This window comes from Phocoena phocoena, chromosome 16 (genome assembly GCF_963924675.1).
Source record: "Phocoena phocoena chromosome 16, mPhoPho1.1, whole genome shotgun sequence".
Taxonomy (NCBI): domain Eukaryota; kingdom Metazoa; phylum Chordata; class Mammalia; order Artiodactyla; family Phocoenidae; genus Phocoena; species Phocoena phocoena.
The window spans coordinates 44,010,497-44,146,538 of record NC_089234.1 but is presented as its reverse complement, the minus strand read 5'-3'; the positions used below and the strand labels follow the sequence as shown (position 1 = coordinate 44,146,538).

Here is a 136,042-nt window from a genome sequence, read left to right as displayed (position 1 = left end):
GATGAAAAGATTCAGGCATTCCTGGTGAGTGTGGCATGATGGAGCAGGGCATGTGTCAGGACTCCGGAGTCTGTAGTCGTTGAACTTGGCCCTGGCTGAGTGAGGTGAGCAGAGAGGCCACCCTGCTAGGAATACCACCACCAGCTCTGCTCTCTCTGGAACAGAAGTTACCTGTTTCTCAGGTACTGCTGGGAACAGTCACTGATAGCCAGTTTTGCTTCTCTTCCACCTGTTCTCTATATAAACGTGTTTGTCTTTGCAACTATAAGAGCTCCTTTTGGTTTTCTCTTTGTGCCTCTTTGTGGCTGTGCTGTCAAAAGCCTTCGTAGAGGGCCTCCCCACTCAAATGCTCCCAGTTCTTTTGAGCTGTGGGTGCTTTTTGGGGCTGATGAGAGCTCTCATTTGTCCTGGGACAGTTCTGGGCATATAGGCCACCACGGTCTTCAGATACAGGAGGGCCTTTTCCCCTTTGATTCTACTGTCCCATAACTGTAAAACCAGAATCACCAGGAGTCAAAACCCAGTCAGGAGAGTTGGGACGGCTCAGAACAGGTGTTTGGCACACATGTAGTTCAAGCATTCTTCCCTTTAAAGTATTTCCAGAATAGCCGTCTGGCTTGTTGGCTCACAGATTCTAACCTTACCCCCTCCCCCACTAACTCTGTTCAGCTACCCGCCAGAAGATTCAAGGGGACCATTCCCAGGCTGGGGCCTGTGTGTGAAGCATGAATTTCCTTGTCCCCAAGTAAATCTCCATAGGGTTAGAACCCAGTGTTGAGGTAGCTTCTGCTTGAAACTAGGCCAGAACCATGGTTTAAGAAGGGCACAGAGCAGACAGCCTCAAAGGTTGTGCAACCAACCATAAACTTTTCAGGAGGTACTTCTTTTAAGGGCGTTTTCTGTTATGTGTATCCTTCTAGGACCTACATTTCCTTCAAAAGTGTTTCTATTTTGTAGCCTATTTTTTAAACGGTTAATTAAAACCAATTTCGAGGGCTTCTCTGGTGGCGCAGTGGTTGAGAGTCCGTCTGCCGATGCAGCGGATACGGGTTCGTGCCCCGGTCTGGGAAGATCCCACGTGCTGCGGAGCGGCTAGACACGTGAGCCATGGCCGCTGAGCCTGCGCGTCCGGAGCCTGTGCTCCGCGACGGTAGAGGCCACAACAGTGAGAGGCCCACGTACCGAAAAAAAAAAAAAAAAAAAAAAAACCCAATTTCGAGCACTGAACAGCAAGCAGAATGTTTGAACATACTTTGGTTTCTGTTTGTCTGATGAGGTATGAGAAGGAAACGCCTTCTGTGGTTCCAGTCATAATCTATTTTAATAAAGTTTTGAGCAGCCCTGGTGTATTAGGTAGGACTCTCCAGAGAAACAGAACCAATAGGGTATACAGTACATAGATATGTAGGAGGAGATTATTATGAGGATTGGCTTACATGGTTACGGAGGCTGAAATATGCCATGATATGGCGCCTGCAAGCTGGAGAACCAGAAAAGCCAGTGGTGACATTCAGTCCAAGTCCGAAGGTCTGAAAACTAGGGAAGCCTATGATGTAACTTCCAGTCTGAGGCCAAAGGCCTGAAAAAGAGGAGGGAAAGAGGGGGATGCTGGTGTAAGTCCTGGAGTCTCAAGGCCCACAAACCCGGGGCTCCTGTGTCCTCCTATGTGCAAGGGCAGGAGAAAATGGATATCCAAGCTCAAGAAGAGAGGGAGAGAATTTACCCTTCCCCAGCCTTTTCACTCTATTTGGGCCCTCAACGGATTGGATGACACCCACCACATTGGGGAGGGTGGATCTTCTTTACTCAGTCTAGTGGTCACTGCCACACACACACCCAGCTATCTGGGCCTCCCTTAGCCCAGTCAAGTGGACACCTAAAATTAACCACATCTGGGTAGCTAGAACTCTTCTTAAACAGAGCAACTGAGTCATCTCATTCTTTAGCACAGTGCCCAGCAGACGTCCAGTCTGAGGCAGAGTGGTGTTTCACTGAAGTCCAGGAAGTTTGGACTGGGATTGTGGAAGGTAGGACAAGAAGGGGGTGAGGGCAGATGAGTGGTTGAGGCTCTAGGCCTGGCGCCTCTCACCCCCAAAAGTAATTGGAGCAGTTCAGTATGTATCTGTTTTTCTAAACTGTCTTGAGTGGACTTGGGTAAGTTTCCTCACATAAAAGTTGGTTTAATAACACCTTATATAATGAAATGAGGTAATGCACGTGATGCGCTTAGCACAGTGAGGGGATCATGGTGCTTTTCAGAAAAATGTTATCTGCTATTGTTTGGATTCTACTTTAGAGTTTGTTAGAAGAATGGTTTCTAGTACTTGAAAATCACTCACTTGGCCCTCATTTAGAAAATGTTTTGATAAGTTATATAAATATACATGAATTCGTTTGTATAAATTTTTTAAAAAGAAGTAACAATGACAATACAGCAGTCTGCCCTCATGTTTTCTTCTCTAAAATGAAAAAAAAAATCTCTGTAAGAAAATGTCACTAATCAACTCGGTTCAAACTTTTTTTTTTTTTATAAATTTATTTATTATTTATTTTTGGCTGTGTTGGGTCTTTGTTTCTGCACACAGGCCCCTCCCTAGTTCCGGCGAGCGGGGGCCACTCTTTGTTGCGCTGTGCAGACTCCTCATTGCTGTGGCTTCTCTTGTTGCGGAGCATGGGCTCCAGGCACTGGGGCCTCAGCAGTTGTGGCACGTGGGCTTCAGCAGCCGTGGCTCATGGGCCCTAGAGCACAGGCTCAGCAGCCGTGGTGCACGAGCTTAGTTGCTCCGCGGCGTGTGGGATCCCCCTGGACCAGGGCTCGAACCCATGTCCCCTGCACTGGCAGGCGGACTCCCAACCACTGTGCCATCAGGGAAGTCCCCACGGTTCAAACTTTTAATGTAAAAAAGATTACATCAGGGACTTCCCTGGTGGTCCAGCGGCTAACTCCCAATGCAGGGGGCCCCGGTTCGATCCCTGGTCAGGGAACTAGATCCCACATGCTGCAACTAAAAAGATCCCGGGTGCCGCAACTAAGAGCTGGTGCAGCCAAGTAAGTAAGTAAATAAATAAATATTAAAAAAAAAAAGATTAAGGCAGTGATAGTCCTAGAGCAGAAAGCTATATGTAGAGAGAATTTTATTCCCTGATTAGATGTGTTCTATTCTTTTGCAGAGTTCTTCCTTCTCAGATCTCTCTTTTTTTTTCTTTTTTCTCAATTCCATTTAACAGTTTTCTCCTATGCCAGGAAATCTCTTGCTTCTCCACAAGTATGTTCAGAAACTTAGTTCCTTCATTCTTTGATATGACTTGTCATATTAGGCTATGATATAAATATTCTGGATGGAGCCTTTCAACTCCACCCCCATGCTTCATTGCTCTGAGAATTTTTGCTCTATTTTACAACAGTTGCACATTTTCCATTTGATATTACCATATAATAGTAAAGAGTATTCTTTAGAGGCAATAAATGACTACCCAGCTCTGTAAATTCTCTAAGTAATCCAGGACAGTATATGACAATTTACTGAGAAAGAGGGATGTTAGTAATTTTGCTCCCCAGTTTTTTTTTTTTTTTTTTTTTTTGCTCCCCAGTTTAAACAATATTAAGCATGTTAATGCTTTAAAAGTTGTTGAACAAGTCTACATGATACAGCCTTTCAACAAACAAACTCATTCCCAAGTGCCATGAATCATGGCTGGATGTGCTTTTCTGCAAAGCCTGGCAGGATCTAATTATGGGCAGTAAATGCAGAGCCGACTGCATAATCAATTTAAAGCCGCAAGGACTCCAAAAATCAATCTGTCCAAGAAGACCATATATATACATATATATATGTATATATATATATGTGTATGTATATATATGTATATATAAATATATACTTCTGCCCTGTGAAAGGCAGGAAGGAGATTGCTTCTGACTGCCAAGGGGAGTTTGGTGGTTGGGCTCACCCTGGGCAAAACGGGATAAAGTGTGTGTTCCTAATTCCTTTCTGTACTTCTTTCTCCTTTTCAGAAACTTTCCTCCACAATATACTTCTCCTATCTTCCTTCCTCTTTCCTTCTCTTTTTCCTTCCCTCCCCTGCACCTAGGACTGCAAGAGAGACTTTGCTTAACCCTAAGGTTGATAAATGTAGCACTCCTTAGCCTTTAAAAATCCATGCCTTCTGGACATATACAGACTGCCAAATGTAAAATAGATAGCTAGTGGGAAGCAGCCACATAGCACAGGGAGATCAGCTCGGTGCTTTGTGACCACCTAGAGGGGTGGGATAGGGAAGGTGGGAGGGAGACGCAAGAGGGAGGAGATATGGGGATATATGTATATGTATAGCTGATTCACTTTGTTATACAGCAGAAACTAACACACCATTGTAAAGGAATTATACTCCAATAAAGGTGTTAAAAAAAAATCCATGCCTTCAACCTTAAAAAAGAAGGAAATCCTGACACATGGAAGAATCTTGAGGACATTATGCTAAGTGAAATAAGCCAGTCACAAAAAGAGAAATACTACGTGATTCCACTTATATGATGTATCAATTTCATAGAAACAGAAAGTAGAATAGTGGTTTCCAGGCGATAGGGAGCCTAAGCAGGGGGAATGGGGAGTTGTTGTTTAATGTAGCGGTCCCCAAACTTTTTGGCACCAGGGACTGGTTTTGTGGAAGACAAGTTTTCCACAGACGGTGGGAGGGGACGGGGGATGGTTCAGGCTGTAATGCGAGCGATGGGGAGCGATGGGGAGCGGCAGATGAAGCTTTGCTCCCTTGCCTGCCGCTCACCTCCTGCTGTTCGCCCAGTTCCTAACAGGCCGAGGACCAGGTTGGGGACACCTGGTTTAATGAGTATAGAGCACAGTGATGTGAATATACTTAACACTACTGAACTGTACTCTTAGAAATAGTTAAGATGGTAAGTTTTATGTGTTTTTTTAACCACAATTTTTTAAAAAGTCTTATTAAAAAGACAGATGTTGGAGATGGTGGGGACAAACTGGAACTCTTATACAGTGCTGGTGGGAACGTAAAATGGTACAGCCACTTTGGAAAAGTATATTGGCAGTTTCTTAACAAAGGCATAAACTTTACCATATGACCCAGCAATTTCATACTTAAGAATCTACCCAGGAGAAATAAAACATATGTCCAAAAAGGTGTGTACATAAAAGCATTATTCATAATGGCCAAAAAAATGGACACAGTTCAAATGTCTATCAACTAGTGAATAGATAAACTAAGTGTGGTAGATTCATACAATGGAATATTATTAGGCAATAAAAAGGAACAAACTACTGACACATGCTACAAAATGGCTAAACGTCAGAAACATTATGTGAAGTGAAAAAAGCCATATGCAAAAGATCTACATATTGCATGATTCCATTCATATGAAATTTCCAACAAAGGTACATTTATAAAGACCAAATAAAGCAGATCAGTGGTTGCCTAGGCTGTGGAGTGCAAGTGGAGATGAACTGTCAATAAGCACAAAGGAACTTTTGGGGGTGAAAGTAATGTTCTAAAACTGGGTGGCGGTGATGGTTGTACTCAGTAAATTCACTAAAAATCACTGAGATGTACATTTTATTTTATTTTTTAATATTTAAAAGTATTTATTTATTTATTTGGCTGCACCGGGCCTTAGTTGTGGCAGGCAGGCTCCTTAGTTGCAGCTCGAGGGCTCCTTGGTTGTGGCATGTGAACTCTTAGTTGCGGCACGCGTGTGGGAACTAGTTCCCTGACCAGGGATTGAACCAGGCCCCCTGCATTGGGAGCAAGGAGTCTTATCCACTGCGCCACCAGGGAAGTCCCTGAAATGTACATTTTAAATTGGTGAATTATATAGTATATAAAGTATACCTCAATAAGATAAATATTAAAGATAAAAATTATAAACAAGAGCATGCCCTGCATCTGGGGAGCCATCTTGGATGTAGATCCTGCAGCCCCATTCAAGCTGCAGGGCAAGTGTTTCCTGGAGCAGAGATGACCTGTCATAGTGAGCTCTGCCCAACATGAAGGTCTGTGAGCAAGATAAAGCCCCACACATACACAAACCCATGTCCCAACAATAAAAATAATATTTCATCTTCCCACAGATTCTAACCTGCCTACTTTCTTGAAGGAAAGAAGTCTATCATGGGGACTTCCCTGGTGGTCCAGTGGCTAAGACTCTGCGCTCCCAATGCAGGGGATCTGGGTTCGATCCCTGGTCAGGGAAATGGATCCCACGTGCCACAACTAAGACCCGGCACAGGCAAATAAATAATAAAAAATAAAAAGTCTGTCATGGAAGAATTCCCACCAGTGAACTGCATTTTACACACAATCACCTTTCATCCTCCTAACAACCCTAGGAGATAGACTAGTATACACAGAATATAAAACAGCACCGATTGTCAGATATCCCAATCATAAACATTAAAATACAAAAAAGTCTGCCTCTCAGTTAAGGAAATACTTATTAGCCCCATTTTACATATATAGAAACTGAGATTTAAAGAGAAAAAATTATTTCATGAGGTCGCATAACCTGTAAGTAACAGAGCAAATAGCCATGCTGTTAGCCGTGGCACTTCACTGCCTTCCACTGCCCTATAATATGCTTTTTCTAAATGTATATGTTCCCCCAACAAATAACCACCCTGTCTTGAGAACAGTTGATCTCTCAGAGGATGGGATTTGGCATTCACTCTGCCAACCCTTCTATTACAGACAGAGCAGGTGTGTGACTCACCTCTGGGAGCCAGTCCCTTTTGCACACTTTTCTCTCTGGCTTTTACGTGTGAGAGAACTCCATCCACTGTTGTCCTGAAGAAAAGGGACACACTCTATCATTAGATGATCAGGAAATGGAAGAAATGAGGAGAGATTGAAAATGAGGGAGCAATCCACCTTGTAAGACTTAAAAGTAAAAGGAGTTCAGCTGCCTGGGAAATAGTGAAGACAAAACACATTTGACCAGGAGAAAAAGTGTGAGACTTTGGGCAGAGGCCCTTTGTTTGCTAGGAGATAACTGTGCTGTTTTGATGCTTGCCTGTTGGGAAATGGGAGAGGGCTATTGTGTAGAAATGGGAAAGAGAGCCACAGTGTCTGGGTTTTGACAAAAACATCCCATAAAGGTGCACTTACTTAAGTGTCTGCTATTTGGTTAATTTCTTAAGTCTCCCCAGCCCACCACTCTAGTGGGGGATAGGAAAAAACTGAGTCACATCTTAACATTAACATCCCACCCACCTCAAAACAAAACAAACGTTTGGTGTCTGGATTGAAGTTTCTTTTGCCTTTGCAAGAAAAGGAGGTGGAATTAGTGTGAATGTAGGTGTTGTAGCTACACAGATGCTGCAGCCTTCATACCTTAAAAAAGAAAATCACCTTATTCTGCTGGTGTTAAAAAGTCTCAGAAAACTGACAGGTTTAAGAACATTAAGCCTCTTGGAATAATTTTCAGATATTTCTTAACACGGAATGCTGGGGAGGGGGAAAAGGAGGGAGAGAGAGTGTGTGGGAGAGAGAGACAGAGGAACTACATGACAGAAAATTCATTATCAGAGGCAGAGAAACTGCAAAGTCATCCCTGAATGTCATTTAATGCTAGATTCCACAATCCCCTGGATTACTGTGTGGTTTAGCATTTGGGCAGCCATAGTACAGCTGCCCCGTGTTTAGAGCCTAAAGGAGTAAAATTTAATGACAATTACATTACATAGAATTATAAACACATAAATTAATTGATCCAGTGGCATGCCAAGGGAGCTGTTCACCCTGGGCACAGACTATATGGGGCTCATTGTAGAGAATTTAAGAATAATACAAAACTGCCAGCAATTCTAAACAATGTCATTGATAAAATTCTCCTACCCTCAAAAATCATTCATTGATGTAAGTTCTAAACTATCGCTGCAGTTCCTCTTGAGTTTTTAAAAACATCTTTATGGTGATATAATCCACCTACCATAAAATTCACCTATTTATATAATTCAATAATTTTTAGTATATTCACAGAATTGTGCAGCCATCACCACAATCTGAGTTTAGAACATTTTCATCACTTGTTGGGTTTTAGTAATGCATATGTAAGATTCTGATTAGCACATTTTTATTACTAATTCTTTAATAGCTTTGCATACTACATGGAAGTTAATTTGGAGAATTTCCAATTATACTGTTGGCTTCTGACCCAGTGGAATTTAGCTACATGGATTCATTTTGAAAATAAGTTCATAATGATCAAGAATTGTTTTAGGTCATTGGGCAGTTTTTGCTTCCAACGCTTGTAACTTACATATTCTTACATTTAAACTGTAGGTTCAAAATGAACAATGATGGATGTAAGTATGTTTCTTGTTATCTTTTTTCTGGTATGAAATTCTTAGATGAAGTTAATCAGATATGAAAATATTTGTAAACAGCAAGAATCAGACTTGAATATCTGATGAAAAAACACTAAGCTTTGAAATTGCTCCCTGAAGATCTGTGGATAGAAATTGAGAAGGCTATACAACAACAAAATGTAAAGATATGGGACATTTACATTAAAAAAAGAATAAAAGTTCAAAGAATGCCAAGAGAAACAATGAAAGATTCTGTTCTTACGTTGCTAGAAAAAAATCAAAAGTCAATGTTTCAATGACAAGCACTGGACACCCATTTTAAAGTAATGGATCAAAAAAATGCCAATATTTACTATTATTCTGTCATTTCCTCAGATTTTTTTTTTATAAGATGCAAAACTTTGGAAGTTTTTACTAAAATACAGAAAAAGTAATCTCTGGTAAAGGTAACATTTTAATAGAAAATTTTTGATTGTGGAGACATTTGAAAGCCTCTAGAATCATTCCTGAAGACAAGGACTTGAAGCATATTGCAATTTCTGGAATTTCTTGTTAAATCTGATTTTTATGACTCTTCCAAATTTATCCTCATGTTTAAGACTTTCCCTAACTCTTTGTGTGTCTGTTTCTTTGTGTGAAAGAAACTTTTCCAAGTTAAAATTATTAAAACATGTTGTTTGCTCTGAAGATAGATCCACAAATCTATTGAATGTGAAGATACGAAGGAGGTCCAATTTGATGAAGTCATTGACAAATTTTTCTAAGCCAGCGCCCCAAAACAGAAGATGTAATGTTATTCATTTCTGTCACAGACAAATATGTAGGTATGTTTCCTTTCTTTCAAGAAATACATTAAAGTAATTGAAAAGCTAGATGCTTTTTTCTTTATTTTATTGAAATATTTAAATTTTAATTTTTACCAGCATGCTTATACATATGAAGTTAAATAAACGAAAATTTTCTCCCCTCTGCATTCTTTTCTGGCCATTATTATTATTTATTCCCTTTTATAATATTACTGAAGCTAATTTTGTCATGTAACATAGAAGGTGTTTAAAAGCAACAATAATAAAATGATTTGCTCTGGATGTCAGATAAGCAACATATTTGATCACTACATTGATCATCTTTGAAAATTACTTTTTAAAAAAATATTTATTTATTTATTTTTGGGTGCATTGGGTCTTCGTTGCTGCGCACAGGCTTTCTCTAGTTGCGGTGAGCGGGGTCTACTCTTTGTTGCGGTGCGCAGGCCTCTTATTGCAGTAGCTTCTCTTGTTGAGGAGCACGGGCTCTACGTGCATGGGCTTCAGTAGTTGCAGCATGCAGGCTCAGTAGTTGTGGCACACAGGTTTAGTTGCTCCACCGCATGTGGGATCTACCCGGACCAGAGCTCGAACCTGTGTCCCCTGCATTGGCAGGCGGATTCTTTTTTTTTTTTTTACGGTACGCGGGCCTCTCACTGTTGTGGCTTCTCCTGTTGCAGAGCACAGGCTCCGGACGCGCAGGCTCAGCGGCCATGGCTCACGGGCCCAGCTGCTCCGCGGCATGTGGTATCTTCCCGGACCGGGGCACGAACCCGTGTCCCCTGCATCGGTAGGTGGACTCTCAACCACTGCGCCACCAGGGAAGGCCCTGGTTTCTTTTTTTTTTAAGCCTATGCTATCATAAATAAAGATATACTAATGACTTCCTGCAAACTACTCGGTTAGAACCTGGCGGGGCATGACTCACATCTGGTACTCAGATGTGTCAGATGCTAGGACAGGCAGTTTTGCATGTGTTGCTTGAATCAATCAGCCCAACTCCCTGTGGTAGGTTTTATTATTTTCATTTTACAGGTGAGGTTTAGAGAGGTTTAGCAAAGTAAACAAAGTTACATAGTAACATGTGGTTTCTAACTAGTGGATTTGAATCCAGGTCTACCTCAAGTGAGAGGCATTGTGCTGCAGATGTTTACAGCCTAACTGGGAATTCAGAACCCATAAATGAAGATAAAAAGATAAAATAATATAAATAATCTATGCCAAGTGCCCATAAAGACCTGACCAAGACCTTTATTGGGTCAAAAAATGGAGCCATCATTAGGGGGTCTCGCAGTTGAGAAGGCTTTATGGTGAAAAGATTGAGCAGGGCCGGGAAGGGAGTATTTATATACAGAACTATAAAAGAAAGAGGAATCTGCATGAGGAAATGTGAAAAGCTGAAAAGCTGGGTCTCTTCCTTGCCTGTCAGGATCCTAAGTGACGACTTTAATTGATTTAGAGGGACCTGCTTACAGAAGAAAGTTCACATCCTTTTAGTTTACCTGTATAACTGAGGCAAAATCCTACCAACCATTTCCAGTCATCTTCAAGTTTGGGCTTGGATTTCAGAAGCTCATGCCACTATATTCAATGTAACAAATATTTCAAGCATAGTAGCCATGGATAAAGCTTTGCACTGATTTTTCTTGTAACTTTATGATTTTTAGTTATATGTATATGCATATCCACACAGATATACAACCACACAAATATACATTTTCACACAAAAGATAGTTATGGATAAAGCATATACATACTCTTCTGCACTCTTTTTTTTTTTAACTTAACATATATTGTAGAGTTTCATATCAGTACATAAAGATCTGCCTTATTTCTTTTTTTTTTTTTTTTTTTGCGGTACGCGGGCCTCTCACTGTTGTGGCCTCTGCCGTTGCGGAGCAACAGGCTCCGGACGCGCAGGCTCAGCGGCCATGGCTCACGGGCACAGCCGCTCCGCGGCATGTGGGATCTTCCCGGACCGGGGCACGAACCCTTGTCCCCTGCATTGGCAGGCGGACTCTCAACCACTGCGCCACCAGGGAAGCCCTGCCTTATTTCTTTTAATGGCAGCACTTTCTTTCATTGTCTGAATCCTATCGTCTTTAACCCTTAGGTTGTTTCTTTTGGTTTGCCATTACAAGCAGTGCATCATATAACAACTTTAAAACTATATCCTTTGCTTAAGTGTAAGTAAATCTAGGATAAATTCCTAGAAGTAGAGTTTCTGGATCAAATTGTATATGAATTTTTTTTTTTTTTTTTTTGCGTTACGCGGGCCTCTCACTGTTGTGGCCTCTCCCGTTGCGGAGCACAGGCTCCGGACGCGCAGGCTCAGCGGCCACGGCTCACGGGCGCAGCCGCTCCGCGATATGTGGGATCTTCCCGGACCGGGGCACGAACCCGTGTCCCCTGCATCGGCAGGCGGACTCTCAACCACTGCGCCACCAGGGAAGCCCCTGTATATGAATTTTTAAAAATAGTGACAAAGTCTCCTTCATAGAGGTTGGCATTAATAGTTTTTAACTTATCTGCAACCAAATTATTTTCTTGTAGAAACAAAAGATTGATCCATTAATGCTTTGTGCTGTCTGCTGGGTCCACCAAAGCAGCCTATCATGAAAGTGCATTCAATTCATTTCAGCCCATATTTCTGGAGCCTGTGCTGTGTGCAATGCATAACTTAAAACAATGAGCAAGAGAAAGGACTAAGGGGGAGAAATGGGGACATATTGCAAATACTAGAGAAGAAAAACAATGCTCCTGCACCAAAACACCCACTTTCACACGGTGGAAAGTACAGAGAAATCTTGAAAGAAGAGGCCTTTTGTGTTTTGTCCAAGGCCCCTCTCAAAGCCGTGAGAAATCTGGGACAGGCAAGGTTGCGGTCTTGGCTGTCCCAGTCTTCAGACAGGCAGGTGACTCCAGCAACAGAGGTCAAGCTTGGGTAAGTACACTGAGAAAATGAACACAATCAAGGTGATCAGCTAAGAAAAAGTTTGGTGGCTGGCAATAGAGAGGAGAGGCTTTTGGAGGAGAACCAGTGAGGAAGAAGGGCTTCTTGGGGGGCAGAGAGGAAAGCTCGTGGGGAGAAGGGCAGTTTAGGGGCCAGGAAAAGGGAAGCAGGTTATACAGGAAAACCTAGGGGGACAGGGTTTGTTGAAAAAGGTTCATTATAATCTCTTTCCCGTCATTATCTCTCAAGTTTTGTCTGTTGAAAACCACTTCAGTGGGTCCCTCCCAACCTAGACTCAAGACCTCTCTGTCTTGAGAGCATCTGGTGTCTTGGCTTCCTCTTCTTGCCTCTTTCCTTCTCTGCACCAAATGGTTAGTGCAAACCTAGCCAGATAGTTACCTCATTTGTAAATGGGAATTCTTATTCCTGAACCCATGACCCTCCCCAACAGACAGGATACACAATGTAGTGGGAATCGATCATTTTTTAAAAAACTTTTTGTTGGAGTATAGTTTATTTATGAATCTATCATCTGAATGCAGGCTAGAGTTTGCTTTGCTGATAAAACTCTGAGCTCTTTCTACTTCCAGCTCCTTCATCATGTCCTCCAAAAAAAGATCGCTTTATATATCAAACCCAAGAAGAAAATACAGATGACATGCTAGTTGGAAGCAAAAGCCCAGTAACTTTATAAAGTTATGGACTGGAAGTTTGAAAAAGATGTTAAAGGGTCACTTGGTCCCATACTTCAACAACTACAGGAATTCCCAGACCAATGATCTGTAATGACATGAAACTCTAGTAAGTTTGGAAAAAGATCAGCTCCTGGTGTCGTTTTATCAGTAACACTTCTCCCTTTTTTTTTTTAAAACTATGTGATGTCTTTTTTTTTTTAAATATAAATTTATTTTTTGCTGTGTTGGGTCTTTGTTGCTGCATGTCAGCTTCCTCTAGTTGCCGTGAGCGGGGGCCACTCTTCGTTGTGGTGCACGGGCTTCTCATTGCGGTGGCTTCTCTTGTTGCGGAGCACAGGTTCTAGGGGCGCGGGCTTCAGGAGTTGTGGCTCATGGGCTACAGAGCACAGGCTCAGTAGTTGTAGCGCATGGGCTTAGTTGTTCCGCGGCATATGGGATCTTCCCGGAGCAGGGGTTGAACCCGTGTCTCCTGCATTGGCAGGCAAATCCTTAACCACGACGCCACCAGGGAAGTCCAACACTTCTTTTTATAGTGAGCTTAAACTTGTTTTCCTTGTACTATTCACCCACTGATCCAACTGTAACATCCATAGTTATACGAAATAAATTTAACTTCTCACTCCTCTGAATGTTTATGGTACTTATTGTCGATGTTGTTTCTCTAGGACTTATTATAATTTAAGATATTTAATATAGTAATTAATCAGTGAACACCAACTGCTGCTCTACAATGTAACAGGCACTTGCCTACATTCTGGTATTATTTCAATGAATAGGACGAATCTGGAAGAGACATATATAAGAGACATATAAACAGATAATAATAAATAATTGTTAAGTGCTATCTCTATTAAAGGTTTGAACAAAACACTATGGAACCACAAAGGAGGGAATAATAGAACATATGGATGGGGTACCATGAAAAAACAACCAAGTTCATCATTAAATAAATATTTGATCTAGGTTTTGAAGGCTGGTTATGCATTTGGCAGGTGAAGAAATGGGGAAATAATTTTAGGAGGTGTTGGTTTCAGGGATTTCTTTTGGGCATTTTTTTTTTTTTTTTGGCTGTACCGCCTGGCTTGCAAGCTCTTAGTTCCCCGACCAGGAATTGCATGCCCTCGGAAGTGAAAGCGCAAAGTCCTAACCACTGGACCTCCAGGGAATTCCCTCTTTTGGGCTTATAGAGAGCAAATTAGAGTCTGGAGACCGAAAATTCCTTTCTCCCTGCGGTGCACAGACCTTAAGATGGTCTGCAATGATCCCTAACTCCTGGTATTGATGCATTTGTGTAATCCCTTCCCCTTTATTGCGGGTGGGGCCTGTGACTTGCTTCTAACCAATAGAACACTGCAAAGATGACAGCATGTCACTTCTGCAGTTATATGAGGTATAATGCCCATCTCGATAGCATGATGAAGCAAAGGCCGTGCTGGGGAGGCCTACGTAGCAAGGAACTGAGAGTGGCCTTTGGCCAGCAACCAGCCAGGAACTGAAGACAGCAACTGCGACAGCAAGAAACTGAAGATCTCGGTCCAATAGGCCACGAGGAACTGATTTCTGCTAACGACCATCTGCGTTTGAAGCAGATCCTTGCCCAGTCAAACCTTGAGATGAGACCAAAGCCAGGCCAATACCTTGATTTCAGCCTCATGGGACCCTGAAATAAAGAGTCCTGACCCACAGAAGCTGTGCGATAATAAATGTGTGTTGTTTTAAGCTGCTAAATTTCTGATAATACTGTTATGCAGCTATAGATAAGAGATAACTTTATGCATTTTCTGTTGCTGTTCCTTTTTTTCCTCTTCATTATCTTCTTTGTTTTAAAATACCTCCTCTTGGGCTTCCCTGGTGGCGCAGTGGCTGGGAGTCCGCCTGCTGAGGCGGGGGACGTGGGTTCGTGCCCCGGTCTGGGAGGATCCCACATGCCGCTGGGCGGCTGGGCCCGTGAGCCATGGCCGCTGGGCCTGCGCGTCTGGAGTCTGTGCTCCACAGTGGAAGAGGCCACAACTGTGAGAGGCCCGCGTACCGCAAAATAAAATAAAATAAAAAGTACCTCCTTTCTTCACTCTCTTCTCTCTGTTTTAGAGAACTAAGCTGACTTTTCTGCCAGTCTTAGTCCAGAATGCTCTCTCTCTTCTTTAAATACAGCAAGTAATAACTTTAGCATGCATATTTGTCTAGGATTGAGTGAAAAATGGAATTGTGTGGGAACACTTGGATTTGTGGAGTCAGAGAGACTTGGGTTTGAATCCTGACCTCTCTACTTAACAGCTACGTGAATTGAGGCATATTATTTAACCTCTCTGAGCTTCACTTACAGTAAAATGGGTATAAAAATAATGAACCAGGGTGGAAGATTTTAATTTTAGGAATTTCCTTGTAGCCAAGCTGCTTCTTCTAAGGGCACCTCTAAATACTGTGTACTCAGCTCAGCAGTGGCAGCATCAGTAGCTAATGGTTCTCTCTAGCAATGCCAGCTAGCGTTAACTAGCGTCAAATATGAAAGGAGTCCTGAATGTAAAGGAGTCCTTCACTCTCATATCATCTGGGAAAAATACCATTAGATATTAAATTTAAAGTCCTGGTTAGGTCTTATAAGAAAATCTACTTATTTATCTGGGGATGGGGAAGACTTTACATATTTCATTTAATCTATTAAAATAAAGGGAGATTTCAATTTTGCTTTTATTTCACTTTTATAATTCTTTAAATAGAGACTTGACCCCATTTTAAGCAGGCTCTGATAGAACACACACCATTCATTTAAAGAGAATTCCTAGTGTCTATTTTGGGCAAAATGCATTTTATAAAATTCCCCTGTCCTAGAAATAGAAATTATTTTATAGAGGAAAGTAGCTAAATAAATTAGGGAAAAAGAAACCATTCCTTATATTATTTAAAAAGAGAAGAGAAAACAGAAGTAGGCTACTCCCAACAGATACAGGAGATGTAAGGACACTTTATTTTTTTGAATTTTTGAATTTTATTTTATTTTTTATACAGCTGGCTCTTATTAGTTATCCATTTTATACATATTAGTGTATATATGTCAATCCCAATCTCCCAATTCATCATACCCCCCCCCACCACTTTCCCCCCTTGGTGTCCATACATTTTCTCTCTACATCTGTGTCTCTATTTCTGCCCTGCAAACCAGTTCATCTGTACCATTTTTCTAGGTTCCACATATATGCGTTAATATACGATATTTGTTTTTCTCTTTCTGACTTACTTCACTCTGTATGACAGTCTCTAGATCTAATGGAATATTACTCAGCCGTAAAAAAGGAATGAAATTGGGTCATTTGAAAGGACACTTTATAGGCCAGGTGTCCAGCATGTTCAAGTCTTTACCTCAGGGCTTGGCAGTCCTGCCTAGTTGAGAGAACTTCTGCCTAGTTGAGAGAAACTGAAGAATAAAAGGCCTCATGAAGAGAATAAGGCAGAAATGAGAGGACAGGAAGGAAAGGGACTGGGAGGAACAACTTTTTCGAGAAACTTCACCCTCCTTTTTTTATTCAACTCTTCTCAAGAGCTGCACAAGCTGATCCAAGGCCTCTAAGAAACAGGATGAAGCCTACATGCTGAGCATTTCTCAAATAAAAGATCCCAGGGTGGGGGCTTCCCTGGTGGTGCAGTGGTTGAGAATCTGCCTGCTAATGCAGGGGACACGGGTTTGAGCCCTGGTCTGGGAGGATCCCACATGCCACGGAGCAACTAGGCCCGTGAGCCATAAGTACGGAGCCTGAGCATCTGGAGCCTGTGCTCCGCAACAAGAGAGGCCGCGATAGTGAGAGGCCCGCGCACCGCGATGAAGAGTGGCCCCCGCTCGCCGCAACTAGAGAAAGCCCTCGCACAGAAACGAAGACCCAACACAGCAAAAATAAAAAATAAATAAATGAGGCAGAAGGAAATAACTGCCCTTTAAAACAGATTTTGAAAGGATTCTTCTACTTATAAAAAAAAAAAAAAAAAGATCCCAGGGCTGGTGTCAACAGTTCCTAGGGTGTTTGTTAGTCTAATGAAGTTTATCTTGAGAAGACAGGCTCGGTGGAGGTAAGTGTAGGGAAAAAGTAAGTAATAGCTACTTCTACATAGTAAGTACAAAAGGGAGGGGAAAAAAGAAGTTTATCCAATAGGAGAGGGTGTAACAAAGTTTAGGAAAGGATGCAAATGCGAAAGTAGAAATAGTAGAGACTTTTTTCTGGTCATTAATTCCTTTGGACTGTAATGTTGGAACAGGATTGTGGAGGCCATTTCATTGCTGGGTCTTAGGGAACTGGGTGGAAGAGGAGTTTGGGAGAACATATAGGAAAGCTGGGGCAGCACTTGGGGGTCTCCTCTGGGCACTGGCCATTTGCCAACTGGTTCAGAGGAATTTCAATATTTTAACATCTGGAATGCCCATCCTGTTGCTTCCTGGCCTGAACATCAGCCCTGCCAGTGTCCCCGCCCAGGAGCCCCCTCAGGTTCTTACTATAGTTTCCTGGGATCAGTGGGGCCAGTAGCTCAGCCATTGGGCCAAATGCCCCTCTTCAGTTTTCTTCTCTTGTTTTGAGCTGCCTGAAAAGAAGTACTGAAATGCTGTATTACTTTTCCTTCCAAAGAACAACAACAACAACACACACAGGTTTTAAAGGAAATCCACTGTATGATAAATCCTGATCCACAGTTTCACAGTTTGCTCATCCCATAAAAAAGTTTCACAAGGAAAAAATAAAACATAAAGTGATGGAAAAAATAAAACATAAAGTGGTAAAAAAAAAATTTCACAAGGACCATCCCAAAGTTAGAAACTCCAGAAGCAAAGACATACCATGCATAAGAGAGGAAAACAACCAGTGCTCCTTTAGGAGCACAGACTCAACATAGACAAGAGCATGGACGTCACCCAACTCCATGGAATAGAATCCCTCCACCACCTCCCAAAGTATCCTCCACAGTCCTCCATTTGAAACCCTCTATCACTATGTATAATTTGTGTATCCCTGACTCCAGTATTGTCACTGGGCTTGGTGCCATCCTGCTGTTACCTTCAGTGCCCGCAGGAGAGTTGCTCCCACTGGGTACTTGTCATATGCAGTGAGCCCTGCTACTTCTGCTTTCCACTAGACCTCCCAAAAGGAACCACCGATATCTTGGATCCCTACAGCACTTAAGTGGCACTGTGTTCTCTGCAGCCCTCAGTGTCCTAATGCTGCACTGTGTGTTGTGCAAGAGAGTATGAAATATCCCTATCTGTCTTGTCCAAAGTGATCAGACATGGTCTCAGTTCCCAGCTCTAGGAACATTCTGCATGACCAATCTCTCCATATTGTCCAAAAACCACTCTCCCTTGGCTGACTCTGGGCTCTGGAAGACGGTTGGAGTACCTAAAAGAAGGCTAGCCTTGGGAAGTTCCTGGCTGTCCAGTGGTTAGGACTCACTGCCAGGGCCCAGGGTTCAATCCCTGGTGGGGAACCAAGATCCTGCAAGCCAAATAAAAAAAAAGCTAGCCTTTTGCGTGGTTAAAACTAGCCTCCTGCCAACATAGCTCCAATGTGCTGAAAGGATGTCTGTCTCCTTCTTGGCCTTGAGTTGCATTACCAAGGCTCCTGTCTGTTTTCACGACCTTAGTACATACCAGGAGTCATAAAAGAAATATGAGAAAAAAATTTGCCCATCCATGGGAATTCCCTGGTGGCACAGTGGTTAAGAATCTGCCTGCCAATGCAGGGGACACAGTTTGATCCCTGGTCTGGGAAGATCCCACATGCCGCGGAGCAACTAAGCCCGTATGCCACAACTACTGAGCCCTCCATGCCACAACTACTGAAGCCCATGCACTGCAACTACTGAAGCCTGCACGCCTAGAGCCCGTGCTCCACAACAAAAAGAAGCCACTGCAATGAGAAGCCCATGCACCGCCACGAAGAGTAGCTCTTGCTCACCACAGTTAGAGAAAGCCTGCTTGCAGCAATGAAGACCCAGTGCAGCCAAAATTAAAATTAAAATTAAAATTAAAAAATTAAAAATAAAGTATTTAAAAGAAAGAGTATATTAAAAAAAAAATTAGCCCACCCATGCCCTGCACCACTATGTCTCCTAGAATTTTAAAGAAACTGTACTTTCTGTTTATATTTACAGAATTTCACTCCTTCTCTTTCCCTCTCTTCACCACCAGTTTTCCCCAGCAACCCTTGGTCATGAGCCCATGCGGAGAGTGGAGACTTGGCTCAATGAAGAATGTGAGTAGAAGCATCATGTGTTACTTAAAATCTTTCCTTCCTAGTGATGACTAAGGCTTTAGTTAAGCTTGTCTGCTTCTCTCTTTAAATTATGACTTTTTTTTCTTTTTGGCTGCACCACATGGCGTGTGGGGTCTTAGTTCCCCGACTAGGGATCGAACCCACTCCCCCTGCATTGGAAATGCGAATTCTTAACCACTGGACCACCAGGGAAGTCCCAAATTATGACATATTTTAAGCATACAGAAAATACCAAAATTATATAAAAGATCCACAGTCCTATTCCCACCACCCAGATATAATGAATGTTTATATTTTGTGGCGTTTAAATTACAGGTAAAGTTAAAGACATTTCATTCCCCTACTTCTTTCTGAAGAGGTAGCTCCTCTGCTGAAGTTTTGTGTGACCCCAGTGCATGCGTTTATAACTTTATTAGACATTTATGAACACATAGCTATGTATAATATTTGTTATATAATATTAGGTATACAATTCATGTGTCTATAGATATTAAAATATTAGCTATATTGGTTTGGGTCTTCAAGTTGTACATTAATGGTATAACACTATGTTACTTCTTTTCTTTGCTCAACAAAGATATTTTTAAGTTTTATTCATTTTCTTACATATAGAGCTTAAGTAATTTTAATTGCTGTATTTTAGAAATAAATATATCACAATTTATCCATTAGTTCATGTCAGTGGACATTTAGATTGTTTCAATTTTTTACTATTACTAATCATGTGTCACTAAGAGTTTTTGCTCTATGGATCTTACAACTGAGTAAAAGTTTTCCTGGGTTAAATTCCAAAAGTGAAATTGCTGGATAATGGTATATGCATCTTCAACTTGACTCAATATTTCCAAATTGACTGATTTCCAAGCTGGTGGTGCCAACATACACTCCCTCATTCTCTCCTAACATTTAGTATTATCAGTCTTTTCTGATAATCTGATAAATGTCAACTTATTTTAAAATCTGCACTACCCTAATTACTCAAGAGATTGAACTTCTTTTACCTAATAATTGATCATATGGGTGTCCTTGTCTGTGAATTGGCTTTTCACATCTTTTGCCAATTTTTCAATCTTTTCTTTCTTTATGAATTTGTAGAAATTCTTTATATATTCTGGATACTACATGGGTTGTCTTTTGTGAAACAGAAATTTTAAAGTATCTGTGTAATCAAATATCTGTGTGATCTATGTAATCAGATCTTCCCCTCCAGAGTTTGTGCTCTTGGGGTCTTGTTTCAGAAATCTCTATCTCAACATCACTAAAATAGGCTGCTGTATTTTTTTCTAAACAATTTAAAGTTTGCATTTTATATTTGGTTTTTAATTTACCTGGACTTTTTGTACAGAATGATACTGAAATCCAGTCTTATCTTTCTCCATGTGGTTAGGCAACTTCTGTCACCTGCCCATCTATACGTGTGGGCTATCTATTCTTTTTCTGGTATTCTTGTCTCACACTAAACCATGCTGTTTTGATTACTCTAGCTTCATGAGTTTTGCTTTCCTGCCCCTTTCTTATTTGCCTTGAAAACTATGTTGCCTATTCTTTACTTTTTCATATGAATTTTTGGATCAGCCTATCAAAGTCCATGAAAAACCCCGTAGGGATTTCAACTGTAATTGCATTAAATGTAAAGATTAGTTTGAGGGAGAAATTGATATTGTTGAGATGGCAATTCTTACCATTCTTGATCAAGCTGTAGTCCCAGTTTACTTAGGTCTTATGTGTTCTTCACTGAAATTGGTTTACTTTTTTCCCATAAAGATCTTTGCATCTTTCGTGAAATTTATTTCTTGGCATTTTTGTAATTATTTGTTGCTAGTTTATAAGAATATAATCGGTTTTGGTATCCAGATTTTGTATTTAGCAACATTACACGATCTTAAATGTGCTAACTGTAACAAGATTTTCATGTCCACAATGTTTAGGGCACCATGAGTACCCCAAAGTCAAGACTAATTATAAAGTCACAGTTGAGACTGAAAGTTACAAAGTGACATCTAGAATTGTGTTTGTCCTTTTCAGTCCTTTTGTCTCTTTTTAAAGTACCTTAGTCTCTTCCCTCTCTCCCCTCCTCTCCTCTCACACTGACTTGGACTTCCAGTGACTTGTCTGAATGTAGTTTTAAGTCTAGTTCAGACTCAGTCAAGTCGTACAACAAGGTTGTACGACTTGACTGAGTCTGAACTAGACTTAAACAAGGTTCAGAAGAGAAAACGGTTGTCCTTTCCCACCAGTTTTGGTAAAATCAAAATTAATGGTTTAATCATTATAACCAGATAAATATTATTCACAGCAGAGCCACACATAACTTTTTCTCTTCTTGTATCACATGTACTTGTCTTAGAGTTTATAATGCATCTGTTAAGTCCCAAATGATTTCTCTGTTGTTGGTTTGGCCTTGTGATCATTGGCTATCGGTTCATATTTAAGAGGCGGTACTGAAAGGCTGGCTTCAGCCTCTGAGTGTATAAGCAGGGTTTGTTGACCCATGGGTATTACTTTAAGATTATTTATTTAGTTACAATTGTCAGTATTTTCTCTCAATTATTCTACTGAGCTGGGGTGGTGCTATGAAACAGATGTTTGTGTCCACCCCTACCCCCAATTCACATGCTGGAGCCCTAAAGTGATGGCATTTGGAGATGGGGCCTTTGGGAGGTAATTCATTCATGAGGATGGAGACATAACGGGATGAGTGTCCTTATAAGAAGAGGAAGAGAGTCCTGTCTTTTGGCTCTCTACCATATGTAGATACAACAAGATGTTTATCTGTAAACCAGGAAATGGGTTCTCACCAGATCTGCCGAGCACCTTGATCTTGATCTTAGCCTCCAGTACTGTGGAAAATAAATGATTGTTATTTAAGCCACCCAGTCTATGGTTATTCTTGTTATAGCACCCCAAGCTGAATAATGTGGGGAGGGGATATGTAAAGGAGTTATAAACAACGCATCAGGAAAAGGGGTTGCAGGTCTCCCCATTAATATACAGATTTCAACTTAACTCTTCTGTTTTTAACCCAGCCCCTTGCCAAGTCTAGGATCCTGGAGTCCAGTGCCACTCATGACAACCTCTCAGAGTAAATCTCAAGTCATCTTTCAGAGAGTTGGGGGAGGAGAAAAGGAACAGTCACCTGCCCATAAGAGCCTTGCAGGGAATTTGGTGAGGGGTGTCTATAGCTTCCTAGTCAGATGTTTAATATACCCTCTTGTTTTTAGTGTCATACCCCTTCCCCCTGTTCACAGTCACCCCAATTCCTGAATCTCTGTAGAATTCTATTTTCTTCTCAATATTTTTACTGTGAGATTAAAAAGCATTTTTTTTTGTTAATACAAAATGTTGACAAATAACATCATACACGTCTGTTCAAACATTACCCCTACCCCCAGTTTCTTCTTTGTCTTTTGATCTTATTTATTGGGTGTTTGTCATGCAAAGTTTTTTTGTTTTTTAAAATGAAGTAAAAAATGATGGCTCTGTGTTTTGTGTTACAAAAGTCTTTCCCACTTCATGAATGAAAAAAATATTGTCCTGTCTTTTATTCCAGAACTTTGTAGTCTCTCACCATCTTTACATTTTGGAGGAGGATTAGCCATTAATGTAAGATTTCAGATAGTGGCAAGTATCCAAAATGATTCTTTCTTCCCAGCTGGCTATTTAGTTGTTTCAGCGTAATCCTTTGAATTACTTATCCTGTTGATGACGATTAGAAATAGAACTTTTACTTTAAATTCTTATTTGACTTAATGTCATTTCTAAGCTTCTGTTCTTTTCATAGATTTTGTGTGTGTGTGTGTGTGTGTGTGTGTGTGTGTGTAAATGCATGCTCCATTATCACACCATTTCAGTTATTACTGTAGTTTAATAATAGGTTTAACTATCTGAGGTTGCTAATTTGGGGTTTAATAATAGGTTTTGCAATCCTCCTACAGCAATCTTGAGAATGTCTCAGTAAATGCTCAGGTCAAAAGCCCTGCAGTAATCCTTTCTCTTTTTCTTCCACGCTATATTCAGTCCATCAGCAAATCTGATTTATTCTACCTTCAAAATATATCCTGAATCTGACCAATTCACTACCATTCTGTCCTACATGAAGCCGCCATCATTTCTCTCATCTGGGTTCTTGCAGTAGCCTCCCAAATGGTTTCCATGTTTCTGTGCTTGGTGTCCCTGCAGTTAGTCTCCATACAGAAGTCTGTGTTATATGTAAATCAGATGTCAGCCTCCTGCTCAAAAACCTGCCGTACCATCTGATCTTACTCAGAGTAAAGACAAATACTCACAAAGCTCTGACCTCATCACCTCCCACTCCCTCTCAGCTCCAGTCCCAGGGGCCTCCTTGGTATTCTCCAAACACATAAACAAAAAACACTTAGCATAATTTACTCCAGGTCTTTACAATTGCTGTTCCACCACCCATAACTTACTTCCCTCAGATGTCCATTTATGTTGGCAGCAGAGAGGGAAGAAAGGGAGAAAGAAGTGCAAATATGCTCGTGTCATAATTCTTGAATAGGTAGTAGTTAGACACTATCTAAAGAAATAGAGGAGAAAGTCTATTTCATAATAAATGTAACAACTAAAATAAAAATATGAACTTCCCCAAATTGTCAGATGAAAAACACATACCAACACAAAACAAGCGTAGAGCATGTAGTGACGATTTATTTTTTTTAAAAAAACTAAAAATAAGAAAGAAATCATTTAAAAATGATAGAACTAAGACTCATCTAACTATTCTATCCATAGATGGAAATATGTTAAGACCTATCGATTATCTATTATTGACATGTATACACTGATGTGTATAAAACTGATGACTAATAAGAACCTGCAGTATAAAAACAAACAAACAAACAAACAAAAAAAAACCCAACTAATACCAAACTTTCTTTGGGTTATTTGTATGGAAATATGTTAATATAAATGTTTCAGACATTACGTGAAATTTCTAAAAATCTTATATGTTCTGGTATAATGTTATAAGTCACAATTCTAGTTATTACTTTAAAATGTATATCTCAGAAATAACAAAATTTCCTTGTCAATTGCATTATTATGAACTTTCATCAAATCTTTAATAACCATGGTTATTTTTAAGTCTTTTGTCATTTACAGACAGTTCTGGGTGTACTCTGATGCTTTCGCAAAAATGTTCCTATAAAAGGGTTTCACCTTCAAGGAATTCATGGAAAAGACTCTGACAAGTACAGGTTTCTGGTAACTGACTATACTGCTGAACTGAATGAATAAGCATTTTCAGAACTCTAATGGAAAACTGATGAATTCATAAAAGTGCTAACAAAAGATCAAGATGAAAAAAAGAATTAATTACATGGGACTGAGTAAACTGATGAGGATGATTATAATTTTTGTGACTTTCTGTTTGAATAAAAGAAAAAATCACACAAGGACTCGGAGACAAAAAATATACAAACCAATATTCACTGCAAAGTAAAGGAGGTGTTACAGTAGAGGCTTACTGGACTGAATGTCAATATTATGACATAGTGTGAGGGTGTTTCATGTTTGGTAATTGCAGTCACTGTTGCTTTTGTTGTGGTCATCCATTTACAATGTTTGGTGTCAGTTTATTTATCTCTTGTAAAAATAAAATACAGAAAAAAAAAGATTCCGGTTGAATTATAAAAGAAAGAACATTCTGTACTTCTCTGTGTATATTCTGCACATAGAGAAAGTACTAAATTAAAATTACTCAGAAACTTTGTAAAGAAAATGATGAACAGAGATATTCTAGGAAAATACAAATAAAAGAAAGTAGGGGTTCTCATATTAATATCAGATGAGATTAAATTCTAGAAAACAATTACAAAGATGACACTTTATAGGGTGTGCAATATACAATTACGTTCTTACAGATAGTTATGCCCAACTTATATGTACAATTTGACCAAAATTGTTGGAAATTGCAGGTGAGGGTGGGGGGCGGTACCAGTGGCAGAGAATCCAGAGGCCCCTGTATTGCTCTCTATGGCCTTGAATCATCGTTTAAGTACCACCTTCACTTTTTAGGACATATCCAAATACTGCCTGTAGTTATTTACCTTATGTTTTTCTTTAAAGTGACACATTCCTTAACTGAAATAAGATTATAATGGTAAACTTTTTTTATATTTTAAAAACATTTTTACAATATAAAAAATGGTAAATGTGAATGTCTTATAGAACAGGAAGCTATTCCTCAGCTCTGAGAATGTATTTCTATTTTACCAAATTATTTAAATGAAGCCAAAAAATCTACCTTATTATATAAAATCGGATTTTTCAATGTTAGCTTAAAGGGACAAACGAAACATGCCTGTGACTCTTTTGGCTGTGGGTCTACCAGTTCTTTGTGTTAATAGGTGCTGGGGACACACAAAAGGAATCCTCCTCCCGGACTCCTCCCTCCAATATCAGCCAATGGCTCCTACAACTCAGTGCCCTCTCCCTCTTCTCCCTTTATCCTCAGCCACTGATAACACCACTTATGACTTATCTGGACTGTAAACTCCTTAAGAGCAAAGATTATGTCCTAGCATCCCTCGCTCCTTCCCCTCACCTACCAGTTTCTGGTACTTACCAGGGGTCCATGCATTTATTTGTTTGTTCACTCATTCAACAAATGTTAGGTAGCAGGGAAACAGAAAAGACTTCATAGCATAAGTGAAAAGGCTTATAATAAGTGTAGTAAGGACTCGGACAGAAAATATGCAGAGTTCTGTGGGCTGCAAAGAAGGGGCAACTAATCCTAACTGAGGGAGTAGGGACGGCTCCCAGAGGATGCAATATCTGTCTGAATTGATTCTTTGATTCTTGGAGAAGTTGTATTTATTTAAAAAAAAAAAAAAGTGTGGGGAGGCATTCCAAGAAGAGAAACCAGCTTGGTATGGGATCTAAGTTAGATTGGAATAGCTGATTTCTAGAGCATGAGTTGGGAATGTTGAATGATGGTGCCGGAGGGAGGTCAGGCTTGGTCACGAAGAACTACATTGAATCCTTAACTTCCTACACTGGCACACTACACACCCTAACACCTCTTCACTTTTTTTTCAGTGGGTTTCCCCCAACGGCAGTCTATAATTTTTCTTACTTCTTCTTCTTCCCTTTTCTTTTTTAAAAACAAACTCTTAAGCATTTTAGTATGACTCAGTTTATCTTTTTTTAAAAAAAATTTTATTGAAGTATAGTTGATTTACAATGTTGTGTTTAATTTCTTACTTCTTATTTCCTGACTGGCAACATCTCATTTATCCTTCATGTACCAGTTCAAATGCCAGTTTTTCTGGAAAGATGATCTCAACCTCTCTGTAACCCTTAAGAATGGAATTTGAATTGACTGAACTACTGTAATCTGCATATACTTTTATTTTAGTTGTAATTATTTTGTTTTATAGGTATTGTTATTAGTTTTCCAACTAGGCTGGAATCGTTTTAACGTCAAGGGCCATTTTTAAGTACATGTTTGTATTCAAAGCATCTGTTAAGATATTTCATATTTGTTCCCTGAATGACTAAATATCTGCATATTAGTGTTTTGGGAGTGCAAAAGGAAAAGGAGGTTGTCCTTGACTTCTCAGAGGAAATAGTATTTGTTGGACGTTGAGTATAAGTAATGTTATACACAAAAAAGAGTGAGGGAGGGCATATCATGCAAGTGGAATAGCAGTAGCGAAGATGTGGTTTCTTATTAAATCATTTGGGTTAAAATGATTGCCCAAGTGATTAGTGGGGATAAAGAAAATTTGATGGCATTTGCATAGGAGGAAGGTTGTAATAAAATTCCATTTCACACTGAACTTTTCTTCTATTGCTTTACCTGAGTCCAGACATTTTTGAGGTGGCGAGGCTATTTGTTTATTTGTGCTAGTGCTGTTGAACAGATGACTATGACAGGTCTTTTATCCCTTAGTGTATTTTTTTTTTTTTTTCGGTACATGGGCCTCTCACTGCTGTGGCCTCTCCTGTTGCGGGGCACAGGCTCCGGACACGCAGGCTCAGCGCCCATGGCTCACGGGCCCAGCCGCTCTGCTGCATGTGGGATTTTCCCGGACCGGGGCATGAACCCGTGTCCCCTGCATCGGCAGGCGGACGCTCAACAACTGCGCCACCAGGGAAGCCCTTGGTGTGTGTATTTTAAGACTCAGTTCACGTTTGGCTTTCTCACACAGTCTTTTCCAACTACTGATAACCCAAAGGGTTCCTTCATCCTTTCTGAATTCCTCTGGACTTTTTGCCGGTACATCTTCCACAAAGGCATGATTATTTCTTTTGCAATTGCACACCTTATATTTTGATTTTTATCTGTAAAGTGACTTTTTGATTTGCACCTGATACATATAAAACATAAAATATTTACCACATATAGAAATACAGACAGAGAGAGCTGACTCTTCATTTTACCCTCCCAGAGAATGATGAGTATATTGAATCCTTCCTACCAAGAAGGAAAAAAAATCTCATTACTCTTTGGAGCATTAGAAGATTAAGGCTAGAGAAATGTGCTTCACTTGAGAATTGTATTATTTTAAATGTTTCCTATCATTTGAGATGTGTTTGAAGGCAATAGATTAGAAAATTTTTTTGATATTACACATGGACTTTCATGAAGCCCTTCCTCTGCAAGTGTGCATTTTTCTGTGCCTACTGATAAAGAACAGTCTCAGATCCACTTGCTTTGATCTGCTTATTATTTGGAGTTTGATTCTGCCCTTAGGGTTTACATTCTCCTCTTTTTTTCTTAGGACACTAATAAGAACTTAGCTGGATGAAACGGCTTCTTTGATATCCAGTGGTACACTCCCATTAGTCAACCGTACTGCAGTTTTTCTAATCTTGATTAAATGTTAATGAGAAACTTTTGCAAAAGAGACTTTGCTCCACTATACCTAGTACCTTGCCATAGAAATGTGTGGCCAGGACGCCCCCAGGTGGTCATAGTAACAAGTACATGGGAATCTTCAGAACTTTGCATTTCTCCCTAGGCTTTTTCATCCTTTGGAGCGGATATTAATAGAAGAGGCTAAAGGACAAAAGGGGAAGGAGAAAAATGTAGGAATGTTTGGGTTACGTCTCTCAGCTTAAATTTCCAATCTCATTATCTTTGTGTGGTGTGTTTATTGCTTCTGTTTTTTTTTTCTAGTTTCTTGTTCTGGATGTTGATCAAAGTGTGTAACAATCCAAGCAGCCTTACACTCAAAACTAACTATGCAACTTCCCTGGTGGCACAGTGGTTAAGAATGCCACAACTACCAAGCCTGTGCTCTAGAGCCCGCAAGCCACAACTACTGAAGCCCGTGCTCCACAACTACTGAAGCCCGAGTGCCCTAGAGCCTGTGCACCGCAACTACTGAAGCCTGCGTGCTCTAGGGCCTGTGCTCCACAACAAGAGAAGCCACCGCAATGAGAAGTCTGTGCACTGCAACGAAGACTAGCCCCCGCTTTGAGGCTAGTAGCCTCAACTAGAGAAAGCCCGTGTGCAGTAACGAAGACCCAACACAGCCAAAATAAATAATATAAAAATAAAAAACAAGACAAAACAAAAAAACGAATTATGGTTGGTTGACTATAGTTCTAACCAAACAATAGTTTTTGATCAAGAAAAGGTTTCTTTGAATTGAAATGGTCATGGTAGATGCAATAGTAATGATTCCTACAGCATTCTGATACAGTTAAACAGCTGGACAATAATGGATAATAATGAGTAATTGAGGATACCTACCAGCTGTTGGGCATGGTGTAAACCGCTTCACATGCATTTCATCTTCACAAAGGCCCTGTGAGATAGTCAGTCCTATTATCCCTGTTTCATAGAGGCTCAAATAGGTTAAGTGGTCTGATCAAGTTCACACAGTAGAAAAGGCAGAGGGCTTATGAAAGGAGCGAGGCCCTGTGGGGCAAGACTCCAGCCTCCATGACTTTCCCTGAGTTCCAAAGGGTGGATTCGAAGAGTTGCTAATCAAAGGAGGAGCAGACAAGAGACCAGATAAGGCAAGCTTAAAGGGACCAGAGAAACTCATCAAGATTAGGAGAATGGCCACCCAAGAAGAGATTTAAGGAGTGAAGACCCTGCTCACACCCTAATCTTGTCAGAGACCCCACCCTTGAACGACTGTTAAAAACCCACATCAAACACTCTGGGGTTTTCAGCACAGGAGTACAGAGAAGCTGAGCTTTTGGTAACACTTAGCTCTTTGCTTTGTTAGGGACTTTCCAGCATGCTCATTGATGGGCAGTGAATACTGAGAGTGATTTTGGCATAAATGCCCACTTCACCTTCCTCTTCAAAATTACTTTGTAGTGTAGCTTAATTTAATACATCACTACTTCTACTGAGATCATGAAACATTTCTGTACAGATCAGGTGTTTCTTCATTAGGCAGTGACAATACATAACACCATTGATTTGACTTCTTGGCTTTGCTGGTGAAGTGATTAAGGTTGAATACAAGATCTTTTAAATTTTGGCTCAAGCAATACGGCCGGCCTCTTTTACTAGGGTTTAATCCTGACTTTGTCCTTTCACCTGATGAGTCAGGGATGACAACTGGATTTCATATTGCACATTAAAAGCCAGAAAAAAAAATACTATTAATGAGATCGTGCCACAGGAAGGTACACTGCAGATATAACAAGCAGTAGAACCAGTCAGGGCCATCTCAGAGAAGATCACAAGGTGGATCACTCCCAGCCTTGAACCTTGCTGGCCCTTCTGCCCCTTCAAACATTTACTCATCCTTCAGCTCTTGTCCTGACCTCTGGTTCTGGATTTTTGCCGCCTGTGCTCTTACACTTATCTCTCTTATATCTCTAGTCATGTTAATAATGGCCTGATTACTTGTCTGTAACACCAACCTTCCCCCATACTAAGAGTTGGGGGGTCGATAAACTCCATAAGGGCAGGAATTGTTTCAGTTTCTTACTAACAGCCTGGCAAACCGTAGGTGCTTAATAATTATTTGTAGAAATCGCTGTAGAAAGATGTTGCCATTTTAAAACTGCTTTTTTTCCCCCTCATGCAGAAAAATAGGAGAGCTTTTTAGAAAATTGTCTTGGGGATGTTAACAAAGTAAGTTTGCCAATGTTGAGCCATCTCTCTGTGTTATTTATGTAGAAGATAATTCTGAATACCTTCCTATACTACTTTCAGCAGCGGACATAATTTTAGGGTAAGGAAGTCATGTGTGAGATGATACCGCAATAGATTTTTTTTTTTTTTTGGCTGCGTTGGGTCTTCATTGCTGTTTGCGCAGGCTTTCTCTGGTTGAGGTGAGTGGGGGGGGCTATTCTTCATTGCAGTGCGCGGGCTTCGTTCTCACTGTGGTGGCTTCTCTTGTGGAGCACGGGCTCCAGGTGTGCAGGCTTCAGTAGTTGCAGCACGCGGGCTCAGTAGTTGTGGTTTGCAGGCTCTAGAGTGCAGGCTCAGTAGTTGTGGCGCACGGACTTAGTTGCTCCATGGCATGTGGGATCTTCCCCAACCAGGGCTCGAACCCGTATCCCCTGCATTGGCAGGCAGATTCTTAACCACTGGGCCACCAGGGAAGTCCCACAATAAATGCTTAAATCCATTACCTCTAACCCTCTCAGGTAGGTATAAGCCCCTTTTACATGTTTAAAAAAAATAATAAAAGGGGCTGTATTAGTCAGGGATTTCCAGAGTGATAGATCTATATCTATATATGTATATAGATGTACAGGGTGAGTCAGCAAGTTGGAGATGATCTAGGAGATCCGATGGTATAGTTCCAGTCCAAAGGCCGGCAGGCTTGAGACCCAGGAAAAGCAGATGCTTCACTTTAAAGGCAGCTAGGCAGAGAGAATTCTCTCTTCCTCTTGAAAGGGTCAGCCTTTTTATTCGATTCAGGCCTTCACCTGATTGGATGAGGCCTACTCACATTAGGAAAAACAATCTGTCTTACTTAGTTTATCAATATAAATGTTACTTTCATCCAAAAACACCCAGAATCATGTTTGACCAAAATCTGGGCACTCTGTGGACCAGGCAAGTTGACTCATAAAATTAACCACCACAGATATCCACAGAAAATTACTTCTTCAAGTGGCAAAGCAGGGATTTAAACCTAAGTCTGATTTACAAGCCCCTGATTGTTGCCCCAGTCCACACATTGCCACCAGAGAGGTAATAAATGCAGTTAGAAGCACTTTTGGTTGATAAACCTTTGGTCTTTTTCATAACAGCTTTCTCTTTTCCCAGTGCAATGTCCACGGATTTTAAATATCCCAAGTGCCACATTTCCCCCCAGTTATGAAGCATCACGTGCATACCGGCTTCAAACAAACTGATCTGGATAGCAGTATTTGCTCGTTGGTTTTTATACTAGAAGTTTAGGCACAGAAGTTGATTAAATAATAGCCAATCTGGTCAGGATAAGTAATTCAGTAAATTTTCCTAATAGGCATGATCAGAAGTCTGTAATACTGGATATAGAGGAGCAAATTAAAAAAAAGATAATCAGGATTTGGAAGCAGAACAAGACAGAAATATTGACTTTTTGACAATTACTTTTTTATCCTTTTAAAATTACATAAAAAACTTATTAATTAAAACAAGTATTTATTGAGCACCTGCTATGTACTTGTAACTGTTTGGGGTACTGGGCATATTGTAATGATCAAAATTTGAAACATTTTCTTTCTCAGAGCTAAAAAAAAAAAGCAAGTCATGTAGCATTACCAATGTCTTGGCAAATCAGATGCTCAAAACACGAGAGAGTCACAGAACTAAAAACGAAACTTGCCAGTGACCAGACTTCTGGGGTATAAATAAAGGTTCCTTAGGGTCAGGGACTTTAGTGCATACACTGGATGGCACTGTTAAATTAAGAAATGTAATTTATGATTTAATATTCTCATTACCAGAGAGTCTACGCTAGGTGGCGTTCAGGGTCAGGATAGAAGCAGTAACCAGCAATGGAAAGTCAATATTGTTTCAGTGTCTGTGCTAGAAGCAGCTTCCTGGTGGGTCCTGAGAAACAGTATTAACTGAGAAAGGGATGAGGTTGCTTTAAGTGATGATCATAATGCTCTTCCCTAGAAGGGCCGCAGAGGTGAAGAGATAAAGAAAAGGTTCATGTGATGGCTACAGAGCAGACTGCAAGTTGGAAAGATAAAGGCTGACCAATTCTAAAAGTGTAAAATCGTGATATTAAGGGGAACACAGCCTTACTGTCTAGATCAAGGAGTCGTAGTCCATATCAAGAAAGTTTAGGATAAAGGATTGCTGTGCAGTGATGGAGTACATAAATGGAACCCTACCTTTCATAGTTGGGAGATTTTGAAATAAATTTAACAGATTTAGCTAAGTTTAATTGTTGATACAGCCATAAGAAACATCATCTCTCATGTCTATCTTGTATATGGTGTGAGATGAGCCACTGCCTAACCCAATAATGAAAATGTTGATAGGCAGTATTACCAGCAGAAAAACAACTTATCCTATAGTAAAGAGCATGTGGGCAATGTTCAAAATTATTTTAAATGTAAAATAAAGCTGGAAATCTATAAAACTCTGATACTTACAAATGAAAACAACTTTTGAAATAGCACTTGAAGCAGGTCTTGACAGAAATTGACTTCTGCTCATCTGTAAGTGACAGGTTGGAAGAACTAGAAAGAAATAGACTATCCTCAGAGACACAGGTACTACTGCAAGTGAAGAACATCCAGTTTACACAATGCCTAGCTGACAACATTCTCAGCTTGGCACTCTTCAGTGCCATGTTTGAGATCGCACTTTTTTTTTTTCTTACGGTACGGGGGCCTCTCACTGTTGTGGCCTCTCCCGTTGCGGAGCACAGGCTCTGGACGCGCAGGCTCAGCGGCTATGACTCACGGGCCTAGCCGCTCCGCGGCATGTGGGATCTTCCCGGACCGGGGCACGAACCCGTGTCCCCTGCATCGGCAGGCGGACTCTCAACCACTGCGCCACCAGGGAAGCCCCACACTGCCTTTTTTGTTGTTCAGAGACCTTAGGGCTAACACCATATCAATACCCTTAATTTATAATCTGAATGATATTCACCCATTTACTGATTAAAATTTTATTTCTAGTCTTTCCCCTTGGGCATGATTCCTGGTAACTTCAGCTCATATATGCAATTTTTTTGTTTATGAAATACTTCTTAGGTCCATAAAAAATACTTTTCTCAGAAAACGCAGATGTGCAGTTAACAATCATCTTGTGCAAATCTCAGTGTCGTGTATTTTATTTAATCCTTTAAAATCATGAGTTATGAAGGGATTGGGATGGATTGGCACTATTCTTAGTTTGGATCATGACGGTAAATTGAATGAAAGTAAAACCACTCTTTTACATTAATAACTTTGCATGAAGCCTCAATGCATTGTGTTAACAGTCATATATGAAAAATTTCAAATATACAAACTAAATATCAAAATCAATAAAACTGTACTGTTTTAACACCTTTATAAAATAATTACTAAGTCCCAGAACTTTAGATTAAAACCTTGGCTTTAGATAAAAACGTGGTTCCAGAGTTTTAGATTTCATGGAGCAGTTAAAAAAAAAAAAGTGGGGGCCAATATAGGGCTGCCAACTTTTTATTTTGCCAAGAATATTGAAAGCAACTAAAACTACTATCAACGCCATTTCATAAAAGGATACCTCAATACCACAAAAGTTGGTATAATCATGTAATAAAAATTAAATTCAAGTTGATGACCTTCTGTCAACTTTTTTTTTTTTTCCTTTAGGGATGCTGAAATTTTAGTCTTGGCTTAGAATTGGGAAACAATGCCTAAAATGCCATTTTGTCCAACCATTTCAATTAAAAGGCTAAGAGGTGAGTGTGTTTCCCTGACATCAGTTAGTGTTAAAATCAGGGAGGAAAAGTAGAGCTTCTGACAACTAGTAGAATAAAACACTGTCACAGATACCCAAGTATGGAACATGTGGCTAATTAGGAACCTTAACCAATGTTTATCTTAAAACAAAAAATCATTCATAACTAATACAAAATCAAATAAACCCACCTACTCTGTAGAAAGACTCGGTATACATGATTGCACCTGTTACAATTTGTCAAGGAAAACAACCCCAAGTCATAAACTATCATAATATAACCCATGTCATAAATGATATAATCCAAACTGTGAGCTTTGAATTCTCCAAAATGTTGTGTTCTCAATTACATCATCTATAATAAATGTTTAATAAATGTCTGCATGAACAGGAGTATATCACTCTAAACTTGTCACTGCAAAACAAGTTTCTTCATGACATTAGAAACTTCTCAACCTGGCACAAAATCTTACTGAAGAAATCACTGAAACATAAATGATACAGAGAAAAAAAAGATGGTGATGGTGTTGGGGAGCCCCACTTGCCTGATCTCTCTATCAAATGAAAAAGCAATTAGAAGATTTAGGGTATTTAAGGGAGAACAGTAATTGTACACAATGATTTTTGTGTAAAAACAGCTCACATTAACTTAACCACACCTACTTTACTTTTTAGGTTAACAACATGAAAAGGTTTTCATATCCTAAAGGAATTCTAGTTCAAAAGCATGTAATAGAATTTTAACATGACCATGGGACTACATTTATCTAATTATTCTGGACTATCAAAATGCTACACTAGATCTGCATTTCACAATAAGGTGACCATTTCCAATTTTACCATAATCATAGTCACTCACTTACACCATTGAAAGTACTTTTGAGAATTGGCACTAGTTTGTTTTTATTTTTTCTCCCACTAGCTATAAAAATGCATGACTCATAATAATTTCAAATTCAAAATTAAGAATACAGCTTAGTGTGTTCAAAGGATGTCCCCCCTCCCTTTTTTTTTTGGCTGCACCACGTGGCTCATGGGATCCTAGTTCCCCCACCAGGGAGGGAAGCCGGGACCCTGGCATTGAGTGTGGAGTCCCAACCACTGGATAACCGGGCAATTCCCTCAAAGGATGTCCTTATATCTGTAACTTTGGGAGTTCATAGATGTATTTTTCTTTAAAACAATTAACCTTTAAAAGCATGATGCTCTCTATTGCTGACCCAATCATACTTATTTGAAAAAGGAGGAAGAGGCATGAAAAAATTCATCCTGAGAATCTTATAGGTAGAATCAGCGTTTGTAGTACTTGAGATTTTGTGCTTAGGATGTGCCTTAAAGACAAGTTCAACTAAGTCATGTGGGCTACTTAAAAACTGGTACACACAATTTTGGGATCAACTTTATCTACTATAATACACAAAACCACACATTAAAAAAAATCAATGATCATACTTAATATAGGAACGCTGATGTTTTAGTTGCACTGATTCCTGTTACTTCCAAAGTAATTCTGGATCCTACCAAGTAGAAACATGATGGACTACTACTGAGAATTCAAGTGTCTGCAAAGAAATGATGAGAATGTTTACCTGTTACCTTTGTCAATATCAAATTATGTCTGCTACATTACATATATATTTTTCCTTCTAACCCATGAAATCCAAAAACCTAATTTCTCTTAAAAAATATATTAACTACTCCTTGGCTTCCCTGGTGGTGCAGTGGTTGAGGGTCCGCCTGCCGATGCGGGGGACACGGGTTCATGCCCCGGTCCGGGGGGATCCCACATGCCGCGGAGCGGCTGGGACCGTGGGCCATGGCCACTGGGCCTGCGCGTCCGGAGCCTGTGCTCTGCGGCAGGAGAGGCCACAGCAGTGAGGGGCCCGCGTACCGCAAAAAAAAAAAAAAAAAATTAAAAAAAAAAAATATTAACTAATCCTGTCTTAACTCTTTTATTGCTCTTAATTATTTTCAGTTTTCATATTTTTTTCTGAATCAGCAATGAAATGCAATGTTTCTGGTCTGAAGAAAGTTTCTTTGAAGAATATGACATAAACACTTGTCTTCAAATTTTTGCTTTTAAGATTATACAGTTTAAAAGAGGATGTAATTCTTATTTTTCTCCCCCAAACAGTTTCTTTACTAGAATTAATCATGTGCCTGATTATCAAGAATGAGGAAGTAAAAATCTTCCCATGCCTCTGATCTACCCTCATGACTATTTCTGTCAAGGATGTGTGGCTCTGCATACAGGAGACTTGATATTATGTGTTCCAATTCCTTCAGTGTCCCCAATTCAAGTGTTTGCCACTCCTGGGCTAGAATTCTGGAACATGATTACATTTTAAGACATCCTTCATGACAACTTTAAATCTCATATCATTTTGATCTAAATTTCCACTACTGGTTTCTTTAATGGATCAATTAAATATCCATGAAGATGAATACAAAGAAGTTACTGTCCCTTTATTATTGACCTGGCCCACTTATAATTAAGCAGAATTAACATTCAAAGTTCATTTTGATTGAAAACACAGAAGCTGTATTTTCTCAGTGTCATTACCACGTTCAAGAAGAAAACCAAGGTCATAAAAGATTTTTCCTAGATTGTTATTAAGAGATTAACGTAGTTTAATCACACCCAATTTACTTTCTAGGTTAACTAAGTAATATTAAATGGTGATAATTTTTCTTTGAAATTTACAAGTACAATCTGCACAGACATGATTTTGAGAATAATTTAATACGTTAACTTCGCCATACAACTATATTGTAATGTCATATTTAAATGTAAAGAAACGGATCCTTACAAGACCAAAGTAACCCACAGTCCATGAGACTGGATTTTCCTTTTTCCTTTTTTTTTTGTTTCAACAAATGTGCACCACGATGGTTCAACAAGTAAGGCAAATGCCGTGAATATGAAAGCTGTAGTTTGCAATATACCACATCTAGAACCCAGGGGAGGTGAATTAGACACAAGTGGTACTCATTCTAATTAAATGATCAGGAAACATCATGACAAGTTGGTCTGCAGCATCAAAAGTGTCCATTTAAGTGTCTTTTTTCTTAATGATCAGAGGTCCCACGTTGTCTCCAGTTTCTTCATTGTGTTTTGTGTGAGAGCCATCACAGAGTGGGAACTAGGAAGAGAAAGAATGTGAAATGTCTAATTGCAAAATCAGTATTACGTTTGGCAGAGTGGGGGTGATGCTTAATTCACATATGACATGATAACTCAATAGATTTTTCTTGGCTACCTTTTACAGGTTTTCTTAATGAGCATATGTAAAGTGTACACACTAAGGAGGAGGAAGAAACTGACTTGTGGATAATACACAGATCATTAATTGAATTTCCATTTGTGACATTTGATTGTGGATGTGGAAAACCTTTTCCATGTTTATGTACTAGTTATATTTCCTTTCTAGTGAACTACATCCATGGCCTATCTATTGGTAAGAGCCTAAGTTCATTTGTTTAAAATCAATCTGTTCATTATCCTTTTGCTGATCATCTTTGCAGCAATTTTTTACCCAACCCTTTTTATTTTGCTTATTTGTTCATATCCTTAATTTCTCTTCTTTCATACAAATAAGTATTTCCCTTTTTATCATCCTTCATGGAGACTTCTTTCTCCTGGAGATGCGATAAATTTCCATTCCTTTCCAAGATTCCACATTTTAGAAAACACAGACATTTTGGTGTCCAGTTGAAGGAAAAGGGACAAAAACTAAATATTTAACACAGTGTTTCCCAGAGTGAGCTCTGCAAATTAAGAAGTCCTGCAAAATATTGATTTAACTTCATTCTGTGTTTAAAAAACATATACAGTTAAGTCACAACATATTATTATTTTAAAGAGGTTCTGCTATAAAAAACACTATTTTAACCCCAAATTTCCCAAGCTGATTGGACTACGGACACTTTCACTTTGATACCCATTATCACAGTGTTCTACAGAGCACAATTTGCAAAATTCTGTTCTAAGATCCTGTTGCTTCAATATTATTAGAGGTGATTGCTTCCCAAATTGTTATACCTTTATTCATAAATTTATCAAAATTAATTCTACATATAAAAATGCTTATTTATAGGTTCTACATTATCATATTCATCATTCATATTATCATATTTATAATGGGATAATGACTGTGTTTAAAATTGGCTTCAATATTTGGTAGGGCTGGTTTTCCTTCACATTACTCTTCTTTGTTAAAACTTTCCTATTTATTCTTTACCTAACTTTATTAAACTTTACCTATTTATTCCTCCAGATAAACTTGAGAATTTTTTGGCCACGTCCTATTTTATTCCTGTTGTGTTTTTCATCCTCAGGTCTCATGCATTTTCTAATAAGATCATTTCTGCCTTATATGTTTTATGGTTATTATAATTAGGTATATGTTTTCATACCTGACTACTCTTGATATATATTATATATATAAATATATGTGTGTGTCTGTGTGTGTGTATATATCACTGTTTTTTGCAAGTATGTCCTTCCTACTGTTAAATGATAAAAATAAGAATGCAACAATGTTTTAGGTGTCTCCTCAGGATTTTACAATTATCAGTATATTATTTTGTTTTTCCTTCTATATTATCTTTCATTTTTTATTTCATGTCAAATGATGATAGCGAGCATCTTTGTTTTATTTTTGATATCTGGAATGTACCTGCACTTTAGAATCTAGCTTCACTGTTTAGTATAAGGTACACTGTTGCACTAACTGAGCCTATTTAGAAGAGCAAAGTAACAGGAGTCCTGGCCTGAAGAGTAAAATCACCCATTACTCCATTAAGGAAGTATAATTTTCAATACCTGAAACTAGACAATGATGGTATATAATATTAAACTTTGATGAGACTTGTCTATTCTAAGATTAAAATAATATTGGGTTGATGTTAAAGAAATTCAATTTTAATTTTACGATCTGCATATAATTCTGGGAGGTGGTAAATTAGTTAAAAACTACAGAAAAATTCAAGGTATCATCACATCTTATATTTCCAAGTATAAACTCTATCTTGGGGTGCCAATATAAATTCAATGTATATAAAAGTTACATTATTTCTGTCAATAAAATATGGTACAGTATATTCATATTAAAAACAAGTCCGTGCAACAAAAACATAACCCCAAGCTTTCAGTGTTTTCTTGGCATGGATGAGGAAACAGCCCATAAAATATCAAACTGAAACGTATCCCACAGCAAAGAACAGCATTTCAAAGTGACATGTTTAGTAAACAAACACAGATGATTTTACAGTGAGAATAAAAGTTTACATTGTAAAAAAACTCCATTTTTATAAATAGCGCACACAAAACACGTCACTGTATGGTTTTATGCCCACAGGTTATAAAATACATTTCTGAAAATTGAAATATTCATAAAGTAAAAAGTCTCAAATAATTTACTAAAATAGCATATTTAACTTTTATTTTTTCAAGATTTTTTTTATGTGCACCATTTTTAAAGTCTTCATTGAATTTTTTACTATATTGCTTCTGTTTTGCGTTTTTTTTTTGGTTTTTTGGCCGCAAGGCATGTGGGATCTTAGCTTGCTGGCCAGGGATCGAACCCGCACCCCCTGCATTGGAAGGCTTAACCACTGGACCACCAGGGAAGTCCCTTTTATTTTTATTTTAGTCTCACACTGAAAATACTAGAAAACTAATATATTTTCTCAAATTATTTTTCTCCATATATAAAGAACAGGAGAGAAATCTATAGAGAAATATACAAAAGATAAGAAAGCCATATATCTAAAATGAGGATATAATTTTGTAATAATCTGGTTCTGCTTAAAAATGGAAATTCACATGTTTCATCATGGTCTTAAAAGTAAACAAGTAAAAAATAAATACTTCTTTAGGGCTTCCCTGGGGGCGCAGTGGTTAAGAATCCGCCTGCCATTGCAGGGGACACGGGTTTAAGCTCTGGTCTGGGAAGATTCCACATGCCGCGGTGCAACTAGGCCTGTGCACAACTACTGAGCCTGTGCTCTAGAGCCTGCGAGCCACAGCTACTGAGCCCACGTGCCACAACTACTGAAGCCTGTGCGCCTAGAACCCGTGCTCCGCAACTAGAGAAGCCACCACAAAGAGAAGCCAGTGCACCACAATGAAGAGTGGCTCCCGCTCGCCGCAACCAGAGAGAGCCCACGCGCAGCAACTAAGATCCAATGCAGCCAAAAACAAATAAATAAAATATATAAATTTTAAAAAAGGATTAAAAGAAAAAAACAATCAAAAAAATATTTCTTTAAAAAGTAGTGAGTGGGGGGAGGGATACATTGGGATATTGGGATTGACATATACACACTACTGTATATAAAATAGGTAACTGGTAAGGACCTACTGGTACAGCACAGGGAACTCTACTCAGTACTCTGTAATGACCTATATGGGAAAAGAATCTAAAAAAGAGTGGGTATATGTATATGTATAACTGATTCACTTGCTATACACCTGAAACTAACACAACATTGTAAATCAACTATACTCCAATAAAAGTTAAAAAAAAAAAAAAGTAGTGAATAAGGAGATCCTGGCTATTTGTTAATAAACTTTCATGCTTCTTTAAAGTACATAAAGCTTTGTATGCCTTTAAAATGTAAACTCCGTATTCAAAATCATTCTGCTCAGAGGCACAGATATCTTTTAATAGTACTTCCTATATCACTTAACAATAGTCAGAATAATCTCCCAAACTTCATGTGAAGATTAGGCATTTTCATATTTATCCATTAGATATGTCTCATTTTAAGTTAATGAAAAGACTAAACATTTTTTTCAACCAAGAGCCAAAATGAGTTATTTCAAGATAGGATTAGCAATTTCTTAAGAATACATTGTATGTGTTAGTAGAATGTATTTATTAAAATTAATTCATGATTCTGAAATACACTATAAATGAATGAATGCTAATTACTTGGCATTAAAATTCAAATGGTAAATTACATAACAATATTTGTGTTTTTCCAGAAAGTGCCTTGTTTCATTTTTGACCTTTCTATACAGGAGAAAAAAAACATGTGGTGGATATATACTTTCAAACGTAATCTAGGAAGTATAGCAGTTTTTGTATTAAATAACAATATAATGAAAATGTGAATTTTATTAACTCATCAAAAATTTTAAATGTGTTAAAAATGTCAAGTAAAGAGCTGAAATTACAAAAAACACAAAGGGTATATTTAATTCAGCTCATGTATCAATACTTAAAAATAAAAGAATCAGAAAATTGATGAGAAAAAAGTTTAGCTCACAGATGATTCTAACATTTGTTCTAAGATGTTAACCTTTGTTTATTAACAAATCCTGGAGAAAAGTTTGTGAATTAAATTGGTTGAATTTCCTGTAAGTCCAGAAAATATACTATCATATTTGTTAATCCAATTAGAAAACTACGAATCCCAAATACCTTTAAAACTAGAGAAGAGAGGGTGTGGAGAAGAGGTGGAAATAAATGTTTAGGGGTAAAAAACACTAGAGATCCTTGCTCTCTACTTGGAAAGCTAGCAACCTTGTCAGGGTCTTCATAAAAAACACAAAACTTGTTTCTTTTTAATGGTCCCACATCTCAAGTTACGATGTTTCTGTTTTTAGGGTGATTCAAGATGGAAATAAATAACTGTTCATCCTTGACTTACCTCTTCTACTTGCAAAAATTAAAAAAAAATTTTTTGAAGCTTCCTTTGCCAAACTTTGTATTTTTAATTAGAGTTTGGATTATATTTTCCAAGGAAGTTGCCTGGGGCCATTTGGCTCATTAATATAAACTGCTCTGAGAAACAAGCTTGCTTTGATTGAGAAAGAAAATAAAAGCAATGAGATCTTTGAGACTAAACAAGAGAATATGACATTTTACACCATTCTTATATACTTTAGTAAGACCTATGATAGTAGATATAGTAGGAAAATATGTAAGAAAAATTAAGATTTTATAAGACTGTCCTTTTTTTTTTAATTTAAATTTTATTTTTTTGGCTGCGTTGGGTCTTCACTGTTGTGCGTGGGCTTTCTCTAGTCACGGCGAGCCCATGCTGCTCTTCATTGTGGTGCGCGGGCTTCTCATTGTAGTGGCTTCTCTTGTTGTGGAGCACGGGCTCTAGGCACACGGGCTTCAGTAGTTGTGGCACATGGGCTCAGTAGTTGTGGCTCACGGGCTCTGGAGTGCAGACTCAGTAGTTGTGGTGCACGGGCTCAGTGGCTCCGCAGCATGTGGGATCTTCCCGGCCCAGTGCTCGAACCCGTGTCCCCTGCATTGGCAGGCAGATTCTTAGCCACTACGCCACCAAGGAAGCCCTACAAGACTGTCTTTATGTGGATTGGGCAAGCAATGTAACCAACGATCAGAATATTGTTTCTATGAAGAAATGGAGTCAGTGCCACTCTTTTTTTTTTGGCCCCGCTGCGCCGCTTATGGGATCTTAGTTCCCCAACCAGGGATCGAACCCACGCCCCCTGCACTGGAAGCGTGAAGTCTTAACCACTGGACAGCCAGGGAAGTCCCATTTCTAACCATTAATAGGGTGGAGACTTTCCATAACTCATACACACACACCCACACTCCCACACACACCCACCAAAAACAAACCCACCACTAATAAAAAAACCCAACTCAAATCCGGAAGTTGTAAAGGAAAGAAAATTATTCTACACAGTTACATTTCATTTCAATTTCAGTTGAGCTCCTGGCATGAACTGGCTCACCTTTCCTCTCTTTCTTGATTATCTCTTAGTCTGCCTTCTCCTGCTGTCCTTGTTCAAATCTCTCCTGCCTCCCCAATGGCCACCATACAACTCAGCAAACGCCATAATCTACCCGAGGTGAGTGGGGGGTGGGAATCTAGTAAGACCATGTTGCACACTCTTCCCTCTGACATCAATGTTCCCTCACCTTGTTTCGAAAGTAAGACTATCTCTTTCTTTCTAAGGCTGAGTCCGAAATCTGTGCTTGTACTCTCCTTTCCTTCTACCCCTCTCAACATACCACTGTCTCAAATAGTATCTTTCCCTGTAGTTGCTTTAATCATTTCCTTTGTATTGGTTCCTTTCCTTCTCACTTCACTTAGGGATAACCCTTTTGTGAAATACTATGAAACAGTCCAGTTTCTGAAACAGCAGAGGGCACACCAATCGGGGGGAAGAGAGAAGGAACGAAGAGTGTTAAAAACATGTAATTTCTGCACTTGACTAAGAGATCTGATTCATTAGGTCTGAGAAAACTGCTCAAAATGTTAGAAACACATAACAGGTTACTCGTGACTATACCTTAAGAATGAATTAGAGGGGGGAGGGACAAAATGAAGAGTATGGGATCATCAGATACAAACGACTACACATAAAATAGATAAACAACAGGATTTACTGTATAGCACAGAGTATTATATCCAATAGCTCTTAATAACCTATATTGGAATATAATCGGCAAAAAACCCCCTCCAAAACTGAATCACTATGCTGTACACCTGAAACTTACACAGTATTGTAAATCAACAATACTTCAATTAAAAAAAATAATGAATTAAAACTGAATTAGTTTATATAATATATAACTCTTTTTTTTTAGATAGGAGTTTAAATTTTGTTGTATTAGAAACACAACTGGTGTATGAGGAAAAAACTACTGAACATAAACTCCATATAGCCATCTAATCAAAGGTATCAAGTCTTCTGTGGACAGGCATGTAAGTGTGTGACTTGGCACCTGTGTGACAACCTTAGGAACCTCAGGAATGTGGGGAGATTCCAAAGATGCCTGGAGAATAAGAACATCCACTAATTTGAATGCCATTCAAAGTGAACTTTGAATCGCCTCATGTGGGAATAAAAAGTGCCCAAGATTCAGGGAAAATTCAGAACTGACAAATCAAAGATGCAAAGAGGATTAATAATGGTATGAAAGATAAGCTTAAAAAGAAAGAAGACATTGAGAAAATTGAAAATAAAATGACTGGTCTCGCATTCCTTTCCTTAAAGTCTACCTAAGGGAAACTCTAAATAGTATGATGAAAGAATAATCCTGGAACGTTCTGTTGACTTATAAAGTCTAATAAACTTTTAAACCACTAGCTTGGCCTGTGTCCACTTGTGATTCTTCCTGAAATACTTGAGATCTCAGTCCATAAAAGTCAACATTCACTTTATTGACCCTTTACCCTCTGGAAACACCCAACCAAAGCAAACGCCCTTTACTTGGCTTCAAAGCTAAGCTTCAGCGTTCACTCAAGCAGTCATCATATTTTTTTCTTTCCATTCACTGTCATATTTACCAAAATTTTGCCATATATTTAGACTTCTGGTATTTCTTTAGTAATAATTCATACTGCAATCCATTTGGACACAGCTTCTATTCTAATTATTCTGTGAAAATGACACCAAAAGGTCAGTTGCCTAATTGTTTAACCCCACAGTCTTAGTATAATAGTCTATTCACCTCCTGGTCTTTTGCACAAGCCGATGTTCACAATCAAACCTTCTTTGAAACGTTTCCCTTTTCTACCGTGAAGCCACGATATTCTTAGTTTTCTTCTAACTCTGGGGCCCATTTCATCTCCTTTTTTGGCTCTTCTCTTTACAAAATGCAGAAAATTCTCCAAGATTTCATACTTAGCCCCTGATTTTTATCTGTACCAAGGATCTGCTGCATTCCTACCCTTGACTCATCAGTTTTGCTGATCGCTATCTCCAACCCTGATGTCTCAGCTTTAGTCCCACATTTCAGACTGTCTGCTGTACATTTCCATTCAAATGTCACCTCAATGTCACTCTTTGAAATTGAACTCCTCATTGGTGTCCTGGAAAATGAGCCATTCACCCCGAATTCCTTATTTCCGTTGATGGCACCACCTCTTCTAACCCTACAATCCTATCTTAAGCAAGATACTTCCATGAGCTTTAGTCTTCCTCCCACAATCTTTCACACAAATCAGTCATTGCATTTGGCTGATCCTTGCCTCAAAATGGTTCATGTATCTGTTCATGCTTCTCCACTCCCACGGCCAGCACTCTGGTGTAAGTATAACTTTATGTCTGAAATCCCTGACAAGAAGCTCCCCCATGTTGGGAGGCACAAATTCCTCACGCTGGTACTCAAGACTCTCCTCAATTTGGACTTATTCCTGTGGGGAGGGAGGTGCAAGGACCAGACTAGATTCCTCATCGATCCTACTTTCACTCATGAGTCCTTTCCCACAGATTCTGAGAAGGAGTCCCCAATACTTGCTAGTGTATTCCAATGCCACCAATCTTTCCAGGGGCAATTTAACTCCCATGTATATATCACTATGCCTTCCCAGAAAATTCTAGCCCACAGTGCAACAAGCTCTTCCTTTTATTTAAAGCATTCATACTGCATCTACTACACACATCTATGATACCTGCTGTTTTACTATTTAACTGTTCTCAAGCATGTATATAAGTAATAGAAATTAAATGAACTACTTAAGATCACTGACTAAAGAACTATTACAACTCTGGACTTAGAAATGCCTTAATTTCTAAAGGTATTACTTTTTTTTTTTTTTTTGTCGGTACGCGGGCCTCTCACTGTTGTGGCCTCTCCCGCTGCGGAGCACAGGCTCCGGACGCGCAGGCTCAGCGGCCATGGCTCACGGGCCCAGCCGCTCCACAGCATGTGGGATCCTCCCGGACCGGGGCATGAACCTCTGTCCCCTGCGTCGGCAGGCGGACTCTCAACCACTGCGCCACCAGGGAAGCCCCTAAAGGTATTACTTTTTATATTCTGGTGAGCAACAAGAGAATGAAACCTATTATAGGTGTTAATTTTTAAAAAACAAACCAGATCTAGTCTACAGAATATTATTGAGGATTATTTTCTAGCAACTCCACTAGTACTTATAAACAATCCCACACTCCAAATGAACAGTGCTCTTCTTAAGGAACAATTTCTGTAATGGGACTATTAATTTTTGGTTCATATTCCATATGTTCATCAAGCAGTTTTCAGACACAATGACATAAGCTAAGCACTCTATCACCACTGGATTATACAGTATCAATTGTATCCGGAGAAGGGGGTTAGAGTAATATGCTTTCCGTTACCTGATATGTGACTTCTTCCTTATCTGGGATATGTGATTTGTGATAATGGCTTTCCACTGTGGGAAGAGGTCCCTGACATAACATGCTTTCAGAAATAGATACATCATTTTTATTGTCTATTTTCTTAGGCCTTATAGTGTCATCTTTAGTAAAATCCATTTTATTTAAATGTTAATAGTGGCAGTATACACAGTATTTCACCATATTTCTCTAAATATACCAGAAATTCTGAAGTTATTCGATGTATGAAGCTTTTCAAGATGACCTTAGGAGAGCATTTTACCATCTTCAGATCACCAGCTGTCATCGCTATCTAAAAGCTGCAGGTATCACAGAGATAATTCCAGACGGAACTTGATAAAATGCAATTCTCACAAAAGAAAATAAAGATACAAAAAAATCCTGTATTGGATATTTAAATATAGGAGCTGCAGCTTAAAAAAAGCTTAGGATACAGGGTCAATACATATGTACCAGGTAAGAAATTTTCAGGGGTAATTTTCCAAAAGTTTCTCTTGATATTTCTAAAACTTGTGCTAGAATCTAGGAGCTTGAAATCTCAAGGGAAAAAAAATGACCTCTTCTGTTTCTCTTTGTATTTAGGCTGCATACTCCTTTTCCTGGGATACTGAATGCTAACACCCACTTGGGGAGGAAATTCTAAGCGTAAATAAAGGGATTTTTCTCTCTTCTTTGGCCAAGAATGTGGTTATATTTGCCTAACTCGACGAGGGTACGATGCAATTTCACTGCATGGTGGTTATACATTTTAGTAAATATATTCCTGAAGAGTACACAGAAAACAGAGAAAAACAGAATCCATAAAAAAAAGGAAGCAAAGGAGAAGGGATATCTTGATATTTGATGGTACCAGTGTGACAGAATAGTTTAAATGAAATGTTGCATTAAAGATGGCACTGGCATAAAGGACTTGCTTCTCTTACCTTCTTGGACCTCCAACAACGGCAGTACACAGCTTTATCTCCCAAATCCTCCATGTCAAAAGCATGTACTACCTTGGGGTTGTCTTTCTGGATGTGAGGGTTTACCATAGATTTGTTGCGATGATCTTTGACATAAAATCTTTTGTAAGCTAGATAACCAACTGCAGCTGTCCCAGCAGCAACGGTAACCACTGCAATCCATTCAACTAGAGCAGGGAAGGAAAACAGGAATGATTATCAAAACCAAAATCTATACTAATAATCTAACACGAACGTTCAGGAAATCCAGTTTTTGAGTTCTAAGCATCCCGACAGTCAAAGGTGTTTAACATTAAAAAAATGATCAGAACACACTGGTGAAGTAGTCCCTTGTTAAAACCTTCCCCAGCCCTTACTGAGGCAATTGTGTATTTTCTATTCAGTATTGTTAGCTAAGTTAAGATAGAAGAGGGAAACTTAAAAATTATTTTATAGTTGGAGAAGAAACAAAGTTTAGTAATCTTTTTAAAGTGTTCATAAATAGATTTAAAATAACCTGTGAGCCTGCAGATACCTATTGCTTTAAAAATAGATACATATAAAAATTCAGATTACTAATAAGACCATAAAAATTCAGATTACAAACAAGACCCTCCTCATCCCTCTAAAAATCAGGAGGTGATTATGTTAACAAAATGACTCATCAGAGTTCTTTTTTTTTTTCTTTTTGGCCACACCTGAAGCATGCAGGATCTCAGTTCCCTGACGAGGGATTGAACCTGTGGCCCCTGCAGTGGAAGAGTGGGGTCTTAACCACTGGACCGCCAGGGAAGTCCCAGAGTTCATTTAAATAGTAGGTCCTTTAGTCATTTAAAAATGCATAACCACAAACAGAACTGGTATCCAAAGAAAAAGAAAGGACAAATAAAACAAAACCAACCCTTAATATTAAACATTCAGAGGAATATATCCACCAGCATTCTGGGCTTCAAGTCATTCAAAAGCTTTGTTTTTGTTTTTGTTTTTTAATTTCAAAGTGTCTCATTAAAATGAAACTCAGAAGGTACTACTTTTATAGAAAACATAATATAATTAGTTAGATTCTCCTTTAATAAATTCTAAATTTCCATTATCCACCAGTGGATGATCTGAATTCCCTACAAACTTCATTTTAAGTTTAATGACATTTTTCTGCACAATTATTTGCTTGACTAATAGGCCATCTATTTATTCTGTTCACGTAGCTTTTCAAGGATCCCTTAGAAATCCAAGCACTTAACAACTACCCCAGTTCCAGAGAATTCTGGAGAGGAGAGAGTTCTGCATAGTCTGGTTAGCCTCGGCCTCAGAGGAGAGTTGTCTATTCCCAGCATGGAGTGGGCTGCAGGAAGAAGTTGAACAGGGGTCAGGATAAACACACTGGACTGCGTCCCAGCATTTCCTAAGTCAGATCTTCACAGTGTTTGAAATAAGTTCCCAGACTATCAAATAAAGCCCTAGAGAGACAAGTACAAAAAACACATTCCAAGACCAAATAAAAACATATAATGAATAATTAACTGTACGGCTTACTTGCACTACTGAGTCAAATTTCTTATTGTACTAATGTGATTAATCATTGAACCTAATAGTTCCTTACATAAAATTGGAGTTCATTCTTACAAAACTCTAATGGAAAGGAACAACCACTCTCACACTTAGTTCCTTTTATCTCGGTCTTCTCTTCTAGCTTATTTAATAATTTAGTTTTCATCAAGTGTTCCTAATTAGCATGTTCCTTGGATTCTATTTTCAACCACAGTTATTTTTCTCTAAGAAAAAATTTAGTTTGTTTTCCTGCCCACACAACAGTTCTATTCCTCCCTGCTATATAAAATAAACATTAACTTTATGCCCTTCCCAGATACTGTATGACTGAGAAAAGTTAATAAGTCATTTGATAGCTTCAAACCTTTGGCTTCATTGAAAGATACTTTAAACTACACACCTTGTGTAGATTTGCCCTGAATTTTTAACTTTTTATTTTTTAAAATTTGTTTTATTATGAATGTCATCATGTTTTCTCATTGGTAAAGGATACTTTCTTTTCTTTCTTTTTTTCTTTTTTTTTGGCTGTGCTGCACAGCTTGTAGGATCTTATTTCCCCAACTAGGGATTGAACAGGAGCCCACGGCAGTGAAAGCTCCAGTCCTGGAGCTGGAGTCCTAACCACTGGTCCACCAGGGAATTCCCTGCCTTGAATTTTAGTGCTGCTTCATGGTATCATTCTGTGGCAACTCCAAGCAGGGCTGAAACTTTACTGATTTCTAGCTTGATTCATGATCTTCCTTTCTGATGCATTTTTTACCATGGAAGTCCCTTGAGAAAATGTCAGGAGTTATAGCAATCTACTTCTTAGCTAATGGAAAGCCACTTTGAATAGTTATGTACCTATCACAAAATGGGCTGAAATACTGCTTTGCATATATATATTCAATTATGTTTGCTGAATGTTAAATCCTTAGTATAAACTTAAAAGAGGGAAATATCCCAAAAGACTGAAATAATACAATTCCCTAAATGCTGTTGATCTTAGTTACACCTTACTTTTTTTTTTTTTTTTTTTTTTTTTTTTTTTTTTTTTTTTTTTTGCAGTGCGCGGCCTCTCACTGTTGTGGCCTCTCCCGTTGCGGAGCACAGGCTCCGGACGCGCAGGCTCAGCGGCCATGGCTCACGGGCCCAGCTGCTCCGTGGCATGTGGGATCTTCCCGGACCGGGGCACGAACCCGTATCCCCTGCATCGTCAGGCGGACTCTCAACCACCGCACCACCAGGGAAGCCCTACACCTTACTTTTGAGGTGAAGTTTGAAGTAATCTCTATCAGATTTGTTTTAATGATGCCTACATATTACGTAAAGGCCTGAGATCCAAAGAAGAACTACAATTGGTTAGGATTAATTGGTCTCATGATATAAAAAAAGAATCCTATAGGAATTTCTGCCTGAAACTTATGATAGGCCAGAAGAATCTTTCTCAGCCATCAAAACATCCTTCTATTCTCCTTTCTTATTACTACCAACTGAATCCATATGGTGACTTTTTAAAAACCTTTACTTCCCTTGGATTTTTTTGATGGTGGAAGAAATGACAGAATAACTGACACAGAGGGAACTAACTCTAGATATTACCCAAGCGTGGCTGCCCTGTGGAGAATCAAAGCATGCACTCTGTGACCCTACCCGCTAAGGAGGGTCACTGATGAACCTTTATAAATGTCATAGCACCATATGTGTGCTAGGAAATGGCTTTGCGTTTGCTCCAATGAGTTTTTTAGACTCACAGAGCCAGATAAGGTCTTAAGAAAACAATTTCCATCCCTCCCCCATTCCCAAATTCTAATTCTCTAACCTCATTAGAGACAAATGTAAAAGTTCCCAGAGTAAGAAAAATGTTGCTGTTTTATCATTTCATTACTGTAGCCTGAATCAGTCTTTTCTGGCAAAAAGCTATGGATGCCACTGGCAACTCTAGGGAAAAGAAAGAAAAGGAAACTATATGGAGATAGACAAGAATGATGATGGATTCAAAAGTCAACAATTACAATAGAGAAAGAATTGAAAACCCAAGACAGTAAACAAACAATAAAACCCAAGTAACATTTAGTTCTTGATAGTGTACATGCCTATTAAGAACAGACACCATCTCAGGTTGAACAAGGGACTATATCAAGACCCAATTTCTAAAGATATTTCAGTTGGCACCTTTCAGACATTCTTTCAAAACTGGTGTCCAGAAATATCCTAAGCCTTATTTTTGCCTCTTCTACTTTATCCTTACTTCCCTTTTCTGTACACCTCTCTCAAGGTATAGTGTTCCTATAGTTAGATCAAACCCCTACCTTGCCTTGCTTAACAATGCTCTCTATCTATACAAATACCATGAATACATCAATATAAAGAAAATACAAAAAATACATTTCTAAATAATCCCTCCCTTTCTTACTCTTCCCCTGGCAATCTTTGTATAATCTTTGGTTTTCTCTCTTAGGATTATTCAGAGATAGAGAAAACATCAACTTGTTCCCAAATCCCACACCCATATTTATAACTCATTTCTTTACTGTGGGAAATCATTTTGCTTTAACCTAAGACATAAATCTCACCCTGCTTCTTTTCCTTTAGCCCCTTTGGTAGCCCCAAACTGTCCTCTCCTACCCAGTGTCAACTGCCATAGAATCAGAATGTTCCTTCCACCTCAGGAGGGGGGCAGGGGAGCTGTGTTTAAATCTTTGCCTCCCTTAGGTCCCCCTCAGATTGGTAGGCTGTGCCTGGTAATGTTTTTCTCTCAAGGCCTGGTGCACAGGCAGTGTTCAATGTTAGTTAAGTAAAAAGAAATAATAGATTCCTAATCTGAATTTGCAACTCCCTCTGTCCATCCTACTATCACATTGCTCTTACACCAAATGACTTCTCTTTGGCCTCATCTTAACCTACTGTATCAAACTGTGGAATTTCAATACTTCCTGAGATTAAAAATAAAACTTCATTATGGAACCCTTCAGACATACACGGAAAATACTATAATGACTTCCCATTTACCCTCACCCAGCTCCAACAAGTATCAACTCACTGCCAATCTTGTTTCATCTACAGCCCCTATTATTTTTTGTTCATAACCCATAGGAGCTAACTCCTTTATTCACAGTATGATCTGCACATTCCTTCTCAGATAAAAACAAACCCTTGAATAGTTACTTTAAATGACTCAATAAATTTATTGAACCCAAACAGTATTTTTATATGTTGAAGTTAAATGGATTGGAAAATTATGAGTTAGTTTCAACAAAAGAGACAACGATATAACAGTCAGAGAATAAGAACTTATGAAATTTAGTTTTGGTTACAAGCATTGTAGTGCTCAGGGTTTGGGAAGTACAATAAAGCACAGGCAGATAGACTAATGCCTATTTTGTAACTGGAGGGTAAAGCAAAATATGAAGAAAAAAGTGACTTGAGGGGACAGCAGGAAGAAGGAAGGCCTTTAAAAATATTTGGTTTAGTTGGCTTTTTTTTTTTAAATGAGGGTGAATTATGAGTGACTTTGGGCTGAAGAGAAGAAAATCCCTGTGAGTGAGAGGACAGAAGAATTAAGAGCAATTGGTATCATTACTGAGGCAAGAGCTTAAGGAAGCAGGAGAAAATGGCATCTGGATGATATAGAGAGAACAGCCTCAGATAATCTCTTCCTTGCAAATAGAAGGGAAGGGATTAAGGATGAGAGCAGAGTCAATGAGTCTTGGAGTATTAAGGAGCAAGAAGTTTAGTAAACTTCCTAGAGGTCATCTATTGGATATGAGGAGGGGTCATTAGAGAATGGGGACTCTGTAGCAGTGAAAGGCACTTAATGTTTCTTAATGTTTATTACAGTTTCTAAAACTGTAATAAATATCTGGTATCACATAAAAAATAAGTTTGGTATAAGTATGTCAATTATACCTCAATAGGGAAAAAAGAAGTTTGGTAATATCGACCAAATGGGCATCAAAAGCCATCTCGCTGACTGGGATCTTCGGATTACCATTCCAATCACTCATCCTCAATGCCTTTCCCAGATTCATGTCCTGACCTGATCTCCATTCATTTTATTTCTAACCCACCCATTATTTTTTTCCTGAACATAAACAAGAATTCTGCATGCACATACACACCCTTTTATTTTTTATTTAACATATACTTATATAGTGCTTACCATTGCCGAATACCATTATATAATATACACACAAATTATAAAAAAAATATATAATTCACTTACTTAACTGAGAAAAGTCATGGTCATCTTCCCCCAAATCAAAAGATCTAAACTGATTTTCAATCTATAGGAATGAACAGGTTTGGTTTAAACACTGAGAGTAGAACAATTTGAGATCTAAACATTACAAAACAGATATTCCGTCCCTACCTTGCCACACCACTATATCTGAGGAAGAAAGCACTGGTAGAAGTGATTTACAAAGGCTTTGGGATCCCTGCCCATTGTCCTCACAACAGTCCTTATGCTTTTAGGTGAAATAAAAAGTAGTTACTTCCTCGGCTTCCCTCGTGGCTCAGTGGTTAAGAATCCGCCTGACAATGAAGGGGACACGGGTTCGAGCCCTGGTCTGGGAAGATCCCACATGCTGTGGAGCAACTAAGACCATGTGCCACAACTACCGAGCCTGCGATCTAGAGCCCGTGAGCCACAACTACTGAGCCCGCGTGCTACAACTACTGAAGCCCGCGCACCTAGAGCCCGTGCTCTGCAACAAGAGAAGCCACTGCAATGAGAAGCCCACGCACGGCAGTGAAGAATAGCCCCTGGTCGCTGCGACTAGAAGAAAGCCCGCATGCAGCAACAAAGACCCGACACAGCCGGAAAAAAGTAGTTCTCATAACAAAGTTGAGTACCTAAAGTTTAAGCTAATAACCCAATTGACGAAGCAATTTCCTATCCCTTAGAAAATGGCAAAATAATGGGAAAGTCACCTTTGGATTCCCATATAATTAGGTCAAAAAAATAACAAACTTGTCTTGATTACAAGAAAGATTAGCTTATAGTCTTAAGAGTCTTAGGGTTCACCTATTTCACATTTCAATAGTATGCTACCTAAATAGAGTTTAGTGCCCAATTATACAAAATGACTCCACATTAAAAAAAAACACTTTGGAATCTTTTGTCCCATATCACACAAGTGCAAACTGTCTTCCTATAAGATTATCAGTGGCTCAAGTCACATGAATATCTTATTTTACACAATTGTCTTATTCCTCAGAAAATTTTTTTTTACAATAAAAATCACTCCCTATTTTAAATGTACGAAGGTGCCTCTATTTAAAGGAGTCTAAAGATGAGTATCCTTTGAAATACGTTTTGCAAATAATCACCTCCCATATACCGCATTAGTAACTTAAAAATGTCATGGGTTATCACCCTCACTCTGACAGATAACTTTTCGCAACAAGTGGAATTCTCCAATTTATAGAATCTATTACAAAATTAGGGCCAAGTTAGTAGGGACCTTTTACAGAACCTGGCACTCCAGATGCTCAATATTTACTAAATGAATCAAGTAGACTATTTTAAATTAATTTCTGGACAATCTACCTTTACCTAACTACTGTTACAGGTAACCAAACCTTGAGGGTGGTATTTTATACCTGGGCAAAGATCACAGGTATCCCGTAGCGGTACAAACTATTATATTAACAATTATACTACCACCAAGAATTGTTATAAAGTGAAGCTCTAGAAAGTCTCTTAATTTTAATCGGACCTTCTGTGAAATAACATTTCCAAACGTTAGGTACTAGCACAAGGGAAGCAAGGCTGAGAAAGGTGAAGGCTCAATGAGCTCAGTTTTCAATCCTCTCTCCTGGACTACTGCCACCGAGGTCCAGATGCCAGAGGCATTAAAAACAAAAAACAACAACAAAAAACCCTGGGAAAACTGAAGACCTCGGATTGGGTGCCTTCCCTTTAAAAAATGTGCAAAACTAAGCTGTGATTAGTCATGCATCGCTTGAGGGCTGCAGGAAATCTACGTTCTCACTCCACGGTAATTTAAATGTGGAGAAGGGGGAAGAGGGTTTTTGTTTTTTGTTTTCACCTTTCCTTTTTTTTCCAGGCCCTGTGACACAACAGAAAGGAGTCTCAGGGAAGAACAAGAAAAGCTAGCAGCGCAGCGGTATAGTTAGGGGACTACCCAGACCTGGGTAGATGCCTGCATGGCCCCCACGCCACTTTTGCCCCGGCATCATACCCTGACCTGGCCCCCTTGCCCCGTGTGTCCGCAGGTCCGCGGAGCGCTTGCCCTTCTCCATCTCAAGGTTACGAGACTGGCGGGAACGCAGGGCAGCCGTAATAGCCCGAAGAGGTGCCGAGGGAGCTGCAACCGGTGCGCAGGCCGCCAACCTCACCCGCTCCCATGCCCCACTTCACCTCGTACGCTGGAAGTCATACTCATGGCGCCGTCGCTTGCAAGAATGTACACAAGACACTGAGCACAAACCGGCTCGAGCGGACAGCGGGAGTCAAGGTACAACAGACGTCTGTCCTAAGGGCGAACTGCAGGTGCGACTGCGCAGGCGCCGCGATAGGCCGTAAGCACGTGTGTATTAAGCAGCCGGGCTGATGCTGAGCATGCGCGAAGCTGCGTTCCGGGCCTTTAGGAAGTCCTGAGTCCGGATTTTGACAGCCGTAAGAGGTGGGAGGAGGAAAAGACCAAGAGAGGTAGCAACTGAGTTTGCGCAATCCTGAGGGCCTCGGTCCTGGAGCCCAGCGGACGGGCCTTTGGAATAAGGAATCCGGACCAGGTTTTACGTCTCTCCCAGGTGTGCGGATTTATGGGGGCAGGGGGTGTGTGCTGATATAACACTTGCCATAATCAGATATCTAAGGTTTTACCCAAAATTTTCTTGTTTAGTCTGGTACCTGCAAGGCCAGGTTCAGTTTTCACTTGAAATGCCGGACACAGGAACCAACTGTGGTGTCCCATCCCAGAATCTCCCCCTCGCTCCCAGCGTGCATCCCTTTTCTCTGCCTTCCACCCAATTCTCCTTGATCACCTTGGAACTTGCGCTAACGGTCGAGTGGGAGAGAGATAAAAACGGCTCATTTCTTTAAAAAAAATGTGCTCACTTAAAAAAAAATAAGATTATTCCCTATCTTCTACAGTCTGAAATCAGTGTCGGTTTCAAATTTTTTAAATTAGCTGTTTAGTGGCAGCAATTTGGGGAGGGAGGATAGGATTACTTGAGGGATGTTTTGGAGGTGCGTCTTCTAAGAAGCTGCCTGTTTTTACTCCTGTTGTATCTGTGCAGGGTTGGAGTTGGAGGAGGGAGGTGATTGCAGTTAAAGGGTGGTCTTCCAAGCCTCCCTGGGCACCGCTACTGCCTCCCAACTCTCCTAACGCGTGACTGACTGCCCCTCACAACTGGGAGCCCCTGATGTCTTTGAGCTTAACTCCGGGAAGCGCTGAAGCGCGCACTGAATGAAGGCACACCAGCCCTGGCAGAACCGTAAGGCCAACCAGGTGGGAATGAGAAGAGTCGCGAGTTTGGTCGCCTCATCCAGGTCGCCTTCCGCTCGCCCTGGCAGCGCCGAGCGCGCGCCCTGCCGCGGGGGTCCCGTCTGGCGGCCTCTGGGCATGCTCAGTAGCGGCGGCGGCCGCGGGTCGCGCAGTAGGAAGCTCGCGGCTGAGGCGGCGGTGCCGGCGGCGCTGACGCGCGCGCGGCAGCTAAGGGGACTGGAGGACGGCGGGAGGGGGCGGGGGCACGGGAGGTGGGGCCGCCGTCGCCGTCAAGGCCCCAGGGAGCGCGGGGCGCCACAGCCGACGCCGCTCATCCGCTGGGGTCAGTCTCCTGGGCTGCGCCCGGGTCGGCGGCTGCGGCAGCTGAGCAACGGGAGCCGAGAGGCGCGCTCCGCCGAGAGTTGGGCAGGGCGAGCCCGCGCCTTCGCGGCGTCATGGGCCCCCTCCTTGGGCCACAGAGGGCACCAGCCGCAGGAACCCCCGGGCCTCCTCGCGGCCGAGCCTGAGCGACCCCCGGGTTCTCCGGCGTCCCCTCCCTCCGCCTTATTTTCTTCGCTGCTCTCGCTGCTGCTGCCGCTTCAGCTCTCCGTTATGGCAACGGAGCCGCCATCCCCTCTCCGGCTTGAGGCGCCCGGCCCCCCAGAAATGCGGACCCCACCGGCGGGCGAGACCTCCCGCGAGGGCACCCTGAAGCCGGCGGGCGGCAGGCTCCGCTTCCTCAACGGCTGCGTGCCCCTCTCGCATCAGGTGGCCGGGCACATGTACGGGAAGGACAAAGTGGGTAAGTGGGGGTGGCGCGGAGCTCGCCGCACCCCTTCCGCCTTCGCGAGCCCCGGGCCGGCCGAGGTAGCCTGGGGCTCGCTGGCCGTGCCGGACGCCCCTCCGGGTGTGTACGCCGCACCCCCGGTCTCTTCCGCTTTCCCCCAGAGCCTCGCGACCCGTGCAGCAGGGGCTCGAAAAGTGGGACGATTTCTGGGGTGTGGGGCGTCAGACGGGCAGCAGGAGGTGGCGGGGAGAGGAGTGTCTGCTCTCCCCAGGGAGGGTGGGTATTGATTGAAGACGGCTTTCGTTGTTAGTGAAAATAAGGAACTTCGTTTTTACTGGACGGGGAAGTAAATTCTCCCCTGAGCACAAGGTCTGTTTATTATAGGCGGGCAGCTAGTATTGCAAAAGAAAAGGAATGAAATGCATATGATGCTAATCTAGTGCTTCTCTTTTGGGTGCAGCTGCATAGCTGGAGGGGGCGAAACAAGTGTTTTTTGTTTTTTGTTTTAGAATGTTTGTTTGCTTGGGTTTTGGTTTTGGTTTTGGAAGCTTGTCCTGGTTTATCCGGGATGTTTATCCGGGATCTCTCTCCGCGCCCCCTTGAGAGGTTTTTCTGATATCTCCTGGATTTCTCCGGGAGGCGTGGTTTCAGGAATGCTGAAACTCGGATTCACGGTAGGAAATACACCCTACTATTGTATTAGGGTGGTACACAGATAAGACAATCAGTTATTCTTGATCATCTTTATAAGATTGTGTCATGGCCTGTGTAGTACATTTTTTGAGTCACGGCGTTTAAAGCACAATCCAGGGCCTTTTTATTCTCTTGGTGATGTAAAAGTTCGGTTTAGAAACTGGAATTCACCTAGCTTACACTGGTTCTTAGGCCATGATTACTTGGAGAATCAGATGGAGGCGTATGTGAGTCATGCAGATCTTAGACCTGACAATTTGGTTTGTGCTGGTAAGATGATTCCAGTTTAGGCTGGTAAGATAATACTGACATTTTTAGGCGAGGTAACTGAAGCCAAGGCTGGTTAAGTGACAAGCCTAAAGTCACAAAGCTACTGTGTGTAGAATCTGGAAACCAAGGGTCCTGCTTCAGAGCACTTTTTTTCCCACCGTGTATTGTGCTTGTAGAAAACCACTCAAACAAGGATTTCTGAAAATGGATGAGATTGAATGTATGTTATTTCCCAAAGAACATTTCCCACTACTTTGATCTTTACCTACTCCTTTTCTCTTTTTCAGAATTAGGGGTTAATGATGTGTCAGTTGCGTGCCTTTTTCCCCATTAAATTGTTAGTTAACTTGTTCCTTGAAGTTAGGTCTCTCTATATATTGATACATAATTTGTCTTTTTCTGAACTATTTGAGAGTAGGTTGTATATATCATGCCCCTTTACACGAGTAATACCTCAGCGAGTATCTCCTAAGAATGTACTTTAGTGTGTATTTCTGTAACCACAGCACATTTATCAAATATGGAAAGTTTAACCATGATACAATGCTTTAATCTGTAGTCCATATTCTGCTTTTGTCAACTCTTCCAACAATGTCTTTTATCGTATTTGTTTTTTTCGGCATAGGAACTAGTCCAGGACCATTTGTTGCATTTAGTTGTCATGTCTCTTGGAATTCTTTAATTTGTAAGTTTCTCAGCCTTTCTTTTTTTTTTATGATATTATCAATTTTGAAGACTACAGGCTATTTTATAAAATATTGTTTAATTTGGATTTCTGATGGGTTCTTATGATGAGATTCAGGTGATACATTTCTGGCTGGAACATTATAAAAGTCTGTCCTTCTTAGGGTGTCACGTCTAAAGTCCACAATGTCTATCTGCCCATTATTAGTGATATTAACTTGATCATCTGGTCCAAGTGTGGTCTGGCTTCTCTAGTACATAGTTAATATTTTCCACCTTGCAATAATAAGCTGTCTATAGAGAGATGCTTTAAGATCATGCAGATATTGGGGTCCTCATATTTTACCCCTAGATTAGACATCTATTGATGATTCTTGCCTGAAGCAGCCTTTACTCTGATAGTTGAAAAATTGTGATTTTTCCAATTCTACCACTCCCTCTATTTTAACAGTCAGCATTCTGTTGTAAGAAATAGCTCTCAGATAGGAAGAAAAAAAAAAAGCCTTCCACTCACAGATACAGAGAACAAACTAATGGTTACTAGAGGGGAGGGGCAGTGGGAGGAGCAAAATAGGTGAAGGGGATTAAGAGGTACAAACTATGAGGTATAAAATAAGTTACAAGGATGTAATGTACAACACAGGGAATATAGTCAATATTTTATTTATTGAAGTATAGTTGACTTTGTAAGAAAAGGAAAAAAAAAAGAGATAGCCCTCCATTACTACTATGCATACGTGTTCTTTTTTTTTTTTTTTTTTTTTTTTTGCGGTACGCAGGCTTCTCACTGTTGTGGCCTCTCTCTTTGCGGAGCACAGGCTCCGGACGCGCAGGCTCAGCGGCCATGGCTCACGGGCCCAGCTGCTTCGCGGCATGTGGGATCTTCCCGGACTGGGGCACGAAACCGTGTCCCCTGCATCGGCAGGCGGACTCTCAACCACTGCTCCACCAGGGAAGCCCATGTGTTCTTTTTTATGATCACTTTGGAGTCGTGGATTCTTATTTTATAAAGTGTCATAACCCATTATAGAACTTGTTTATTTTGTTGTCCAAATTGTCCTAGATTTGGCCAATTGGGAGCACCTACTTCTTTTCTGTCACAAGTTATTTTTGCCTTATCTCGTGCCTTCCCTTCCCAGCTCTGGAACCAGCCATTTTCTCTAAGGAGCCCTCGTTCATTTTTAGTGGGAAATGGTATTTAGAAACCAAGATCTGGGTGCAGGTTTGCTCATTGCCACTAGGGTGTCATTGCTTCCAGGTCTTTTCAATACACGTAACTAAAAAGTATGTATAAATATTTTAGAAATCATAAGTACATACTGATACTTCCAGTTTCATTCCAACTCCACAGTTTTTTTCCTTTTCCTGATTCTAAATTTGTTTCCTGTTTGCCTCAGTGAGAACCTGGCTCCCAGCAATATTAACTTTTTCTTAATCCTATAATCTTCAGGATTTCTATACCCATACTACTCTAGAAAACAAACCTAGAATAAAGAGTGCAAGATGAGATTCCCTTTTACTGAAGGTATGTGGTTGGAAACTCTTCAAAGGTTATTTGGATTAGAATTTTTTGTGTGTGTGTGGTTATTTTTAACCCCCTCTTCTCAATGGTAATATTATTCATTCGAAATACAGTTGGATTCATTTGTTTCTGTTTAAATTCAGTTCCCTTCCTTCAGTGATATATCAATATTTTTGAATGGTTATAAAATTACTATGCTTCCAAAAGTCAGAACTTTACAAAAAGGTATATCAGAAGTGTCACTCTATTCCTTATCACTCCATCCCATTTCTCAGCATCCCTTGTAGTTAACCAATTTCATTGTTTTCTGATTTATTGTTTCTGAGTTTCTTGTTGCAGAAATAAGCAGATCTCTGTAAGTTTTCTCATTTTCCCTTCTTTCTGACACAAAAAGTGATATGCTGTATATACTGTTTTGGACGTTGCTTTTTAAACTTAACAATATCTCCTAGAAATCAGTATTATCAGTTCATAGAGTGCTTCCTCATTGTTTTTTTACAGCTCATTTGTACTGTATTGTGCATATTCCCCAGTTATTTCAATTTCTTGAATTTCCTTTTGGACTTTTGTTTCACTGATTTGTTTATCCTAGCAATAATACCTCATTGTCTTAATTTAAGCTGCTGTATAATAAGTCTTGATGTATGGTAGAATAAACATCCCACTTTCTTTTTCAAGATTATCTTGATTTCTGGCCCTTTGCATTTCTGTATAGATTTTAAATCAACTAGTCATTTTCCCCAAGAAACCTGATAAGATTTTGTGTCTGCTTTGAATCTATAGATTGCTTTGATGAGATTTGATTTCTTTATAATCCTGAGTCTTCCAGTATTTGAATATGGTCTATCTCTCCATTTATTTAGGCCTTCTTTAATTCTCTTAGACATAGTTTTCAGTGTAAAGGTCTTACACTAGATTTTCCCTAGGTATTTGATGCTACTGTAAATCATCCTTCCTTTTTAAAGAATTTGTATGTGTGGGAACATTTCAAACTTAGAAAAGTTGCAAGTATAGTACAATGAAATGAATGAATGAATGAATATATTACCATTCATCTAGATTTACCTATTATTAATGTTTTGCCACATTTGCTTTATTACTCTCTCCATATGGTAATGATTTTGCAGAACCATTTTAAAAAAATTGCAGGCATCATGACCCCTTTCCTCTAAATAATTGTGTATCTTCTAAAAATAAGAATATTTTCTTACCTAACCATGGTAAAATTATCAATTCCAGAATATTTCCATTTGGTTTTTGCCATTATTCCTATAGTATTCTTTATAGCAATTTTCCCCTAATATTCTTTATAACAGTTTTTCCCCTTCTAAGGCTATATACATTACATTTAGTTGTTATGAGCCTTTAGTTGCCTGTCATATGGAGCAGTTTTTAAATTTTTCTTTATGTTTCATAACTATGAAATATTTGAAGAGTATAGGCATATGGCTTTTTAGAATATTCTTTAAGTTTGTCTAATTATTTCCTCATGCTTAGAATCAGATGAATGTATTTTTGGTAAGAATACTTATGAATTATGTTGTTTTCTTGAAGCATCATATCATAAAGCACAGGATGTCAGTTGCATTGCTGGTGATATATTGGGATGGCCAAAAAGTTCCTTTGGTTTTTAAGGAAAAATAAAAGACACATTATTCATTTTCACCAAGAACTTTATTGAGCATTGTATTCACCATATTCTTCTAATAACCTTCCGCCATTTTTCAGGCTTCATAATTCCATCTTCCCAAGACTTTTTATCTTTTTGAGCAAAGAACTGTTCCAGGTGACTTTTACAGCCTTCCAGGGAATTGAAATTTTTCCTATTAAGAGAATTTTGTAAAGAACGAAATAAATGGAAATCCAAAGATGCAATGTCTGGTGAATACGGCGGATGAATCAGAACTTCCCAGCCAAGCTGTAACAGTTTTTGCCTGGTCATCAAAGAAACATGCGGTTTTGCATTATCCTGATGGAAGATTATGTGTTTTCTGTTGACTAATTCCAGATGCTTTTCATCGAGTGCTGCTTTCAGTTGGTCTAATTGGGAGCAGTACTTCTTGTGATTAATCGTTTGGTTTTCCGGAAGGAGCTCATAATAGAGGACTCCCTTCCAATCCCACCATATACACAACATCACCTTCTTTGGATAAAGACCAGCTTTTGGTGTGGTTGGTGGTGCTTCATTTTGCTTGCCCCACAGTCTCTTCAGTTACACATTATTGTACAGTATCCATGTTTCATCACCCATAACAATTTGTTTTAAAAGCAGAACGTTTTCGTTATGTTTAAGTAGAGAATCGCATGTGGAAAGAAGGTTTTTTTCTGCTTAATTTATGTGGAATCCAAACATCAAAGCGATTAACATAACCAAGCTGGCGCAAATGATTTTCAACCCTTGATTTGTATATTTTGAGTATGTCGGCTATCCACCACGTGGTATAACGTCGATTGTTCTCAATTAATGTCTCGATTTGATTAATCACCATCAATTTCAACTGGTCTACCCGACCGTGGAGCAACGTCCAGCGAGAAATCGCCATCATGAAACTTTGTAAACCACTTTTGGCACGTTTGATCAGTGACAGAACCTTCTCCATACACTGCACAAATCTTTATTTGCATTTCAGTTGCATTTTTACCTTTCTTGGAATAATAAAGCATAATATGCCAAAAATGTTGCTTTTTTCTTCCATCTTCAATATTAAAATGGCTACACAAAAATTCACCAATTTTGATGTTTTTTTTTAATCCATGCTGATATGACAGCTGTCACAATATAATCTAACAAAATTGTTTCGAATGAAGTTAAAGACAGCTAAGTGCTACTAGAGTCAGCTTACGGAAAAAACCAAACGAATCTTTTGGCCAACCCAATAACTGATCACCTGATTAAATGATATTGCCAGATTTTTCCACCGTGAAGTTTTATTTTTCCTATTGTAGGTAAATAATTTGAGAGGAATATTTTGAGACTGTTAAAATATCACGTTTCTCGTCAAAGTTTTCATCAAATGTTGTAAGCACCCATTGATGATATTTGACCAACTCACTAATTACTGTTAGTTGGAAAATGGTAATGTTCTAACTCTCTTATTCCTGCTACATGTTAGTTGTCATTCTTCTTTTTTTTTTTTGGCTGCACAGCATGGCAGGCAGGATCTTAGTTCCAGGACAGGGATCAAACCTGTGCCCCCTGCAGTGGAAGCGCAGTCTTAACCACTGGGCTGCCAGGGAAGCCACTATTTTGGTTTTTGGGTTTTTTGGCATTCTTCTATAAGGAATATAGATTTCCCTCCTCTGTCTCTATCTCTCTCTCTTTCTTTAATTAGTAGGTTGGAGTAATGGATTTTTCAAACTTCAGTGAATGGGTCTTAATCCATTATTGTTGCTACTTATTTTGATGCTCAGTTGTCCCAGATTTCGGCAGTGGGAGCTTCTTCAAGCTGGCTCCTGTGCCTTTTTTTTTTTTTTTTAAATATTTATTTATTTTGGCTGTCTTATCCACTGAATCACCAGGAAAGTCCCTCCTGTGCCTTTTTAACATTTCCATATTTTCTTTTAAAGCATTTTCTCACATTGTGGCATAAAAAGATGTCCCATGTTCATCTTGTACTTTCCCTGTCCCAGTCCTAGAATGAACCACTATTTTCTTCAAGAACCTGGTTCCTTTGGGGGTAAATGGTATTTAAAAACCAGGATCTGGGCAACAGGTGTATTCTTTGCTCCTTTAGTGTGGTTGCTGTTTGTCCTTTCAGCAGACTAGATTAAGAAATAAATAATTTCATATTCTTAAAAATTAGAGTTCAGGGCTTCCCTGGTGGCACAGTGGTTGAGAGTCCACCTGCTGATGCAGGGGACACGGGTTCGTGACCCGGTCCGGGAAGATCCCACATGCCGCGCGGAGCGGCTGGGCCTGAGAACCATGGCCGCTGAGCCTGCGCGTCTGGAGCCTGTGCTCCACGACGGGAGAGGCCACAACAGTGAGAGGCCCGCGTACTGCAAAAAAAGAGTTCATATTCATACCTGTAATTAAAATTTAATATCTCAGTGTTCTTTACCTCCCCCTGTTCTATATCTCCCTTTTTTCTCACAGAGAACTCTGTCTCCCCAGACATCAGTGTATTTACTCATTTTGGAATATTTATTTATTTATTATTATTTTTTAAAGGTTATTATTCTTTATCTTTATTTTTGGCTGTGGCGGGTGGGCTTCTTTCTAGTTGTGGCGTGTGGGTTTTCTCTCTCTGGTTGTGGCACGCGGGCTCCAGAGCACGGGGGCTCTGTAGTTGTGGCTCGAGGGCTTAGTTGCCCCACGGCATGTGGGATCTTAGTTCCCCGAACAGGGATTGAACCCACAGCCCCTGCATTGGAAGGCAGATTCTTTACCACTGGACCACCGAAGTCCCCTGAAGTGTACTATTTTTTGTTTTGTTTTGTTTTGCTCCACATAGAGTATAAGCCCTTCCCTCTGTTTAGGGTGAGGGGCTGATAAATCATATTCCCCCTTGAATTTAATTGAGCGGGTGTGGACTGCAGTCTTAGATTCAGTTCACCTGGTATTGGTTCAGCCTTCCAAGATGCTTCCTTTCTTATCATGACTGTCTTTTGGCTGTGAGGTATTTGGCTGCAGTATAAGGTACTATTGGTTTACTTTTAGATCCTGGAATTCATTCACTGGGAGAATGCCTGGTATTACTATCTTCTACTCCATGTCTGCTTTCTCTGAAAACTTGGAGTGGGTGTTTTGCAGAGTGAGTAGTGTGGGAGAATTGCTGGACCAAGCAATCTATTTTTGTGTTAGGACTATTGTCTCTAATCCATCCTGCTACCCCCCACTGTTGTCTACAGTCTGGCTGATTTCTGCTTGCCTGCTAAAATATTTGTCTAATGGCAGGTTTACCTGTCTCCAGATGAGGTGTCTGCCCCAAGATAGGGAAGCTTCATGGTTCTCTTCTCACTTATGAATGCTCCATTCCGCCCCCCCACAACCACAGTTCAGTTCATCAAGGAGTTTTTACATCTACCATTCTTCATTAGCCTATTGAAAATGTCTGTTTCCATGGGAGTGAAGAACTTTCTTGTTCTACATCCCAGCCTTTGGGAATAGAATTTCTCTTTAGTAACTTTTAGCTATATTAGACTGCTCCTTGAAGTCCCAAAAACCTCTACCAACCAATCTTATCCATATGAATTAATGTTTACCTTCCTTCTAGTCTATAACTAGGACTTAAAACAAATAAACTTGATTACTGTTTCTCTTAAGTTGGTACTTTCTGCCTCTGTTGATTAAACTCTGCATTTTTGTCATGATTAAAAATTCCTGGCATTGCCAAAAGAAATAGAAACTTAAGTGGTGTATTTTACCAAAATTGTAAATAGATTTATTTGAGCTATGTTGTGTTCTAACTAGTGTGATTTTATGAAATCTCAATATATGAAAATTTAAGATTTTAACATATAAACTTGGGAATGAATCTTCATGGCATAGTGACAGGGGCAGTGCTAGTATATATATGTGATGACTTTAGAAAAAGTTTTTCCCTTTGAGTGGACATATTATAAAAAGTTACCTCTTCCTGCTCCAGGCTTGGCCCCTGATTTCAGCCCCCACTTTTCCCATTGCCTAGGTGCCCTCATGCTATCTGTATAGCTGTACACAGTGCATCTGAATCAGGAAAAAATTTTAGTTGCTTTCTTATAACAGATGAGAGAAACAAAAAAATTACAAAGTAGGAAATTCATATAGAACCATTGTTAACATTTTTTTGTTTGCTTAATAAAAGAGGGATCAATTTATGCTACTGCTTTTAACTTGCTTCTTATTTAACTATAAATTAACATCTCCTGGAAAGTCTGTCACTGAAGAATTTCTGTAAAAATTTACATGTGTTCATTTATTAGAAAGTCTGAGGGGGCTACAAGGGAAACAGTGGTTGGAGACAATAAAACCAAGCTGTTTAGAATTTGTGTTCTGGTGCTCTGCATATAACAAGCACTGAAATGTTAAAATTTCTGAAATAAGTGTAAGGAATCCCTTAAATTTATGAAAGTGGTTTATCTGTAACTTTAGGAACAAATCTACGATGGAAGATACGCTATTATTTAAACCATTTTAAAATATGTGACTTTTGTTCTGTAGGTATACTGCAACATCCAGATGGCACAGTTTTGAAACAGTTGCAGCCACCTCCGAGGGGTCCAAGAGAGCTGGAATTCTATAATATGGTAAGTGAGGTAAGATTTGTTTCGTTGTATTCAAAGTGTTTTTCATAGCCTTCTGGTGATGACTCAGTAAAAAATACATTTGACAACATGTCTTAGTATACTGTGTATGTGACTGAAACAAAAGCTTCAAGAAATACAATGCTTATCTTTACCGATGCATTCTTGTATTTTCTATTCTACTTCATTTTTTAAAGATTTGATCTACTAAATTGATTTCAATTGATGGGTTGTGACCTACATTTTGAAAAACGCTTAGCTGAGAGGCTGTATTTCTCAGAAGTGCTGAGTTTAAATAGGTGTTTTTTTACTACAGGATTTCTTAGAGCCTTGAATGTGCTAAAGTGTTCTGTGCAACTCCAAAGGAGGGTAAGGGTGAAAGGGAGCACTTAACATCTAATTAACCATATTACTAGGAGTACTTTTTTAAAAACTTATTTATTTATTTACCATCTTTATTGGAGTATAATTGCTTTACAGTGGTGTGCTAGGAGTATTTTTCAGAACATTCACAGTGTTTTGCAACTGCCACTTCTGTCTAGTTACAGAACATTTTTATCACATGAAAGAAAACCCTGTACCCATTAAGCCATGATGCCCTATTCCTCCCTCCCCATAATCCCTGCCAACCACCAATCTGCTTTCTATGGACTTAACTATTCAGGGTATTTCGTATAATTAGAGTTTCACAATATGTGACTTTTTGTGTCTAGCCTCTTTTGTTGAGCATGTTTTTAAGGTTTGTGGTATGCATTAGTACTCTGTTCCTTTTTATGGCTGAGTAATACTCCATTATACTTAGATACCACATTTTGTTTATCCATTCACCCATTGAAGAACATTTGGATTGTTTCCATCTTTTGGCTTTTGTAGATAGTGCCTTTATGAACATTTATGTATAAGTATTTGTTCGAGTACCTGTTTCCAGTTATTTTAGATATATACCCAGGAGTGGAATTGCTGGGTCATATAGTAATTCTACACTTAACTACTTGAGGAACTGTCGGAAGTGTTTCCCAAAGTGGCTGCACTATTTTACATTTTTACCACTAATGTATGAGGGTTCCAGTTACTCCATATCCTCACCAACACATGTTAGTTATTATTATTATTTTTTTAATGGGCATTCAAGTGAGTGTGAAGTGTTAATCTTATTGTGGTTTGTTTTGATTTTCATTTCCCTAATGGCTAATGATGTTGAACATCTTTTCATGTACTTATTGACCATGTGTGTATCTTCTCTGGAGTAACGTCTAGTTAGATCTTTTGCTCATTTTTTCATTGGGTTGTCTTTACCTTTTTTCCATGTTTTAGATACAAATCCTGTATCAGATATGTGATTTGTAAATATTTTCTCCTGTTCTTTGGGTTGTCTTTTCACTTTCTCGTTAGTGTCCTTCGAAGCATAGACTTTGTGTCATATTTAAGGTCATGAAGGTTTATGCTTATATTTTCTTCTAAGAATTTTATAACTATAACTCTTAAATTTAGTGCAAGTAAAAACACGATGCAAACCAAAACAAAAAACAAGTACTGCTATAATGCTTTACCACCATTAGCTCATTTAACAACAACCTGTGAGTTAGGTACTATTTTTATCCTCATTTTTTACTAAGGCATAATTAGTTTAAATAATTTGACCAAGATCATTCAAACAGTTAATGATGGCCCCTGGATTTGAACATAGGCAGTCTTATCTCTAGAATATGCTTTTAACTGCTAACACTGCTTCTTTTTTGAGGAAAGTATTTTATATTTACTCTGCAAAAGTCTTGCACATAATTTGTTGGATTTATTCTAGGTACCTTATTTTTTGTTTCTATTGTAAATAGTATTTTTTTGAATTAAGTTTTCCAATGATTGCTAATACACAAGAATGAAATAGATATTCGTATAGTGTTCTTATATATAGTAATCTTGCTGAAATCTTTTTGTTTTTTGCCTGCACCGTGAGGCATGTGGGATCTTAGTTCCCCGACCAGGGATCAAACCCGCATGCATCCCTTGCAGTCAGGGACTTTAGTTCAGTGCTTAATTCTAGCAATGGTGGGGGCATCTTCCTCTCATTTAGTAGAAGTGCTTCTAACATTTCCCCTTTAAAGTATGACTTTCGATCCAAGTTTTTGAGAGGTACTTCTCCCCAGGTTAAGGAAATTGCTTTCTTTGTGAGTCAAGATTCTGTCAAGGAACAAATGGTGCACTCTGTCAGTTTAATAAAAGAACTGTAGTCAGAGTTTAAGGCCACCTGCAAGAGATAATGCCATACCATCCCTGGGCCTAATCGGCAAGGAGAGGGAGTGGTTGCTGGAACTCTGGGAGGGTAACTTTATGAGAAGACTTGAACTGATAAGGAGGGAACTAGAGAAGTAAATAAGCTGACCTCAAGTCTTCTCCTACCCTCCAGTCTCTTGTACCAGGAAGAGACAATGGCAAGAGGGCAAGGAACCCCCCTTGATGCAGTCGATTCATATGAGCTTCTTGGGGAAGGAGAAGAAGATACGTAACATCCTTCCTATTTTTATTTCAAGAAACAATTCAAAATACGAATGGGTATTGAATATTTTTCAGCTGCCTTTCTGTATCTGTTGAAAAGGTCATATGAGTTTCCTCTTTTAATCTGTTAATGTGGTAAATGCCATAATAGATTTCTAACATTACACTACCTTTTATTTTTGAAATAAAACCTACTTGGACATGTCTTTTTAAATTTGTTTTTTAATAATATGCATTACTGGATTTTGTTTGCTAGTGTTTTATTTAAGATTTTTTCCAGCTATACTCATAAGTGAGATTGGACTATTATTTCTTCACATATTGTCCTTGTCTGGTTTTGATATCAAGTTTCTTTTAGCATCATAAAATGAGTTGAGAAGCATTTCTTTCTCTATTTTGTGGAAGAATTTGTATCAGATAAGGATTTTGTTCCTTAAAGGCTTGATAAAACTTAACCTATGAATTCATCTGAGTGGCCTGTTGTCTTTTTCTTCCTTTCCTCCTTTCCATCCATCTTTTTTTCTCTCATTCTTTGCTTGGAAGGGATGTGTGTGTGTATATATTTAAAGATCTTTATTGGAGTATAATTGCTTTACAATATTGTGTTAGTTTCTGCTGTATAACAAAGTGAATCAGCTATATGTATACATATATCCCCATATCCCCTCCCTCTTGCATCTCCCTCCCACCCTCCCTATCCCACCCCTCTAGGTGGTCACAAAGCACTGAGCTGATCTCCCTGTGCGATGCTGCTGCTTCCATCTACTTTACATTTGGTAGTGCATATATGTCAGTGCTACTCTCTCACTTAGTCCCAGCTTACCCTTCCCCAAGGGATGTATTTTTAAACTAATGATTCAGTTTCTTAAATGTCTTGATTTTTTCTTTGTTAATGTGATAGTAAAATACAGATTATAGTTTGTTTTATATAATTACCCACCCGGCAGAGTTCTTCATAGTATTTTTTAAAATGCTATGCTAGTTTAGTTATGACTCCCTTTTAATTCCTGATATTGTTTATTTGCTGTTTTTCTCTATCAGCTTGACCAAAACGTTCTTTATTTACTCTCCTTTTTTCAGTATAGTAGCTCTATCCTCATCTATGACAAGTCCTTAAGTTCAGATATCCTTTGGTTCAAGCCTTCAGAGTGGACCTCTATGAGCCCAACATCACTGCTCAGCTTAGCACTTTGGGTTTCCTCTTTATTTTAGATCCATATGAATTTCCTTTTTAACCTTGGGAGCTCAGTTATGCGTTTAAGAAAATATTTGTTATATTTTATCCTACATTTCTAGGTAGAAAGCTTTTTAGGTTATCTTGCTTGGCATATTGCAGTAAATACCAGTCTTACTACTTTAAAAAAATATTTAAAGTAAGAAGAGAAAGTTTACCTTTCTACTCTTCCAGTTTTTATCTTTTCACTTATAAATATATCATAGACTTCTTTAGGTAAGTACATAGAGATATACTTGGTTCCTCCATCTTGTTGTTAGGTCATCATGAACACTCTGTGCCCTCACTCTCATTGTGCCAGGAACAGAGGGATGATGAGGTACACCCTGCTCTTAATTACCTTGGCCCATAAGTGACTAATATCACTTATGCTCATATTTCAATAGGGGAACCTGGGAAATACAATGTATCATGTGGATATTTGGTGAGTTTCTGCCATACTTGAGTTTATTCTGTAGAATTATGTTGTATGTAACTACTTGACATAAATGTGGTGTGAAACATAGAATTCTGATACTGAGATTTCATGAGCATTTTACGTGAGTAAACTTAAGTGGTTTTAGATAATTAGGTAGACCTTATTTGACAAGAGTTAATGGGATAAGATGTCTTACAAGTTGTTTTTAAAACAAAAATATTTTCTCTCCTTTTCTAGGAAAAAAGTTAAGAATCTAGTTCCAGGATATCTGGATATTTCTAGTCTTTTCTAGAATTATTACTGGTTATAAATCAAAGAATTAAATGAGCAATAGTAGTTAGACTTGGGTTTCCCTGGTGGCGCAGTGGTTGAGAGTCTGCCTGCCAATGCAGGGGAACACGGGTTCGTGCCCTGGTCTGGGAAGATCCCACATGCCACGGAGTGGTTGGGCCCGTGAGCCATGGCCGCTGTGCCTACGCATCCGGAGCCTTTGCTCCGCAGCGGGAGAGGCCACAACAGTGAGAGGCCCGCGTACCGCAAAAAAACACAAAAAACCCCACAAAATAATAGTTAGACTTGCATTGAGTTAAACGATATATTTTTTTGAGATAAAATCACAATTTCCTTACAGATATAAAACAAATACATGGTAAAGATTTTGCTAAACTCATCATTTAATGAGGGAACTAGGCAGATTTAAAACTGGTTCAAAAGAGAAGTCAAAGAAGCACAAATTTATATGGCTTAAAGGGAAGGTGGAATGAGTGTACATAAGAACACTGTAAACTCTCCTCTTTCAGAGGGTTTGGAGAGAAGTCATTTGACCCTCCTCTAGGCCAGAATTTATTTTCATGTCTGTGGGCAAGAATTCTTTTGCATTTGCTAAGAATTATCTATAACTTACTTTGTTGTAAAATAGTTCAAGGACAGTGAAAGGCTAAAATTACATAACCAAGAAGAATGTGCTCTAAACAGCACATGGTTTTTCATTGAAGACACATAGTAATCTTTTTTTTCCCCCAGATTTACTTCCAGTTAAAACTCATACCAGATAAATTATGATTCAACAGTAGTGTGTTATTTGAGAAATGTGTGGGGCAATTATAAATAAAGCATTATAAGAAACTAACATGCAAATATTATATTTCTGTTTGTTTCAGGTTTATGCTGCTGATTGTACTGATGGTGTTCTTTTAGAGCTACGAAAATATTTGCCAAAATATTATGGTATCTGGTCACCTCCCACTGCACCAAATGGTAATCTTTTCTTTAAAATCCATCTTTCAGTCTTAATTCATGAGAGTTGCTTTTTAAAAGGCTTAAATAAGATTCAGCCTAATATATAAAAACAATATATCCATTTTTCTTACCACTTTTTCTCTTCTTCATGAAAGAAAACTTATTAATATTTTTGCTGCTCATAACCAGTTTCTTAGCATATACAAATTAATGACCGATCTCTTATAATTGAATGAAAATATATATACTAGTATTTAATACTGTATTAATTTACAGATGTTCTTTTTTCCGAACTTTTAATTTTTTTAGTAATTTATTTATTTATTTATTTTATTTATTTTTGGCTGCATTGGGTCTTTGTTGCTGCACGCGGGCTTTCTCTAGTTGCGGCAAGCGGGGGCTACTCTTTGTTGCAGTGCACGGGTTTCTCATTGCAGTGGCTTCTCGTTGCGGAGCACTGGCTCTAGGCGTACGGGCTTCACTAGTTGTGGCACGCAGGCTCAGTAGTTGTGGCTCGCGAGCTCTAGAGCGCAGGGTCAGTAGTTGTGGTGCACGGGCTTAGTTGCTCCGTGGCATGTGGGATCTTCCCCGACCAGGGCTTGAACCCGTGTCCCCTGCATTGGCAGGTGGATTCTTAATGGTTGCGCCACCAGGGAAGCCCCTTCTGAACATATTGAGCAATTTCTTTTCGCATTTTGAAGAAAAGAAAATCAAGAAAAATATTTTCTTTGTGTACCTTCCTCCCTATCTTCTGTATCACTCCTTCATCCCCCACCTGCATGCTTTAAATAGCAGTCTTTTAAAAAATACTGGTAAGTTTCATAGTTAGAGGACAAAATGATCTATGTAAGGGCATAGCATTTCTTTCTTAATATTAGTTAATACTTGAAGCAGTATTTGCCACATCAAGGCCTTTGACAGCAGACAGAATTCAGTTAAACTGGTAGCATGACTGCTAATGATTGAAGAAGATTCATGAATGAGGGAAGAGTTTCCAACTTGACTGAGTTTAAGAATAACCCATAGGCTTGTTAAAATGCAAATTAATAGGCTCAATTCCCAGACATTTTGATTATGCAGATCTGTGCTGGAGTTTAGTGATATGCTTGTTCAAGTTTTTTTGATATAGATAGCGCTTGAACCACATTTTGAGAACAGGAAGAGAAGGGGGCTCCTTCTCTCCTTCTCTGAACAGTTTCAGCTTGTTCTTTTCCTCGGTTCTTTGTCTCCCTTCTACTCATTCACTACTTTTGCGAAGTTTCATTAATAGGGAATCATGGTATCTCCCTGTGAGTATCCTCAGATAATAGTAAATCAGTGGTTCCCCAGGGTATTTAGGATTCTTCTGTGTGTCAGTTGTATGGGGGGGGGGGGTGAGCTTTGCTTTGCTCTTCTTCCCTCTTCTCCTCTCCCCTCCTCTCCCTGCCCCTCTCCCCTTCTTTCCCTTTCCTTTCCTTTTCTTTTTTCTTTTCTCCCTCCCTGCCTCTTTCTTTCCCCTTCCCTTCCTTTCCCTTATCTAATCTAGCCTCGGGATAGTTAAATGCTCAGTTTAAAAAATTAGAAGGGGTAGAGGGAATTCCCTGGCGGTCCAGTGGTTAGGATTCTCCGCTTCCACTGCAGGAGGCATGGGTTCAATCTCTGGTTGGGGAGCTAAGATACCACATGCTGTGCAGTGCAGCCAAACCAAAAAATAAAAAAAATAAAAAATAAAAAATAAGGGGTAGAATAACTGAGCAAACAGCATCATTATTTTGAAAAGTAGAGTATACTGAAAGAATTTGGGTAAGAGAAGAAATATTTTAATTAAAAGTAACATTTTATAGTTTAGGATTACTGGCACATGATTTAAAAATCAAAGACTTACTAGCAATCAACAGCCTTTTTGGTCTTCAATACCAAATAATCTTGAGGGACATCTCTGCTAATGTATTGTAGAGCAGTAACTTTGAAGTCAGAAGACTTGGCTTCTACATTGGTTATTTACAAATTTTGTGAACTTTGCTAACTCATTAACCTTTTGAGCTCCACATTTCTTCTATAAATGGAAAATAATATCACATAGAGTTGTGAAGATCACGTTATGTGAGAATGCTTTGTAAACTCTAATACTCTTATTTTAATATAAATGGAGATATTGGTGCTACTGAGATGAAAAGATGAGGTGAGGAAAATGAGAAAAGAGGAGAAAATGTCAATAGAAGTATACATATTTAGAGTGGTCCTGTAATACCACCAATTGTCTCAGGGAATTTCCTATTCCTTTCCAATTAAAAAAAAATTTAATTAATTAATTAATTTTTTTTTTGCGGTACGCGGGCCTCTCACTGCTGTGGCCTCTCCCGTTGTGGAGCACAGGCTCCAGACGCGCAGGCTCAGCGGCCATGGCTCACGGGCGCAGCCGCTCCGCGGCATGTGGGATTCTCCCGGACCGGGGCACGAACCTGTATCCTCTGCATTGGCAGGCGGACTCTCAACCACTGCGCCACCAGGGAAGCCCATTTTAATTTATTTTTAAAAATAAAAACAAACAATTTTTTTTGGCTGCGCCTCGTGTCTTGGGGGAGTTCCCGACCAGAGATTGAACTGGGCCATAGCAGTGAAAGCGCCGAGTTCTAACCACTGGACCACCAGGGAACTCCCTTTCCAATTTTTTTTTTTTTAAATTTAGTTACTTTTAGCTGCATTGGGTCTTCGTTGCTGTGAGCAGTCTTTCTCTAGTTGTGGTGAGCGGGAGCTACTCTTTGTTGTGGCGCGCGGGCTTCTCATTGTGGTGGCTTCTCTTGTTGCAGAGCACGGACTCTAGGCGTGCAGGCTTCAGTAATTGTGGCTTGAGGGCTCTAGAGCGCAGGCTCAGTAGTTGTGGCGTACAGGCTTAGTTGCTCCGTGGCCTGTGGGATCTTCCCAGCTCAAGGCTCGAACCCATGTAGGGTTCCCTACATGGGCAGGCGAATTCTTAACCACTGCACCACCAGGGAAGTTCCGTTTCCAGTTTTTTAGCTATGGAAGGAGTTAGATAAAACTGTTGCACCATACAGATTGTTCAGCTTTGATTCTGCTAGAGAGTTCATGGAATCATCTTTCTGTTTTTATCATTTTGATTGTAAATGAAATAAATATAAGATAGGAAACTCTGACATCTTTAGCCCACGGGATCATGAAAACAAATATTTTCTTAAATTTTAGTAGAAAACTAGTTTGTATTACTGAACTTTACATAGTATTAAATTAATGACATAATTTATTTCTTGACTTTTTTTTCCCTCTTTTTATTTGAGCATCTTTTCTTATGTGCTCAAGGTAGAGATTTATACAGCTTTGTATAATTCTTATAATCCAAAGTTGTAAGATGTAGAAAGTACTGCCAGTTTGCTCAGCAAATTATTGTCACTTAAGAGAAGCATAAGGATGTGCTGACCAATAGGGTTTTTTTCTTTTAAATTTTTAATGGCAGTTTTATTGAGATATAATTTATGTACCATAAAACTCACCCATTTAAAGTATACAATTCAGTAGTTTTTTGTTATAGAGTTATATAGTCATCACCATTAGCAAACCTTAGAACATGACCAGTGGGTTTTGTTTTTGTTTTTTAAGGTAAAACATTTGTTAGTAATTACATTTGAAGATTTGGAGCTATTTATACATATTAAATCTCATTTTACTTGTGTGTAAGTACATAGATGCCTAGTACATGTACTATCAAAAGCCTTTTATTGATAGTTATTTGGAGGAATGGAAAAGTGTATCTTCAAGTAGGTTTGAGCAAATTGAGAGTTCTGTAATGTAATCTCCAGTCTCATTGATTGGTAGGTTTCTGGATCTAGCTACTAGTCAAGTTTCAGGAAGCGTGGACTGAAATTAGCTGTTCCCTTTATCCCACATTTGGAGGCTCAAGGTCTCTTCTATTTATAATTCCTTTTACTTTCAGCTTCTGTTACTCTTAGAAATAGCTGAAGATTGATGTGAAAAACAGAAATTTGGCTTCATAGATGGGCAGGGATTCACCACCAGGCCTTTTCTCCTTTTTGGGGGGTTCAGAAATGAAGATGGTAGCCAGTACCTAGATATGGTGGGGAAGAATGTGATGAAACCCATATTCTAATGATTTATACAATCAATAATATTCATTAAGGGGATCTGAATAAGTCTTCCTTGAACTCTCTAAATGTGTTCACCCTTGTCTTTCCTTTAAAAGAACTGGTTATCTCATCTTGACTGTTTAGTTTTTTGTAGGTCTTTCAATTTTTCCACAGTATTTCAGAGATTTTTATTTTTTTCTCCTTTGATACTGGGGAATTTTCTGCCTTTTTTTTTTCTTAGAGTGTCGGACTATATTCCATCAGTAGAATTTTTTTTATGCTTAATGTATTAGAAAACAATGTAAGTATTTAATTTATATTAATATTTAAGATAATTATATTTAATCGTATATATTTAAATAGAAAATATATTTAAAAATAGAAAAGCTTTTTCATTCATAGTAACCTTGTGTAATCTTATACATACAATCATCAACAGCATGAAATATATAAATATTTTGAGCATGTTAACTATGCCATTGGTATAGCCACTGAGAAGTCTTACTTAATAGTCTGCTTATAACAGCATGAAGTGGTGTATTTTAGAATACCGGGTAGTTATTTTCATGATTTTTACCTCAAAAAATTAAGGAACTATGGAAATTCTCTATATATTTTCCATAAATTAATATGTAAATAACAGATATATCCCTTATGGCCACAGCCCGTTAAACTAAACTATACTTCTAGTCAGTGTGACCTCTTGTAATGAGATCCATGTATTTATGAAAAATAGATGTCCTATTATTTATTATACAAATACCAAGAATAAGCTTAATAGAATATCTTTTAGCTCCGAGGTTCACAAATGCCAGTCCTTAGACCTCTGACAGACTGGCTTCATCAGAATCTGTTGTCCTAAATAGAGCTTTTAAGAGTTTAAAAAAGTAAATGTAGTTATTTTGCTATCTTTATGATTTATACACATATGCATGTATATGTGTATATATGAAAAAATCAGCTCTCTTCATTTTTTAATATTCAAAAATCTGTCACTACTTACAAGTTACATCATATCAAATAGTCATAATTATTTTCCAAACATCATATTAATATAGTTTAATTTATTTATTTGACCTTGGTTACAATGAGCCTAAACTATTCCAGGTAGAACATTATCTTATTCTTAGTCCATCAGATTTTGGCGACGGAGTTTTAGAACATATTTTCTGCATACCTAAAGATTGAAAAATATTGTTCCACTATATCCAGAGGGGCTTAGCTGAAAAAGTGTCCTTTGTTATCCAGTCTGTAGCATTGCCTTATAAATGAGCCTCCCCTGTTGTAAAATGCCTTTGGTCATTTAAGCTATTAAGTCTTGAGATTGACCTACTTTGAGTTGAACTGTCTTCTACTGAAATAATTTGCTAATAGCATTTTTTCAGAGGGAGTTAGTATTCAGATTAATTTCTAGTGATAATAACCTGTAAAAAAATATCAGCTTAGATCTCAGTGCTCAGATCATGCCTCATTTTCCTATTTACCTATTTTATTCAAAAGCAGTTGTGGCAAGCTGTTAGATATATAACATCATATTCTGTTTTTAAAACTCTGCATCTCTAAAGTAGGTTTTGATTTTTTTTAATAACTTGGAAAGAGAAACGAGAATCTCAAAATATTTTCACTTAAAAAAAATCAAGGCCAGAGAACTAAAAGAATACACTAAACTAACTCTCAGTAGGCCTTAATTTTAATGATTATTAACTTAACGCTAATAATCAATAATTTAGCAGTTATTTGGTAATTCCAATCATATAAAACATATCAAGAACCTGAAAGTAAGATAGTGACAAACATTTGCCTAGTCAAAATAAATGTCAAATAAAATCGATGATACTTAAGCCTGTTTACTGAAGGAATGTCTCAACTTATTACAGGATCAGGAAGGCCAAACCCAGAGTTCCCCTGGGCAGTAAGAATGAGAAGGGCAAACATTGATTCTTTCAGCAAACATTTATTGTATTCCCACTATAAAGAAAGTTTGCATTTGTATTTTTCTCCTTCGCAAGAGAAGGAAAAAATAAGGATTTTATATGCACTTTGCAAAGTCTCTACTCTAGCTTCTGACGTTTCTTATTACAACAAACAGGTTATTTTTTGTTTTTAATCACTACCAAATTGGCAAGTAGAAAATAATAACCCTACACTGAACTATAGATGCTGTGATAGCTAGGTTTACACACTATCTTTATACTCCCATACATAGTCTCACCTCAGTAAGGCTTTTAGGGTTTCATGAGTTTTGGAAATTAATGATGATAAATTTGTGAATGCTAATGATTTACTATATTAGGATCTAATTAGTCTTTTCTGATACTTGAAATATAAGCCTAGTTACTGAAATTTTTATATAACTTTAGGGAGAGGATGGATTGGTTTCCTTCTCTTTTGCTCAAGGTAGCTGAAATTGGGAAGAGAGAATCTGAAGGGGCCTGTCCTGCGCTACCTCCTTTCTCTTCTTCTCATCCCCTCCTGTGGTTATCTTTTAAAGCACAGAAATGGGTGGGTTCCAGTTTCTTGATCAGGATATTCCTACTTGTCTCATTACCTTCACTGTCGGCAGGTTCATGTGTGTGTCCAGACCTTTTACTTTCTCTTATCCTGTTGAAGATGTCCATTTGTTAGAAACTTTCTTAAAATGTGACATGCTCCTTCTTGTTTCTGCCCGTGCTGGTCTCTTAGGCTGCAGTTCCTTTTTTGTCACTTGACTTCACCTAGTTCTACAAGGTTATAATCCTCCCACTCGCCATTTTCCTTTCACCAAGAGATAAAATTTTTAAAATAAATTTATTTACTTAGATTTTATTTACTTTAAAGAAGTAAAACCTTGTTACTTTGATAAAAAGAAAATATAATCTCTTCTGTCTTTGAGGAAAAGTTTTTACGAGAAGTGCTTCGTATTACATTTGTAACTGAAAATTACGATCTCATTCAGAACTTTATTTGGGAAGACTCATTCACCCAGGAAGTGGGGGAAGAATTTCTTTCCTTACTTCTGTCCCTCAGTGCACCTGGACTCTTATTCAAGCTAAAACTATAAGGTCAGCTACCGTGTGTGATAACTGGGATGTTTATTTTTTTACTGGAATCTCCATTTATAATAGTTTTTTGAGGGAAGATGTATACAGGATGCCAAAGTTATTTACAAATGAACTTTTGAGGATTTCTTGTGTTCTAAAAAGCAGGATATTTGTTTTTCCTTTGGGACTAGTAAGACTAGAACGTATATTTGGCAGTGACTATCATTTGGATTGATTTACCTTTCTTAACCTATACCTGTGTGTCCTCTGTGGAAAGAATTTATTCCTATTAATAATTTTAAATGAAGACTTAAAATTATTAAAATACTGATATCTGCTGAGGCATATATGATATAAACTATATTCAAAAGGAGAATGTATTCTGGGACAGCTTTAAAATAATCTCATTGCTTTTTTAATGTCCTTGGAAGCCTTATATCTAATTCATACCTTTTGTTTATGGTTGAATATTATTTCTTCCATCTCCTGCAAGAGTTTCTCTGTGACATTTATACCTGTTATAAATTTGTTGGTCAGTCTGTTTTTTTTTTTCTCTCTCTTCAGGTGGAGTAATAATAATTGTTGACTCTGGACTTGTTTTAACTTTTTTCTCAGTTTTAAGATATCCTCATTTTTGTTTTCCCTTGAGTAGTAATATATTTCCCTATTACTAATTAGAGTTTTTCTTTAATAACAGATTTATACCTAAAACTGGAAGATGTGACCCATAAATTTAATAAGCCCTGTATAATGGATGTAAAGATAGGGCGGAAAAGCTATGATCCTTTTGCTTCATCTGAGAAGATTCAGCAACAGGTCAGCAAGTACCCATTAATGGAAGAGATTGGGTTCTTGGTGCTTGGCATGAGGGTAAGAGTGATTTTTAGTGTAATACACACGTTTCTTGTTACATGTTCTTCCCTTGAAAATTACAGATGTCACATATATTTTGGTATTAGGTTATCCATAACTCCCCAGTGTGGGCAGAGATTTTTACCTCTTCTGTTCACTGGTATGTGGGCAGTGTCAGGAATTATTCTGATATACAGAATATGATTAATAAGTAAATGAATAGCTTAACCTCAAGGCTCTGACTCTGATAATTTTGTATTAAAGAAGTCTTAAGTTTAGGTGCAAAATAAGTAACATGATAAGTGAATGTGATATTATTTATGATTTTCCCACGAGAAAAGTGCTAAGTTTATATATTCAGTAATTTTTCTGTATATTTAAAACAGAAAAGTGAAATTAAACATTAGCTTATTGTTTCAGACTGTGATTTAAAGCTGTTACTTTCTTTGCTCATGTTTCTCTGGATTGGCAATTTGAGTTGGGCTCAGGTGGTCAGTTCTTCTGATCTCATCCAGGTTCCCTCTTGTGGCTGCACTCATCTGATGGCTCAGCTGGGGCTTGGTGGTCTTAATAACCTCACTCTTATGTCTACAAGTTGATACTAACTGTTGGCTGAGCCTTTTCCCATGAGGTTCCTCATCTTCCAGAAGGCTAAGTGGAGCTTCTTTGTGTGCTACATTCCAGGAAGGCAAGAGTGAGAGCTACAAGAGCTGTTAAAATCTAGGTTAGGAAGTCACTTTCTGTCATTTCTATGGAGTTTTATAGGTCAAAGTATATCATAGGTCCAGTCTATATTGATAGGGAGAAGAAGACCCCACTTCTGATGGTGGGAATAGGGAAGTCAAAATACAAATGGCAGTGTGCACAAGGATGTTGAGGCCATCTTCACAAACAATATGCCACAGTTAAGAATGTGGAATAAAATCCTGTAAATAAATGGTATGCCTAGATGTCTGGAGGTAAAATTTGTATATATGATAAATTATTGCTTCTATAAAAACATAATGGGTCATTTTGAAATTCATCATGTAAGATGATATACAGTCTTCCTTTTGAGTTTTAAACAGGAGAGTTAATAGGAAGCATTATAAATGAATTGTTACTGTGATAGTTAAAACAGCACAGTTGAATTTGGTAGTCTGTAAATAAAACCAAAGAAATTATTGACACAGTTATTTCATTTTAGAAAACTCTAATTAAATGTGGGTATATAGTAAAGGGGAAAAGGGTAGTGGAATAATGGTAAAACAAACATGGAATAAACATCTCAAAGGAATCTGACTGGGTAGTTATTTAAACCTTTACTGTTTTCAAATCTCTCACCCTCCTGCTTTCCTTCTCTTTTAGCAGATAACTTTGCCTTCTGCTTCAGAAAAAATAAGCCATCACACAGGATTTCCTTTAATTTCCTGCTAACAGATGTACATACCTAACCTTCAAGTGCTTTCATTTCCTCCTTATTCCTTCCTGTTACGTTGAAGAATTTTCCATCTTCCTAAGGACAGCCCTTCCCTATGTCCTCTGGATCTCATTGTCTCCCACCTCTTCAGGAGCCTAATACTGTTGATTCTCTCTTGTCCTTTTCATATCTTCAACTTCTGTCTTCCTTTATTCTTTTTTCCTTTTGTTTTAAATATGTTCAAATCACTCTCAAAAAAAAAAAATCAAAACCCGTCTTTATCCTGTTCTGCTCTCCAGCAATGGATTTAAATTGTTTCACCTTTGCACCCAAACTAGTTACATTTGTTTCTCTTGCCTTACTTCCCACTCAGTATTCTTCAACCCATTCCAGTCTGGCTTCGGCTTCATCATGCCACTAGATTGGCGTCTCATGAAGTTCCCTAATGTCGTCTCCATGTCACTAAATCCAAATGGCATTTTTCATTACTTACCTTACTTCACTTTGAAAAGCAGCCTTCAACACTGACTAGGTCCTCCTTGAAACATTCCTTTTTGTGTCCATAACACTACACCCTCTCTTGTTTTTTTCCTAAGACCACTTTGCAGTCTTCTTTGCCAGCTCATTTCTTTCTGTTTGTTCTTTAAATATTGAGGGATTCCGCTTAGTTCCATCTTACTGCCTCCCTCTCTTTTTTATTTCTTCCTAGGTAGTGTCCTTTGTTCTCATTGGTTCAGTTTCACTTACACTGATAACTCCCAAACATATATTTTCAGTTTCTGGTTTTTCTTTGATCTCCTAATCTGTATAGCTAACAGCCTATTAGACATTTTACTTGGATAACTTAAAGACATCTAGGACTAATATGTAAAAAACTGACATAGATCTGTCTTGCAAAATAACAGCCATAACAGTAGCAGCAAACCTGTTATTCTCTGTCTCAGTAAATGGCATCACCATAGGTCCAGTTTTACGAGTGAGAAACCTCACAGTACCATCACCTCTCAGAGCCATCCATCGATCCTGTTGATCTTAATTCCCAAGCACCTGAGTCCCATTGTCAGAATTATTCCTCTCTAGACTAGTATCTTTACTGAACTCTCAATTTCAGTTTTGCTCTTTTCCGGTCTGTTCTCCAAACATTGCAAAATATATATCTAATTGTGACATTCCCCAGCTTAAAAACTCTTCAGTGGATTTCCATTGACTTTAAGATATGATTTTGCTCTACTGTGTTGTGTCATTTCCCCAGACAAATGAGGTTCCTCTGTTTATATTTTTTAATAACATTTTTATTGAGATATAATTTATATACCATTCAATTCACTCATTTAAGGTATACAATTGATTGGTTTTAGTATATTCATAGAGTTGGGCAGCCATCATCCTATTCAATTGTAGAACGTTTTCATCACCCCAAAAGAAATGCTGTACCTATTAGAAGTCACTCCTCATTTCCTTCCAACTTCCAACCCCCTAGCCATAGACAATTCTAATCTACTTTCTGACTCTATAGCTTTGCCTCTTCTGGATGTTTCATATAAATGGAATCATGTAATACAATAGGTGGTCTTTTGTGACTGGCTTCTTTCAATAACGTTTTCAGAGTTTGTCTATGTTAGCATAAATCAGTATTTTATTCCTTTTTATGGTTGTATGGATATACCACATTTTGTTTATCCATTTGTTCGTTGGTCAACTTTGGGTTGTTTCCACTTTTGGGCTATTATTAATAATGCTATCATGAACATTCATATACAAGTCGTTATGTTTTTATTTGGGGGGGTAGTTCCTGAATTTGAAATTGGTGGGTGCTATGATTAAGTTTAACTTTTTCAGAAACTGCCAAAGTGTTTTTCCAAAGTTCCTGCACCATTTTACATTTCTACCAGTGATATATAGGAGTTCCAGTTTCTCCACATCCTCACCCAAAACCCAAACCTTGTTACTGTCTCTTTCTCTCTTTTTCTTTTTTTAACTATAAGCCATCCTTGTGGATGTGAAGTGGTATCTCATTGTGGTTTTTATTTGCATTTCCCTAATGGCTCATGGTATTGAGCCTCGTTTCATGTGCTGTTGACCATGTGTATATCTTCTTTGGAGAAATGTCTATTCCAATCCTTTGCCCATTTTTAATTTGGGTTTTTTCTGTGGATTGTTTTTCCACTTTCTTTATAATGGCTTTGGAGTACAAAAGTTTAAAATTTTGAAGTCTAATTTTTTTTTTTGTCTTTTGTTACTTGTGCTTTTGGTGTCATAGTTAAGAAACCATTGCCTAAACTAAAGTCATGAAGATTTACTCCTATTTTTCTTCTATAGTTTTAACTCTTACATTGAGATGTGTGTACATTTTAAGTTAGTTTTTTGGGTGTGGTTTGAGGAAGGAGTCAAACTTCTTTTGCATATGGATATTCAGTTGTCCTAGCACCATTTATTGAAAAGACCATTCTTTCCTCCACTGGATGCTCCTGACACCCTTGTTGAAAATAAACTGACCATAAATGTAAGAGTTTATTTCTGGACTCTCAGTTCTCTTTTGTTGATCCATATTGTCTATCTTTATTCCAGAACCACACTGTCTTTTTTTCCCCAGCTTTACTGAGGTATAATTGACATAAAGATATTTAAAGTAAACATTGTGGTGATTTGATATGTTCTATAAGTTTGGTTTGTTTTTTTGGATTCCATGTATAAGTGATGCTGTGCAGTATTTGTCTTTCTCTATCTGGCTTATTTCACTTAGCGTAATGCCCTTAAGGTCCATCTATGTTGTTGCAAATGGCAGGATTGCCTTCTTTTTCATGACTGAATAATATTACATTGTTTATTTACTGGCGTACCTTGGAGGTATTGTGGGTTCAGCTCCACACCACTGCAATAAAGCAGATGTCACAATAAAACAAGTCACAAGAATTTTTTGGTTTCCCAATGCATATAAAAGTTATGTTTACACTATACGGTAATCTGTTAAGTATGCAATAGCATTATGTCTAAACAAACAATGGGCATACCTTAATTTAAAAATACTTTATTGCTAAAAAAGTGCCAAAACAATTATAATGGTAACATCAAAATTCACTGATCACATAACATAACAATATAATAATAATGAAAAAGTTTGAAATATTGCGAGAATTACCAGATGTGACACAGAGACATGAACTGAGCAAATGCTGTTGGAAAAATGGTGCTGATAGACTTGTTCAATGGAGGCTTGCCATAAACCTTCAATTTGTGAAAAACACAGTATCTGTGAAGTGCAGTAAAACGAGGTATGTGTGTACACACCACGTCTTTATCCATTCATTCATTGATGTGCACTTAGGTTGTTTCCATATCTTGGCTATTGTGAATAATGCTGCAATGAACAGGGAGTGCATATAGCACCACGATATCCTATTTTCTTTTTCTTGGGTGTATACCCAGAAGTAGAATTGCTGGATCATAATGGTAGTTCTATTTTTAAGTTTTTGAGGAGCTTTCATACTGTTTTCCATAGTGGCTGCACCAGTTTACATTCCTACCAATAGTACTCAAGTGTTGCCTTTTCTCTATATTCTCACCAACACTTGTTATTTGTTGTCTTTTTGATGATAACCATTCTAACAGGTGTGAAGTGTATCTTGTGATTTTGATTTGCATTTCCTGATGATTAGTGATGTTGAGCACTTTCTGATGTTCCTGTTGGCTATTTGAATGTTGTCTTTGGCAAAATATCTATTCAGTTCCTCTGTCCATTTTTGAATCAAAAAATTGTCCCATCAAATCAAAAAAGAAGTCCCATCTGACTTCTTTATATATTTGGAATATTAACGCCTTATCAGATGTATGATTTGCAGATATTTTCTCAGAACCACACTGTCTTTTTTTTTTTTAATTGGCTGTGCTGTGCAGCTTGCGGGATCTTAGTTCCCTGACCAGGTGTTGAACCCAGGCCCACGGCAGTGAAAGCACTTAGTCCTAACCACTGGACCGCCGAGGAACTCCCAAGAACTGCACTGTCTTGATTAGTGTAGCTTTGGAGTGAGTTTTGAAACCAGGAATTGTTAGACTTCCAACTTTGTTCTTCTTTTCCAAGATTGTTTTGGCTGTTCTGGGTCCCTTCAACTTCCATGCGAATTTTAGAATCAACTCGTCATTTCTGCAAAGAAGTGTTGGCTGGGATTTTGGTGTAAGGAATAGTTTTGGATCTGTAGGTCAATTTGGGTTCCCCTATTTTTGTTTTCATGGCTTCCTTTATATAGTAGTTAGCAGTTTATAATTACATATTGTTTACTTATCTGAGAAAGGATATGATTGAAGTGTGAAATAATAAATGAGAATGTGAATATAAATTTAATTATGTTATTCTAGAATGTTAAAATTGGGAGACATACCTTGAATTTAGTAGGAGTTATGTTAGGATTTTTTTCAAATAGTTATTTCTTTAGTAGGTGGTAAATTCATTAAACTTTTTAATCACAGTGGGTTTGTAGACTAATAATAAAGATAGACTTGAATAATTTTAGAATGAATGTTCCAAATTTTAAAAATTCTCCTTCAAGACAGTCCTGCCTTTAAATTAAAAAAAAAAAACCAAACCAAAAACAACCCTTAATATAACTGAATAGACTGAAATTTATCAAATATATCAGTTTTAACATACTTTTCTGTTATGTTTAACCAGTAGTAGGAAGAGGTTTGGTGGGTAGAAGAACATGCCAATTTAGGAATTCCTTATTTTTAAATGACTGTCAGCAATTATACTGTTATTTCCTTGATCCCAAGATGGTGTAGATGATGAGACTCACTTTGATTTAATAACAAGATTTATTAAGGATGTGTAACAAAAGAGATAGAAACTGAATAGGAACTATAAGAACAAGGGAGTCACAAAAAGAGGAGTATGGAGTGCCTTTGGAAAAGGTGGTATTTTGAACTGGCAACGGGGAAAATAATAGGTAGAAAACCAAGAAGCAGAGCATATTGTGAAATAGGAGTTTATGTAAGGTGACTAGAGCATACTGTATGTAGGAAGGTGGGGTGTATTTTAGCTTAGAGTATCAAACTTGAGAGAAGTTAATATATCAGCAGCTTGCTTTGGGACTTCCTGGCTTTTTGACATAGCATCCTTTTGGGTTAACTATTTGAATGGTTGTTTAATTTTCCAGTGTTGTATTGACTCGGAAAATACATGCTATATAACGGTAGGGGTTTATTATATTTATTAACCACAGGTAATTGAAATACAGTTTGTAGAAAGTTACCTGAAATTTCTTTAAAACTTGTGATTCAAGATTTTAGATGATTTAATTTTGGATGTTCCAGTATATTTTTGGCAATAACTTAAATTTTTGACAAAGAAATATTTGCACTTAAGAGAGAAGTCACGTTTCTTAATCACTGATTCCTAATTACTGGGGGAAAAGATTCTTCTCTTTTGATCTTTAGTTATCACATTGTCTAAAAATGGGACTCTTTTTTTGTATACCTTTTTTTCCTCTATAATAGTGGATAACAGTAACCTTTCAAATTTCTTTTTTCCATTAGTAGGATTTGAGTTAATAGGAAATGTGTTTTGCTAAAGATATTTGAATTGGTTTGCTTCTGACATGAGTTCCTGTAAAATAAGCAACTCATATGATCCAGGAAGTGCTGGAGCTTTTTTTTGCTTGTTATTCTGTCCTACTCATGTCTTCCAGCTTACCGTTCTGTTAAAAATATTTTCAAGGTGGTACTGTAACTTTTTCTTTTTTTTTTGTGGTACGCGGGCCTCTCACCATTGTGGCCTCTCCCGTTGCGGAGCACAGTCTCCGGATGCACAGGCTCAGCGGCCGTGGCTCACGGGACCAGCCGCTCCGCGGCATGTGGGATCTTCCCAGACCGGGGCACGAACCCACGTCCCCTGCATCGGCAGGCAGACTCTAAACCACTGCACCACCAGGGAAGCCCTGTAACTTTTGATTTACAGATATCTTTGTGATTGACCAAGACTGGACTGGTAGAGACTGAAGAAATTCTCAGACCTCTTTATATTCTAGCTTTAACTAGTAAAGTAGAAGTAAATAGAGATGCCTGAAATTAATACAGCATTGTAAATCAACTATATACTTCAATAAAAAAATAAAAATAAATAGAGGAAGAGAGAATATCAATAAAGGAGTCCCACTGAAACTAATTAGCTTTAGTCTATTTGTGAAATTTAGATTTTTCATATGTGAAATCTAACTTAGCTCAGAAAATACATCCCTGAATAGTAGAATGGTGACAATTTTGAGAATCCTCTTTTTTGGTACATTTCCTAGGTTTTAGTTTACATGACCGGGTATTTGAAAATTCTTCTCACTTGTTTTTTGTGTCTATTTAATATATTTCCTCAGATTATTAATTTCTCAATTTCATCCTTTTTTATTGCAACATAAATGATATATAACATTGTCTTTGTTTGAGTTGTACAACATATTGATTTGTTACATTTGTATATAGCCATATGATTGCCACATAGCATTAGTTAATACCTGTCACTTTGAAAATCCTCCTTTACACATATTTCTGTGCATAGAGAACATGAGTATATTTTTTTAAACACATTTTGGTTATGATTAACTGTTCTTATAAAAATAGTTTTTCTTGTAGTCAAATGTAATTTTGGTATTTATGAAATGCTGTTTTCTATTCATAGTAACACTTTGTTCAAGATAAATTATCTTTCTTTAATAGGCTGTAAGTGGGTGTAAGAACACGGTTCTAATTTAACTTGTTTTTAATCCAAAATGTGTTTATTGGGATGGTTTCCCATTCATCTTGATTCCAGGGGCTTTTCGTGCTGCTTCCATCTGAAAGAGCACCCTTCTGTAAGCCTTGCTTTTCCTCCTGTAGGCTGGCAGAGGGTGGTAGAGCAGCCAACACACAAAACTACTGTTTGTGCATGGATAAAGACGGTGGTGATTTTATAGCATCCTGGGCATTTCACATCCATGAAATAGGAATTGGGGCTCTGCATCAGGCACTTCTTCTTGTGTTTCCTCTTCTCTTCTGGAGAGGGATGAAGGAGATCCTTTGCGAGAGGCATGTTCTCGTGGGGAGGTCGTCACTGTCGGAAAGCTAATTTAACTTTTTGAATAAAGTGAAGCATTTGAGATAGATGGTAATTAGCCATATCAGACTGAAAGTTATAAAATATCAGTTTCTAAAGCAGTGTATTCTTTTTCTTCTTTTTTAAAATATTTATTTATTTATTTGGCTTTGCCGGGTCTTAGTTGTGGCACACATGGGATCTTTAGTTGTGGCATGTGGGATCTAACTCCCTGACCAGGGATCAGATTCGGGTCCCCTGCATGGGAGTATGTGGACCAGCAGGGAAGTCCCTAAAGCAATGTATTCTTAATGCTTCTTAAAAATATTTAATTAAAATTTGATGAGCTACATTGTTATATGGCTCAAACTCCAAAAAGTATAGAAATATATACAGTGAGAAGTCACTTTGCACACAGGATACTATATTATAGTGATGTTTTTCTCCAGTGTATCCTTCCAGAAGTATTTTAAACATATACAAGTAAATGCTGCATATATGTATTCCTTTATTGCAAAACCTACCTACTTTGAACACTGTTCTGTATCTTGCCTTTTTTTTTTGTTTAACATATCATGAAGATTTTTCCATAGTGGCACAGTATTATAGTTTAACCATTTTACTTTGATGGATCCTTTGACTTGTTTCCAGTCTTTTGCTCTTACAAGTAATGTTACAAATGACTAACCAGAGATCTACCTCATTCCACCAGTGTGCTAGGGTATTTATGGGATAAGCTCCTAGAGGGGAACTGCTGAGCTTGTGTGCGTTTATAATTGTGGTAGATATTGGCAGTCTGCCTGATATCTAGAGCAGTGGTTTTGAACCAGGGGCAGTTTTATTCCCCAGGGAGTCATTTGGCAGTGTCTGGAGGCATTTTTGGTTGCCACAATTTTGGGGTAGGCTGTGTTTCTGGTATGTTTGAGAGCTGTTTGATTTCAGTGAACTCTTTAGATATGTTGTTCATTTTCCCATAAGAGTAAACATGCCCTTTGTTCATCATATAAATTTCAAATACCTTTTCTCTGTTTGTCTTTCAATTTCTGAATGGCAAAAACACTATGAACATTTAAAAAAACATATTGTATGTGGTAGAAATTTTTGAGTTTTAGTTGGAAATGCCTTCCCTAGTTATCAGTTATTCAAGGATTCTTCTTTCTTGGGGTGGGGAGGCATTTTATTTTGCTCATTTTGATCTTTGATGTATTTGGAATTTATCCTGGTATAAGTTATAAATACAACCTGTTTTTTCCAGATCACTAGTTAATCATACTAACACCATTTAATAGTAATCCATCTTTTTCTACTGGTTTAAAATACCATTATCACATACAAGCTTCTCATGTTTTTGATTTTAAAGTACGTTTTAATGGAATTACTATCCCAAAGAGATATCTGCACTCCTATGTTCATTGCAGCAATATTCACGATAGCCAAGATATGGGAACAACCTAAGTGTTTGTCTACAGATAAATGGATAAAGAAGACGTGCCTCTTTAAACAATGGAATATCATTCAGCCATGAGAAAGAAGGAAATATGAATGAAACCAGAGGGCATTGTGCTAAAGGCAATAAGCCAGCCAAAGAAAGACAGATACTGTGTGGTAGCACTTATACGTGGAGTCAAAAAAAGAAACCCAAAAGACAAAGCTGATCTCATAGAAACAGAATAGAATGGGGGTTTCCAGGGATTTAGGGAAGGGGGAAATGGGGAGATGTAGGTCAGAGGGTACAAACTTTCAGTTATAAGATGAATAAGTTCTGAGGAACTAATGTATAGCATGGTAACTATAGTTAATAATACGATATTGTATACTTGAAATTGGCTGAGAGTAGGTTTTAAGCATTCTCACTGCATACATACACTAAAAATGAGTTAACTGTATGAGGTGATGCATGTGTTTATTTTCTTGATCTTAGTAATCATTCCACAATGTATATGTATACCAAATAATCACATTGTATACTTTAAGTATATACAATTATACTTGTAATTTATTCCTCAATAAAGTTGGAAAAAGTATAAATAAAATATGTTTTAATATATAGTAGGATGGCAAGGTTAGTCCCTCCTTACTGATCTTATTTGGATTTTCCTTAGCAATTCTTGATTTTCTATGTGAACTTTAAAATTAGCTTATATGATTAAAATAATTGTTGGTGTTTTATTATAATCTGATTTTACTTCTAGATTAATTATATCTTTTATGATGTTGAATCTTCCTTTCTGAGAACATGGGTATGTGTTTATGTGTATATCTTAGGGGTGTTTTAAAGACGTCTTTATATAGATCTTAGGCTTTTTTAGTTTATTCCTATGTTTTATTTCTTTTTTATTTGATTTGTAAGTAGGGTCTTCCATTATATTTTCTAGCCAGTTGTTTGTATATATGAAAGCTTATTTTCTGTTTACTAATTTGTACTGTCACCATTTCAAGTTTTTATTGTTTTTGTTAGTTTTTAAATTGATTTTCCAATATACAACCATTATCTACAAAGAGTAATATTTTTGTTGCTGCCTTTTCAAATTATTATGCCTCTTATTTCTTTCTCTTGTCTATTTGCATTTGCTAGACACTCCAGAACAATATTAGGTAATAATGATGATAAAACACATTGTGGTAAAGTACTTTTTGTGGAAGTTTCTTGTATTTTAGGACAGATGCTTCCTTATTTCTACTTTAAACTTGAGGCTAACTTTTGGTGGATTGAGATGGATAATTCTTTTCATATTGGAAGTACTCATCTGTCTTTTTAAAGAGTTTTCATTGATAGTGTATGTAAATTTGCTAAATGCCTTTTCAGCATGATAAGACAATATGATTTTTTTTTTTTCATCTTAACTCCATTAGAATGAATTATATGAGTAGATCTTCCCATCTTTAACCATCCTTGCATTGCTGGGATTCCGTCCACTGCTCCTCACTCCCAGCCCTGGGTCAAGGAGTATTAGTATTTAATATTCAGTGCTTTTTTCTGACAGGTTTATCATGTTCATTCTGATAGCTATGAGACACAAAACCAGCACTATGGAAGAAGCTTAACAAAAGAAACTCTAAAGGATGGTAAGGATTGAAAAACCATACTTTACTGCTTTTATTACTACACAGTTATCAAAATAATTCTAAAGTGATTTCAGTTTTAATTCTCCTTTGGTATAATGATTCAGTTCACAATAAAGTCTTAACACATATGCTTCTAAAATATTTATGGCCAAGATATTATAAAAGCAGTGATAGCACAGATTTCCAGAAATAATATTCTTTTAAAGTTTATTATTAGCTCTATCCAAGATGGGGCAGAACTTAAGAGTGATGTAAATAGTTTGAAGAATTTTTATTTTATGTATACAAAATAATCATCTATAGTGTGCCCATAACAATTAGTATTTGCCTTGGTATACTTAACCAATAGCAAGCTAATATTCAGATTGGCTTTTGTTTTTGGCCATGCTGTACAGATTGTGGGATCTTATTTCCCTGACCAGGAATCAAACCCATGTCCCCTGCAGTGGAAGCATGGAGCCCTAACCACTGGATTGCCAGGGAAATCCCCAGACTGGCTCTTTATTAAAATATTTCTCAGGCTAATATGACTATTTTTTAGCAGTTTCTGTCCCGAAGTAGGGGAACAGCAAAATTTAATTACATGTATCCATAAATTCCCCAATATGATAAAATATGCATAAATAATTTTATAAGGGGCCTAATCTGATAGGTTAAAACATGTAAACGTTTCAATTTTGAATAACATACTCAACTTGGAGTAGTACTAGTCCCCAAAGTGAGCTCAACTTTTGTGAAAAGACTGATTTAATAAATATTTTCGAGAACATAAATTAAGTACAGTTATGGTTTGGTATTTTGGTAACGGGCTGTTGACATCATTAAAAATGGTTATGATTTGACTCAAGGGTCTAGATTAGTTCTTGAATGTGATTCTAACAAATATGTAATCTTACTGTAAAATTCCTCATAGCAAATGAAGCAAATCTTGGAATCCTGTTCCTTAAGAGAATGTATAGAGAGAGCACTAAACTAGCAGTCTACCTGTAGTAAATTTTTTGTCTAAATAAGGTATTTCATGTTACATATGTGTCATTTATATGTTTTCTAGCAAGAACATCTTCACCAGAAATTAAATTGAGCTCCAAGACTTTGTGTTTGACTGGAATTCTTATCTGTTCACTTAATTGCAGGGGCTGATGGGAGAAAATTAAAGAATTGTATCTAAGATGAGATTACTTCCCAAGTGATAGTTATTTCATAATTTCAATATAATGCTAGTATTTTCCTTTTTATAGGAGTCTCCCGTTTTTTTCATAATGGATTCTGCTTAAGAAAAGATGCTATTGCTGCCAGTATTCAGAAGATTGAGAATATTCTGCAGTGGTTTAAAAGCCAGAAGCAGCTTAACTTTTATGCAAGTTCATTACTGTTTGTTTATGAAGGTTCATCTCAGCCAACTACTGCAAAATTGAATGACAGAACTTTAGCAGAAAAGTTTTTGTCCAAAGGACAGCTCTCAGACACAGATGTACTAGAGTACAATAATAACTTTCATGTGTTAAGTTCCACAGCGAATGGAAAAATAGAGGCTTCAGTGGGCAAAAGCTTGTCCAAAATGTATGCTCGCCACAGAAAAATGTATTCAAAAAAGCATCACAGTCAGACTTCGTTGAAAGTTGAAAATATAGAGCAAGACAATGGGTGGAAAAGCATGTCACAGGAACATTTAAACGGAAACGTACTTTCCCAACTGGAAAAAGTCTTCTACCATCTTCCCACTGGTTGTCAAGAGATTGCGGAAGTAGAAGTGCGAATGATAGACTTTGCTCATGTGTTCCCTAGCAACACTGTAGATGAGGGATATGTTTATGGGCTAAAGCATTTAATTACTGTACTGCAGAGTATTTTAGACAATTGAATCCTTTGCTGCAATCTTTTAAAGGGGTGGGGCAATCATAATGAAGAGCAGCAGTTAATAACTCTGCACTTGTAATGCTGTGTAAAAAATTTGTATTGTGAGTCTACATTTTATTTGTCTTTATACTTTTGGTAGAAGGGTTAACTTTTTTATAATCTTACTCAGGAAAACTAATTATTTGTTCTTTAGAAAACTATAAAGAATAAAGAAACTTAGGAATGTTAAGCAGGGAATGTGGTGGTACGTGGCTTAAACATCTATTTGGCTTAAGCAAAATGCAAACCATTATTCAGTCATTACGAGTTTAGTTAGCTTTCTGTAGCCAATTTATTGTGAAATCTCTGTCCACCCATCCTTGACAATGAGCCATATCTAAACTCATTACATTATTAGAACACTTTCAAAAATCTAGAAAGCACAGGTTGATATCCTTAGTATTGCTATGTATGAAGTTATTAAAACTGGAGAAAATTCTACAGAAATAAGTACTGTTTCGGTTTTATATTAAAAGTTCAGACCAGCATATCAAAAGGTGCTTCTCAGAAGTAAAATGGTTTAGAATCATTGTATTCCAAAAGCAGATTTTCACTTTAATTTCCATTTATATACATATTTCAAAATACTTCTTGAAAAAGATCATTGAAATGGACAATAACAACAACAAAAGTCTTGACATTAAGGGCACTAAGAATTAGTCTTGCCAAGGTTAGGGAAGAGAGAAGTTATTTGCAAGGAACAAAGTGTTTTTCTTTTAAAATCTTTATGGGAAAATTGGAATTTTACTACATTGTGACAAGTATTATAAACCATATAATACCTTTTACTGCAGCTTCAAAAAGGTGGATGATTGAAGCTCTTCTTCTTATTTCTCCTTTAAATAACTTTTGAGAGTTTTTTTCTTTTACAATTCATATATTTATATGTCCCCATTTAGTTAAGCAGTGGTATGAATATATGTTGCTAAAAAGTGTTTCTCAGAATTCTAATAAGCAGTGAAGGACAACATCCAGTATTGTGAGTGTTATCAGAAATACTGTGTGTATATTAGTACATCATACAGAGTTTGGTACATGTCTAAATTCATGCTTCTGTTTCATTCTTACTTAAAACAGTTGTATATCGTATTCAAGAGAGAAATTATAATTTAACTTCATGGAAGGGGGGGCAGTACTATTTTTCTTGGAAAAATTAGATTTGTAAGTATTATCTCTGTTTCACATCCACCCCTTTTAAAAAGTAACTAGTTATTTGTTATTGGAAACATTCAGAACTTTGAAATTAAATTTGCAAATATGTTAAATGTTTATGTTTTCATTACTTGCACTTTGATTCACTAAAAAAACATCTAAGTAGTTAACAGTTTTGCCATATTCCTGGAAATTGTTTTAGACTTGTGAACTGTTAGACTGTTTTCCCCCCAAAATTGCAAATTAAACTTTTAAATTCAAGGGCCTTTTTTTAGTGTGAAGGAAAGTATCACAATTTTATGTTTATCTCACCTTCCCAACCCTCTCTGAGTGTACTTTTGCAAGTATCTGAGCACAAAAAAAAGTAACAAATGCCCTATGGATTCTGTGCTTAGTAAATTTATTAGGCCTGAATACCTTTAAAATTCATATGCATTTGTTATAGCAAAATTTGATTATTTAAAATTTTTTATTTAGAGTCAGTGTAGGTATTTTCCATAAGGACTTCATATTTTTCTCTGCTGCCTAAATGGGGATGAAGTTCAAGTTCATAGTTAATAGAAATTTTTTAGTTTTACTTTTTTTGTCCCACAGTGTAGTCTTTTGTTGTTGTTGTTATTTGGATAGTGGTTCAATAAATCTTAAGCTCATATAATTTAAACACTATTTTGAATCTTAACAAAACAAGAGACTTTTTTTTTTTGTATGGGGTGGTATCAACCTATATGTACAATGAATTTAATAAATTTAATTATTATCAGATTTTTTGTGCATTTTAGTTCAATAAAGTGTGAATCAGTTCCATATTTTCTTTATCCATATTTGGAAATTTAGTTTTGTATAATCAGTGTCTTACCTTTTTGATACAATAGATAATGTTTTGTTTTAATAAAACAAGAAACACTTTTATCTTTTGTTCTTCAGGGAAGGGATTCACATTTAATTCTGTTTGTTTACATTTTTTTCCACTGTTATACAATGCCCATTTTATGTTACTTTATAAGTAAGCTTACATGTAACAACAAGCATCTATTTGTGTTATCTACATGTGACTATTTTACTGTCTAGTCCAGTCATTTAACATTATGCTAAAATTTACCACTGTGGGGATGAATGATCACTATTCACCAAGCATATTTAAACATATAAATGTTCAAGAAATAATAATAAGGATATAGTTTGGGTTAATAGGATTCTGTAGTTTTTTCCCCCTAGGAAATATAAATGATTTTAGTGTATTTCTTATGGAATGCACTCATGAAAAGGACTTTAAGAAATTGTGGATAGTGAATAATACATTTCTCTAATAAAAATTTAAATTGTACAATAGTTTTATAATAAAGTATTTACATTAATTGATATTTTAATATGGATGAAGTTACATAGATTCAAATAAATTAAAATTGATAATAAATGCTAAATATTTTATCTGAATAGTTTTTCAAGAAACAGTTGTGAAAATGTGTGTATTAAATGACTGTAACATGGAGCATGTGGTATTTTCAACTCAGTATTCGTTATTTGTTTTATGTGTCTGGAAATTGTACTTACTATGCCTCTTTACACTACAATTTGCTGTTGTGGGACTTTAGATTGTGTTCAACTGAATAAGATCTTTTTTATGATTTTAATTGAGTATAATTTACTATTTTATGATTTCCAAGATGATGTTCTTCATATCTCTATACCGTATACACATCAAATTAATAATGTAACTTGAGAAGATAGAATTAATTTTCAGAGATATCGCAGTTGCCATTTTCTTGTTTCATGCAACTGGAAACATATTTGTTTCTAGGACTTGGAATATTAAAGATGATGTAGGTTCAAAGAAAATGGTAGAACAATGAAAGAATTTTATTTGTGAAATTACAGAAATTTTTGTCCACTATTTTAAAGCATTGTCATCAGTTTAGTACCATTTGCTCTTAGTAGTTTGGCATTTGATACTTTAAAACTTGATTTGCTTTAAAAATTGTTTACAATGCTTTGTAATAATCTTCCTTATCCAGTGCCTTTAACCGTGATTTGATATATTTGTAGCCTTGGTTATCCTTCCATTACATCCTGTAATGTCTTCATAGCCTAGACTTCAATTAAAAAAAGTCAATTTGGTCATGTAAAGAGGTTGCAATTGTCTATTAGTGCTTTAGGAAAACAAGTCATGTTGTGTATGGAGGCCAGGCATCTTAGTTCATTCAGAAATATAAATGTGACATTTTTAACCCCTGAATATATAATTGTGATGCAATCAGACAAAGCCCTTACATTTCCAGCATTCTCTCTAGATGGGGGTGGGTTGGGGGCTAAATTAAAATAGAGATATGGAGAAATGCTTATTTAAAGATAATAAAGTTAACTAGCATTCAACTTTGTGTAAAGATAAGGTAATAATTGAGTTGAGGTGAAGCAACTAACAATATGTTAAAGAGGTTAAAAATAATACTTTGCAGCATTGTAACCTCTGACATTTGAGTTCAGGTAATAATTATAGATAGCATTAGAAGGCCTTAATTTTTCACTTTTGCTGGTAAAGGTACATTTACTTAGACTGTTCATGTAGAATAGTGTTTTAACATAACATTACTGTGAAAAACATTCCATTACATATTCACAAGCAAATTACTGCACATTTAAAAAATTGTACTTTACAATTTACTGCAAATATTTTAGGGCTCAATCTTCAAATCATTTGTATTTTAAATTTGGCAATGAATATGAAATTACTTTTTTGACTTATAGAATGATTGTATTGTTACTTAAAATGCTCGTTAATATTTTAAGAAGGTTGGAGTCTCCATGTTTCTGGAGTTAATATTTAAATTCTTATTACTTATTTTGATAGTGTTTAGTAAGAGGAAATAGTACTCATGCGATTAAACAAATTAGAATATACTGTAAAGAATATTTTTAATTGTTAAATTTGTCATCACTGAGGTTAAATTTTGGCCTGGTATTCACTTACAATATATATTAACACGTTTAATTATGAAGTGAAATAGTCTTAAGTATGATGTATGATGCACCTGCATATAAATGGATATGGTGTGCACAAAGACACTTTACTGTGGGAATTGAACTGGAAGATATATGAAAGCATGTGAAATTGCACCTACAATTGTGTGTTATTAGTGACTATGCTAAATTTATTGTACTTGATGAATGAATGTATTTAGTCAAAGTTACTTTGGTTTAAATGTCTAAACAATGTCTTTTTTAAAAATGTTTGTAATTTGTACTATTGATGGGGGGGTTCTTGGACTGCAGGGGTTGTTGTCAATGTGTGATTTGTGTTTTTATTTTATAGAATCATCTAATGTGATATACCGATTTTTATATAAGTGATATTTAGATAATTCTAATTACTGTATATTTGACAGCCTATTAAAATGTTTTGCATTGGAGCTTTTTTCATTAATTGTAGTATGCTAACAAAGTCACAGTAGTTTGAAAATAACTTGTTCATTCAACAAATATTTGAGTACATGTTATATACCAAAAACTATAGGGATCATTAGAGATTCAAAGATGATTAAGGCGGGATGTTAATGGAAAGAAGCATATGCATTGGAAATGAAAAAAGTATGTAAACTATTTTGTTTGAATATTTATTTTTTCTATCATAGTCTAAAATCTTTGGAATCAATCTAGTAGGAGAAGTAGACTATAGGAGAAACAAGTTGACTTGGCTGTGAAAATATATACTGTAATTTAAAAACACCAGGAATAGGTAAGATATTTTTGTTTGTATTTTACATGAATCAGTTACTTAATTAGTGACCAAGTTTTTTTTTTTTTCCCCCATTCATTAATTAAAAAGAAAGAGCACAGTCCAATACCTACCTATGCCTTATCAGGCAGTGTATTTGGCCTTTGGAGATTTTAAAAAGATGAATAAGGGATCTAGTACTTGTCCTCGAGATATGTGCTGTCTGGTAGAAGAAAACCATGTAAATGTGGGAAAAATGTTATTGGGGCTATGTTGTATACTTACAAATATCCAGCAGGGATGGAGAGGGGAATCAGTTTTGAGTAGCATGTAAGGGGGTGAACAATTCACAGACTCACAGCAGTTGTGAGTCAGAGCTCTCAGAGGTGGTATGGCGTTACTCTTTTATGCTGCTGCTGTGAACTGTGGGGAGGAGCAGTTCTGTGTGAAGTACACTCCCTCAGTATCCACAGGGGATTAGTTCCAGGGGCCCCCACCTATACCAAAATCCATGGGTGCTCAAGTCCCTCATATAAAATAGCTAGTACAGTCAGCAGTCCATATCCATGGGTTTCAAATCTGCAGATACAGAGGGCCTACTGTATATTTATCTAAAAACTGTATATAAGTGGACTCACCCAGTTGAAACCCTTGTTGTTCAAGGGTCAACTGTAGTTTCTTCCTTTTTAAGACAGGCTGCCTAAGGAAGAAAAAAAAAAAAAAAAAAGACTGGCTGCCTAACTGCTGAAAATAACAGGGAATCCCGTTGCCATAGTCTCCAAGTTAGGGCTAAGTATAGGAACTAAATAAAACCTGAAATGAAATAATAAGTGAAAATAATAGTATAATTAAGAGTGAAAGTAATCACTTGGGGGTCTTGTTAAAAATGCAGATTCTGATTCTGCAGGCTTGTGAGGGGTCTATGATGCTCGTGGTTCATGGACCACACTTTGAATAGCAAGGTTTCTAAAAATTTTTTTTGGGGTGGAGTGTGTAGTGGAACTTGGATTACTTTGATCCAAGGAACAGAGCTGTTTGAAAGCCAGGAGAGTGCTGAGAAAGAAGTGGGTTTACAATGTGCGAAAATACAGCCAGCAATGGTTCAAGGTAATACGGCCATTCTCAATTGGAAGAAAAGTTCATTAGCTATGCGAGACAGTCCATTAAACCTTCCTTTGGTAACAGGTGTTAAGAATTCTGTAATAATAGACTTGTCATTTTCTATTACTTGTATGTGAATGTTGACTACTTTGCCAACTGAAGGAAACATTTCTGCATATGCTTGTTAATTATGTTGTACTTGCCATCTAACAACATTCTAGAGATGCTTTAGGCATAAATGACATGATACGATTGGTTTAGATACTCTGAAATATTTTTAAGTCAGATCTGTGTGTTTCTAAGAGAAGTTTAAATTGTTATTAAGTTAATATAATTTGACAAACTACTTTGGGATGGGCACAAAAAAGGTGATGAATGTGGAAGCACCATGTGGACACATGTTAGTCTATGGAAGAATAAAGAGTATCACATACATTTTGAAGAATATAAACTTAAGTTAAATGTATAGACTTAACTTACAGCTTATAATTCAAATATCCTTGTTTTTTTAAACTTGTAAAGAAACCATAATATCATAACTTTTAGTTTTCATCAGTCTTAACTTCCATTTTTCACTCCCTAGTATGGTTGACCCTAATCCATCTAGGTTATGCTTGAGGCAGAGAGGACAGTCTAAGTTATGGTAGCCTGACCACTCTGTCAGCAATTATTTCTGCATAACACCTCAAAATGTAAGTGGCTTAAACAATCAACCATTCTTTATTATTTGTATGGATTTGCGAGTCAGTTGAGTTTTTCTGGGGATCTTGGCTAGACTTAGGTTTCTATCGATAAAATGAGCTGGCAGGTCACCTGAGTGGAGGCTAGTGAGGATGGGTTGTGAGCTAGTCTAGTCAGGCTAGCTTAGGTATTTTCTCTTAATGGTAGTAGGGGTCCAAGAGAAGATGCTGGAACATGCTAACAGGTTTCAAGCTTGTTTGAGTCAAGGTTGCTACTACTGCCAAATCCTGAGTCAGTGTGGGAGGATACTACAGAAGGATGTGATGCTGGGAGGCCACAATGCAATCAATAGCATACTCCAATCTCAGGCCTGCTCACACAGGGCACCAGGAAACTGAGTCTTAACATATCATGGTCCATGGTTTCATCAGGAAGCAATATTGAATCAAGTTAGACAATGGATATTTAATTCTGGTGATGAAATCAGGCAGAAGGGCAAGGAGCATATGCAAATTTTAAAATCTCTTTTCTTGTTCCTTTTTTTTTGATTTCATTGAAGCTTCCACCCATGACCTCCCCTAGGTAGAACCCACTGGGCAGTTTCACAGTGTTGCCATCCTCAATTTATATATATATATTTTTTAAATTTTATTTTATTTATTTTTATACATCAGGTTCTTATTAGTTATCTATTTTATACATATTAGTGTATATATGTCAATCCCAATCTCCCAATTCACCACCCCCCCCCCACCGCTTTCTCCCCTTGGTATCCACACGTTTGTTCTCTACATCTGTGTCTTCACTTCTGCCATGCAAACTAGTTCATCTGTACCATTTTTCTAGATTTCACATATATGCGTTAATATACGATATTTGTTTTTCTCTTTCTGACTTCACTCTCTAGGTATGACAGTCTCTAGGTCCATCCACGTCTCTACAAATGACCCAATTTCGTTCCTTTTTATGGCTGAGTAATTTCCATTGTATATGTGTACCACATCTTCTTTATCCATTCGTCTGTCGATGGGCATTTAGGTTGCTTCCATGACCTGGCTATTGTAAATAGTGCTGCAATGAACATGGGGGTGGATGTGTCTTTTTGAATTATGGTTTTCTCTGGGTATATGCCCAGTAGTGGGATTGCTGGGTCATAGGGTAATTCTATTTTTAGTTTTTTAAGGAACTTCCATACTATTCTCCATAGTGGCTGTATCAATTTACATTTCCACCAACAGTGCAAGAGGGTCCCCTTTTCTCCACACCCTCTCCAGCATTTGTTTGTAGATTTTCTGATGACATCCTCAATTTATATTACCATGTTGTTATAATTTGGGGAGTGGTTTGGTATCCTCAGCAATCTTGTCTTATTCATGAGTTTCCTTGGTAATAGCTTGAATGTCAGTTGATTTTCTTCCAATTGTGTGCAAACTCTTCTGTTTCTATGCAAAAATAATGCAAAAAAGTACTTTCTATTACATATTATAGACACCAGTTCACCAGCTGATATTAAAACTATTTTTTAAAATTGAGCTAGTAGTTTTGGTTCAGTTTTTAGGTACAGAGGCTGTTTAATTCTAAAATAGTATTTGAACTTGAATGTGCTGTTTTATTGTCTGTTTAGCTGGACTTTACTTTCCCTAAGTCAGAATTTCACATCAATTCATTAATTGTCATTTTCTCCCTACTGTTTTTTTTTCCTGTTATTATGTAATATAACAGCAAGGGTGAAAATTCTTAGAATGAATGTCTGTTTACTTCCCTATTTCCCTTTCCTGTGCATTTCCTATTCATTTTCCCTGGAGGAGATACCATTATGGTTCTTACCCTTTAAGTTTGTTCTGAATATATTTCTTGGAGAAAATAAAATTAATGCCTTTTTAAAAGAATGACACATTAGTGTCATTCTTAACATATCTAAAGCAGTCAGTGGGTTTATCCCTAATTTCTAGTTTCTAGGTCTATGATAATTCTGTATAACCTTAAGTGGGATGATTAATCAGACTTGTGCTCAGTAACTACGCAAATATATGCTATGTAGCTTTTCCTAGCTGTTTAATTTTTATTTTTTATAGCTTTTGTAGAGACCTTGCTTTTACAAAGGGTTCAAGTATCTCACTCTTTGAAATATGATTTTTATATTACACCATAAATAGCAGATAACATATCAGAAGCTTCCACACAACAAATCTACAAATAACTTCAAGTATCACAATGTTCTTAAACTATTTATAGTAATTCTTCCAAAAGACTTTGTAAAGTTTCTTTCATTTACAGAAGAAGATATTGAAGGTACATGGCAACTGTTTTTGTTCCCCCACATCTAAATAAGTTTAGGCCAGGAGGTACTACGTGTTCTGTAGTCATTTCCAGAATCATTGTTATTTCTGCCTCTTTCCTTGAACAAAACAGAAAAAATATCTATAATCAAATCAAATGCTGAAAATATCATCCAAATTCAAAATGTGGGTTTATGGGCTCTTACTCTTTTTTTTAAATTGAAATATGATTGACATACAACATTATATTAGTTTTAGGTGTATAGCATAATGATTTGTATACGCATATATTTTGAAGTGATCATCACAATAAGTTTAGTTAGTATCCCTCACCACACATAATTACACAATTATTTTCTGTGTATGATGAGAACTTTTTATGATCTACTCTCAGGCAATACTTATTTCAAATATCCAATGCATATAGTATTATCAACTATAGTTGCCATGCTGTACATTACATCCCCATGAATGACTTATTTTATGACTGGAAGTTTGTACTTTTTGACCCCCTTCAGCCATTTTGCGCCCCTGACCCACCACCTCTGACAATCACCAACCTGTTCTCTGTGTCTATGAGGTCTCTTTTTTTTTTTTTTTAATTCCACATATAAGTAAGATCAGGTGGTATTTGTTTTCTCTGTCTGACTTATTTCACTCAGCATAATGCCTTCAAGGTCCATTATGGGCAACATGCAGATACTCTGCATGTTGAAGATGTTGAAAGCCAGAACTAAATATTGGATCATTTCTATTTGAGACTACTACATAACACAGGAAAAGAGTTTAAATATATACTTAATTACATTGGTTCAGATTATAGAAATGAATTAAAAATTTTTAACTTGCAGCTAAGCAGAGCTTTCTTATGAATATACAAAGTATATGAATGCTCTCAAGATATGCCATGTATAGAAATGTTTATTTTCGCTTTTTTTCCTTTTTACCATTTTATTGAGGTACAATTCAAGCCGTTTTAGTAAATTTGTGATTTAAATTTGTGAGCCATCACCATAATCCAGTTTTAGAACTTTTTAATCGCCCCTCAGATTTCCCTCAAGCTCATTGGACTCTTCACTGTTCTTAATGAGACAGAGGAAACACACACACACACACACACACACACACACACACACACACACACACACACACACACACACACCCCATCTTAAAGGGAAAAGAAAAATCACCAAGTACCACCTAGTGGTGTGTAAGTAGATAGCAAGTTGTTATTCGAGTTCTTGAAATCCTCAGATTCACGTTTCCTTGTTTTCTTCTATGGGATCACTAAATCAGCTAAAAATATTTATGGTTTATAATTTAAAGTCATCTTAAAAATTTCTACGATTATCTAAAACCCTTACTAGATAAATTTTTTAAAGTTTAATTTAAAAAATTAATGACATTCTTTCTTCAAATGAGAGTTTAATTGGAGCCTCAATATGTTTAGCTGATAAATGCTTAACAAGTTTGATTGAAGCAGGGATGGGGGGCCACTTGTTCCCCCACTTGCTGAAATTAACTTTATAAAGAAAAGACTGGAGAAATACACAAAAAATAGAAAGAATGGTTACCTTTGGGTATTGGAAAATGAGTGAATTTTTCCTTTTGGTTTTATTTTTCTCTTGAGTATGTATTTATAATTGAAAAACTTTATTTTTAAAGGTGAACATCGAATTTCAAAATATTGCAAAAATGTTCAGCAAAATCCGTGAAAGATAGTAATTTTCCATGACTATCCCCCATCTGGATTCTTCCCTCTTGGTGGCAGTAAGTACATCACTCATAGCATAAGATTGAAGGCAGTGGCTAACTGAAGGGGCTCCTGCCCCAGCCTCACAGTCTGACTCTGTCGCTGGGGATTCCACCTGTTACCTGACTTCATTGGTGCTCAATGTCCCAAGGTTAATTAAATGCTGATCTACAGTGTAACATTCATATGGTGAAATGCATGTGAAAAACAGTGCATTTATAAAGTACAGAAAAATTATTTAGAGAAACAATAATTTCAATTATCTAATTAGACATCAAATTGAATAATAATAATGAATACCTAATATAGATTCCATTTCTGACTCTGATTCTTACTATCTGTGTGGCCTTGGGCAAGCCACTTGACCTCCTTTTGTTGAATTTATTTCTCATCTATAAGCTGGAGATAATAACCTACCCTTATAGGGTTCTTAAGGTATTAGTTAGGTGAAATAATACATGTATACCATATATTGAGAACACAATAAATGTTAGATATTGTTACTATTATTTTACTATTAGTATTATTTTCTTAGAGTGGTGTGTGAGAGATCTGGCTTAACCTGTGACTGTAGAGGAAATCTGATCACAGCAGTTCCATAGGTGTAGATAGAAAACTAAAAGTATGGAAAGGTAGGATTCAGGTGCTGTCCTTGGTTCTGAAACCACCATCACTCAGCACGGCACGATTGTTGTGAAACCTTAGGATACTGGTGATTCCTAAGTGAACGGAAAGTACACATACACACACATGGAGAGAGAGAGAGGGAGAGGATGAGGGAGAGCAGAGCATAGCTCCTGAGAATTTACCAGGATGTTTGGTGGGAAAAAGTGCTTGATGTTTTCAAATTACATTGCTTGCTATCATCAAGACAGAAACAAACAAATCCCTTACTTTTGGCAGAGAGCTTTGGGTGTGTATCTGGGGGAAGTTTATATATTTCTTCCCTCATTGCTGTATTTCCTTATCACAGTAGCTAATCACCTTGAGATTAGTATCTAATCACTAAGCTGCAAGTTCCCCGAGGGCAGGGACTGGGTCTTGTGTACCCTTGTGAGGACAAAGAATAATGCCTGTTTCTTAGTCAGCTCGAGCTGCCATAACAAAATACGGTAAACCAACTGGCTTAAACAAAAAGAATTTATTTCTCACAGCTCTGGAGGCTAGAACTGTGAGATCGTGGTGTCAGCATGGTTGGCCTTCCTGCTGTGTCCTGATATGGTAGGAAAAGAAAGAGAGAGGGACAGAGAGAGATTTCTTATAATGGCACAAATCCCATCCCACCTACCCTTATGACCTCATCTAACCCTAATTACCTCCCAAAGGCCCCATCTCCAAACACCATCATATTGAAGATTAGAACTTTAAAATATGAATTTTGGGGACAAAAACATTCAGTCCATAACAGCCCGGAAAGTGGGAAGCACACAGCACCTGTCGTACTGAAGGCCCTCAAGAAATTGTAGTTATATATAAAAGGGAAGCTGCAACCTGGGCCTCAGTGTTTTGGTTTCACTGTATAATTCTTTTCCATGTTACAGATCACATAAGATGAACTGGGTAGTAGCACATACAACTTTGTCATTGTCTTTGTTTCCTTAGCCACCTGCTTAGCATAGAAGATGTTCAGATTGACTGTGCTGGAAGCGGGTGGGGGCAGTGCTGGAGATGTGAAACACATCAGGATGGAGCCTTAGTGCCGGAAAAGGCCCTAGCTACACTCAGTGGAACATTGTTGGTTGGAGCCTATATGGACTGCATTCTAAAGGTAGTTTAATGTAGCCTGCAGTCATAGCTAAGACTTACATAGCAGTTATTATGTGCCAGCTCTTCTAAGCACTTACATATGTTGACTCATTTTAATTATTACAAAACCCTAAGGTATTAAAAGTATTATTATTGCAATTTGACAGATGAGGAAACTGAGGCAAAAATATGTAAAGGACCTTGACTAAGGTCACACAGTGAGTGCCACAGGGGAGGTTTGAATTCAGGCAGTCTAGCACTAGTGCCTGTGCTCATAACCACCATGATATAGTATCTTCCCTGAAATTTAAGCAACATACTAAAATTACACCTTTTCCTCTTGGGTTTAGTCCATCGGCATATACTCATCTTCTTACTGTTAATAGTCAAAGACTGTGAGGAGTGGTGGAAGGAAAGACTGGGGACGGGCATTGAGAAGTGACTTCCTTTGGCAAAGGGATTCACTCATGTAAAGGAATTACAGTGTCTTTAAGAAGGTGGGGGCCAGCCTCATCAGGCAGGGGCAGAGAGGCTGGTTCAGTTGTCTGAGAAGGTTCATTTGGGGGTGGGATGTTGGAGGCTTAGAGTAGTCTAAATCTTCTAAAACCTGCCATATATGCTTAGTCAGATTCTTGGTATCCCACTCCTTTATGACCAATGCTGTAACTGCCACGTAAGAAATCATGAAACTGTCAACTCAGCAACCTGAAGGAGTTTGGTTCCCAGCTATCTTCTCAGCCTTGGATCTAAGTAATAACAGTCTCTAGTTGATCCTGGTCCAAAGAATTTAAGAATTTGAACTTCTCTTTGTTTAAACTTTCTGGTTTTGTTAAAAGCATCCACCCCACAATTTTGGATTCCTCATGGTCTTCATACTATTCTATGGCCAGAGAGCAGTTCAGTTCAGTTCCTCTAAACCTCCCTCAAAAGTCAGTTCATTCCAGGTGATACCAAGAATTAGTTTAATTAGGTGATTCACCACAGCATGCTATGAGTTGCTAAAGTTTCATTTCTAAGCATTAACCTGGTTTTCACTGCCTTCAGGCCAAATAACTAATGCCAGATTTTCCCATTTCCCTGAGGGTCTATTGCCTGCAACTAGCTCCTGATGATGTAATATATTAGGAAACTAACCCATCTGGATTAGTTTCCTAAGGCTGCTGTAACAAATTAGGAACTGGGTGGCTTAAAAAAACAGATATTTACTCTCACAGTTCTGGAGGCTGGAAGTCGGAAATCAAGGTGTTTGGCAGGGCCATGCTCCTACTAAAGGCTCATGGAATCCTTCCTTTCCCTTTTCCAGGTTCTGGTAGTTGCTGGGCCACGGCATTCTTTGGCTTGCAGCTGTGTGACTCCAATCTCTGCCCCTTTCTTCACATGGCTTTTCCTGCCTATGTATGTCTGTGTCTCTGTGTCTCCAAATTTCCCTCTCCTTATAAGGACAGGAGTCATTGGATTTAGGGCCCACCATAATCCATATGACCTCATTTTAACTTGATTACTTCTGCAAAGAACCCATTTCCAAGTAAGGTCACATATACAGGTACTAGGAGTTAGGACTTGAAACTCTGTCTCTGTCTCTCTCTGTCTCTCTGGGTCTCTCAGCTGTTTAATGGTTTAACGTTTACTTTTAAATCAAATTATACATTCACAGTGTATGGAAAAACCTACAGTTTTTTCCACCTGTGTAGGGAAAAACTCAGTTCTTCCCTACTGTGTCTCTCTTTTTTCCTGTTTCTTTCCTCTGTGTCTGCTTTACCTTCACAGAGAGCACTTCACGTCTAGTCACCAAAGGTGTGGAAGAAACACACATTGCTTGTTGGTGTGGGGAAATGTGTTTTCCTCATGCCAACAAGCAATTATTGGATACCAACAGAATGCCCAAGAATTCAGCTCAATTCTGACACTATCTACCTAGAGATAGTATTAGATTTCATAGGTTAAGGGCTCAGTCCCACAAGGATGAGTGTTCCTCCCCACCTGCCTTCAGATGCTTTTGACCAACCAGCTATAGACTGGAGGCCCCAATGACTCCCTCCTTGAGTTCAGTTAATTTGCTAGAGCAGCTCACAGAACTCAGGGAAATGCTTATTACATACATTTACCAGTTTACGAAATGATATGATAAAGGATATAGATGAACATCCAGATGGAAGAGATGCATAGGGCAAGGTATGTGGGAAGTGGCATGGAGCTTCCATGCTCTCTCAGAGCACCTACACATGCTCCCAGCCTGGAAGTTCCCTGAACCCCTGCTATTGGGACGTTATGGCAGTTTCCTCACATTGGCATGATCAATTATTAATTCCACTCCCAGCTGCTCTCCTCTCTGGAGCTTGTGGGGCGGGGCCGAAAATCCCAAGCTTCTAATCATGGTTTAGTCTTTCTGGTGACCAGCTCCGATTGAGGACCCCACCCAGAGTCACATCCTTAGGACAAGAGATGCTCCTAGTGTTCTTATCACTTAGGAAATTAAAGAGTTTTACTAGCTCTGTGCCAGGAACTGGGGGCTAGACCAATATATATATTTTTTCTATAATCTCACACACATAAAGTGCTAAATCATTCTGGAAATCTCACTTTTTAAAAAAGCCCTTGAATACCCTCCATCCCATTTCTTTTTCTCACAGAAAACCCTTTGGTCACAGAAAGCTGCTTTAAAAATTTTTTTAGTTTTAATTTCCTGAACACTGCTTGTGTTTCAGCTCCCTCGGAAGTCTTGCCCTCTTTGTGAAGCCTGATGAGCATTCCTTTTTGTGGGACATAATTCAGCTCACAACACCGTCTTTGCCCAACATTGGTGTTTATAGCTCCTCTTAATCATTTTCCATTTTTGCATATCTTGCACCTGCACGTTCCTGCCAAACCTCTCCCAAGACTTGACTTCTGAAGTAGGCGTGAGGACCAGTGATGGGAAATGCCTCTGCGCAAACACATTTCAGAACTCAGGACACAGGAAAATGTATGTGTCACATAAAAGAAGCTGATTTCAACTGGCTACAATTAGATCCATGCCTAGGGTATCACGAATTCCTTACCTGGTGGTACTGGGCACTGACTGGTAGGCAGCTAGTGGTACCCCCAGTAAAGAGACAGTGGTGCCACTTCCTACATTCTTCTCCCTTTTATGTACTTTTTTGGAACAAATGTAAATGTTAGATGGATTTTAGTTGTGTATCTACATTTCTTTGAGTGATATGGGAGACAGCAGAGAAGAGATAAAAAGTGGTATTTCATCCGTGTTCAGTCAATGGAGTGAGATCTTTGGTTCTGCTGAACTTTGATGTAATTACAGTGTTCTTGAACTCTAGTACTGGCACCTTGCTTTGTATCACAACCCTCCATCTCTTGGTTTTTACTTTTCTCCCCATTCATTGTCATTTTCCTGCTTGCTTCTATCATGAGCCATAGGTGCCAATAGGTCTCTTGAGTCTTTCTGTGTGTGACAGAATCTTAAGATTTTGCCTTGAAGCTTGGAACCTAAAATGTTTCTATGTAAAGAAATTAGGCTTTTATAAATTGATAAGCCTTGGCTATCATTTTTCTTGGGAAATAACTGGAAGGGGTTGGCGAGAAGAAATTATGGCTTTTCAAATTAATTGGGAGGAGTCAGTTATTCCAAAGAACATATTCTGCTCTGTATTCAATTAAACAACTAACTGATTTGTCAAATGCCCATTCATTTAACAGAGATACAAAAGAGATATTAAAAGTTCTTGTCATATTCAGACTATACTACAAAGCTACAGTAATCAAGACAGTATGGTACTGGCACAAAAACAGAAATATAGATCAATGGAACAGGATAGAAAGCCCAGAGATAAACCCATGCATATATGGTCACCTTATCTTTGATAAAGGAGTCAAGAATATACAATGGAGAAAAGACAGCCTCTTCAGTAAGTGGTGCTGGGAAAACTGGACAGCTACATGTAAAAGAATGAAATTAGAACACTCTCTAACATCATACAAAAAAATAAACTCAAAATGGATTAAAGACCTAAGTGTAAGGCCAGACACTATAAAACTCTTAGAGGAAAACATAGGCAGAACACTCTATGACATACATCCCATCAAGATCCTTTTTGACCCACCTCCTAGAGAAATGGAAATAAAAACAAAAATAAACAAATGGGGCCTAATGAAACTTCAAAGCTTTTGCACAGCAAAGGAAACCATAAACAAGACGAAAAGACGGCCCTCAGAATGGGAGAAAATATTTGCAAATGAAGCAACTGACAAAGAATTAATCTCCAAAATTTATAAGCAGCTCATGCAGCTCAATATCAAAAAAACAAACAACCCAATCCAAAAATGGGCAGAAGACCTAAATAGACATTTCCCCAAAGAAGATATACAGGTTGCCAACAAACACATGAAAGGATGCTCAACATCACTAATCATTAGAGAAATGCAAATCAAAACTACAATGAGGTATCACCTCACACCAGTCAGAATGGCCATCATCAAAAAGTCTACAAACAATAAATGCTGGAGAGGGTGTGGAGAAAAGGGAACCCTCTTGCACTGTTGGTGGGAATGTAAATTGATACAGCCACTATAGAGAACAGTATGGAGGTTCCTTAAAAACTACAAATAGAACTACTATACAACCCAGCAATCCCACTACTGGGCATATACCCTGAGAAAACCATAATTCAAAAAGAGTCATGTACCACACTGTTCATTGCAGCTCTATTTACAATAGCCAGGACATGGAAGGAACCTAAATGTCCATCAACAGATGAATGGCTAAAGAAGACGTGGCACATATATACAATGGAATATTGCTCAGCCATAAAGCAACGAAATTGAGTTATTTGTAGTGAGGTGGATGGACCTAGAGTCTGTCATACACAGTGAAGTAAGTCAGAAAGAGAAAAACAAATAGTGTATGCTAACACATACTTATGGAATCTAAAAAAAAAAAAAGGTTCTGAAGAACCTAGGGGCAGGACAGGAATAAAGACACAGATATAGAGAATGGACTCGAGGACACAGGGAGGGGGAAAGGTAAGCTGGGACGAAGTGAGGGAGTGGCATGGACATATATACACTACCAAATGTAAAATAGATAGCCTGTGGGAAGCAGCCACATAGCATAGTGGGATCAGTTCAGTGCTTTGTGACCACCTAGAGGGGTGGGATAGGGAGGGTGGGAGGGAGATGCAAGAGGGAGGAGATATGGGGATATATGTATATGTATAGCTGATTCACTTTGTTATACAGCAGAAACTAACACAACATTGTAAAGCAATTATACTCCAATAAAGATGTTAAAAAGATTAGCATGCAAGGAGTTTTATACTTTTTTTTTCAGGGTGAAAAGACTTGAAAAGATAAAAACATTAGTGAATTATGGAATATCATAAACAGAAATGCAAAATAGCCTGATTTTAACTATATGTAGTTGACTGCATCAATCCCCAGGGTTTGAACTATCTGTCAGTTCCACTTTATAAGACCACAGATAGCATTAATTCAAACATTCCATGAAAGGCACATGCTTAAAAACTCCAAGTGATTAAATACTGAACTAAAAAAAGTTAAGAGTTTCCTAGAGGAAACTCTATACTTCTTTTTCTTTCTAAAGCCACTTTTGGCATGATTTTGAAATCCAAATCTGAGCAGCAAAGACTTCTTTACAACTAAATGAATTATCTGACACCATCACAAGGGAGCTGGATCCCTCATAGAAGTCCGAGAGTTAAAAAAAATTTCACTTAAGCGTGTTACCTGTGACAGAGCATGCCAGCTCTCTACTCAGTATCCATTCTCTGATCCTTCAACAGTAATAGAAACCCCAGTTAACATGTTGGTACATGGAAGTCTTATAATAAAGTATACGTATCCCAGACCTTCAGAAAGCTCTGAGGTGTCATGTGTAGTCATGTGACAAAGTTCTGGTCTGTGGGTTGTGAGTTGTGGTCATGTGTGCATCTTTCAGGCCATGTGCTTTTATTTATTTTTAAAATTTTGGCATTATTCTGGTTTAATTAAATAAGATAATTTGGCAATCATTAATGAAGTTATCAACTTTCTACATCATCACCATACTTGGAGGAGTAGCATAATTCTAGAAACTATCACATAGTTTTATTAAATTTCACAAGTGTTTTCTGTATTTATACTTTGAAAATGTTGTTTAAAAATGTGGTCTTCTTACTCTACTATGTGCATACAAAGATCTGCTGTCCTATTTGATTTTTATTTCTCATAAAAATGAAACTGAATTGTGTAAGCTACTATGTTTTCTTTCTTTTTTTCCCCCTTGTTGGTTATTTATTTTAAATATAGCATTGTGTACATGTCAGTCCCAAACTCCCTAACTATCCCTCTCCCACCACCCTTGCCCCCGGTAACCATAAATTCATTCTCTTAAGTCTGTGAGTCTCTTTCTGTTTTGTAAATAAGTTCATTTGTATCTTTTTTTTTTAATTCCACATATAAGCGATATAATGCGATACTTCTCTTTCTTTGTCTGACTTACTTCACTCAGTATGACAATCTTTAGGGAAGGGATTTCCCGTGGACTATGCAGATGTGTGTAACAAACCAGCCTTGTATCTCATTGTTTTCATTTGCTTATCTCTGAATATTAATGAGGCTGAGAGTCTTTTTTCATACACTTATTAGTCATTCAAGCATAGCATTTAACTCAATGAATTGGAAAAGGGTAACTAAGCACATCTGTAGAGGTAAGAAGAAAAGAAGTAATAATGATTTCTATTTTTAGCCTTCTTAATTTCTGAGTGCATATAGAACAATCAGTTTCCTTCTAAGTACTGCCTTTGCTATGTCAAACAATTTTTTACATGAGCGGTGTTTCGTTTGTATTCAGTTCTAAGTAGATCTTCATTTCCTTTGGGTGTTTTTTTTTTTTTTTTTTTACCCCATGCGGTGCTTGGTCTTTTTATGTTATTTAGTTCCCAAACATTTGAAATGTCTTAATCGCTATATTTTTGGCATTAATTTCTAACTTTATTGCGCTGTGGTTGAAGTAGTCTGAATTGTATATTGACCATCTGGGATTTATTAAGATTATTTCAAAGGCCTAAAACGGTTTACTTTTATAAAGGTTGTGTGTGTGTCGAAAAAGTGTATATTGTTCATTGACTGTATGTATGTGTGTTTGCATGTGTGGGTGTGTGTGTGTATTCCAATATTTATTTTACACATTTAATATATTTCATAAATCCAGTACAGTATTAATTGTTCATATCTTTGATATTGTCACTTATTCTTTTTTTTTTTTTTTTCTTTTTTCGGTACGCAGGCCTCTCACTGTTGTGGCCTCTCCCGTCGCAGAGCACAGGCTCCAGACGCGCAGGCTCAGCGTCCATGGCTCACGGGCCCAGCCGGTCCACGGCATGTGGGATCTTCCTGGACCGGGGCACAAACCCGTGTCCCCTGCATCAGCAGGTGGACTCTCAACCACTGCGCCACCAGGGAAGCCCTGTCACTTATTCTTGTTTGCGTGTTATATCAGTTTCTGAGAGGATCCTGTTATAAATCTATAACATAATTTTAGAATTATATCAATAGTTGTTCTTAGAATAATGCTTTTTGCAATTATTTTCATGAGCATCTTATGCTTATACTGGTCTTTGTCAAACAATTACAGAAGTTGATTGTATTTATATCTTGGCTTGATTGGATTTTTTCAATTGTTTTGGCATTTGGAGTGCATTCTTATTTTGAGAGGGGAATTTTATTTTATTTATTATTTCTCTCTCTCCTGCTGTGCTCATCCACTCTTCTTTAATGGTTTTGCAACTGTAAAAAGAAGGGTGGAATTTCAACAAGAAGGAATGTTTTCAGGGAGTTTTACCCAGATAGCCTAACATCATGAAAAGATTCAGCGGAAAATGTGGGGACCATGCAGAATGAATGAATAGTTATATTTAGCACTGGCAGTGTTGTGCACCTCTGGGAGGGGAGTCTGGAAATGGATGCTGGATCCATGACAGTGAGAATCTTTGAAACAAGGCTCTTCACTTTATTTGGCAGAATTTGTTCAGTTCTTAAGTACTCTGTTGTCTTGGCTTTGATTCTGATTTAATAGTAGAACAAGGAAAAGATTTACTTAATATTATTCTCAACGTTGTCATGTGACTACTTGTGACATTATTTGAAGATCTGAAATGATAAACTCCCAATGGCTGAAAAATTATCTCATTATTATTCTCAAAACAATGTCTTCAGTGAATGTCTAAAGCTATATTTGATGTGCCTGAAGTCTCTGGCTGCCACAATTTGACTTTTATTATTATTTAGTATTCTTTTGGGTCAGTGATTTCCCAATTTGGCAGTGTTATCAGGAAACCAATTTGATTTATAGCTGCTTAGCTTTCCAGAAATACAAAGCCAAATACATCATACCCTTATTTTGTCTTATTAACACTTACTAGCTTGTATTGCACTATAAGTAATTATTTAAATCTGTGTGTTAAAAACTTATAGTTTTCCCCCAGTATTCATCGTTCTCATCCCCAATTTTTAAACCCCAATTTTTGGTTCTGTGCATGGTTACTCACAGATTTCCCAGCCTCCTTTGTAGCTAGATGTGGCCAAATGACTCTGTTCCACTCAATGGGATGTATCTATAAGTAATGTTTAAAGGCAGAGTGCATCTGCCTTCTTTATACTTCCTTATATTTGTTGGCCAGAAAAAGATGTAATAGCTGGAGCTGCAGTGTTTATCTTGGACAATGAGGTGACCTTTAGAATGGAAATCCTGCAGGAAGCAAAAACAAGATAATGATCCTGATCTTTTACACCTTTGAGTGCTTTAACGGTTCTGATCTGACTACCATTGGGCTTCTTGAATATGAGAGAGAAATAAACTTCTATTTTTGTTTAAACAAAAATTTTGTTTAAGTCTGGAAAGAAAGAGGCTCAGGGGTAGAGCCTCTTTTCTAATAGAAATCAAATGAACTTTTAATAAGTTTTGTTAAAACTCATTAAAATATATAAAATAGGCATTATTAAATCCAGTTTACCTAAGAGAAGTTGTATAAATGGCCTGAGGATTCAGTCCATGTAGCCAGGGCCCAATCCCAGATTTGACTCACTCCCAAAACTGTGACTTTTCCTTTCTACCAGTTTGCCTTCTTAAGGCTGACTTTATTTGGTGAGATCGGGCACGTTCACAGTGGTATGGCCGTAGACAAGGCTTACTTTATTTGGAATAAAAACTCCTATAAAGCAAAGAGACTTACTTCCTCTTGAGTTTTGTCATATAAGTGTCATGCCATAGGGTAGAGATAAACACCTCTAGTGGCACAATGGGTAAGTGTAAAGTGAGGGTTATTGAGGAAGATTTAAAGAAGGTCAGCCCATCATGTGTAGGGTGCTTAGTTTAGGCCCACCTGGATGCACTGTCGAAAGTGGTCCATGAGAATAATCCTGCCATGGTACCTCTTTGGATATAAATGGAGAATGCTGTGGTCAATGTTCGTGTCCCTCCAAAGTTCACAAGTTGAAAACCTAATGTCCAAGGTGATGGTATTAGGAGGTGAGACTTTTGGGAGGCAGTTAGGTCCTAAGGGTTGAGTCCTTGTGACTGGGATTAGAGCCCTTACGAAAGAGGCTCCAGAGGGCTAGCTTTTCCCTTTCATCACGTGAAGACACAGTGAGAAGTCAGCAGTCTGAGACCTGGAAGAGGGCCCTCACCAGAACCCGACCGTGCTGGCACCTTGATCTCAGACAAACAGCCTTGAGAGCTGTGAGAAATATGTTTCTGTTGTTTATAAGCTACCCAAGCTGTGGTATTTTATTATAGAAGCCTGAAAGGACTAAGAAAACAAGGGAGGGGAGCAGGAAACACTTGTCTGATCACATACAGTGAGAGTTTTCTGATGGTAAGAAGTGGCATTGTTGAAAAAAAGGGAGTGTCTGGAACCCAGGTGTCAATAGTGTAGGGGGTTCACATGCAGGTGCCGGTAGGAGCTACTTACCTTGTAGGGCTTCAGCTGAGCCAGCTCCTTCCTGCTGAGTGAACTCTTTGGCAGACCACTCAAAGGGCGGGCAGTGATAAGGGGGACAGGAAGGGACCAGGTGTAGGTGGAGCCACCAGGGCCATCCAGCAGGTTTATGGTTTGTCTTTTTTCAGCAAGTGTGTAGTTTTCTGACATGACTATTTTATTTGAATGGATATGTTTGTTTGTTTTGGTCTCGTTCATTTTCATCTTATCTCCTCTTATTACTTTACTCCTTATTGCATATTTCTAGAGTGTGCCTCCAAATGGTAAGGGATGCAATTCTCTTTTGAAAATGAGCTGCTGGAGAGTATATCTTGGGCATATACTACCCAGGATTCTCAGTTTGCTGTCTATTTGAAAGAAAGTCTCCCAGGAGCTTCAGCAGAGAAGACGAGTATTTCACAGTTATCTTGAGCATCTATGGTGATAATCACTAGCCAGAACATCCCAGGGTAACAGAAAGGTCCAAGGCTCTCTGCTAGTATCGTATTTTCTCTATCTGCTCTTTTGAACCTAACCCAGAGACTGGAATAGAGGCAATGAGTCAGCTGTCTTGATGGACACACATGTTGTTTGTCTAAAGATAGAGGTTGCTGTTATTTTTAAAAAGGTCATCTAAGCCTTTGGGCAGCAGGCTTTTACCTGCTTCTTCTCTAACCACTCAACGACATCAGTTTCCAGTGGTGACTGTGGAGTGGAGCACTGTTACATTCTGTAACTCTGTGTGTTGCCTGTTCAAGAAGTGGCTGGAAATTTTCTGCGACTGCAGCATGTAAAAGACAGCTCTGCTGTGGCGCCTTTTATAAAGAAAAGGATGGGGACTTCCCTGGTGGTGAAGTGGTTAAGAATCCACCTGCCAATACAGGGGACATGGGTTCGATCCCTGGTCTGGGAAGATCCCACATACCGTAGAGCAACTAAGCCTGTGTGCCACAACTACTGAGCCTGAGCTCTAGAGCCCATGTGCTGCAACTACTGAGCCCATGCGCCGCAACTACTGAAGCCCGTGCGCCTAGAGCCCATGCTCCGCAACAAGAGAAACCACCACAGTGAGAAGCCCACGCACTGCAACGAAGAGCGGCCCCGCTCACCTCAACTAGAGAAAGCCCACGTGCAGCAAGAAGACCTAATACAGCCAAAAACAAAGAAAAAAGAAAAGAATGGGCCAAGCTGCTTCTGCCTTTTAATGGGGACCACAGAAAACAATACCAGGAGCAAAATGAGGGGAGGGTTCTAGAAGCAGATAGCTGGGAGATAAAAGGAAGTCAAGTGTGATCTGCTAATAGGCACAACTGCTCTTGATTCCATCATTTCTGGGCTGTGTGATTCTGCACAAATGACTGAACCTCCCTCTGCCTCATATCCCTCTGAAAATGGGAATAATAATGATACCTTGTTGGTTTGCAACCTTGGGAGTTCCCTGGGTGAACTTTAAAACTGGTCCCCATACACGGAGGATAGGGGGAGACTGAAGAAAGAGGCTAACCCTTACAGATTGGTAGGTGGCAGGTTTAATAAGCAAGAAAACTTACATATGAGGCTTGTCTTGGGCAACCGCAAGATGAGTAGAGCTCTGCACCTGCCCAACAGAATCTTAAAAATTTTCTATAGAGGCCTTAAGGAGTTCAGTGATATAGACCATCCAGATGGTCTCTTAAGGCTGTGTCCTTGAATCTGCTGTTGGTGTAGGAATAGCAGGCAGAAGTACATTCCAGGGACGGGGAGGGGGTGAGGAGCCTCCCACTGCCGGGGTCCAGCTGAAGGACCCACCTGCAGCCGCTTCGTCTCAGTGACCTCCTCCAGCACATCTACCCCATAAAACTGTTGGGGAAATTAAATGATTGAAACATATTTCTCGAGTGTCTGCTGTGTACAGGTATCAAAGTAAGCAATAAGAGTGTTCATTTTTGTTATATGATGATGATGACAATAATTATAATTATTAAGGACATCATGGGAGAGAATGGGCATTTTGGTGGCATCTGGCAGGGTATATCAGTCTGCATCCAATCCGGTGACAGAAACCACAAAATAATTTAAACAGGGCTGTATAATGTAAAGAATTATTAAATGTGGAGAAAAGAGTAACAGTAGGATAAAAGAAGATTTTATAGGGTACCTTAGGACTGAGGGGGAGTACACAGGAAAGACACACCTGGAAGAGGGTCTCACCCTTAAGGCGGGGGTCCACATTTTGTTGGAGAAGTTGTAGTTAGAGCCCATCGGATGGCAAAAAATTTTGCTGGTTTGCATGGGCTAGAGCTGGTCTGCATATTTTGGGCAAGCAGGAAACACCCCTGCAGGAACACGTTGGGACACAGGAGGAGCTGCAGGGCTGGCACGCGGCTGTGCAGAAGCAGTGCGAGCGCCAGTGCTGGTTGCCGTCGGTGTTGAGAGGGCTCTGGGAAGATGATTGCTAGGCTAGGCCGGGGCTGCAAGGTTGTCAAGGGACTGTGCATTCTGGGAACATTTTGCTCTCACACCAACACCACGACTGACCCTGCTGCAGTCACAGGAAACAGACTTCCTTCCTTTTGGAATTTTCCTGCAGCGCCCTCTACTGAAAACGTTTAAAATTGCACTCACTGTTGAGGAGGAATGAGTAAGAAAATCCACCCCTTGTTGCGCAGAATGTGTTTCGGGGGCGTTTGCAGCTGAGAGGCACTAAGTTGATAAATGGCACACAGGTTTTCCTTGTAGCTCATAGTAAGTTCTCAATAAATGTTGGCTTGATGCTTTGCCCCAAGCCAGCTGGATGAGCTAGTAGATATTTGACTTAGAAAGAGCACTGGCTTGAAAACCCGAAGACAGACCTGGAGTTTTAGTCCCCCCTGTAGCATTACTTTGGTAACCTTGAACAAGTCACTTATCTTCCCTAGGCCTTAGCTTCCTCATCTAGAAAACAAAAGGGGTGGACTAGATGCAGAGCCTCCAATCTCCACCTTTAAGATATAAAAAATTTTAAATACAATACAAGCCCCTCGGCCTCCAGAACAAGGCAATCAAGGGGTGACTGGGTGGCAGCTGCAAAAACCAGGGCATGAGATATGTGTAGAAGCTCCTCTCTGGGAGATGCTGGTGCTCAGGATCTCAGCAGAGGGAGAGCAGGAAAGTGCCATCCACCAACCTCGGTCCCCTGAGTCCCCCAGCAGGCCCCTGCCCCTCAGTCCAATGCTTTTAAAATAGCAAATGAGCCTCTTTCACAGGAAATCTGGGCACTTTTCAAAGAGCTGCTTCTGTGCTGAGCCCTAAGGTGAGTAAGTTGTGTGGGAGCCCGTGAAGAGCTGCTTCTCAGTTCTCTACAGCCCCGTGGTTCTTGTGGATGTGAGCCCCATTGGTTTTCAAAGCTACATGTTTTGGGAGATTGTCTCTCAGGTGCAGGTCTTAAATGTGGGGTATGAACCTTTCCTTCCTCAGGGAGAAGCTCCAGGTTTCCAGTTCCCTTCTGATTGTGGTTCACCTCACTATGGATGTGGTTTATAACGAGATTGTGTCCCAGCCTCTCCTACACCTTCAGTGTGTTTTTTTTTCCCTTGTTTGACAGCTATTTTTAAAGTTTTTTCCCCGGTGTTTCCCAATTACAAGTGTTATTGGGAAGAGGTGAGTTCAGAATCTTCCTGTGTCACCATCTTGACTAGAACTCCTGAAATACAATGTAATTTAAATAGCACAGTTCCTTTAATGTTGCTGTGATATGATGGTATATCAATTGTCTTATCAAATGTCATCTTGCAATGGATGAGGATGCTGATTTATAGATGTCCTTCAGTATCTGTGGGGCATTGGTTCCATGACCTCTGTGGATACCAAAAATCTGTGGATGCTTAAGTCCCTTATATAAAATGGTGTAGTATTTGCATATAACCTACACATATTCTCCCCTAGACTTTAAATCATCTCCAGATTACTTATAATACCTAATACAACCTAAATGCTCTGTAAATGGTTGTAAATACAATGTAAAAGCTATGTAAATAGTTGCTGGTGCGTGGCAAATTCAACTCTACCTTTTGGAACTTTCAAAAAAACTTTTTTTTTTCCAAATAGTTTTGATCCACAGGTTGGTTGAATCCATGGATGTGGAAACTGCAAACATGGAGGGCCAACTGTATTACCTTTAATATTTAACATTCCAAGGAGTTCCTTTCACATATAACACTGCTAGGATAGTTGTAATCTTATTTCTTGTGCTTATGGAATAAGAATTTTATTCTTTCCTTTTATCCTTTTTCACATGAGTCATGCAGAAAAAGCATAAGGATACAATATATTTTTTCTTGTCACCATCACTCAACTATTGGCTTTTTCTCTAGGAAGATGTAAGAAACAGCAAAAGTTATTTAGAAGGATTCCTTTTTTGACACTTTCATAAGAAAATAGCAAGTTAGTTAAACTTCTCTCCCTCTAGATGTGACTAAACGTTCCTTATGGTTTTCAGTCCATTTTTTGATTAAAAAGATATCAAAGAGGTAATCAATTTCCTGCTATCTTATAAAGGCATCAAGCAATATATTTTTGTGCTAAAGTGGGAAAATCACACAGAGGAATAATTTTTTATTGCAAGAGGAATAAATTTTGAACTTGTTGGAAGGATTTAACTTTCAAATGTTTGAAATTATAGTGCAATATAGACCCAAAGGGTCCAAATGATATTTCTGCTGGTAAGATAAATCAATGATCTTTCATTCATATGACAAAATCAATATTCCTATAGATGAAAATACATTTTCTTTGCCAGTTAATGTGTTTTCTTTCCCTCACTCTTATGTGAACTTGAATGATTTCCAAATATCTGATTAAATAATATCTTGCTTAAGATGTCATCTTGCTGGATAACTTAAGATTATCAATGCCTTTGATGTGAGGCATATTAAAAAATGACAGAATCGAATCTTTAGTGACCCTTGGTAAATATTCTATATGTACATATAATGTACTGAGGTCACTTATTTCTGAATGCTAGCTGCAAGGTGGACGATATATGATCGTTCTTAGTTAAAGAAAAGCACAGAAGAGCCCTGTTATAATTTTTCTCATTATTGGAAAGCATTTTATAGAGCACACATCAGGTGAATTCTTCAGAACTCAATACTACAGCTCTTTGTCACTAATTTGGATGAACTGGGTAGAAATTTCTATGTAAATTGAATATATTTGAAAAAAATTTGTAAATGAATTCAGTTGACTTTTTCCAAGTGCTTGCTGGCACTCAAAGCCTCCTAGAAGGCTTACTTTAATGAATAGATAAGTTCACAAAACCACCAGCTTAAGTATATTATGGTTACATTACACAGACACAGAAAGACACACACACACACACACACACACACACACACACTAAAGTGATAAACAGTGAGGTTTGTTAGAACCATGTTTCAGTTCTGACTAGGACTACATATCAACCAAATCAAGGGCACAGGACCATCTCCATGTTGTTCACTTAATTTTACTCTGTTTCCTTGTAGATGAGCCCTGCTGGTGAGTAGGAGGTTCATGGAAGAAAATGAGGATGAATGACAGCATATTCACTATGGTGGGAGAAACTCTGGATGACATATCAGTACTTTCCTTATCTTCTCCTACTAAAGAACAGCATATAGATGTTTATATGTAATGAGGCAAAAGTGTTTGCTTCTTAAGTGAATATTAATTTTTGCAAAAGAATTCTATAAAGTGTTTAAACACTTTTACTTTTTCAAGTTAAGAATCACTTTCCCATATGTACTATCAACATCATGGATTTTTTTCATAAACCCTTTCTTGCCATAGATAAGAAAAATTTAAAAAACCAATCACTGTGTGAATTATAATCAATTTCAAGTTGGTAAAGTTAAGTTCGATGCCTGCCGATTGTATGTCTGATGGAAGATAATTTGTCACAAAGCAGGAGCAGATTGGAGAAGATGCTCCTGCTTTGGCCTGCTTGGGAGACAGCAACAACCAGAGCCCAGAGGACAGGCTGTGCAAGCACAGTGATCTTCCCTCAACTTCCCCAATCCAGGCAGGTCATTCCTCTTCTCAGGTGGGAGCAAGTGAGGGGAAGAGGAACCAAGTGCTGACAGAAACTTTCCCCTTAACATTTAGAGGAAAATTCATGGTGGAAGTTCCCATTAAATGAGCCAATGTAGGAACAAAGAGAAATAAAGAGAAGGGTTCCTCCTGCTGCCTGGAGCAGAGGGTCTCAAACTTGGCTGACCCTCAGAGTCACTGGGAATTTTAAAAAGTTGTACAATAAATTTGGGGGCCTCAGCAGATTCAGATTCAGATGCTCCAAGATGGAGCCGGGGAGCCTGTATTTTTGAAAATCTGAGCAGGAAGTTCTGATCATTAGTCAGGTCTTGAACTACTGACTTAAACCCTAGGAGCTCTCTTTTCCTAAAGCTTTTTCACAAGTCAGAAATACAGTTTGTCTACTGGGAGGAAATATTCCAACACATATGAGTAAAAAAACCCAGTACAAGAAATTAAAACCATAGAAAATACTCACTGATTTAGATTGTCTTTAAAATTTTTGTTTTAAATTACCTGGCAAACTGTACATGTTTGCAAATGTTTTAAATGTTTGTAAATAATGTGGATGCATAATTACCAGTATTGTCCAACCTGGTAGAAAGGAACTTCAATTATTAAGCAATGGTCATGTTGTGTAACCAGGAAAAGGACTGAGGTGGTGAGGCAATGATGTACACCATTGTTAGAGCCATGACAGCAAAGAATTAGACATTTCAATAATGGTTTTCTTTCCTTCCTTCCTTCCTTCCTTTCTTCTTTCTCTCTCCTTTTTTTTTTTTTGGAAAAGTGAAGTTGTTCAGTTTCTGATTTAAGTTTCAATGGCATCACATTGAGATATTTCTCTTTTGTTTTTATTGGGCTGAGAATAAACTGTCGAGGAAGAACGTATAATATCGTGCTACAGTGGACAGTGTAGTGCAGCATTTAAGAGCCCAGATTCTAGAGCCTGGGTTCTTTAAAAACCGACATGCTTAAAAACTTTTTTCCCCTAGTTCCTAGAGCCCACTGGCTTGTGATACCAAGGGTAAATGGAATGCAGGGATTCCCTGGATGTAGGGAGGACCCCTAGTTCTTCCAGTCTTATTGGCACAGGGTATCAGCAGTGGACTCTATCTCAATGGGGTGGTAATGTAGGTGAAGCACAGTGCCTGGTACATCATAAGGGCTTGATTGATGCCCATTAATTTCAGTGGTGCCTGGGTAAATTCCCCTGATAACTGTTAGTCCTTTATTTGTTCCCAGAGGGTCATATATATTTTATCTTTAACCTGGAAGAGGGCAAAGAGGATTGACTGCATTGTAGAGGTGGAACCATGAGGAAGAAAGGGCTGGTTACCCCATAGGTTCCTCTCTCTGAATCCATTGCCTGGTGATCCATCGCTACTCACATTAGCCATAGGACAGCTCTTACTCTGGCTGGGGAAAGGGCATTAAACCACATAAGGTACACCTGCATCTTTGCTTCAACAAGAGCTTTTACCCCTGCATGTAATAGCTATTCCTCAACACTTCCCTGTAAGTTCAGGTTTATTTTATTTAGTGTCTTTATCACCATCACCTGGGGAGATAGGGCTGTTTAGTCTGGCCCCAGGCATTTCCTAGGGACAGAACATTTTGATGTGAATTATATGTTGTGAAATGTAAATTTCAGCACCAAAATACTACAGTCCTCACTGTTAACTCGCTGTTACGCTCTTGTTGAAATTTAAATTACTGTAATTGGACAGACTACCTCCAGCCAATGAGGAGCAAAACTTCTCAAGGTTAAAGATGTGCATGTAGAAACCACCTATTTGACTACAGAATCTGCTCTGCAAACATGTGTTGTTCCAACTGCCAGTTTTGTGGACCCAATATAATGAGAATGAGGGTCAGGCAGATGGATCACTAATGTTTTGATTGATTTTCATAGTCTTCAGTGAGTGAGTGAGTAACGAGTGCAAGTTTTTGTGTTTTGATAGGTTTTACCCAGAAATAATACCTCCCACTATTACCCCCAAGCATTCCAGAATTGACCTTAGCTAAAGAAAGCAAAACCGAAGAAGGCCTGAGATAAAGCAGCTGCTTTTCTCTGAAGACTGACAAATGTTATGCTGACTTTGAACACTAGGTGGCAGACGTGCTCTTGTTAAGATTTGACGATTGTGTTTGGAGAGCGACTTTGTCCTGACAGGGACGATGCTCTTAATTAAATAGTCACCTCCTCACACACAAAGGCCACACAGGATGTTCCTATCGAAATAGACTTCTCTTTTGCAATCCACGGGGACCATGTTTTTACATTATTGATGGCTTGGCTGGGGATGCTTTTTGAGACCTTTCGATTCATTTTAGTAATGGAATGGAGTCACGCAGACCTCAAACTCTCCTTCATCAGTGGTGAGTAGGAGGAGAAAAATGAAATCTGCTTTAAAACCTGGGTGTCATGCTTAGTACTAAAAATCTTGGGGCTCTAGAAGAGGCTAACAGGACAGACAGTGGGACGTAATTTTCTCTCATGATTGTGGAGAAAGAAAAGTTTCATTGCATATCACAGAACTTCAGAGGCAGGATGGCCCTCAGTGATCATCTGATGACTAGAATCTCTTTGAGAGGGAGTCAACCCTGACTGTGACTGAAACTCACCTGGGTACTTTCAAAAAGTACAGGTGCCTGGATGCTAGAGATGGCATCCCTGGAGGTGGGATACAGGCCTGAGCATCTTCCATTTGAGAAGGTGCATGGGTGATTCTGGAGTGAAATCTCCACCCTGGAGTAACATTTGTAATTTCTTTTTTTAAAAAAATTAATTAATTTGTTTATTTTTGTCTGCATTGGGTCTTCATTGCTGCATGCGGGGTTTCTCTAGTTGTGGTGAGCAGGGGCTACTCTTCCTTGTGGTGCACGGGCTTCTCTTTGTGGCAGCTTCTCTTGTTGCAGAGAACAAACTCTAGGCGCACGGGCTTCAGTAGTTGTGGCACGTGGGCTCAGTAATTGTGGCTCTCAGGCTCAAGAGCGCAGATTCAGTAGTTGTGGCGCACGGGCTTAGTTGCTCCGCGGCATGTGGTATCGTCCTGGACCAAGGATCGAACCTGTGTCCCCTGCAAGCGGATTCTTAACCACTGCACCACCAGGAACGTCCCAACATTTGTAATTTCTTAAGCATAAAGTAAACACATTCTCAGGATCAACTTACCAAGGTGACAGACCACAACAGTGGTTTCAGGAACACAGAAAAACCCAGGGGCCCCAAATCCATTCTCCCCTTTAACCTATAGGAGGTTTGAGTCTTCTCACTGGCTCCTCCTTTGTGTCTCTTAGGCTGAAGTGCAACAGTAATATGGGGTGTCATTCATCATCAGCCTTTAGCTTTATAGTTCTGAGTTGTTTATTTTATTATCAAAAGCAGTCAGTAAAGCACTGGGCATTAAGCAGTAAGTTGATCAGAACTGAGAAAGGTTTAGGATTTTGCTGTCTTCTTGCGAAGGGCAGGCTTAGCTCTGGGGAGGCACAGAAATTCACTGGTCACCAGAGCATAGCTAGGCAGGAGAAGGATTCAGAGAAGTGGATTTGGAGGTTCCCCAAAGCAGACTTTGTATGTTTTCCAATTTTTGCAGTGCACTGTCCAGGCACACTGCTTCGTACGGAGGAGTCAAGGGTATGGTGTAATTCTTCCTTGGGCAGGAATGAAGCAGCTAAGTCCAGTGGTGTCGAAGGCATGTTTTAATCTCTGAGCTGTGATGGAGATGAGGTCAGATCTCCGTGGTCATGAGCACAGGGCTTCTCTCTGTGGACATCTTAGGGTTCAATAGAATTACTGCTGAATCTATGTCTCTAAGACACCACAACGGTAGATTAAAAAGTATGACTGTTGTCCTTCAGCCAGAAGTATGAGAACATACTCGTTTATTGTTGTTCCTCTGGATCTGTTACTAGTGTTATATAAGCACATCTTAAATAGTCAATTTGAGTCAGTTTTGTCAGAAACTAGTCAGTTCAGTGAAAAAAAAAATCAGTTGAACATTTCATTTGGCATAAACATAGCATAAACCTAAAGTACAAAGGAATTTTGATTGATTGTAGCTTTCACTTTTAGCATTGGAATGGCATGGTAGTCAGTCTAGCCTTTAAAATACCTAGAAAGATGATCATGTATTATTCACTTTAAAATGGTTAATTTTAAGTTATATGAATTTCACTTAAATAAAACAGACACATACACACACACACACACACACACACACACACACACGATAACTAGAAAGAGCAACATTTCCCACTTGGGGAAAAAGTTTCTACTTATCAATTCTAAATTAGCCATCTACCACATTAGTTTTTATTATAATCACTAGAGTTTTTCTCTGTATTGGTCTTTATTACACTCAGGGAAAGCAAATGTAAAATTCAGGTTATAGAATGAACTGTGTGCTAGAGACATTTGATAGTCTCTGGCTGTCCATGTGGTTAATCAATCTCAGAAATATGTGCTTTGGAAACTGATTTGCTTAGCCTTCCAATATTTATAGTGATCTTGTCCCAGTTCCTAATTAATGGGCAGGTTGTAGCACAGTAAAAAGAATCAGGATCTACCAGAGAGGCCTTCAGCCGGGGCAGCCTACACAAGCACTCAGAACAGCCCAAGCCTCTTAGCTTTTGCATATGGCACCCAGGCAACACTCAGGGTTGGAGAGATGCACCCTAGTGCCTCTTGTACCATGGATTCTAAAGTTCGGTGAACCCAGAAAGAAACATACATTTCCCAAACAGGTTATATATTTTTTTACAACAGACATTTTTTGAGATTGTAATTCTTTCTCAGGGGAAAAACATCTCATAAATATTCCTTTGGAATTTAGTGAAGTATTTATAACTTTAGCTCCGAGATGGAATTGTTGCAACTGTAAATATTTCTGACATTATGCCTTAAATGCTTCTCCTCTTCAAAGTCACAGGAAGCATGGTCCAGGGCTCACCATTCTCTTTGGAAAGAATAGTACACAGAGCTCACAGGAGTACAATGGGATGATATGAAAAATTGACTTCTCACTCTACCAGGCTGAACTCTATTTAAAATCAGGGCGTCAATAGTCATATACAAGATGAACCAGATGCCTGAAGGATCCTCCTCTTTAAAAAATAACATAAAAGTGATTTACTTTATTCATGGAGAAAACAAATTTCTCTCCCCTTTTTGATTTTCAGTGACTAATCAGTTATAAATAAATTAGATAATGTGAGTACTATCTATTTTCTCATGATTGATTGGATAAAAAGAGCTTTGCTTGGCTTTAGGCCTTCACAGTCAGACACTTTTGTTTAATGAAAGGTGCTTTCAATGATGAACGGACTGAAATACCGCCAGTGACAGAAAAGGTAGAGGTATTTGCATAGTGCCTCTGTGGCTTTGCCTGATAAATGTGAACCGCTTTATCTAGGTTTCCAATAAATAATTTGCCTGCATTGTAATGAAAATGATAATGGAGTATCCTGAATGCTATGCAAATGCCCTGTTCATCATGAATTGTCCAGGTAATTGCTGCAGTTTTTAGCATTGTGTGAACTGTAGCTATCAGACCAACAGGTGCTTTGCAAAACAGAAATTTGCTAATGTAATTTGCCTGGGAAGTTGGAAAGCTTATGATAAATAGTGAAAAGATCTCTCTCACTTAAATACCCCATAAATCATAAAGCACATTTAAGCCTGAGATTAATTTGAGCTTAGTTTTGAAGTGAGTCAGAAAGTTTCATATGTTTTGCATTATTTTATTAATTTCATATTGTTGCAAGTTGATGTTATATATACCAAAATCATCCTACAGATGTGTTCTGTTTAGCCTGCATGTGGTGGCCCCCCCAAAGTTTCCATTTATTATCATCTTGTTTTTCTTATAGTAGAATAAAAAGGAAAATGCAATTATGTCTTAAGGATATTTTTCCATTAAAAGTAGAAAAGTAAAATCCAGACCGAGAAGGTCACGGCTTTCCTAGAAGGATCAAAGAATGATTGTGTGCGTGTATGTGTGTAACTGGAGAGTAGTCTATATGCAAAGGGGGTCTTTGTCAAAAGAGTAAACTTAAACCACCATTACATAACAAACCTTGCCTGTTTCATTTATTTATTTATTTATTATTGACTGTGTTGGGTCTTCTTTGCTGTGCACGGGCTTTCTCTAGTTGTGGTGAGTGGGGGCTATTCTTTGTTGCGGTGTGCGGGCTTCTCTTATTGTGGAGCATGGGCTCTAGGCGTGCAGGCTTCAGTAGTTGTGGCACGTGGACTCTAGAGTGCAGGCTCAGTAGTTGTGGCGCACGGGCTTAGTTGCTCCGCTGCATGTGGGATCTTCCCAGACCAGGGCTTGAACCCATGTCCCCTGCATTGGCAGGCGGGTTCTTAACCACTGCGCCACCAGGGAAGTCCCTGTTTCTTTTCTTAACATTTTCTACCTGGACCCTATAAGTCATTTTGGTTTGAGAACACTATTTTAAACAAGAATGGGGTTTTCTATTGATATTTTGTGCTTTTTTTTCAAACTACATGGATTCTTTTGTTGTTTTATTTTGATTTGAGATATTGTTACCATTGCACAAAGAGGAAAGCCTGAAGGTATTAATCACAGTGGATTTTATGAACAGAGCATTTTTTTAACTTTTTATTTTATATTGGAGTATAGCCAATTAACAATGCTGTTATAGTTTCAGGTTCACAGCAAAGTGACTCAGTCATACATATCCATGTATACATTCTCCCCCAGACTCCCCTCTCATCCAGGTAGCCCCATAACTTTGAGCAGAGTTCCCTGTGCTATACAGTAGGTCCTTGTTGGTTATCCTTTTTAAATATAGCAGTGTGCACATGTCAATCCTAAAGTCCCTAACTATCCCTTCCCTCCACCACCGCCCCACCCCCGTAGCCATAAGTTCATTCTCTAAGTCTGTGAGTCTGTTTCTGTTTTGTAAATATGTTCATTTGTATCATTTTTTAGAGTCTGCATATAAGTGATATCATATGATATTTCTCTTTGTCTGACTTACTTCACTCAGTATGACAATCTCTAGGTCCATCCATGTTGTTGCAAATGGCATTATTTCATTCTTTTTTATGGCTAATATTCCATTGTATATATGTATCACGTCTTCTTTATCCATTCTTCTGTTGATGGACATTTAGGTTGCTTCCATATCTTTGCTATTGTAAACAGTGCTGCAATGAGCATTAGGGTGCATGTATCCTTTCAGACCATGTTTTTCTCTGGATGTGTGCCCAGGAGTGGGATTGCAGGGTCATATGGTAATCCTATTTTTAGTTTTTTAAGGAACCTCCATACTGTTCTCCATAGTGACTATATCAATTTACATTCCCACCAACAGTGCAAGAGGGTTCCCTTTTCTCCACACCCTCTCCAGCATTTGCTGTTTGTGAATTTTTTGATGATAGCCATTTTGACTGGTGTGAGGTGATATCTCATTGTAGTTTTTTTTTATAAAGCTATTTTAAATTATTTATTTATTTATTTAGTATCGTTTTTAGCTGTGTTGGGTCTTTGTAGCTGTGCGCAGGTTTTCTCTAGTTGTGGCAAGTGGGGGCTACTCTTTGTTGTGGTGTGCAGGCTTCTCATTGTGGTGGCTTCTCTTTTACGGAGCAGGGGCTCTAGGTGTGTGGACTTCAGTAGTTGTGGCACACAGGCTCTAGAGTGCAGGCTCAGTAGTTGTGCTTTGTGGGCTCAGTACGTATGGCTTGCAGGCTTCAGTAGTTGTGGTGCATGAGCTTATTTGCTCTGCGGCATGTGGGATCTTTCTGGACCAGGGATTGAACCCATGTGCCTTGCACTGGCAGGCAGATTCTTTTTTTTTTTTTTTTTTTTGCGGTACGCGGGCCTCTCACTGTTGTGGCCTCCCCCGTTGCGGAGCACAGGCTGCGGACACTCAGGCTCAGCGGCCGTGGCCCATGGGCCCAGCTGCTCCGTGGCATGTGGGATCCTCCCAGACCGGGGCACAAACCCGTGTCCCCTGCATCGGCAGGCGGACTATCAACCACTGCACCACCAGGGAAGCCTATCAGGCAGATTCTTAACCACTGCACCACCAGGGAAGCCTCTCATTGTAGTTTTTTTTAACATCTTTATTGGAGTATAATTGATTTACAATGGTGTGTTAGTTTCTGCTGTATAACAAAGTGAATCAGCTATACATATACATATATCCCCATATCTCCTCCCTCTTGCGTCTCCCTCCTACCCTTCCTATCCCACCCCGCTAGGTGGTCACAAAGCACTGAGCTGATCTCCCTGTGCTATGCAGCTGCTTCCCACTAGCTATCTATTTTACATTTGGTAGTGTATATATGTCCATGCCACTCTCTCACTTTGTCCCAACTTACCCTTCCCTCTCCCCGTGTCCTCAAGTCCATTCTCCATGTCTGTGTCTTTATACCTGTCCTGCCCCTAAGTTCTTCAGAACCTTTTTTTTTTTTAGAGTCCATATATATGTGTTAGCATACGGTATTTTTTCCTCTCTTTCTGACTTCACTCTGTATGACAGTCTCTAGGTCTATCCACCTTACTAAAAATAACTCAAATTTCGTTTCTTTTTATGGCTGAGTAATATTCCATTGTATATATGTGCCACATCTTTATCCATTCATCTTTGAGGGACACTTAGGTTGCTTCCATGTCCTGCCTATTGTAAATAAAGCTGCAATGAACATTGTGGTACATGACTCTTTTTGAATTATGGTTTTCTCAGGGTATATGCCCAGTAGTGGGATTGCTGGGTTGTATAGTAGTTTTAGTTTTAGCTTTTTAAGGAACCTCCATACTGTTCTCCAAAGTGGCTGTATCAATTTACATTCCCACCAACAGTGCAAGAGGGTTCCCTTTTCTCCACACCCTCTCCAGCATTTATTGTTTCTAGATTTTTTGATGATGGCCATTCTTACTGGTGTGAGGTGATACCTCATTGTAGTTTTGATTTGCATTTCTCTAATGATTAGTGATGTTGAGCATCCTTTCATGTGTTTGTTGGCAATCTGTATATCTTCTTTGGAGAAATGTCTATTTAGGTCTTCTGCCCATTTTTGGATTGGATTGTTTGTTTTTTGGATATTGGGTTGCATGAGGTGCTTATAAATTTTGGAGATTAATCCTTTGTCAATTGCTTCATTTGCAAATATTTTCTCCCATTCTGCAGGTTGTCTTTTCATCTTGTTTATGGTTTCCTTTGTTGTGCAAAAGCTTTGAAGTTTCATTAGGTCCCATTTGTTTATTTTTGTTTTTATTTCCATTTCTCTAGGAGGTGGGTCAAAAAGGATCTTGCTGTGATTTATGTCATAAAGTGTTCTGCCTATGTTTTCTTCTAAAAAAAAGTGTCTGGCTTTACATTTAGGTCTTTAATCCATTTTGAGTTTATTTTTGTGTATGGTTTTAGGGAGTGTTCTAATTGCATTCTTTTACATGTAGCTGTCCAGTTTTCCCAGCACCACTTACTGAAGAAGCTGTCTTTTCTCCATTGTATATTCTTGCCTCCTCTACCAAAAATCGTTATTGTAGTTTTGATTTGCATTTCTCTAATCATTAGCAATGTTGAACACCTTTTCATGTGCCTCTTGGCCATCCATATGTCCTCCTTGGAAAAATGTTTATTTAGGTCTTCTGCCTATTTTTTGACCGGATTTTTTTTTTTTTTTTGTGGTACGCGGGCCTCTCATTGTTGTGGCCTCTCTCGTTGTGGAGCACAGCTCCGGACGCGCAGTCCCAGCAGACATGGCTCACGGGCCCAGCCGCTCCGCGGCATGTGGGATCTTCCCGGACCGGGGCATGAACCTGTGTCCCCTGCATCGGCAGGTGGACTTTCAACCACTGTGCCACCAGGGAAGCCCTGGGTTGTTTGTTTTGATGATATTAAGCCTCATGAGCTGTTTGTAAATTTTGGAGACTATTCTCTTGTCAGTCACATCATTTGCATTTTCTTCCAGTCTGTGGGTGTGCTTTTTTTCCCTCTTCCTGTTTTCTCCTACTTTTCTGCCTCTTTAGTAAAAAGTGATCATCTCTTTAGTAAAAAGTGAACAATGTCTCAATTTATTATTATTTTGTCTTACTACTGCCTATTCTGTATCTAGCTGTCCAAGGTTCTGAAACACTGCTTGAGCATTGGTTCTTCTTTTTTGTTTTTGTTTGGTTTGTTTTTGGCTGCATTGGGTCTTCATTGCTGTGTGTGGGCTTTCTCTAGTTGTGGTGAGTGGCGGCTGCTCTTCGTTGTGGAGCACAGGCTCTAGGTGTGTGGGCTTCAGTAGTTGTGGCACGCAGGCTCAGTAGTTGTGGCTCATGGGCTCTAGAGCGCAGGCTCAGTAGTTGTGGTGCATGGGCTTTGTTGCTCTGTGGCATGTGGGACCTTCCTGGCCCAGGGATTGAACTCGTGTCCCCTGCATTGGCAGGCAGATTCTTAACCACTGCTCTACCAGGGAAGTCCTGAGCATTGGTTCTTAATTTTGGCTGAATATTGGAGTCCTCTGGGGAGCTTGAAGGAAAAAAAAAACAAAAAACACCCTACCAACCTCATGCATAGGTCTCATCTCTATGGATTCTGGTTTAACTCATCTTTAAAATGCTCACTATGAGGTTGTAATGTGTTAACGTGTGAACTGAGGTGAGAGCCACGTTTTTATGGCCATGTTGTTTCAGTCTGGTACTGCTGTTTAACTTCTCTGTGCATACTTTGATATTATTAGTTAAAATTTTTCTTCCTTGGTGAAGATAATTTGTGATTTTTGTCATAGTTCTAGGACAAACAGAACTTTATTTTTGTTTCATGATGCATAAATAGAAGTCTTGGTTGACTTATTACATTTCTGTCAGATATAAGCATTTCCTCCTCTTGGAAATGTTTTTATGATACTTAAAAAAATCATTCCTGATATTTCATGGAACAATATCATGATTATATAGAACCTAATTTCCAGCTCAAGTGTTGCTGAAGAGGGAAAAGGGAAAGGGAAAGAACACAGTTGTAATTGGAGAGAAATGTGGCCTCTGCAATTTGTGAGAAATATCATGGGGTTAGAGGGTTGTATATGACCCCAAACCTTGGAATAAATACTATTCCGGTTTAATCATTCAAAGTCCCCAAAGGAATATATATTAATAAGATAAAATGGTGGAACCCAGGAGCATTCTTTTTTTTTTTTGCAGTACACGGGCCTCTCACTGCTGTGGCCTCTCCCATTGAGGAGCAGAGGCTCCAGATGCGCAGGCTCAGCATCCATGGCTCACGGGCCCAGCCGCTCCACGGCATGTGGGATCTTCCCGGACTGGGGCACGAACCCGTGTCCCCTGCGTCGGCAGGCAGACTCTCAACCACCGCGCCACCAGGGAAGCCCCAGGAGCATTCTTTATTATACTCTGGCTCTGCCCCTTAACCCTGTTGTAGAACTTTAATGCTCTATATTGGGTCATACAGAAAACATTTTTTTCCATGCCAAGGGTGGTTCTGAGATTTGGAACCAAAACAGGTTATGTGGTCTATTTCACTAGTTGTCCATTGGAGTGATCTGAGATTTAAAAAAAAAAAAAAAAAACAACACTGTTTTTTTGGTTCTCCTCTTTTCTGCCACCAGAGATACTGGCTGATTTGGTATAATATGTGGTTTGGCCAATAGAATTTAAAAAACCTAACAAGGTGAATTCTAATGTGTAGTCAAGGATAATAATCACTAATCTATTCTGCTTCCTTTTCATTAAGTGCACCCTGAGTCTCAGATCTTTCTGCTCCAACGGCAAAGGCCAGAGCATCCAGCAATGAATAAAAGAATAAGAAGCTCTAGAAGCCCTTAGGAAGGAGTCATCTCCAGACTCATCTTTTCTCACCAGTTGGGATGATGTAGGTCTAAAAAGGGAGAAGGGACCAAAATGAAGCAGAGATGGACAGATTTTCCCCCAGGACAGAGCAGGTCCTGTTCTTATCTTCCTTCTCCAGCTTCAAGGAATCAAGGAAATACAAGGAAAGAACATACATGTATGCACATGATCTTTAACTCCCTTGAAAGTGCACATTCAAGGACAGAGGTCAATCCAGAGATAAACTTTTCATCCCAGAGTAGAATGAGATGTGAAGGTCAGGAAAATATCAGGGTCCTGATCCCACTGAGATCACTGGCTCAGTCTCTGCCTCTGCACTTGTGGCCATGAGATGGGCAGCTTGGTCTTTCAAGGCTTTTATGAAGGCCTCTGACATTGCCCAAGGACCCTTTTTGAGGTTAGCTCCAGTACCACTCTGTACAATACCTGAGAAGTCACACTCTTTTTATTTTTGACTTTAATTTTGTTGAAATATGTTTTATTTGATCCTTGTCACGATGATAGTCCCTGGAGTCTTATCACTGGGGTTTCTGCTCCTAGAGTCACTAATTACTACCTGTGTTGACCTTAGTAAAATGCTTAGTCTTTCTGAACCTCAGTTTCATTGTCTTTAAAGTAATGGTACCTACTCCATAAGGTTGGGCTGAGTAATAAATAATAAATACAAATACATAATAATTGAATAATAACTAAAATTAAAAAAAATAATCTATAATCTTGGCACTCAGTATAGTGTCTAGCACACAGTTAAGTGCTCATTCAATGCTAGATGTTTCTCCTCCTCCCCTACTTCTCCAACCCAGTGACCAGACAGTGTTTTACTATTTGCCCCAGAGTAAAGTCCAGAGAAAAAAAATGATTATTATAAGAGCATCTAACATTTATTGAGCAATTATTATGGGCTAGGCACTTTTCAGGCATTGTTTAACTCAATTCTCACATTAACTTTCTGAGGTGGTTAGTATTATTATCTATCTCATTTTACAGTTGAGAAACCTGAGGATCAGAGACATCAAGTAATTTGCTAACACAACATGCTAATAAATGATGGATATAGGATTTAGCTATATAGGATATAGCTTTATAATACTATAACATAATTAACCTAAGTTGAACAGTATGAATTTCTCTAGTAAGTCAATCCCTTGTTTCACCTGAGAAACTAGTATAATAAAATAGATCTCCTTTCTTCTTGTTGCCATAAAAAGATTAAATTCCCTAAATATGTATAACAACCATTTTTTCTTGGTGGACTCACTTGCTGTAGGTGGTGGCCTATTTGGAATCTGGGTTTCTCCATAGCAGCTGCCTTCCTCTGGAACTGAGGTTGCTTCTTCAACACCACCAAACATCTCAAAATTTGAGGTAATTTAATTCCAGCTTCCAAATGTGTCTTACAGTTCTGCAGTTCCAACAATACAGATAACACCTAAAATTGCAGCAACAAATATTCATGCTTCAGCCACTCTCAATCACAGCGGTAGTTTCCTTATATAGTAACATGTCCTCCAACAAAGTATGAGTTGGAAATGAACATATATTGTATTCTAGATGTACATTGTTGATATGAACCATAGACTAAAAGAGTCATATGGGAGAAGTTGATGGATAGAGTCAACAGGAGAGCAAAATACAGAGATTTCTTGTTTCCAGCATTGCAAGGTGGTGATCAATCTGTGCCAGTTTTCTAGAGTGGAGGCCACGTGAACTTACAATTCCATTGGGAGGAACCTCCCATCAGAATGTTAATTGTGACACAAAAGCTCTTACACTCTAGGGGGAAATCCACCCCTGTTACAAATTGTCTTTTCTCCACAGGGGGCTCCTGTCTTTTTGCAAAATTTAGCAACCTGCTAGAGTGGCATTGCCATCCTCAGGTTTTTTCTGAAGTCTCCTTCTTCCTTTTGGTGTCCATTTTCTTGTTTAAAACTCCTAAATTTTCTTTCCATCTTCTTCTTGATTTCCTACTTTCTTGGGTTCCATTGTTGAATTTTAGTGAGTGTATTAGTCAGCTCAGGCTGCCATAAGAAGATACCACAGACTGGGTGTCCTAAACAACAGAAATTTATTTTCTCATAGTACTGGAGGCTTGAAGTCCTAGATTAAGAGGCTGGCAGATTCAGTTTCTGGTGAGAGCTCTCTTTTTGGCTTGCAGAGAGAGAGCTGCCTTCTTGCTATGTCCTTACATGGCCTTTCCTCTGTGTGCACGTGGAGAGAGAGAGAGAGAGAGAGAGCTCTCTGTATCTCTTCTTCTAAGGACACCAGTCTTATCCGATTAGGGCCCCACCCTTATGACCTCACTTCACCTTAATTACTTAAATGCTCTATCTCCAAATGTAGCTGCATTGGGGTTTAGGGCTTCAAGATATGAATTTTGGGGGGACAATTCAGTCTATGCAGTGTGGGTTTCTTTAGGGATTTAGCACTCATTCCCTCTTGCAGCAAGATACCCTACATTTATAACAGGCACACTCCTGAGAATAGTTCCGTGATCTCAGTATTTTTTTGTCTAGCATGATTCTAAGTCTTTCTGGGCCTTGTACTGTTATTATGCCATAGTACCTTTTCATCTGGAATTCCTTAGGTCTGTGAGGATTTTATCATGAAGGAGGAGATCCCTTAAGATATTTCTGTTACTTTACTTTCTTCTCCTATTTTCTCTAGTTTAAGCACTACCCTTGTTGGTTTTGTGTGTGTGTCTGTGTGTGTGTGTGTGTGTGTGTGTGTGGTGGTGGTGTTGGTGGGAGGGTTCCTTTTATGTACAACCCTGTTCATTTTTCCAAACCAGTTGCTTGAGATCCCCTTGCTTTCTCTCAGTCCAAAATAAAGTGGAAGATTTAGTCAGACCTTCTTTGAACCAATTCCACCTCTGCTCTGTTGAGCCCCTAGGAATAAAGTATATTTAAAGAGAAGCCATGATCATGTATGCTTGAACTTCAATCCCTTTGGAAGCTCTACCTCTTAGAACTGTAGTCCAGGAACT

At 38.4% G+C, this 136,042-nt stretch overlaps 3 protein-coding genes across 3 annotated transcripts; 1 reads left to right on the top strand and 2 right to left on the bottom strand.

Moving 5' to 3' along the window:
* Positions 1 to 36,589: 36,589 nt before the first annotated feature.
* On the bottom strand, positions 36,590 to 54,991 carry CISD1 (CDGSH iron sulfur domain 1). The gene is made up of 3 exons (XM_065894681.1): positions 54,819 to 54,991; positions 46,886 to 47,091; positions 36,590 to 37,008 (listed from the first exon to the last, which is right to left on the bottom strand). The coding sequence occupies exons 1-3, from the start codon at positions 54,841 to 54,843 to the stop codon at positions 36,919 to 36,921; spliced, it is 321 nt and encodes a 106-aa protein (XP_065750753.1). The 5' UTR covers positions 54,844 to 54,991; the 3' UTR covers positions 36,590 to 36,918.
* A 1,205-nt stretch (positions 54,992 to 56,196) lies between these two features.
* On the top strand, positions 56,197 to 94,117 carry IPMK (inositol polyphosphate multikinase). The gene is made up of 6 exons (XM_065894618.1): positions 56,197 to 56,689; positions 65,986 to 66,071; positions 71,374 to 71,470; positions 79,249 to 79,421; positions 90,841 to 90,922; positions 92,161 to 94,117. The coding sequence occupies exons 1-6, from the start codon at positions 56,500 to 56,502 to the stop codon at positions 92,781 to 92,783; spliced, it is 1,251 nt and encodes a 416-aa protein (XP_065750690.1). The 5' UTR covers positions 56,197 to 56,499; the 3' UTR covers positions 92,784 to 94,117.
* LOC136136531 (small ribosomal subunit protein eS27-like) lies at positions 87,581 to 87,853 on the bottom strand. Its single transcript, XM_065894725.1, has one exon. The coding sequence runs from the start codon at positions 87,851 to 87,853 to the stop codon at positions 87,581 to 87,583; it is 273 nt and encodes a 90-aa protein (XP_065750797.1).
* Positions 94,118 to 136,042: the final 41,925 nt, after the last annotated feature.

Bases quoted from the DNA above. Each gene is read 5' to 3' on its own strand.
- LOC136136531 (XM_065894725.1), bottom strand. From the start codon at position 87,853: ATGCCTCTCGCAAAGGATCTCCTTCATCCCTCTCCAGAAGAGAAGAGG.
- CISD1 (XM_065894681.1), bottom strand. From the start codon at position 54,843: ATGAGTATGACTTCCAGCGTACGAG. The intron at 47,092-54,818 runs GTGAAGTGGGGC...TCCCTGCTCTAG, and splicing joins TATGACTTCCAGCGTACGAG to TTGAATGGATTGCAGTGGTT. The intron at 37,009-46,885 runs GTAAGAGAAGCA...TTCTCTTCCTAG, and splicing joins GTTGTTGGAGGTCCAAGAAG to TTCCCACTCTGTGATGGCTC.
- IPMK (XM_065894618.1), top strand. From the start codon at position 56,500: ATGGCAACGGAGCCGCCATCCCCTCTCCGGCTTGAGGCGCCCGGCCCC. The intron at 66,072-71,373 runs GTAAGTGAGGTA...TGTTTGTTTCAG, and splicing joins AGCTGGAATTCTATAATATG to GTTTATGCTGCTGATTGTAC. The intron at 90,923-92,160 runs GTAAGGATTGAA...TCCTTTTTATAG, and splicing joins AAAAGAAACTCTAAAGGATG to GAGTCTCCCGTTTTTTTCAT.